This window comes from Hylobates moloch, unplaced genomic scaffold (genome assembly GCF_009828535.3).
Source record: "Hylobates moloch isolate HMO894 unplaced genomic scaffold, HMol_V3 SCAFFOLD_3, whole genome shotgun sequence".
Taxonomy (NCBI): domain Eukaryota; kingdom Metazoa; phylum Chordata; class Mammalia; order Primates; family Hylobatidae; genus Hylobates; species Hylobates moloch.
In genome coordinates this window covers 171,994,529-172,138,455 of record NW_026652278.1, presented here as the reverse complement: position 1 = coordinate 172,138,455, position 143,927 = coordinate 171,994,529, and the positions used below count along the sequence as shown (strand labels likewise).

Genomic DNA, 143,927 nt, shown 5'->3' with positions numbered 1-143,927 from the left:
AAAAAAAAAAAAATGGATCGGGTTAATCTCTGGGGAATTATGCTGAGTGAAAAGTGCTGACCCCCAAAGTTACATAATGTATTATCCTATTTATATAACTTTTTTCAAATGATAAAATGAAAGAAACGGAGAGCAGATTAGTTGTTGCCAGAGATGAGGAACTATGTGAGGGTGGCGGGGGGGTGTGGGGGGCGATGGTTAACAACACATGGAATCCTCATAGAAATGGATCTTTTCTGTATCTTTTTTTTTTTTTTTCTTAGAAAAAAAAAAATAGGTCTCACTACGTTGCAGGCTGCTCTCAAAAACTTCTGGCCTCAAGCAATCTTCCCCCCTTGGTCTCTCAAAGTGCTGGGATTATAGGTATGAGCCATTGTGCCTGGCCTATTCTGTATCTTCACTATGGTGGTGGATATATCAACCTACATAGGTGATAAAATTGCCTAGAACTAAATACACACACACACACCAAGTGAAAGTGGGAAAATCTGATTAAGACTGGTGGATTGTATCAGTGTCAATATTGGATTGTGATCTTGTACTCTAGTTTTGCAAGGTACAAAGGATCTTCCTGTAATATTTCTTACAAATGAATGTGAATCTATAATTATCTCAATATAAAAAGTTTAATTTAGTTTTTAAAAAATGCAGTGCTCTGGGCTAACCTATGTTCTTAAATCAATATTCAACATAAAGGAAATTTCACTGATGACAACGATGACAATGGTGGAGGTGGCAGTGCTGATGATGTTGTCATTTGCTGAGCTGTCACTGTCGGCTCCAAGATAGCTGAGACCTTGTCTGTATCATTCACTACTATACCCCAAACACTACAGCCTCCTGAACCATTGTTTGTTAGACAGCACTAAGCAAATAATTGTTGAATAAATAAATGAACAATTCTGCAAGATTTTTATTTTTTATTATTATTACCACCTATTATCATGTTTCAGATGAGAAAACTGGAACTCAAAAACTTTAAGTAGGCCGGGCGTGGTGGCTCACGCTTGTAATCCCTGCACTTTGGGAGGCCCAGGTAGGCGGATCACCTGAGGTCAGGCGTTTGAGACCAGTCTGGCCAACATGGTAAAACCCTGTCTCTACTAAAAATACAAAAATTAGCCGGGCGTGGTGGTGCATGCCTGTCATCCCAGCTACTCAGGAGGCTGAGGCAGGAGAATCGCTTGAACCTGGGAGGTGGAGGTTGCAGTGAGCCAAGATCGTGCCACTGCACTCCAGCCTGAGCAACAGAACGGGACTCTGTCTCAAAAAAAAAAAAAAAGTTTAAGTAATACCCCAACGTCAAACAACTTACAAGCAGAGAAGCCAAGATTGACTCATCACCATCTGTGCTATTAATAACTAATCAGTCTCCCAAAATGCTAAAATAGCTTCCAATAAACCAAAACGAATATTATTTTAGCAATAATCACTTTAACTGCCCAACATCTCTCAACTGAACCTCCAGATGGTTCTTTAGTTCTTATTTATAGAAGGGCATCACCAGCCCTCCTCCCACGCCCTATTGTTCTCTGAGCGTCATTGTGAGAGAGTATTATTAGTGCTTCATGTGTGTGCAGAAAAGCTACCAATGACTAAAGCATTTTTAAGCATGTTAGCCACTTTGGCAATGTCCGTGAATTTCTGAGAATACACTTAGGAATCTCACCTTATGGGTTTGTATTACTCCAATTTAAGTTGTCCATGTAAACTGCAAATAAGATCAGGCATGGTGGCTCGTGCCTGTAATCCAAGCACTTTGGGAGACCAAGGTGGGAGCATAGCTTGAGCCCAGGAATTTGAGACCAGCCTGGGCAAGAGTAAGACAAAAATAAAAACTAAGAAAAGTAGCCAGGTGTATTGACACTTGCCTGTAGTCCTGTGTCCGGAATTGGTGGGTTCTTGGTCTCACTGACTTCAAGAATGAAGCCACAGACCCTTGCGGTGAGTGTTACAGCTCTTAAGGTGGCGCGTCTGGAGTTCGTTCCTTCTGATGTTCGGATGTGTTCGGAGTTTCTTCCTTCTGGTGGGCTCGTGGTCTCGCTGGCTTCAGGAGTGAAGCCGCAGACCTTCGTGGTGAGTGTTACAGCTCATAAAAGCAGCGTGGACCCAAAGAGTGAGCAGTAGCAAGATTTATTGCAAAGAGCAAAAGAACAAAGCTTCCACAGTGTGGAAGGGGACCCGAGTGGGTTGCCACTGCTGGCTCCGGCAGCCTGCTTTTATTCTCTTAACTGGCCCCACCCATGTCCTGCTGATTGGTAGAGCTGAGTGGTCTGTTTTGACAGGGTACTGATTGGTGCGTTTACAATCCCTGAGCTAGACATAAAGGTTCTCCACGTCCCCATCAGATCAGTTAGATAGAGTATGGACACAAAGGTTCTCCAAGGCCCCACCAGAGTAGCTAGATACAGAGTGTCGATTGGTGCATTCACAGACCCTGAGCTAGACACAGGGTGCTGATTGGTGTATTTACAATCCCTGAGCTAGACATAAAGGTTCTCCACTTCTCCACCAGACTCAGGAGCCCAGCTGGCTTCACCCAGTGGATCCTGCACCGGGGCTGCAGGTGGAGCTGCCTGCCAGTCCCACACCATGTGCCCACCCTCCTCAGCCCTTGGGTGGTTGATGGGACTGGGCACCCTGGAGCAGGGGGTGGCGCTCGTCGGGGAGGCTCCGGCCGCACAGGAGCCCATGGAGGGGGTGGGAGGCTCAGGCATGGCGGGCTGCAGGTCCCGAGCCCTGCCCCACGGGGAGGCAGCTAAGGCCCGGAGAGAAATCGAGCGCAGCGCCGGTGGGCTGGCACTGCTGGGGGACCCTGTACACCCTCTGCAGCCGCTGGCCCGGGTGCTAAGTCCCTCATTGCCCGGGGCCGGCAGGGCCGGCTGGCTGCTCCGAGTGAGGGGCCCGCCAAGCCCACGCCCACCCAGAACTCCAGCTGGCCCGCAAGCGCCGCACACAGCCCCGGTTCCCGCTCGCGCCTCTCCCTCCACACCTCCCTGCAAGCTGAGGGAGCTGGCTCCAGCCTTGGCCAGCCCAGAAAGGGGCTCCCACAGTGCAGCGGCGGGCTGAAGGGCTCCCCAAGTGCCGCCAAAGTGGGAGCCCAGGCAGAGGAGGCACCGAGAGCGAGCGAGGGCTGTGAGGACTGCCAGCACGCTGTCACCTCTCAGTCCCAGCTACTTGGGAGGCTGAGGCAGGAGGATCACTTGAGTGCAGGAGTTCGAGGCTGCAGCGAGCTATGATTGCACCACTGCACTTTAGCCTAGGCAACAGCGTGAGACCCTGTCTATAAAAAATACAAATTAAAAATCTGCAAATGAGCCTAGTGTCAGACACGAGAGATAGTTTAAAAATAATAGGTCTGGCTGTTTTGGGGACAACTACTTAGAAAATAAACACTATTGATGCAAAGGATAAAAACTGGAAGAAAATTCTCCAAAAAGTTCAAGGTCTTCATTATTCAGTAATGGCTGGTGAATTATTTTCATTTTCTTATTTATATTTTTCTGCATTTTCCAAATTTTCTACTATAAATATATATTCCTTCTATAAATAACATAGTAAAAATAAAAAAATGAATGGCCTAGGTCAAAAATTTTGCAAACACTGTTTTAAATTGCAAAAAGAATTCAGGGCCTGGAGTGGTGGCTTATACCTGTAATCCCAGCACTTTGGGAGGCCTTGGCGAGTGAATCACTTGAGTTCAGGAGTTCAAGACCAGCCTGGCCAACATGGTGAAACCCCATCTCTTCAAAAAATACAAAAATTATCTGGGCGTGATGGTGCGTGCCTATAATCCCACCTACTTGGGAGGCTGAGGCAGGAGAATCGCTTGAACACAGGAGGCGGAGGTTGCAGTGAACCGAGATTACGCCATGTACTCCAGCCTGGGCGACAGAGTGAGCCTCCGTCAAAAGAAAAGAGAAAGAAAGGAAAAGAAAAAAAAAAGGAAAGAAAAGGAAAGGAAAAAAGAAAAGGAGAAGGAAAGAAGGAATGAAGGAGGGAGGGAGGGAAGAAGGAAGGAAGGAAAGAAGGAAAGAAGGAAGGAAGGAAGGAAGGAAGGAAGGAAGGAAGGAAGGAAGGAAGGAAGGAAGGAAATCCAAGATCAAGATATTCTGGAATAAACTTAGCCCAGGTTCTCTGGAAACCAGAACCAAGAACAAGGCATTTGTGATTATGCTTTACTAGGGAGAGCAATCCCAAACAGTATCAGTGAAGGAAGGAGGGAAGGAGGAAGGAGAAAAGAGGAAAGAAAAAAGTGGGAAGGGGGAAAAGAGGAAGAAAAGGAAGAAAGGGGAAGGAGGAAGCAAGGAAGAAAGGAGCAAGGAGGGAAGGAGGGAGAGCAAATACAGGCGCATTGCTGAGCTCCTCACAAAGCGTGGTTTTTCTGCCTTACAGGATGTCTCCGGAGAGGCTGACTAAACTATAAAGAGTATCTTGAAACAGTCCACGAAGGAAGGCAGACTTTATCCACTGACTCTTGTCTGCCATTGACTGAAGTTTGTCTCACAGAACACCAACTCCTCGTCCTCTTATTTGGGCGGTCCCTGCAGGCAGGTCCCTGCAGGCAGCCACCAGGAGACCGGATCCCAAGCAGTGGTGGCAGCCTCCTTTGCCCACCTGCAGCCTGCAACTTCCGGGGCCTGGCGAGGTGAGCAGGAGGGCAAATGTGGGCTCCGAGAGGTCACGGGAGCCGAGGAGTGTCCTGCAGGAGGGCAGAGGAGAGGCACGCAGCGGGGTGCTATCTGATAGTGAACGCCCTGGGCACCCCGGCAGCCAGAAGCCAAGTGTGCAGGTGTAGCTCCACGTGCCACTGCGGGCATCATGAGGTGCAGACGCAGCTCGATAGGCCTGCCTCCCAAGAAGGCAGAAATGCCCTCTCTGCACATGTGGGTTGTTAGGGGGTCGTGGATAGTCCAGCCCCTCCTGCAGTCCTGCTCGGGTGGGCCCTCAGTACATGTGGTCAATGAGGGTAGCTTTTCGGGGCTTCAAGGGAGAGTCTGAAGCTGAAGGCTCTGTGCCTCTGTGATGGGTACGCAATCACTTCCCGGCACCTTGTTTTCAATGAGAAAATAAAGTTCATCCTGTTGTTTGCTGCAGAGAAAATAAGAGCAAATCTTGCAGGTGGATTTCACTGAGAGGCAGAAATTACACGTGGCCTGTCGGGATGCACGGGGCTGCCCAGGCTCACCGGTGCAGCCTCTGATCACCCAGGGCCTCTGCCCAGCGAGCAGCAGTCACAGAGACTTGGGGCGGATGGAGCCCTGCTGCATGGCAGCCCCCGCTGCTTACAATTCCTTATGTCAGCTCAGAAGACCAGGACTCAAGCGCAGGGAATACAATTTTCTCACAAATAGGCGTTCTGGACACACAAACAAAACAGAAGGCGAGGGAGACTCAGTCACATCTGTCAGGGCCATCGTCCAGCATCTGCTACAACTGTCCTGGTTACAGGGCTTGGGCAGGTGACTCAATTCCCATTTCTGTGATTGATGAAATACCATAAGGGGTTTCTGAGGAAGTTTCCAAGAGGCAAAATCTTTTTCTTATCTGCATCATATTTTATCTGAAGAGCCCTCCAAAGACACCATCTTCTACTGTCTCCAGAAGAAAAGATGTCAGCTGGGGCTTTCCCCGGTGGGAGGACAAAGAAACGTGGCTTGGGAAAAAACAAAAAAACCTTTGCGAAGGGATTTAGGGCTAGAGCACCCACAGGGAATGAATGACATGGGCCATCGGCCTGCAGTGTCTGACAGAACTCTCATTCTTACACTATGACAGAAATTCTCGGTTTCCTTAGGCACGTTATGTAGGCCACGGTACATCTCCAACTTACCTGGAACTAGCCATGAGAATAAAGGGTGCACTCAGAATCACTGTGCTTCAGTTTCCACTTTCTCTTCTTTTTTTTTTTTGTTGTTGTTGTTGAGATGGAGTCTTGCTCTGTTGCCCAGGCTGAAGTGCAGTGGTGTGATCTCAGCTCACTGCAACCTCCGCCTCCCAGGTTCAAGTGATTCTCCTGCCTCAGCCTCCCAAGTAGCTGGGACTACAGGCATGCACCACCATGCCCAGCTAATTTTTGTATTTTTAGTAGAGATGGGGTTTCATCATGTTGGCCAGGATGGCCTTGATCTCTTGACCTCATGATCTGCCCACCTCAGCCTCCGAAAGTGCTGGGATTAAAGGCATGAGCCGATTTCTGCTTTCAAAAGCACCAGGACTTTGCTGTGATGGGACTTGGAAACTTCCAGGTATTAGGGTATTAGATATGATTATGGCCAGTGCTTTCACGGGCATTCATATGGGCCCATTATTTATTTATTTATTGAAACAGGGTCTCATTCTGTCGCCCAGGCTAGAGTACAGTGGCATGATCTCAGCTCACTGCAACATCCGCCCCCAGGGTTCAAGCAATTCTCCTGCCTCAGCCTCCCCAGTAGCTGGGACTACAGGCATGTGCCATGATGCCTGGCTAGTTTTTGTATTTTTAGAAGACATGGGGTTTCACCACGTTGGCCAGGCTGGTCTCAAATTCCTGACCTCAGGTGGTCCACCCACCTTGGCCTCCCAAAGTGCTGGGATTACAGGCATGGGCCACCATGCCCGGTCTGGGCCTCTGTGGTTTGATTCTGAGCAAATGACAAATGGACATGTGATGGGGTGAGGGAGGAGTTCTCAAATGTAGATGTAAATGTGGAAAATGAAGAAGAAAGGCCAGGTGCAGTGGCTCATGCCTGTAATCCCAGCACTTTGGGAGGCTGAAGCGAGAGAACTGCCTGAGGCCAGGAGTTTGAGAACAGCCTGGGGAACATAGCAAGACCCTGACATAAATAAATTGATAAATAAATAAAAAGATAATGAGAAAGAAAGGACAAAAAATAGGAAAGAAAAAAAAGAGGAACCTGAAACTGAGGAATAAATCATTTCTAAAGAGTAGGCCCAAATTTACCTATATGTGCAACAAATATTCTTCTCTTCTAATGCACCATGGATGGTTCTGGAGGAGCTGGAGACGAGGCGATAAATACAACATGTCTGTTTGGCACTTGCAGTCTAATGGTTCTGCCGGAAGGCCAATTTAGGAAGTTGTGGTAAGACTGAAGCTATCCCCTCCGGTTTAGTTAAGACTCTGAAACTCTTTAGGTCACTTGGTAGCATCCCCTAAGCTGGAGGCCTAAGTCTAGATCTGTCTCCTGCAATCTAAAGGCTGAGACACCTCAGAGTGTCTGCTATGAGAACCGCTCCTGGCTACATTAGACTGGAAATGTGGAGAGAACTGACTCGGTGAACATGCCAAGCCACAGATCAGTCACTGACATCCTCATGAACCTTCTAGGTTAGAGAAAAGCATCATGGCTATAATTCCAGCCATAGCTCATCTGCTTCTTCCTGGAGTAGCCATCAGACAAGAGCAGATCTTCATCTTAGGCAGAGTAGAAGCTTGCCAGGAATCCACCTCGGGTGCCTTCAGTGTCATACTCGTATCACTAGATGTGCCTTCGACAGAGAAAAAGGGTGTATACAAGAATTTTTGCAAAAATATCTAGAAATCATATCCAGGTATCAGCATGTGTAGCAAAGAGTGGATGTCTGATATACTACCTTCTAGCCCCAAAACATTTTCAAAAGAATGGTGCTGGAATGAGACAGCTAGACATACACTCAAATGCATTGATGCCTCCAAGACAACCAAAAATCACATGTGAAACCTGCATCTCAGCATGGCCACGAGGTGCCGAAAGATTGAAGAGGAGGGGTAGTGGATTAAGCACGACATTGTAATTTGGGAGAATTGGGTTCTTACCTGTCTCTACTGCTGACTAGCTGTGTGACTTTGGGCAAGTCACTTCAGTTCTCTCCAGCATCTGAGCGCCTCTCATCAGTTCCACTGCCACTCCTCTCTCCAGGGCCCTGGGATCACCACAATGTCTCCTCTACCTTTGTACCCTGACAGTCCAGGATCCACATAGCAGCCAGAGTGATCCTGTGAAAGCTGAGTCAGAGCTCATCACTCCTTTGCTCAAACCTCCCAGTGGTTCCCTATTCATTCAGAGAAAAAGCCAAGTCTGTGCAATGAATGGCCTGGAAGGTCCAGCAAGATCAGACACCGCTGTGATCTCATCGCTTTGCTCCCTCTGCTCCCCACACTGCTCTGGAAATTCCTGGTGGGCACGCCCCTGCTTCGGGACATTTGAACTAACTCTTCTCTGCCTAGAGCCCTCTTCTACTTCGAGTCTTTGCTTAAATGCTACTTTTTTGGTGAGTCCTGCTCTGACCTCCTATTTAACAGTGTAATCCCCACTTACCCCTGCTCTACTTCTTTTTTGTCGGGGGTTGGGTGGGGGACAAACAGGGTCTCACTCTATCACATGGGCTGGAATCCAGTGGTGCAATCATGGCTTGTTACAGCCTCAACCACCCAGGCGGCAGTGATCCTCCCCTCTGAGTCTCCCGGGTAGCTGGGACTACAGGCATGTGCCACCACACCCACCTCTAATTTTTGTATTTTTTTTGTACAGATAGTGTCTTGCTCTGTTGCCCAGGCTGGTCTTGAACGCCTAGGCTCAATCTACCCACCTCAGCTTCCAAAGTGCTAGGATTACAGGTGTGAGCTACCACGCTTGGCACCCTGCTGTATTTCTTTTTTCATAGCATGTATCACCTTCTAAAATACTTTCTAATGTTTATCTATTATATTTGTGGTTTATTATCCATTCTAAAAGACCCATGAGGAGGGGAGTCTTGGTGTATTTTGTTCACCAATGTACTTGAACTGGCTTAAGAGATCACCTGACACATTTTTAGTGTTCAATAAACATCTGTTAAGTGGCTGGGTGCAGTGGCTCACGCCTGTAATCCAAGCACTTTGGGAGGCCGCGGTGGGCGGATTGCCTGAGCTTAGGAGTTCAAGAAACCCTGTCACTACTAAAATACAAAAAAAAAAAAAAAAAAAGCCAGGTGTGGCGGCATGCACCTGCAGCCCCAGCTAATCAGGAGGCTGAGGCAGGAGAATTACTTGAACCTGGGAGGCATAGGTTACAGTGAGCAGATTGCGCCACTGCACTCCAGCCTGGCGACAGAGCGAGACTCCGTCTCAAAAACAAACATCTGTTAAGTGAAAGAATGAATGAACAGTTCAGAGTACAGTAAGAAAAGTCTCCATCCACATGCAAACAGGATTCTGGATGAGATGGTTACAAATGCCTAGCCAGTTTCCCACTCTGTCTTCCCAGGCAGTGGAAAGGCGTATGTGAGCAGATGCCAGACCTGGTCAACTTCAGGGAAAGCTGCCCCTCTGTTAGGAACGTTTGTTTCTGGTGCGAGACCCCAACTTCCTCTACCGAGGTTCCAACAGCCTCGGTGGGATTTGTGCTGGGGTCAGAGACCAATGAATGATGGATAGACCGACACTGGGTTGCTGTCAATCACAAGATGTCTGCCAGCCCCTCTCTCTCCTTACACACACAGTTTGGAGGCGTTCACTCGTGCCATCCCCTTCGACTGAACAGAATCCAGTGGAGAGTTGTACAGAAGGCAGAACAAGCTACTATTTGGCAAAATGGTATTCTTAGCGTTGGCCAAACTGGGGATGTGCCCTTAAACAGCTCCTGTTAAGGTCCAGGATCTAGGCTGGACGTGGTGGCTCATGCCCCTAATCCCGGCACTTTTGAGAGGCCGAGGCGGGTGGATCACTTGAGGTCAGGAATTCGAGACCAGCCTGGCCACCACGGTGAAAATGTCTCTACTAAAAATACAAAAAAAATTAGCCAGGCACAATGGCTCACACCTATAATCCCAGCACTTTGGGAGGCTGATGCAAGCGGATCGCTTGAGGTCAGGAGTTTGAGACCAGCCTGGCCAACACGGCGAGACCCCATTCTCTACTAAAAATACAGAAAACTAGGCGTGGCGGTGGGCACCTGTAATCTTAGCTACTGGGGAGGTCGAGGTGGGAGAATCGCTTGAACCCAGGAGGCAGAGGTTGCAGTGAGCCAAGATCGCGCCACTGCCCGCCAGCCTGGGTGATGGAGTGAGACTCCGTCCCAAAGAAAAAAAAAATCTGTTAAGGTGGGGCTCTCTCCATATCTCTCTCACAAATAGAGAAAGGGAAGTCAGCAATTCTACAAGAATTGGCTGCTTTTAATTCCATTTTTAGCATTCGGGAAGTACCTATTTTTAAAAATTCTGCTTGATCAGTGAATAAATGCTTATTTAACTGCACCAAATAATATGATCATTGACAGAACACCTAGAGCCGTATCCTGTAGCTATCCAGGACGTAGGTCCCCGAAGATAGCCCACTACACTGCTGAGTACTCTGAGAGAGCTTCTCCCTGCTGACTGACTCAATAAAGCAGCTGACCTTGGGCCTCCACACTGTTTGGATTCTCTCTAGTCACTGTATCCAGTTCAATCACTGAGTTAAACCAGCAAGTGGTTGTTGACTGTAGCATTTCACAGAACTGTTTTTAGTAACAAGACAGCCCAGATTGCACTTTTGAGCAACTAAGTCATCCCCTGGCCATTGATGGCTGTGTCCAACCCCATCTGAGCCCTGCGTTGGGCACTAGGGAAAAAAGAGATATAGCACAAAGAGCTAGTTGAGAGACAGAATGCAGCCTTTAAAAAGGTGCAAGATGAGCTGGGTGCAGTGGCTCGCACCCGTAATCCCAGCGTGTCCGGAATTGGTGGGTTCTTGGTCTCGCTGACTTTAAGAATGAAGCGACGGACCCTCGTGGTGAGTGTTACAGTTCTTAAAGATGGTGTGTTGTAGGGAAAAGAAAGATCAGACTGTTACTGTGTCTAGAAAGGAAAGACATAAGAGACTCCATTTTGAAAAAGACCTGTACATTAAACAATTACTTTGCTGAGATGTTAATTTGTAGCTTTGCCCCAGCCACTTTGCCCCAGCCTCTTTGACCCAACCTGGAGCTCACAAAAACCTGTGTTGTATGAAATCAAGGTTTAAGGGATCTAGGGCTGTGCAGGACGTGCCTTGTTAACAAAATGTTTACAAGCAGTATACTTGGTAAAAGTCATCGCCATTCTCTAGTCTCAATAAACTAGGGACATAATGCACTGTGAAAAGCCACAGGGACCTCTGCCCTTAAAAGCGGGGTATTGTCCAAGGTTGCTCCCCATGTGATAGTCTGAAATATGGCCTTGTGGGATGAGAAAGACCCGACCATCCCCCAGCCCGACACCCGTAAAGGGTCTGTGCTGAGGTGAATTAGTAAAAGAGGAAAACCTTTTGCAGTTGAGATAGAGGAAGGCCACTGTCTCCTGCTTGCCCCTGGGAACTGAATGTCTCGGTATAAAACCCGATTGTACATTTGTTCAATTCTGAGATCAGAGAAAAACCGCCCTATGGTGGGAGGTGAGACATGTTTGCAGCAACGCTGCCTTGTTATTCTTTACTCCACTGAAATGTTTGGGTGGAGAGAAACAGAAATCTGGCTTACGTACACGTCCAGTCATAGTACCTTCCCTTGAACTTAATTATGACATAGATTCTGTTGCTCACGTGTTTGTTGCTGACCTTCTCCTCATTATCACCCTGCCCTCCTACCACATTCCTTTTTACTGAAATAATGAAGATAATAATCAATAAAAACTGAGGGAACTCACAGACCAGTGCCGGTGCAGGTCCTTGGTATGCTGAGCGCCGGTGCCCTGGGCCCACTGTTGTTTCTCTGTACTTTGTCTCTGTGTCTTATTTCTTTTCTCAGTCTCTCGTCCCACCCAACCAGAAATACGCACAGGTGTGGAGGGGCAGGCCACCACTTCAGTGTGTCCGGAGTTTCTTCCTTCTGGTGGGTTCATGGTCTTGCTGACTTAAGGAGTGAAGCTGCTAACCTTCATGGTGAGTGTTACAGCTCTTAAAGGCGGTGCGTCTGGAGTTGTTCATTCCTTCCAATGGGTTCGTGCTGACCTCAGGAACAAAGCTGCAGACCTTCGTGGTGTTACAGCTCATAAACGTGGCGCGTCTGGAGTTGTTCATCCCTCCTGGCGGGTTGGTGGGCTCGTGGTCTTGCTGGTCTCAGGAGTGAAGCTACAGACCTTGGCAGTGAGTGTTACAGCTCATAAACACGGCACGGACCCAAAAAGCGAGCAGCAGCAAGATTTACTGCGAAGGGCAAAACAGGAAACGTTCTGCAGCATCTCAGGCGACCCAAGGGGGTTGTCACAGGTGGCTTGCCTGGCCTGCTTTTTATCCCCTTATTTGGCCCCACCCACATCCTGCTGATTGGTCCATTTTACAGAATGCTGATTGGTCCGTTTTACAGAGTGCTGATTGATCCATTTTGACAGAGTGCTGATTGGTGCGTTTACAAACCTTTAGCTAGACACAGAGTGCTGATTGGTGCCTTCACAATCCTTTAGCTAGACAGAAAAGTTCTCCAAGTCCCCACCCATCCCAGAAGCCCAGCTGGCTTCACCTCTCACCAGCGCTTTGGGAGGCTGAGGAGGGCAGATCGCCTGTGGTCAGGAGTTCGAGACCAGCCTGAGCAACATGATGAAACCCTGCCTCTACTAAAAATACAAAAATTAGCTGGGCAGGGTGGTGGGCGCCTGTAATCCCAGCTACTTGGGAGGCTGAGGCAGGAGAATTGTTTGAACCTGGGAGGCGGAAGTTGCAGTGAGCTGAGATAGCACCACTGCACTCCAGCCTGGTGACAGAGTAAGACTCTGTCTCAAATAAATAAAATTTAAAAATTTAAAGGTATGAGATGGGCATCCATACAGGAAATGCCAGAAGAGTCCGTAGGACAAGAAGGACCCCTGAAGACTGTGGAGGGAGGTGGAGTTTCAGGTGAGCCCTGCAAGGCTCCTGGGGCAGTGATAATGCCATGTTTACCATACAGTCCCCTTCCTGGGCACCCTGACTTCTCTGCAGTCAATTCTGGCCACTAGAATGGGGGTGGACTTTTAGATGGGAACTAATGAAGCCTCAAAAATATATCTTTGTGTCTTCTCCTGGTTGGTCTCCCTCCATACACGAGCTGCCCACTGTGCCTGCCCTTCTGGGCTGGATGCATCTCAGGCAAGTCTGCAGTAACGGCTCACAAGCAAACATGCGTGCTTCAGTGTTGAATAGAACACTCCTTGTCTGAGACACGTAACAATGCTTTCACCCAAAAAGAACTTCAGGGTTACATTTTTAGATATACAGGGCCTATGACCTTTGCTTAAACCATCTTGGTGGGGAGCCCTATACTATTCCTAAGATTAATATTTGTTCAAATGGGAACAGATTTCAGGGCTGGAAACAAACTTGTTAATGGCAACCCTCATCCTGGAACATTGATGTAGCTTGCATATACTTTACCTCCTGGGTGACTTGTGGATCACTGGGGAGGAAGTTTGTGCATAGGACCTATCTGCTGGGACTCTTCCCTCTGGTGCTGTGATCTATGTTCCTTTTATTTATTTATTTTTTTGAGATGGAGTCTCATTCTGTCGCCCAGGCTGGAGTGCAGTGGCACCATCTCAGCTCACTGCAACCTCCACCTCCCAGATTCAAGTAATTCTCCTGCCTCAGCCTCCCGAGTAACTGGGACAACAGGTGTGTGCCACCGTGCCCAGCTAATTTTTTTTATTTTTAGTAGAGACGGGGTTTCACCATATTGGCCAGGCGGGTCTCGAACTTCTGACCTCGTGATCCATCCGCCTCCACCTCCCAAAGTGTTGGGATTACAGGCGTGAGCCACCACGCCCGGCCGATCTATGTTCCTTACAAAAAATAAACATTTATTATCCCTTCTTCTTAGAAAAAAAAAAATGTTTACTGTGGAAAACCATTCAGAACAGATAAGTAAAATAAAGAAAATTATTATCACCTGTACAATCCAACAATCCAAAAACAATCTTTCTAGAGAAAGAGAGAGAGAGAGATGGGGCCCAGCTCTGTCGCCCAGCCTAGAGTGCAGTGGCACAATGATAGCTCAGTGCCGCCTTGACCTCCTGGGCTCCAGCAATCCTCATACCTCAGCCTTTCGAGTAGCTGAGACTACAGGCCCACACCAGCGCCTGGCTAATTTCTTTTTAATTTTTGAAGAGACGAAGTCACGCTTTGTTGCCAAGGCTGATCTTGAACTCCTGGGCTCAAGTGATCCTCCTGCCTTGGCCTCCCAAAGGGCTGGGATTATAGGCATGGGCCACAGCCCCCGGCCCGAAAACAATGTTTTCATGCATGATCATTTTCCTTTGGGTTTGTATTTGTATAGTGTCTGTTTTGTTTTGTATTACAAAACAAGATCATTACCATATTCACTGTTCTGTCCTTGCTTTTTTCTTAACAGTACCTAGTGATCCTTTCCCCACGTTATTATTAAGCACTGAATCTCTTTATGACAGATCTCTATAATCCAAATAAAAGTGATTTCATGAAGGAAGAGAGTCCTTCTTACAAAGAAAGCCATGACTATCAAGGTTTCAGGCCCCACTGAGAGTATTGTCATCTGCCAAACCAAACAGAACAGACAGAAGGAGGGGCACCTCGCACCTGCAGTGTGCGCGGCACTCACTTCTGGGTAGGAAGCTCTAGGGCACCCAAGTTTGCAGAGGCCAGATACAGCAGAGAGGCCAGGTGCAGCAGACAGGCCAGATGCAGCAGAAAGGCCAGGAGCGGCAGAGGCCAGATGCGGCAGAAGCCAGGTATGGCAGAGGCCAGGTGCAGCAGAGGCCAGGTGCAACCGTAAGTTTCACACTGCTGCATCTCCCAGGGCGGCTTTGCAAACCCTCACCGGACGTTCTGCACTGTGCTTCCGAAAACCTACAGGAGTTTCCTGCGAACCGCAGCGGCGCAGGTGCAGGTGGCGACAGCCCCTATTGAAGGCCCCTGCAGCGTACGCGTCGGACGGGCTTCCCAAGGAGGGTGCTGGCGGCGGCGGGGCGCACCGGAGTCCTGGTCCCGCCGCGGCCGCTCCCTGGCGGCCCCCGCGGGCCGCGTGCCCCAGCCCCAGGGCGCCCGCCTCGCTCGGCGCGCACGAGTTTCTGCAGGTCTCTCCTGCCAGCCGCAGGGGAGCCTCTTCGCGGCGCGGCCCGGCGGGGTTCCGGCTTTAAAACAGAAAGGCTCATTGTCCCGAGGTCCCCCGGCCGGTCTAACCGCTGCGGAAACTCCCCCACGCCCCGCCCCGCGCCGAATGGCCCCGCGGCCCGGCCGGAGAAGCCCGGACCAGGAGCGGGGGCCGGACGGGCGGGCGGGCCTCGCTAGAGAGGCTGGGTTGGTGTGGGTTTTTTGTTTGTTTGTTTCCTTTTTTTTTTTCGAGATGAGGTCTCCCTCTGTCGCCCAGGCTGAACTGCAGTGCGCGATCTCGGCTCACTGCAACCTCCGTCTCCCGTGTTCAAGTGATTCTCGCACCTCAGACTCTCCAGTGGCTGGGACTACAGGCGCCCGCCACCACCCCCAGCTAATTTTTTGTATTTTTAGTAGAGACGGGGTTTCACCGTGTTAGTCAAGATGGTCTTGATCTTCTGACCTCGTGATCCGCCCGCCTCGGCCTCCCAAAGTGCTGGGATTACAGGCGTGAGCCACCCCGCCCGGCCTAATTTTTGTATTTTTAGTAGAGACGCGGTTTCACCATGTTGGCCAGGCTGGTCTGGAACTCCTGACCTCAAGTGATCCACCCGCCTTGTCCTCTCAAAGTGGCTGGGATTACAGGCGCGCCACCGCGCCCGGCTAATTTTTTTAGTAGAGACAGTTTTTATTTTTAGTAGAGATGGTTTCACCGTGTTGGCCAGGCTGGTCTTGAACTCATGACCTCAAGCGAACCGCCCCCCTCAGCCACCCAAAGTGCTGGGATTACAGGCCTGCGCTGCCGCGCCAGCCTGGGTGAATTTTCTGTGCACGGAAGGGAAGCAGCACCAGAACCCCTCCTGTTCCCCTAAGCACCGTGGACACTGCCACCTGACAGCGGAGGGGGAAGCAGCCGGAAAATAAAATGTTGCAGGGCGCAGTTACGCGTATCTGTTAGTGTTTGTGGTAAAGATCTGTCATTCAATGAGTACCCGTTTTCAAAGAATGAACATAAAATGAATATTTATTAAACATAATTTAATCTCTTCTCCATGTCAGGCCCTTTCACTGATTTCCCAAGGTGACCATTCGGACCATCCGTACATTAATGTTGATTTTAAGTTGATAAAGGTTGTGTTTGAAGTTGCCTTCTTGGTTTTATCCTTGCAGCTGACGACACCTTGTGAACTTTACTTTTCAGAGCAGAGCGTCTGAGCGGTGGGCAAGGCACAAAGCGCGAGGGAAGCCGCTGGAGGGAGCTGCTGTCCTGCACGGAGGGCGCAGGCGCCAGCCGCTGCCAACACCACGGAAAAGCCCTCGCCCTAACCTGAGATTCCTGACCCCAGGCTCCTAATTTACATCATTATTCCATAAGAACAGGGGAGAAACGGAGAGAGCACGAAGCACAAACACCGAAGCTCTGGGATAACATTAGAGATAGGAGGGCCACCAACTCATTACACTGAAAATTAAAAATACAAAGGCCGGCCGCTGGGGCTCACTCCTGCAGTCTCAGCACTTTCGGAGGCTGAGGCGGGCAGATCACTACAGCCCAGGAGTTCGAGACCAGCCTGGCCAACCTGGTGAAACCCCGTCTCTACTAAAAATACAAAGATTAGCGGGGCTTGGTGGTGTGCGCCTGTAATCCCAGCTACTCTTGGGAGGCTGAGGCAGGAGAATCGCTTGAACCCGGGAGGCGGAGGTTGCAGTGAGCCAAAATCATGCTACTGCACTCCCATCTGGGTGACAGAGGCTCTGTCTCAAAAAAAAAAAAAAAAAGGAAGAAAATTACAAATAAAGAGAATGAATTAGGTTATTAAAAATTATCTTTGTTTCTTTGTCTGATGAGCTGAATTAAGAAAAAAGTTCTCTTTGCTGTAGGAACTATATTGCAGGGTAATTAAATAGACCTAGTGGATGAGGAAAAAAAAAATCTCTAAGAATTCCAGTCAATGAAAGCAGAATAGCATTCTTTAATTACATTTTGCAACTTCCAATTGAAAAACTTCTAATTTTAAAACATATTTAAGTTAAATATACAGTTCAGCTAAAGAGTGATCAATGCGTCAATGCAATGAGCGTCATTCAATTCAGACAATTGCATCGATGGCTGTTTAGCTGAACCTTATGCTAAAGGAATTAGGCTGTCATCCTCTAAACTCATCGATCAATCTTACCACAAAAAGCGAGACGAGACATGAAGTGTGGCGATGGGAAATATCACCTATGAAATAGCCTTATCCTAAAAAAAAAAAAAAAAAAAGGAAAGATGGAAGGAAGGAGTGAGGGAGAGAGAAGGAGGGTGGAAGGAAGGAAGTAGAGGAGAGAAGAACTGGAGGGAGGATGAGAGGGAGAAAGAATTTGAGCTCAGGCTAGCTCATAACTCTAACTCCCAGTCCATTGGAGAAACAGTAGATAGAGGAACAAGTTACATAAACACCCTGGGGTTGCAATTAACCAAACCCCGAATGTGGGATATTTTACAAAACAACTGACCCATTTCTTCATCAAGTCAATAGGGGATATAAAGGGGGACGGGGCTGTTCTACATCAAATGAAACTTAATATAATGATGGACCTTGTTTGGATCCATATTCAAACAAGCCAACTGTAAAAAGACTTAGGGAAAATTGAATATGTTATTATACTAGACAATGTAAAGAAATAATTGATTAGATGTAATAATGCATTGTGGTTATGTGATTTTAAAAGTCATTTTCTTTCTGGTGAAATGAGTTAAGGAGGATGGATGGTAGAGAGCAAGGCATTAATGGCTGAAGCTGAGTATAAGCATGGAAGTGTGTTACAGTCTCTACTTTTGTGTCTGTTCGGAAATGGTCACAATAAAAAAGTAAAATGAAATAAAGGATGGCAATCAGAAGTGGAGAGAATATCGTAAATGTAGTCCGACCAACTGGTGTCACTAATGCCTTTGATTTAAAAAAAATCAGCTTTTTGATTTTAAAAAGCTGTCACGGAGCTCCTCCCAGCATATGACTGAATAATTCCATATTTCATCCTTTTTTTTTTTTTTTTTGAGGCGGAGTCTCACTCTGTCGCCCAGGCTGGAGTGCAGTGGCTGAATCTCAGCTCACTCCAAGCTCTGCCTCCCGGGTTCAGGCCATTCTCCTGCTTCAGCCTCCCGAGTAGCTGAGATTACAGGCGCCCGCCACCACGCCCGGCTAATTTTTTGTATTTTTAGTAGAGACGGGGTTTCACTGTGTTAGCCAGGATGGTCTCGATCTTCTGACCTCGTGATCCGCCCACCTCGGCCTCCCAAAGTGCTGGGATTACAGGCCTGAGTCACCGCGCCTGGCCTATTTCATCTTGAATAAAGGGTTTCTGAATTGTTCCTGTTAAATTTGGCATTTGGAATTCAGTCCTTTGTTGAGATAGTGCTTTTGAATTATTCTCCAAGATCAAATATTTTTTCAGACTACAGTTCTTCAAGCTGATGAGCATTACCAAAAAGAAGACCAGCTTCCTCCAAAAGCTCCGGGAGAGAAGGCCTGCTCTGCAGAGGCTCAGGGAGACGGCAGCAAGCGCTGTTTGCATTGTTAAGTGAGTTTCATCCCCCGCCCACCATTTTCTTATCACTGAATATCTCAGGTAGAAAAAATAAAGGTTAGGTTTACTCAACAGTGGACAAGTCTGTCTATGTTCAAAGCACTGGCATGCCAGGGTGCCGCAGGGGTGCATGCCAGGGTGCCGCAGGGGTGCATGCCAGGGTGCCGCAGGGGTGCATGCCAGGGTGCCGCAGGGGTGCATGCCAACAGTCCCTTTCATCACCTGGAAAGCTCTTCCTCGATCTGTTTATTTTACAAACGCTTCTATGTTCTCCAAAATGCAGTTCACATAACATTATCTGTTCATGGATGATGGAAATGCATTCCCACACAACAAAAGCACAGAATCATTTTATCATGAACACAAAAACACAAACAACTCCAATGTCAATGTCACTCCTTGAGGAAGCCCTACCTCCCTGCAGCTTCCTCCTCATACTCTATAAAAGTTAATCCTTCCCTGGGGCGCCTTTCTACCTTGTATCCTTTGTTATTTTTTTATTATGGAAATTTCCAGACATACCCAAAAGGAGAGTGAATGGCAAAGCCCCCAGGCCCACTCATCTTTAATGTTATCAACATTTTTCAAATCCTGTTTCATCCATTTCTCTCCAATCTGGGTGTTTTGTTTCTTTTCAGGCATGTTAAAGGAAATCCCAGACTCACTCACTAGTCTTGTGCCCATTTCCACGGCACTGACCACACTATCGGACTCTGCTGCCGTGGCAGAGTCTCCTGCTGGACCACTGGTCTTCAGGAACAGGGATTCCTTTATGGCCACAACAACCAGCCCACAAACTGGCCCACAATATACTTGGAATAAATTTGTGTAATTCAGGGCAATAGATTTACTGTCATAGAATGAAAGAATTTTTTTTTTTTTAGAGACAGGCTCTCTGTCGCCCAGGCTGGAGTGCAGTGGTGCAATCACAACTCACTGCAGGCCCACGTCCTGGGTTCAAGTGATCCTCCTGCCTCAGCCTCTAGAGTACCAGGGGGGCACCACCACTCCTGGCTAATTTTTCTATTTTATGTGGAGAAGGGGGCTTGCTAGCCCAGGCTGGTCTCAAACTCCTAGCCTCAAGTGATCCTTACCTCTCAGACTCCCAAAATTTGGGGATTACAGGCTTGAGCCACAGAGACGCAGGCATGGAAAGGTCTTAATTCATAAAAATGCCTAGTACTTCAGGCATACACAATTTAGCTGAAGACAAATTTATTTAGGACTAAGCTCTGGCAGCATTAGAATGGTGGCTGTGTAGTGTTGCGGCCTCTGCAGGACAGTACCTTGATGACAGTCCCAGCTCTTCTCCCACTTGCCATGTCACTGGGGACAGCAGATTTTGTTTTCCAAAGATGGAGGCAATAACACCTCCTGTCCTGTACCTTCTGGATGAGGCCATTCCCCCTCAAGAGGTGACACTGATAGTTTGTGTTCCCTCCCCTTGAATCTGGGTGGACTGTGACCCTAGCAGTGACGTTACGTGATATCGAAGGCAAGCTCAAAAAAGGTGATGCAGCTTCCGTTGCTGGTTCCATTCTCACTGGAGGTTTGAGCAGCCAGGTAAGCAGTCCAGCCACCTTGAGCCGGCCGTGCTGTGAGGAATCCTAGTGAACACATGGAGCGACCCTGACTAAACAGAGGTGCCTGGCTAGCTCCAAGCTGCCTCGCTTCCCCTGGTTCTCACAGTTGGCCCTATTCTAACTCCAGCTACTGTTTGACTACAACTGCATGAGTGACCCCAAGCCAGAACTGTCTATCTGAGCTGTTCCCAAATTCCTTCCCCACTGAAATCATACAGATAATGACGGTTGTTTTAAGCTATTAAACATTGGGCAGATTTGTTTTGTAGCAATGGATAACCAGAACACTGGGCAAGTTACTTAACCTTTCTGGGCCTCAGTTTTCACACCTTTAAAATGGGAATAATAAGAGTACCTAAAACCACACTGAGCTTTTAAGAGTACTATATGAGATAAAAACATGTCCATGTGGCACATCACAGTACTCAATAAATATTAGCAATTATCATTTGGGATAGTTTAGAAATCCTGACCAACCAACCTAACAAGGCAATATTTGTAAGTTTCCATTTACCATGCATGATGATACTATTTTTTTTTCCTGAGACAGGATCTCACTCTGTCACCTGGGCTGGAGTGTGGTGGTGTGATCATGGCTAACTACAGCCTTGACTTCCCAGGTTCAAGCGATCCTCCCACCTCAGCTCCCTGAGTAACTGAGACTACAGGACTATAGGCACAAGCCACCACGTCTGGCTAATTTTTTGTATTTTTAGTAGAGATGGGGTTTTGCCATGTTGCCCAGGCTTGTCTTGAACTCCTGGGCTCAAATGACCCACCTGCCTCGGCCTCCCAAAGTGCTGGGATTACAGGCATGAGCCACCGCGCTCTGCCTCATGTTGATACATTTTGGATAAGGGTGTATTCTGTAAATAAAAAAACCAACTTCAAGGTTACTATGAGTTTTGTCTTCTTTCAATGGAGAGAAAATAGAAACAATAAAAAACTGTTTGGAGTGAGCATAGTAAAAAAAGAAAAAAAAAGTTGCTTGGAGTGTAACTTGGATGGTACATAGAGCTTGAAATGCAGGGGTACTTGGCAGTTTGAGTTTTTTCGTTTTTAACACAGCCCCTTGCAGAGCAGGGCTAACTCAGGCAGTGCACCGAGTGGACATGCGTGGCAGTTTTGACCTTGGTTCTACTTCCGCCTCTAGTAAAACATGCTTCAGAAAGCAGAAACAATAAGGCCTTGTGATCACCTTCTCTTTTGTTTGCAGGCGTAAGTAAATCGAGTGGAAGGGAATGTTTTTTCACCAGTTTGATCTTTAAGGAAAACTTGAATATAATTGAACTATGCGTTTTTCTTTTTCATGAAAAACATGGAATTTCATACTCATTTAGTGAATTTTATGGAGCTCTTCAGTAGGTGTGTCTGAGAATGGCATCGCTTGTTGCTAAAATAAAGGGTATGGTTATGGTCACCAAAGAATGGCATGAATATGGCCGGGCACAGTGGCTCACGCCTATAATCCTAGCACTTTGGGAGGCTGAGGCGGGTGGATCACCCGAGGTAAGGAGTTTGAGACCAGCCTGGCCAACATGGCAAAACCCCATCTCTACTAAAAATACAAAAATTAGCTGGGCATGGTGGTGCACACCTCTAATCCCAGCTACTAGGGAGGCCAAGTCAGGAGAATTGCTTGAAACTGGGAGGTGGATGTTGCACTGAGCTGAGATCACGCCACTGCGCTCCATCCTGGGCAAGAGAATGAGCAGAGTGAGACTCTGTCTCAAAGAAAAAAAAAAAAGAACACCAGGAGTGTCACTCATTAGAAATGTTTCAGAACAAATCTGTAAGTGTAAAAAAAGGTATGTAAGAATACTGGGACAATAAAATAACGTTAAGAATTTGTTTCCTTATATAACTGAATGCTTTTAGTTAGCATGCATTCATAATGCTTTAGCTAGAGAAGATTTAGTTCTGTGGGGTGAATCCATATGGCATGAAAAAATGAGATGAGATAATGTGTACATTTCTATTTGGTTATCACATATTTGTTGGACCATCTCTAATTACTAATGCTGCATGCACGTAACTGCTTTGAAAATTACCGTCACTGCTATTTATCCACTCTATCATTAAATAATGCAACCCATGTGTAACTTTTAAACTGAGGTGGGACACTCTGGGTGCCTTTTCTGAATGTTAAGGCCAAGTGAGGAGGCTTCGGAAGGGTATTTGCTGGGACTGCATGGACCCTCCCCATTAAAACTTCACTTGTCTGCTGTCCTTTCCTTAAAAGCACTCCCTTTCTCATTACAACATCAACATGGAAATTACAGCTTGTAATTCTTCACAGCTATTATTTCAGAGAATCAACTGGTGGGCTTTTTATACTCTGGGTGGAAATATTACATGGTCCATGAAAGAAATGAGTGAATTCGAACAAAAATAATGAATCTCCCAGTAATGTGAAGACATTTTGAAAAACCTGAAGAGCCATGCTCTGTAAAACCTCTTCATTCTCGTAAGAATTCAAAGATAAAGAACTAAAGACATTATGAGGAAAACTGAGTTGAAGGGATCAAATCTGCAAGTTGAAGGATCACAAAAATATAAAATTAAGCAAATTACTAATTTTGTCCTTCCCAAACACATTATCATCTGCATGCTCCTTTTGGTAATATTTGGATTATCCACCGGTGCTTATCCCATCATGTATACGAGTCAAACTTTTATACACACCTCCCCCACAATTTATAACACTTTATTTAAAAACCTGTATCCCTGGATGGTGCGAACACTGGCAGACAGCAATGCTGAGAAGCAAATGTCAAAGACAAAAGGCAGGTATTCTCATGAGGGACAGATGGCTGTGGCTGCTGGCAGAGGCAGGGAGAAAGAGGGTGAGGTCCTGCCTGACACTTGGAGCCTCAGTGAATGAAGAGCTCCTGCAACGCCGTTAACAGTTCTGAGTTTAGAACCCAGAGTAGACGATGACTTCATGTATTGTTGAATTCGAATTTTCAGTTTCAAAATAGGTAGATAGAATATACTCACAGTAGAATTTATGATATGGGAGAATTCCTGGTTGAGAAAGGCTTACTCTATTGCCAACTCTAAGAAAGATCAAGAAGAAAAAGACCTGTTTGATATCCGTACAGAAGCACGCACAGGTACACAAATCCCACTGCCATCCATGTTGATCATTTTAAAGTGCACGTCAGTGGCCCACTGTTCAAACATGTACCTTGTTTGACTATGGCAGTGTTAACACATGGGATCTTTATTATGTAGGCACTGCATCAGACCATCTTAGAATTCAACAGAATCTTCAAGATCTTGGTCCAGTATTTTTCAAACTGCACTTTACATTCTATTAGTGGGTCATGAAATCAATTCATCAGGTTTATAACCAGGGATGTTTTTTAACAAAACAGAGTAGGATACAAAATATATGAGTATATAGAATGCACTATTCTACGAAACTTGTTTATAGTTTCATGTATTTACATACATGGGTATACTCATATATGTAGTAAATTATGGAAAATGTATCAACAAATTCTGATAACGTGGACCTCTCCAGTAGAAAAGTGAATACCCTCTTCAGTCTTCCCATAAAAATACAGATGACACTGGCTGAGCACTCTCGTACATAACTTTGGGTCCGGCACTGTTCCAAGCTCTTCTCATGTATGAATCTATATCATCCTTCATAACAAGCCTATAAGATGGGTGTTATTTACATCTTATATACAAGAATGCTGAGATACACAGAGGGTAAGGAACTTGAACAACGTCACCCAGACAAAAGCAGCAGAGGACGGATTTGATCCTAGACAGCTGGACTCTAGAGTCATGCTCCATGGCCTCTACCTGAAAAGCCATGTTACAACAGGGAGCTCAGGTCCTCCCAAGATAGCACTGTCCAAGTCTCACCTAATGTTACCAGAGCCAGTTCTAGAACACAGCCCAATTTTCAATCCTGTGCTTGCCACTGTATCTCATGCAACAGTGTTCTTAGTAAAAGCTGTTTCATGAAGCTGAAATCAAACAGGCTCAAAATAAAAGACACAGACCGACAAGCATACTTGAAAGCGAACATGTTTATTTACATCACTATTTCCTTTTTACAATGCCTCCACCTTTTGAATAATAAAATTTTCCAGGAAATCAGGTAGTTTTAAATTATTAAGGTATTTTAACAAATACAATTTTCACTCTATGATTGTTATTTACACGAGTTTTCAAGAGTTTTAAATAGTTCTTTTGAAACTGCACAATATAATCAAAAGGCCTGACTCAGACCCTGCATCTTTTCCAAAAACTTTTAGTCTAGGAAATTATGTTTATAATCAAATCCTTGCAGTTTGGATCTTTTCAGATGAGGATTTTATTAACACCTCTAAAATATGAACCTGCTTCATAAATGATCCATATTTTGTCTGCAAGCTGAACCTATTTGACACTTTTTGATAGTAAGCAAAGATATTTTTGATACCTTAATTAAACTGCTTTGATTAAAACTTTCTGGAAGTTTTCCCTATCAGTCATACAACTCCCTGTGTTGTTGTGTATGTATTCTGAGTACTCACTGAATTTATGAGAATGATTGATTTCTGGTCTGACCAGCTCTGAAAGAGATACACAGGGGATTTGGAACTTTATGGCACAGGCATTGGTGCATCTGCTCTCTTTGTCCAGTCATACTTGGGATGCTTAATTTTCCTGATTTTATACATGCAAATCACTTACTTTTCATAGAATTTACCATTCATCAAATGATTTTCAACGATAACAATGGTCTGACATTCTTTCATGTCATACTGAGATTTCAAATATTTATTAGAGAAACTATAAGACAGATTTTCCTAATATTTTTGAAGTATGAGTTCCTCTGAATAGTTGGTATAACATCCATTAAAAAATAGAAAAGATTAACTTTTTACCATGATCAAAGCTAGAGTTCACAATGAAACACCTGCATAGCTCTGCCCAACGTCTCTGTGACAACAGCCAAGGGCCGGTCTTGAATATCATGCAGCAGCAATAGAGGTATCATCCATGAGTCGACCCTGTGGCTTTAAAGTGGGAAAAACAAAGTGGGTTTACAAAGTTATAATATAATAACGAAAGCTCTATTAACTGGAAGGATTTTGAAATTCTTGAAACTGGTTTACAAAAACAGAATAAATGAATGTAAGCATCAAAACAAAAATGGTGATATGGTGATTCTCCTCCTTTCACCCCACCTCTTTCTTTCTTCACTTGCACCTGGGGATGGCCATGGCACAGGCTGGGAGCCGCCCTCTCCTGTGGCCATCACCAGCTGACTCTGCACTTCCACCCGAAGAATCCTCTTCTGTCAGTACTTCTCTCTCAATCCTGCGTTCCAGCAGCTACTGCCAGGCCATTTCCCGCTGACGGCATGTGGAATGGAACCTTGTTTATCATTCCTGCTTAACTGATAAGTTTTATTCTCTCTCTCTTGCTCAGGGCCCTCCTATGTCTCAAGCTTTAAGCAGGCCCAGAGCCTGAGCTGACAGGTAAGTTCCTTTTGGGGACTCAGGGTTGCCCAATCTCCTGTTTGAGAAAAAGTGTCTGCAGTGAACTCCAATGCATGCTGCAAGAATAAAAGTGGCAGATAAAAACAAAAACTGCCCTATCTCTAAGATCACTGATTGAAAGAATTTAAAACACCATGCCAGAAAAGTCAAGACTAAGAATGAATAAAAGTATCATAACTGTTTTTAGTTGTAAAATTTCTGGCAGGTTAACAACATCCCAGAGGGATAGCTAGTAGCTAAAAGAATAAAATTCTTACAAATAATTTTATTTTATTATACAGATACACAATAGCAGACCTTTGTGGGGAAAGCAGGAGAAAGATGATCAGGAAATAAAACAGAAGAGTGTTCACAGTCAAAAGTGATTTGCTATGCTTTAAGCAGAAAGATTCTGAGGAATTCCCAAGGCAGTGAAGACAGCACTCCTGTTTTCAGTTTGTTGCTGCTGTGGTTGTTCAGATGTATATAGGGGTGTGTGTGTACATACATACATAAACATAGCTAAGTATAGCTTCCAGACATTCACGGCAGGAATGCAGTGAGTGAAATAGGTTTCCAATCCTTGATTCTTGACTATTTTTTTAGTACTGATGGAAGCTGCTCAATTTTAGAAACAAAATCATGGCTCAAGCTAGTGAAATTCCTGCCAAATGTAGCTTTTACAAGCAGGAGCAAAAAATGAGTGCATCATACAATTAGAAAACCAGTCTTTTATTCAAAGGAAGAAAAGTATGGATTTGTCCTTGCCTAGGACATCACTGTCCAGTATGGCAGCCACTAGTCACATTTAGCTATTAAGCACTTGAAGTGTGGCAGTGTAACCAAGCAAACTTAATTTAAACTGAAATCTCAATAGCCACATGTGGCTAGTGGCTATACTGGACAGCGCAGCTCTAAAGTTTAATACAGGTGCACTGGGACCTAAAATTTTAGTCAGTGATTGTCCAATAAGTGGGAAAGGGTAATCCTCAGCCACTGTCCTTAGTGTGACGAGTAAAAAAAAAAAACTGTAGACATTTGCGGTATACAACATGATGTTTTGAAATATGTACACTATATATACACTGTGGAATGGCAATTTTTTTTTTTTGAGACAGAGTCTCACTCTGTTGCCCAGGCTGGAGTGCAATGGCATGGTCTCAGCTCACTGCAACCTCTGTCTTCCAGGTTCAAGCGGTTCTCCTGCCTCGGCCTCCCAAGTAGCTGGGATTGCAGGCACCCATCACCACACCCAGCTAATTTTTGTATTTTTACTAGAGATGGGGTTTCACCATGTTAACTAGGCTGGTCTCAAACTCCTGACCTCAAGTAATCCGCCTGCCTTGGCCTCCCAAAGTGCTGGGATTACAGGCATGAGCCACCGCGCCCTGCCAAAATTTTTTAATTATAAGTTTTCGCTACTGATAAAAGAGCTGGCTCTGTGGAGTCCGGTGAACATTTTCGGCAGCAGTCAAGTTGCTAGAAGGTGGCACCTGTACTCAGAAAAGGGTCCCTGCAGTTAAAAAGGGCATGCTAGTCATGCCAAAAAAGTGAGGCCAGGCGTGGTGGCTCACGCCTGGAATCCCAGCACTTTGGGAGGCCGGGGCGGGTGGATCACGAGGTCAGGAGTTGTAGACTATCCTGGCTAACAGGGTGAAACCCCGTCTCTGCTAAAAATACAAAAAATCAGCCGGGTGTGGTGGCGGGCACCTGTAGTCCCAGCTACTCGGGAGGCTGAGGCAGGAGAATGGCGTGAACCCGGGAGGCGGAGCTTGCAGTGAGCTGAGATCGCACCACTGCACTCCAGCCTGGGCAACAGAGCAAGACTGTCTCAAAAAAAAAAAAAAGTTTATTTTCTGGAACCTTTCCTTGTGAATTTAAACACTACCCAGAAGAGGTTTACCTTGAGAGAAAATCAAAGGACTGAAAGAGCATTAGTTGGGATTAGGTTTGGGTCTCCTGAGCACCCGAGAAAGGAATGAAAGAGAATAATTGACGGAACCAAAAACCTCTCCTTTTCAGTATTAGTTACTCTAGTATTTCAAACAAGCTATTTCTGTGCAGCTAGAATATGATCAAGTCTACATACATCTAAATGATTCAAACAGTACTTCTAAGTTTAAAAATAGCAAACTTCAAAAAGTCTAACAGCTAAAGGGACATTACGGAGGCCCCCTGTTCCCCTCTGTTCCCCCACCCGGTCATGAGACTCATCCCCTGCAGAGTGACTTCACCACCAAGTGGGGCCAATGGAAGTGTCTTTAGACTGAAGGGATCTGGTGAAAATGTTTAAAAAGCCACTGTTTAAACACGAGATCCAAAATTATGAGATTTTTCTTTTACAATTTATTTATTTATTTTGAGACAGTGTCTTGCTCTGTCGCCCAGGCTGGAGTGCAGTGGTGCAATCTCCACTCACTGCAAGCTCTGTAAGCTCCGCCTCCTGGGTTCAAGCAACTCTCCTGCCTCGGCTTCCCAAGTAGCTGGGACTACAGGCGCCCGCCACCATGTCCAGCTAATTTTCTGTATTTTTAGTAGAGACAGGGTTTCACTGTGTTAGCCAGGATGGTCTCTGACCTCGTGATCTGCCCAGCTTGGCCTCCCAAAGTGCTGGGATTACAGGTGTGAGCCACCACGCTCTGCCTCTTTCACAATTTAAAAGTATGATGTGGAATAGGAGCTTGGGAGGGTTAATTATTTTTATACACATAGAAAAAAACTGTATAAAAGTCTGGAAATATAAAAGGTGGCAGAGTACAGAGAATATATTAACAGATAATTTATCAAATCCTGGATTATATAAACAAGGAACGGTTCCCCCAAACTTGAATCAGACAGACACAAAAAAGGAAGTAGTGAGTAATATGAACTGTCATTCCACATGAGGGTAGAAACTTAAAAGAGGGCGCACAGCAGTGACATATATTCATGTATATGTATATTCACGTATATGTATGTTAGACGGACACCAGAAGCATGTGGAGATGGCTCTTATATAGGTATCGGGGAGTGACAATCAGAGGTGGGCTGCTGAGCTAAATGAACCACTCATCCCTCCAATTCACTCTGTTACACACTGCCCATCCTACGTATTCTTTTATTGTAGGAATCTGGAAATTGTGTAATTATTAAAAAAAAAACATTAAATCAGAGTGTAGTTTCTGAGAGAGGATCATTTTCAGAAGAGAGCTAAATCCAGTATTACACAGTTACAGGGAATCAGAAAAGTTTAAGGATATTTAAAGTTAATTCATTTTGATGAAAGACTAGTTACAAACAAATTACAATTTGAAAGCATACTTTACTAAACCAAAGAGAAAATATGCTTAAGGATATTATGAAGATAAATCATTATTTACCTAAGGAAATACAAATCTTTGAAATTAGATTCTATAAAAAGTAACTATAGAAATGAATGGCAATATTGCCAAATACATATAATAAAAGGCAAAACTATCACTGTTGGTCTCAAAATACTGTTCAGTAAAGTTTACATGAAAAAGAAGTCTGTTTGTTTTTAAGACTTTGAATTTAAAAAGCAGAAAATTGCTAAGCTTTACCTTAACAAAAATACTGGTAGGTATAAAACGCCTGAGCAGCTGATTTGTGAAGTTAGGAAATCTAAGCAAGTTGATGTTGAGAGACGGCAGCTGCTGGTATCCAGCCATCAGAGGATAGAAATTATATAGCATTTCCTGCTCCGTGCCGGGGAGGATACGTAATCGAATCTGCATCATAAAAAGTCACAGAGAAAGATAATCAAATACACATATGTGCAATATCTATATGTTGTTACCCTCCATTATTTACAAAAGATTGGATAACCAAATCCTTCTAGTGAAATATTCACTCTCTCCTAGTCCATCTTCCAAAAAGATTCCAAAGTGTAGGGCTGAATTAGTATGAGTTTAGGACATGGCAGACAGGAAATGCATAAAAAATATATGCAAGATTTCTCAGTTTCTACCAAGACCTACAATGAGTAACTTATACCTCCTAAAGAATGAGAACTCTAGGCAGGTGAATATTTTCTCTGTCTTAGCCCAGGTAGATTTTATGTTCACAATATGTAAAGGGATAATTTGTAAAAGAGTATCTACTTGTAGACATTATGCCAATACAAGACAAATTAGTTCTAATTTATTTAGTTGTTTCTGTTTTCTTTTAAGGATTTTACCTTTGTGTTAACTAACCGCAGGAGGAAAAAAAAGATGTTTTGAAAATCTTTGACAATACTTTTAAAAAGTATACAAACTGGTAAGATTTTAGCATCCTTATATTTCTCACTATTTATATAAGTCAACACCTGGAAAAAATCAAGACACTCAAGAAAAAAGCTTACTCATTTGTAAATATCATAGTTGGTATATTTAATACTGTATATTATAAATATAAAACAGTAGCTGAACATACAGCATATTTCATATAAAATTCTATTTTGCATTTAACAACAAACACAGCACTCGGAATATGCAGAGCAGTTGATTAGTCAGGATAGACGCTTCCAGGTGTGAAGACACATTTGTTCTCTAATTACGCCCTTGTTAATTAAAAAGTATTTCCTGACTTTGGAGGGGCATCTCTGTTATCCCTCTGACAGTGAAGGACAGGACTCTCACTGAAGCATGGCTTTGCCTGGGTATTTTGTTTGCTCACTTAAAAACTTGATGAACTTTTCCAACTCTGATTTGACTGAACGAATAAAAAAATCTAGATAATTTAAAGTATAGAAACAAGGCCGGGCGCGGTGGCTCACGCTTGTAATCCCAGCACTTTGGGAGGCCGAGGCGGGCGGATCACGAGGTCAGGAGATTGAGACCACAGTGAAACCCCGTCTCTACTAAAAATACAAAAAATTAGCCAGGCGTGGTGGCAGGCACCTGTAGTCCCAGCTACTCGGAGAGGCTGAGGCAGGAGAATGGCGTGAACCCGGGAGGCGGAGCTTGCAGTGAGCCGAGATAGCTAGCGCCACTGCACTCCAGCATGGGCGACAGAGCGAGACTCCATCTCAAAAAAAAAAAAAAAAAAAGAAACAAAATTGTATCTAAACACACCAATGGTTAAGTATATTCTACGCAAAATCAAAATTTCTATAAAACTTCACTGATAGAAAAATGGGCTGTTAATATTAGGACAGTGAAGTCTCCAGGCCTGACACACACACACACACACACACACACACACTCATCAGTAATAAGGGGATATTTTTAAGTTTTTCAGGAATTATAACATATTATAATATAGTCCAAGGATTTGTGGACTTTTGTTTTATAAGAAGAACCCACATGTCTGATCTCAATGATGTGACAAGGGTAACCCACCTTTATAGGTAGCTGCACTTAAGATGATTAAAAATTCACTATTACCAAAACAACAGGGACCACAGTCAGCTTTACTCAGTTCATTCACAAAAACTAAAGGTACAGCTCTCTGTTTCCTGGTGCACTTTTGTGTCAACATAAGCATCACAAGATATGACCTGTACCTGTTTGAGACCTGAGAACATGAAGGCATCACTGGGCTCCACAGAAATTTCCACATCTTGAACTAAGTCGGTCTTATTCTGTAGGTGATACTTGACAGGCAAGGACTCTCTGACACGCCCAAATGATGGCAGATCTACAGAGAAAGACGACACATTTCTCTTGGTTTAAAAAATAGCTCCCCACTTATGGCTTCGTTTTGCAAATGGATCTCATTCAACGGACACAGTATCATTTAAATTAATGATGTTACTGTACTCTTGCCAGATAAGAAAATTCTTTGATTGGACAACAGCAACAGGACTATGATAAAACAGGCTAAGGAAATAAGTGTCCTTCTAAAAATGACTGGTCTAGACAGGGTCCTGGCTATCAGGAACTGAATTGTATTTTAGGGATCATTTCTTAAATCCATAAAAGATTTCCCAAAGTATCAACCATGGTTCCTAAACTAGAATAAGCAAAAGCTGTGTTTCAGTGACGTTATAAGTAAAACTTTCATTCATTTGTGGATACACTGTTGTTTGGGGTGTGTGTGTGTGTGTGTGTGTGTGTGTGTGTGTGTTCTGGCAGTTCTGCCATTTTATTTTTCCTAGGATACAAAAACATGGAAGGCTTCATGAATTTGGGGTGTCATCCTTGCATGGGGCCATGCTCATCTCTGCACCGTTCCCATTTTACATATATGCTGTTAAAGTGGGCACTATAAACAGTTTTTTCAAATTACAGACATTAGGATAACCAAACAGTGGATAAAGGGAAGTTTCTCTTGATAAAGTATTCCAGTAAAGAAAAAATGATGGACAGATGTTACCTGCCTCCTGGTGGGGGCACATACACTGTGAAGTATTCTTGCCAAAAACTTGACCCTGAATCTCATCAAGCCTACAGACAGGCTGCCAATTTATAGGGACAGAGAAACATTTAAAAACAGCACTATGTAATCTCCAAAATCCAGGCTGTGGGAAACTCTATAGGACAAATGACTTAGTTTCTTCAGCAAGGAAGAGATGGGGGGAGGGAGAAGATGGACAAAATGGTAGAGAAAGTGGTATTGGAAGAGGTGATGCAGGGGTTAATGGTTGGGGGAAGAGGAGAGAGGGTATGAGGGAGAGAGAGGCAGTCAACCTATCTGCCTACCTATAGGTTATAGGATAGTATAAGACTTATCCATCAATTGCAGCGTATAGTCCTCAAAATAAACTGAAAAAACATCCAGAGTTAACTAGGAAAATTTCAACATTGGAATTTGATGACATTAAGACATTACTGCTAATTTTTAAAGTCGTGATAATGGTACTGTAATTATATTTTTTAAAATAGCCATTATTTTTAAAACAGGCATATCAAAGTATTTATGGCTTTGTATTTAGGGATTTGTTTCAAAATAACAGGTGTAGGAGGAGTGTGTAGAAGTAGAGATGAAACAAGACTGGCCATAAGCTACTTTTACAAATGTTGAAAAACTTTCATAATAGAATGTTAAAGTAACTAAACTCTTAGAGGTTAAAATAACTATTATTATTGGGTCAAGTAATATCAAGTAAAATGTTAATTCCGCTACCTGCATTCACATGGAGAGGGATATTCTCCACAATCACATGCGGCAGAGTGATGACAGTTGTGATGACAGGGATGTTATCCATTGCTGAGGTCCTGTGGTGGAAGAGGTCATCTTTTTAAACTATGAAAGAAGTTCATCAAAAACAGGAAACATGTATTCACCAACTAGTTTCAAAGGAAATATGTTACTTATCCATTTCCCAAAACATTATTATTATTATTATTATTTTATTTTTTTGAGATGGAGTCTCGCTCTGTTACCCAGGCTGGAGTGCAGTGGCGCAATCTTGGCTTACTGCAAGCTCTGCCTCCCAGGTTTACACCATTCTCCTGCCTCAGCCTCCCGAGTAGCTGGAACTACAGGCGCCCACCACCACGCCTGGCTAATTTTTTGTATTTTTAGTAGAGATGGGGTTTCACCTTGTTAGTCAGGATGGTCTTGATCTCCTGACCTCCTGATCTGCCTCTCAAAGTGCTGGGATTACAGGCATGCGCCCGGCCAATTTTTTTTTTTTTTTTGAGACAGTCTCACTCACCCAGGCTGGAGTGCAATGGTGTAATCTTGGCTCACCGCAACCTCCAATCCCAGGTTCAAGTGATTCTCCTGCCTCAGCCTCCTGAGTAGCTGGGACTGCAGGCACGTGCCACCACGCCCAGCTAATTTTTGTATTTTTAACAGAAATGAGGTTTTGCCATGTTGGCCAGCCTGGTCTCAAACTCCTGACCTCAGGTGATCCACTTGCCTCAGCCTCCCAAAGTGCTGGGATTACAGGAGTGAGCCACCGCACCAGGCCTCCCAAAACATTATTAAAGGAAATAGTTTTGTGAAGTTAAGAGCTTTTAAAATCACACTTCTGAGTATTTCCAATTAACAAACTGTTATAACCCAGGGCTGCTGTGTGTCACCAGTGGGGAATAAGTCAGGAGGTATGTCAGACTGTCAATCATGACCCACACCATTTAATACAGTGTTTTGGTAGCAAGACTTTCTCAATTCAGGAACAGTGCAGTGATTTACGTTATGACACAAATTCCTTAACTCACTGAGGATGGTTTACAGGTGGGCCCCAGACCACTTTGAAGAGCACTGTTGTAACTCACTATACGTATATAGTAGAAACTGAAGAACTAAACGTATTTTACTATCAACAAACACAGTGGTGTTCCAATATTTATGGAGGTGAAGTAACATTATGAAACTGTTAAATATTTTCCCTGTGGTACAGCTAAAGTGGGAACTACAGGGGTGGTGCCAGGGAAATCCCTTGTGAGTCTAAGGGTGGAGCAGCTGACATGATGTGCAAACTATCACAGAGCAAAAGCAACAGGCAAAGCATCTAAGCCCTCATCAATAAGAAATGAATGTATCTCTGTAGTAATACTGTAGTATGATGGAATAATTCAGCAGTGCCTTTAAAATGCTGTTTTGACACCTGCAAACAAAAAAATAAAACTAAACATCAATATAGTAAATTCAGGAATGGGGAAAAGAAAGGTTTATTTACTTCTTAGTAAAATTACGTATTTCTCCGTTCTTAAAAAGTTTCTGCTTTAGTTTCCGACATGGTAAATATTTATGCATATAACTAACATAAATAAGCTGTTTAGGGTTCTCAATGATTTTTCAAAGTGTAAAGGTGTCTTGAGACCAAAAAGTTTGAGAACTGCTGGCCTACAGTTGTCTTTTTTATTTTCTGCCTTTGTCAGGTTTAGGTATGGGTGCTCTTCACGAACAAATCCAGGGAATTTTCCTTCTTGTTCTATGCTTTGCATATAATTTATAACATGAAAACAATAAATCATACCATGCAATTACATATACTAAACATATATTCTTTGAAGGCAATTTCATGAATTTCCTCCAGTTACTGGTTTTTTTTAGGTTAAAAAATTTTTCCTTTAGTCAATTTTGATAATTTATAACTTTTTCATGACAGCCATAACATTCAGATCTTCCTACTCATTACTCTGAGTTGTATAAACATTCCCTTAAAACTAATATCTTCTGATTCCTTTCTCATTTTTAAGTAATACATTTTATTCCTTGTTTTAAAATTTCTGAAAATAACTAAGCCTCACCAACAGGATAACGCATGAATATCATGTATCTACTTCCCAGTCTAAGAAAGAAATTACAATGATACAATTGAATCTTCCTGCAGAGCCCTTCCTGCTTGTATCCCCCTACCCCAAAGGTAACCACTATCCTGAATTGGGTATTTATCAATCCTATGTTATTTTATACTTTTCCAAATTATGTATGTAGTCCTAAGAAATACATAGCATGTTTTTCAATGTCATATAAATGCAATTTATTCATATTCTCATCAGTAGCTTGCTTTGTTCACTTTACCTTAAGATGTTGATGGTGTAGCTCTGGTTCATTCATTTCACTGAAATACAGTATTACACTGTATGAATGTGCCACAATTTATTCTTTTCTATTGATGGGTATTTACGGTTTCCCCCGCTCCCCATTTTTTTCCTATTACAATCAATGCTGCTAAGAACTTTTTTTTTTTTAACAGGGTCTTGCTCTGTTGCCCAGGCTAGAGTGCAGTGGCACTCAGCTCACTGAAACCTCCACTTTTTGAGTTCAAGTCATCCTCCCACCTCAGCCTCCTGAGTAGCTGGGACTACAGGTGTGCATCAACAAGCCCGGCTAATTTTTGTATTTTTTGTAGAGACAGGGTTTTGCCATGTTGCCCAGGCTGGTCTCGAACTCCTGAGCTCCAGCGATCCTCCCACCTAGGTCTACAAAAGTGCTGGGATTACAGGTGTGAGCCGCTGCACCCAGCCCATGAACATTCTTACACATACATCCTTTGTGTACAGATTTAGTTTGGCTAAAATTTCAATAGCATATAAGTCACAAATTATGACAAGCACAAATTCAGCTTTAATTTTTTTTTTCAGGTTTGTGTTCATATCCACGTGACTTCTGCTCTTCAGAATGACAGAAACTCTCAAATATTAAGTGACAAAGATGAATAATAAAGGTGTCAGAATAACAAAGACATTGAAGAAAAGACAGGATTGAAATAATTCTTACCTTTTCCAAGAGATAATATAATGCCCGGTTGCCACTCCACCGTCAACATTTCCAAGAGATGGGCATTGAAGACAAAAGCATTCACTAGCACTCTCTCCAGTCTGTAAGATAACTATAGGGAAAAGTCTTTACACTCCTTATGCAATGGTTTCATTTACGAAAGGAGAGTTTCACATCCAAGTAACAGAACAAAAAAAGAACACCTCACCCACTATATATTACTTGTAGAGACTTAGAAAGTAGGGTTCAGAGATGTTAAATGACTTTTTCAAGGTCACGAAGTTCACTATTTTTGCTAATGTATCAATATTCCATCACAATAAAATCCAATGAGGCATCTGTATATCTGCAAGAAAGTCCTATGGAAACTAATGAATACAAAAAGCTTAGAGACAGAATCAATATCTTATGGTGATTGTTTTTCTTTTTCCAAATTATTTCATGCCTCCAAAGTAAACACTTTGGGGTAGAGAAAAAGAAAATAGAAAATTTCAGTTAAAGTACTCAAAATATCATTCCAGAAAATTGTGGCTTTCTCTGAGTAAACACATACAGGTTGACCATCCCTAATCTAAAAATCTGAAACCAAAATGCTTCAAAATCTGAAATTATTGAGTGCCAACACAACACGCAAAGGTTATTCTAGAAGGAAGTGCATCCAGGTGTGGTGGCTCACACTTGTAATCTCACTTAGGGAGGCCAAGGTGGGAGGACTGCTTGAGCTCCAGGAGTTTGAGACCAGCCTGGGCAACACAGGGAGATCTCATCCCTATAAATAATTTAAAAATTAGCCAGGTGTAGTGGCGTGCACCTGTGGTCCCAGCTACTTGGGAGGCTGAGGTGGGAAAATAGCTTGAGCCCAGGAGTCCGAGGCTACAGTGAGCCACGATCCTGCCACCGCACTCCAGCCCGGGTGACAGAGTGAGACCTTGGCTCCAAAATGAAAATAAATTTTTTTTTAAAAGAGGAAATGTTCTTTAAAGCATTTCAGATTTCAGATTTCAGATTTTTAGATGAGGGATGCTCATCCACTAAGTATAATGCAAATATTCCGACATCTGAAAAATCCGAAATCTGAAACACTTCTAGTACCAAGCATTTCAGGTAAGAGATACTCAGCCTGTATTACTAATAGCACTCATACCGCCTCACTATTGCCTCACATGGCCATTCACCTCTGTGCAAGAATGCTTTCCTCCTGCCAATTTTATAGCAAACTCCCTCATGACAAGATAAGCGCCCATTCAAACCAAGTCTTCTCCACCTTTCAGCTCTCCAGAGCCTGCAATGCCTCAGCTTCAAATGCAAGCAGGCAACAGTACTTATTTAACGGCAATTTTAGCAATCTGTGAGTGAAACTCCGAAGGAATAACAACAACAAAGTTTCTAAACATTAGGCTATTTTTATGGTTTTCTAATAAAGACGGTTGTGACAGATTAATGGAGGTCTGGTTGTGGACAGATAACAGCAGTGAAAGGGAAAAAAGCTGGATCAACCTTTGCTTTAATTAAGTATTTTTATGTAATGTTAAAGACTTGGAAATGATATTGTAGCCCAGTAAATAAAACATACATCAATTTGAGCCTCTAGAGATCGCCTTTTGAAACACCTGGGCCATTCATATTAAACTCTACCAAAGTTCTCCTTAATTCTAAGAAGTTGAACAAAATGATCACAATGTTTATTAACAATTAACATTAGGTAGTCAATTTGTGACAAAGAAGAGCTACACTGCTGGTTTTGAAGACAGAGGAAGGAGCCACATGCAGAGGAGTGTAGGTGGCCTCTATAAGCTGGAGAAGGCAAAGAAACAGATTTTCCCTGAGAGCCTCCAGAAGGAATGCAACCAGGCTGACACCTTGTTTTTTGGACTTCTAACCTGTAGAACTTTAATATAGTTGAATCTGTGTCATTTTAAGCCACTAACTTTGTGGTTGTTTGTTATAGCAGCAGTTACAAACTAATATACTAGAAGTTCAAGCCAGAGATTATTCCTTAATTTAGTAAACACTTATTAGCTAAGTACTATGATGCTGGCAATATGAAGATGAGTAAGACACAGCTCAGGTTCTAAGGGAACACACAGTCTAGTAAGGGAGCCATATTTACAAATAAGAAATTGCAATATAATATGTTAAGTGTTACAATGTAGGTATGTATCAAACACCATGGGAGTAAAGAAGGAAGAGTACTTAGCCCTGCTTGGGAGGAACAAGAAGTTCAAGTTTACAAGAGCCCTGAAGAGCAAGCCAGAATTCAACAGGTTGAAAAAGATGAAGAAGGTTTTAGACAAAAGTTCCAAAGATATGTTCAAAAGTACCTGGGGGCAATGTTGGACGAATGCCCTAAGTTTGTCTTGGTTTAAACCTGGGAGAGAGCAAAGGGCAGCAGACAGCCTGGGGTAGAGGCAGCTGGGAAGGTCAGCCAGAGCCTGACCAGGTAAGGTCCAGTGTGTCACAAACTCTAGTGGCAATATGAAAGGCAGGATAGGGAAGAGAATGACTACCAAGGAAGAAAACAGTTAAGGACCAGTTCTATAGACCAAGTGAGAGAAATGGTGAGGATGGCACCGAGAATGGAGATGAAAAGCTGGATTCGAAAAATGTTTGGATGTGGGTGTGAAGGATGGATGTGCGTGTGAAGGAGTGTAGTTTTTCTCGGCAGTTTCCAGCTTAGATCAAGTGTATGTACAACAACCCTTCCAACTAGACAACCCCTCCAACTGCACGAGGGAATGCAGCAGCCTAAGGTCGTGTGGCAGCTGAAGACTTGTAGAGAAAGAACAAGAGAACCAACGTCAGGATACTGGAAATGACCAACACTGAAAGAAAAGGAATCAGCAAGAATGCACAAATAACCAGCTTTTATCGAGCTGTTAGAAAATGAGCACTGAGCTAAGATATTTCATATTTTCTCATATATATTACTTAATTCACATACATCATCCTATTTGACTCTAAGAAGTGATGAAAGGAACCATCCAAGTTCACAAAAGAGCATGTTGTAGGGCTGAGAACTGAATCTAGTTCAGTCTGACCCTAAAGCTCATTATTCACAATTAGCACAATAAGGAAAAAGGGAAGGAGACAGAAAAACAAAGTAGGACAGAGACAATGATTTCCAAACACACAAGAGAAAACCAAGTTTCAAGGAGAGATGAAAAAGAACTCATGAAGACATCCTGAAAGCAAAAGATATTATTAGTACTTTTTAAAACCAGAAAGGTGTTGTCCTGGGTTTGAATCAGTCTTAAAAATTGTTTTAGTTGGGTGACTCAGAAAATTTATCTTCTATTTTTCTATATTTTCCAAAGTTTCTTTAATAAATACCTTTTCTCATTTCAAGTTATGAAAAACAGTAAACATTAAGAGTTAATGAGAAAAAAATCTTTAAAAAGTTCAAAAATGAAAAAAGAATTCTTTTTGTGAAATACATTTTCAAAGTATAACTTCCTTAGAGTAGGAAAAAAGTCTGACCTTTTAAAATTAGGTATACTCAAGCAAATGGTGTTATAAATGACACTAATTCCACTTTAATTCCATATGCATTTGCTTTCACGAGTACAGGTCTCAAGTTCCCTCACTTAGCAAAAAGCTAATTAACTCTTCCATTGCCAGCTTATACACACACACACGCATGCGCACAATTCTCCTGCTCTTTGGGAATGAACCAAAGACTCACCATTGTCCACTTGAGACTCTAGCTGGTCCACTGTGGTCATAGATGGAGCAAGCTGGAGCTCACTGGAAACAATAGTGAGGGCCCAGGGTGAGGCACTTAAGAGGTCCGTCATCAACAGAAAGGGGATGTCAGCATAAACCCTTTCCAGGTGCTCAAACTGTCACAAATGAAGACAAAAGGTCTGTCGGGAATTACATTAATCCATTTTATCATTTCAGTCCATTTTTATAACCTAAATGATTTCTAGTATGCCTCAAAGAAACATACCTTGGTAGAAACAAATTTAACGGCAACATCAAATGGAAAGACTGTTTCAATTGTTACAGTTTCATCCTGCAAGAAAATGTAAAGGGCACATTCATGGATTTTCTAAATCTTTTTATATAAAGTTTTAAAAAATACAATCACTGATCAATAAATAATCCCAAATTATACATACTAAGAAGTAAAGGCCTTTCTTTTAGATAACATTTGTAAAAATCTGTGTCGAGAGAACTGAGTACTATTTTTTTTTTTTTTTTTGGAGACAGGGTCTCACTCTGGCAACCAGAATGGAGGACAGTGGCACCATGACAGATCACTGCAGCCTAGAACACCTGGGCTCAAGTGATCCTCCTGAGTAGCTGGGACTACAGGCGCACTACTATGCCCGGCTACCGTATTTTATTTTTTTAGAGATGGGGTCTTGCTATGTTGCTCAGGCTAGTCTTGAACTCTTGGCCTCATGTGATCCTCTTGCCTCAGAACCCCAAAGTGCTGGTACTACAGGAGTGAACCACGGCACCTGGCTAAAGTGTTTTCTTATACATTATTTATCTCTGGATCTAATGAAGTGGGCAGGGCAGGCATCATCACCATTTTACAGAGGAGGAATCAGATGTTCCACAAAGCTAGGGTCTTCCTTTTGTCTAAGTTCTTACTACACCTCAACTCAAAATGACTAATAAGAAAGATAACAATAATGTAATGTGACAGACACTGCTATCATCCATATACGTGTATTATGTAATGTTCATAATCACACAAGGAAACAAGTGCTATTATGATTGCCACTTTAAGATGAGGTCATGGAGCCTACACTCTTAACCAACATGCTACATCTCCTTTCTAAAAGAGTCTGTTAGAAAAACAATGGTGGGTGGGCACGGTGGCTCACACCTGTACTTCCAGCTTTGGGAGGCTGAGGTGGACAAACTGCTTGAGCTCAGGAGTTCGAGACCAGCCTGGGCAACATGGCACAACCCTGTCTCTACCAAAAATATAAAAAATTTGCTGAGTGTGGTGGTGCACACCTGTAGTCCCAGTTACTCGGAAGGCTGAGATGGGTGGATTGCTTGAACCCCGGAGTTGGAGGCTGCAGTGAGCCAAGATCGTGCCACTACACTCCAAGCTGGGCAACACAGTGAGACCCCACGTCAAAATGAAAAAATAAAAGAAAAAAGAAAAAAAAAACAATGGGGTTATTTCATCTTTCAAAACAAATAACACAACCTCTTGGTAAGAAACCTTTAAAAAAGATCATACTGGTTAAAAGCTCAGGCTGTAATGCCAGACAGAGCTGAATTCTAATCCTGGCTCAATACATACTTACTAGCTCTGTGACCTTGAACCTAATGATGTGACCTTGGGAAAGTTATACAGGTTTTCCGAAATGCTTGGGGCCCAGTGTCTCAGATTTTTTGGATTTGGGAATATTTGGATTATACTTACTGGCTGAGCATTCCAAGTCCAAAATGCTCCTGGGAGCATTTCCTTTGAGTGTCATAGCTGGCACTCAAAAAGTTCCAGATTTTGGAACGTTTTGGATTTTGAATTTTTGGATTTGGGATGCTCAACTCATGCAGTCTCTTTAAGTCCCAGTTTCATAATCCTCACAGGCTTGTTAGAAAAATCAAATGAGATAATACATATAATGTGCTGAGACTGGCACCCTTATCTCCTAAGCCACCATATAGGACTCTATGTATTATACCAGGCTATGAGAAGTTTTCAACAGTACATTACATGCCTTCTTCTCTCCCACTTGGGAAATACTAACAATTTTAAGAAGGTTTTCTTTCCCAATGACTAGTAAATAGCCCACAGCCCAGACTCTGTGCAGTAACAAAACTACAAATCCCCAAATTGCTATAGGCCTTCTCCTCTGCTGGGCTGAGGACCCAATTCCTAAGAGAAAAAAACATTACTGTCAGGACCAAGAAGATACCAAATATCATAATGTTCTACTAACAAAAGAGAACATAAACATTACATACAGCACAGTTAAATCTATTTAGAAACATGGCCTGTTAAAAATCTCTAGAAATAGAAAAGAGACCAATAAGAAATACAGAGAGTTAGCAGTTACCTTCGAGTTGTGAACTGTAACTGTGATCGTTCCTATTTTCACTTTTATGTGCACTTACCAAAAACAATTTTTACCAGTATTTTTTAATAACACAAAAATGCTTTTCAAAGGGAGACCTCCTTTTCTCCAGAACCTTCTATATATAAGTCAACTTACAGATTTTATCTCATGTGTGATTTGCTTGAGATCTCAAACCTATTGATCCTCTATATGAAAAGCCATATAGGCCGGGCCCAGTGGCTCACGCCTCTAATCCCAGCACTTTGGGAGGCCAAGGTGGGCAGATCACCTGAGGTTGGGAGTTCAAGACCAGCCTGACCAACATGGAGAAACCCCATCTCTACTAAAAATACAAAAAATTAGCTGGGCGTGGTGGTGCATGCCTGTAATCCCAGCTACTCGGGAGGCTGAGGCAGGAGAATCGCTTGAACCCGGGAGGTGGAAGTCACAGTGAGCCAAGATCGTGCCACTGCACTCCAGCCTAGGCAACAAGGGCAAAACTCCACCTCAAAAAAAAAAGAAAAGCCATATAAGCTAATTTTCTGTTTAATGTTTGAGCAGTGAATGCCAGCCTAAACAAATCTCAATATAAGAGATTTTTTAAAAAGTTTAATTAAAATTTATAACAGACGATAAGCACCTAAACTGCTTATTTTATGCTTATTTTATAGGTAAACTAAAATAACACAAAATGGGAATAGTCCACATATGATGCTTCATAAAGAAGCTATAAAAAAAATACCTTGTGACACTTGCAAACAATTTCTTTTTCTTCAACAGTTGTATTTATCAGGTAAGAAACATATACAAGAAACATTCTGGAACCCACCGTTCCACAGCGAACATACAACATTTTTTCCAGCTGTAACAAAATAAATGTTGTAATTTAATTAGTATTACAGATATTTCCTCTTGATATATATTCTAGGATAATGTTCCCACCTTCTAGAGTTTATTCATACCAACTGGCTAAATTCTTTATCACTTTTACAGAATGTTACAATGTAACTCATCAATGCTCCCACTGTAGAAGAGTACCCTGATTACACTGTGACCACAGCATAAGGGAGGGATCATTACTACTGCATCTTTTAGAAATTGTTATTCTTTAACTTCCAAAATATTTTTCTATCTAGTTTGGAAGCAGAAGTTGACTGAGAAGTTAACTGCACTAAGTTACAAACAACGGTTACTTTATTAGCCCACTAATTCATGTTAAGCATGTTTTCTAAATTCCCTTGTAGATAAACTGCTGAAGATATTTTACACATTTAAGTATGTAAAATGTGTATGAAATGTTCATTAGTTAAATCACTTTTTCAGTCCTAGAATATGTTGTTAAAACGCTCTGAACTGTTAAAAACTCACTATATATTTAAAACTACAAACTAATTGATTTCCTCTTCAATCCCAGTTGACCAAGTTTACCTGTTCCCCTGGATGTAAGTCTCCAACAGGAATGTCAGTGAGTAAAGCTGGGTAGGATTCATCGCACAGTTCCGTTCCATGAAGAGTCACGTGAGTCTTCTGAGTTAAATTGGCATCCTGTCCTAAAAGAGTTAATATTGGTTCTTCAAAACAAAGAATTCAAACATTATCCCAATAATCAATACTGTGTGAAGAGCACCATGCCATACCTTCTTTTAAACAAAAGTCCTAGAGTTGACATCAATGATGCTTATTTAATGTTGGATTAATACTGATCAAACTTACAAAAAGGAATGCTTACCTGGTTTTAAGCCAGCAGTGAGCTTCACATCTCTGATTTGGGTCTTTTCATGGGACTGAACAGTCACAACCAAACAATACATTTCATTAGTCAGCGCAGGGGGTTCGTGCTGCAGATGTACAGAAATGTTTGGAACTCTGGATATGATCCTTTGAAAAGAAACCTTAGCTAAGTAACTGATTTTAAAAAAAAAGCAAATAAATTATTTAAATAAAGTATTTAAAAGACATTAGAGGCTGGGTGCAGAGGCTCAGGCCTGTAATCCCAGCATTTTGGGAGACTGAGGCAGGAGGATCGCTTGAGCCCAGGAGTTTGAAGCAAGCCTGGGCAGCATAGTAAGACCCTGATCTCTAGAAAAAATACAAAAATTAGTCAGGCATGGTGGCACTTGGCTGTAGTCTCAACTACTGGGGAAGGCAAGGGTGGCGCCTGAGGTGGGAGGATCGTTTGAGCTCAGGTGGTCAAGGCTGTAGTGAGTCATGATCACACCACTGCTCTCCAGCCTGGGCAAGAGAGACTCTGTCTCCAAAATAAATAGCAAAAAAAATGAGAGGATGACCTTTAATATCAGCTTAGCAAAGCAGACTTACATTGTGCTTGCCTGAACTATAATGCTATCCCAGTGAACTTCATTGTCAGGTAGCTTAGGCCGCCTTTTGAAAGACCGAGCTGCCTGTAAGGCTTCTTGGGAGGAAGCAGCATCTCCTCCTCCTCCCTGCCAATTTAAAACCACACATCTTCCTGTCTCATTGCCCAGAGCAAGATCCACTGAAGTAATCTAAAAAAAAAAAAAGCGATGTTGGAAATGTTATCTCATATGTGCTTGTCACCATCCCCTCTCACCAAAATTACATCGTTGACTGCTAGACCATGGAGTTCACCTAGAGACCCCCAGTGTGACAGAAGTCAGAACACCTGCTATTAGGGTCTTACTCGGGCTGGGACAGAAACTAACTGCGCTCTGGGTTCCAACTTCTTCACCTTTAAAACAGAGACAATAACCTGACTTTCTGTTGAGAGGCTGATTGTACAATAGTGTTATGATTTTAACATCTGGCACAGACCCTGATGTAACGAATGTTCAATTAGTGGTTGCTGAATGAAATAAATATTGTGATGGCTATGGATACATTAGAACATAATTTCCGATTCCACAAATATTTTTCCCGAAAATATTTATAGTATTAGCAATAAAATGCTTTATTAATTGAATACATGTTCTATTCAACTAAAACCATTAACAAAATGACTCAAAATAGAATTACTAATTATACTTTATGTCTGGTAGGTTCCCTTAGGTACCATGAGAAAATAAAATATGCAATTAGGACATTTGGTCAAAATCATAAAAGATTTTTTTTTTTTTTAATGAATAAGCAAACAATTCTGGATATTGGTGAATAATAAAATCAATATGTTCACAGAAACTGTTATGGGAACACTGGTTGTACAACTTTATATACCATTTATCTTAGCAATGGTCCCAAGTTTAGATTAGCTAACCATTCCCATTCAAGTCATGAAAAACAAGCACTTAATGAGTGCTTACTGTGTGCTAATCACTATTCCAAGCAAATTACATTAACTAGCTGATTTAATCCTCATGAAATCCTAAGAGATTAGCACTCTTATGATCCCCATTTTACAGATGAATACACTGGGAAGACACAAAGAAGCTAAGTAACTGTCCAGGGCCACAAGTTAGTAAGCTAGAGAGCTGTAATTTAAACCCACACAGTTTGGCTCCAGAGTTTATGCTCAATAAAGATATTACTTAGATCCTATATTTCTAAAAGGCATTTCAATTATCTATACTATATCAATCTTTACAAATATACATGTTTGTTTTTCTTTAAAAATATGTACTCAGTAATGTTTAAACATCAACAGATATTCAGTCTGAATAACATAAAAAATACATTTGCTATATTACATAATATACATTGTTTAAAACTCCTTAACTGATTATGTAGTCATTAAAAAACAAGATTGGTTTATGTACTAACAAGAAATAATATCTAATATACACTATTAAGTGACAAAAGCCAGCTACATTTATTATGTACAGTATGTTCTCAATTTCTTAATTGCAAAACATTTTAAACTACAAATATGTTCACAGAAAAATGTCTGGAAGGAAACCTCCCAAACTATTATGAATGGTTTCCTTTAGGAAGTCCAAGTAGAAGATTTTCATTTTTTACTTAATAAACTTTTGTATTATTTAAAATACTGATATAAACATACTACTTTTATTATTAAAAATATTTTAAAACTAATTTCATAACTAACCTCAATTTTCTTTCCCACATCTTCAGTTTTCGCAACAAACTTAAATAACAGTTTTCTTGTTTTACCAGGAACTAGGCACATCTTTCCCTGAGTCAGATTTTCTAAAACTTCATTTGCTTTGGATGCTTCTTCTATTACACAGAACTGGTTGTATTCCTGAAAGAGGTGAAGAGGGTCATCAAATGTCAGATGTCTGCTAACCCTAAATGCCAAGTGCTTTGGAGCTCATTTAGTTTTAACTCCACAAACACTGAAGCATTATGAAGGGTTACTAATAAAAGGAAGTATTTTTATGCCAAATAGAGGCACTTATCCACTCACTGCTGCCATAACATAACAGTTCACTACACACGAACTGTTTTCTGAAAATATTTAGATACCCCTCTCCCAGAGAAACAGTTTGTTCTTTGTTGCACTGGACACTACTGTTTAGGACCTACTTTTCTTGAAGAGCCTTTTTTTACTTGGCTTCTGTGATGCTATAATCTTTCCTGTTTCTCATCCTGCTTGGTTACTTCCTGTTTTTCCTACCTAGAGTACAGTGGCACGATCTTGGCTCACTGTAGCCTCAACCTTTTGGACCCAAGGGATAGTCCCACCTCAGTTTCCAAAGTAGCTGGGACCATAGGCATGTACCATCACACTCGACTAATTTTTCGATTTTTTGTAGAGATGGGGTCTCACTATTTTGCCCAGGCAGGTTTCGAACTTCCTGGGCTCAAGTGATCCTCCTGCCTCAGCCTCCAAAAGTGTTGGGATTACAGGTGTGAGCCACTAAGCCCAGCCCCATTCCTTTGCTTTCTTTCAGGTCTTCATTTCTATGTTCAGTTCATTGGAAATGTATTTGTTTCCACATTCACCATACCACTGTTGCTAGTATCTCTCACATAAAGTCGTCCTATTCTGTCTTATTTCTTAACTACCAGCTTATATCCACATCTGTCTAGAGGACAAGTCCACTACCACCTGAAACTCAGCATGTCCCAGAGTGAATGTGCATCTGCCTTCCCAGAAGAGAACAATCCTCATAGATGAGTAAAGGAAGACATCTTTCATGTTTCTATCTATGGAATCACCATTCTCATCTGTTCAATAAATATCAAGACCTTTCCAAGAGCCATCTTCTATCCCAGCATATAAATTACCTTCATAGAAATTCTTACACAGTTCAAGTTTTATACTTTCCCACTAATTTTCATTTCTATTCCATGCTTATAAAACCTACTCTACTTTTTTTCTTACGGTTTATATCGTGAATTTCTTTTCTTTTAAGACGGAGTCTCACTCCATCGCCCACTAGAAATGCAATGGCACAATTTCAGCTCACTACAACCTCCGCCTCTCAGGTTCAAGCAATTCTCATGCCTCAGCCTCCCAAGTAGCTGAGACTACAGGCACCCGCCACCACGCTCAGCTAATTTTTGTATTTTTAGTAGAGATGGGGTTTCACCATGTTGGCCAGGCTGGTCTTGAACTCCTGACCTCCAATGATCCACCCACCTTGGCCTCCCAAAGTGCTGGCATTACAGGCGTGAGCCACTGCGCCCCACCTGTATCTTGAATTTCAAATAAGATATATTCAGAATATAATCTAAATTTTAAAACTAATTGCTTTATATTCCATTTTAGCGTTTTTGTTAGTTTTTAATTATAGTAGTTTATATTTTTTGTTAAAAAAAGGGAAAGAAAAGAAATGAAATAGTAGGCTATTAAGGGAAAACTAAAATAAGAGTCACCATACTTCACTTGAGCCCAGGAGTTTGAGGCTGAGATGAGCTATGATCACATCACTGCACTCCAGCTTGGGCAACAAAGTATCTCTTTAATAAAAAAAAAAAAAAAAAAAAAAGAGTCCTTGTGTTGACCCTCTAATTTCATAATGAACAAAACAAACAAACAAAAAAAACCCCTGCCCTTCTGCCCTTGTGGAGCTTAGATTCCAGTAAGGAAAAACAGGCAATTTACCAAATAATCACACAGACAACTGTGAAACCACAGTGTGATTAGTACTACCAAGGCCACGAGAGCCTGGCTAAGTGGTTCAGTCATGTAAGTCAGGGGAGGCTTCCCTGAAGAAGTGATGCTTTTAAGTGAGAAAAGGCAAGGAGGAATGAACTAGTCAGAGAGGAGGGCAAACCAATTCAAGCAGAGGAAAGGGCATGTACAAAAGCTCCCGTCCTTCATTCATCCTATCCCCACTTTTCAGCCGCTATATGCACTCGGCAATCCAGATTTATCTATTTTTAAATGCCTCTTGTATCCCTAAATCTCCATTCCCAACACCAGCAACTTAATTCCAATACTTGTACTTTTGTACATGGATTAAGAGCCTCTAATTGGCTTCCATGACATTATTTCTATTTTGCTACTAGAATAAAGTTTCTTACAACTTTAAGAATAAATTGCATGCTCTTGCTTTAAAATTCTCAAACTGAGCCAGGCATGATGGCTTACACCTGTAATCCCAGCACTTTGGGAGGCTGAGGTGGGTGGGCTCCTTGAGCCCAGGAGTTCGAGACCAGCCTGGACAAAACAGCAACACCCCATCTCTATAAAAAAATACAAAAATTCGCTGGGCATGGTGGCAGGTGCCTGTAGTCCCAGCTACTCAGAGGAGGCTGAGGTGGGAGGATCACTTGAGCCTTGGAGATTAAGGCTGCAGTAAGTCAAGATGGTGCCACTGCACCAGCCTGGGAGATGGAGTACAGCCTTGTCTCAAAACACACACACACAAACACACAAATAAAATTCTCAAACGGATTAGAGGAAATCCCTGGGTAAACGGTCTGAAGTTGAATAAAACATACTGATCTTCAGGTGACCCAGCTTCATCTAATCATTTCTATTACAGAAATATTTCTCATTTCTTATGAATCAAATCCTAATAAAACAGGTAACATTGTTTCTTTATCACCATCCAATAAATAGAACACAGATAAAAGAATGAATAAATCTTGAAAGACATCTGTTTACTAGCCTATCCCCGCTTAACTCTTCAAGGTTCCTTTAAGCCACCTGGCCTTATTTCCCACCACCCTGCATTATAAACCCTCTGTTCTAGTGAGGCTTGACTTTCCCAGAAACACAGATTGTGCACTTCTGTTTCCATGCAGTGTTTCCTCATTGCCAAACATGTTCTCCCCCTCCATCTTTTCGACCTATTGTAATTTCATCTTCATTCTTGGAACTCCCTCCCTTTTCTCTGGCATGCTTACTACAGCTGTACTTCTTTCTAGCCTACACTACGTAATTTAGTCTTCATTACCTACTTGGGCAATCTTTGATTCTGTCCTGGCCCTTGTCCCCAAAATGCCTACATTTTAATGAGGTCGACATATGCTATACTCAGATTCAGCATGTTAGGAATATCGTAACTCTCAATAAATGCTTGTTGGTGAAAGACTCACTATACTTTCTGGGTAATCAAAAGATGATTATCTACTAAGTGAGTTTATAACAGAGTTGTAATGAAGTACTTGACTATATACTATATAATGCTTCAAATATATTCAAATGCAGGAAATATATGATCCCAGCTCTGCAAGAAAAAAAGTTGCTTATATATTCGTGCACAGAAAATGTCTAGGTTATTCAAGAAGTTAACGTAGACGGTGTGTGGGAGAATAGAGAAGAAAGAAGACACACATTTACTTTTCACATTATATCTATTCCACTTCAATTTTTTAAATGTCAAACATAAATTAGTTCCATTAATCATAAACTAATAACATTAACTAATAATGTTGAAGCAGAATACAAACCAAATGATTTTTTAATTTTATTCATTCTGAATATACCTTATTTGGAATTCAAGTATACATTATAAAAAAAAATAAGGCCAGATGTGATGCCTCACACCTGTAATCCTAGCACTTTGGGAGGCTGAGGTTGGTGGATCACTGGAGCCCAGGAGTTCAAGACCAGTTTGGGCAACATGGCGAAACTCTGTCTCTACAAAAAATACAAAAGTTAGCCGGACGTGGTGGCAGGTGCCTGTAGTTCCAGCTACTTAGGGGGCTGAGGTGGGAGGATCTCTTGAGTCCAAAAGGTTGAGGCTACAGTGAGCTATGATTGCACCAATGCACTCTAGCCTGGGCAACAAAGCAAGACCCCGTCTCAAAAACGACAAAATATATACATACATATATACACACACACAGAGAATTCTTAAGACTTTATAAACATGGAGTGAAAACAAAAATTGGAGTAAGCAAAGTGTAAACTTGAATTGCTAGAAGTTTAGAAACATATATATATATATATAATTTTTTTTTTTTTTTTTGACACAGATCTTGCTCTGTTGCCAGGCTGGAGTGCAGTGGCACGATCTCAGCTCACTGCAACCTCCACCTCCCGAGTTCAAGTGATTCTCCTGCCTCAGCCTCCCAAGTAGATGGGACTACAGGCACGTGCCACCATGCCCAGCAAATTTTTTTGTATTTTTAGTAGAGACGGGGTTTCACCATGTTGGCCAGGATGGTCTCGATCTCTTGACCTTGTGATCTGCCTGCCTCGGCCTCCCAAAGTGCTGGGATTCCAGGCGTGAGCCACCGTGCCTGGCCCTAGAAATATATTTTTAAATAGAGCTTACCAAAGTTCATTTGTTACTATGAAACCATTAAGACATAAAATTCACTAAGCTCGTTTTATCTAGTTTAACATAAGCTACAATAAGATAAACGTGGTACAAACACATGAAATGGCATCATTACCTGATTATTAAAGCTGACGCAGAGCTTGGAAAACCTAATGGGATGTGGACAATCAGCCTTCAGATAAATATCAAACTGAACAGGAACATCAACATGAAAACTTGGGGCATGAAACTTGGCTTTGCATTGTACTAGAAATAAAACAAAAGGGCTGTGTTATGCACAACCAGATATCCACGACCCACACACATCCTGTTAACCAAATTTATTCTTCAGAAAGATACATCTGCACTGACCATTCTTACTGACTTCTGCACTTAAGGCACTTCAAGAGACAAATGAGCTAACTTTTTATTATAAAAATAAAATTTAGGCTGAGCGCAGTGGCTCGCAGCTGTAACCCCAACACTTGGGGAGGCCAAGGCAGGCGGATCACTTGAGGTCAGGAGTTTGAGACCAGCCTGGCCAACATAGTGAAACTTTATCTATACTAAAAATACAAAAATTAGCTGGGCATGGTGGTGTGCACCTGTAATCTCAGCTACTAGGGAGGCTGAGGCACAAGAATCACTTGAACCCAGGAGGCGGAGGTTGTGGTAAACAGAGGTCGCACCATTGCCCTCCAGCCTGGGCGACAGAGCAAGACTCTATCTCAAAAAGAATAATAAATAGGCCAGGCATGGTAGCTCGTGCCTGTAATCCCAGCACTTTGGGAGGCTCAGGCGGGCGCATCACCTAAGGTCAGAAGTTCAAGACCAGCCTGGCCAACATGGTGACACCCCACCTCTGCTAAAAATACAAGAATTAGCTGGGCATGGTAGTGCACGCCTGTAAGTAACCTCAGCTAGTCAGGTGGCTGAGGCAGGAGAATCGCTTGAACCTAGGAGGAAGAGGTTGCAGTGAGCCAAGATCATGCCACTGCACTCCAGCCTGGGCGGCAGAGTGAGACCCTGTCTCAAAAAAGAAAAATAAAATAAATGAATAAATAAATAATATAAAATAAAATTTAAATAAATTATAGCTTCAAAACCATCTTTAATTTTAAAAACACGGCTGCTCCTGAAATGTAGATAACAAGATTTTAAATGAAAAAGGACCATTTTATTATTATGTCAAAATACCTAGACAGTAAAGCATAACCTTTTAAATAACTGTCAAGTGTTTCTAATAACACCTGAACTACAAATGAGCAAAGTGTATTTTAAAACATAAATCAAGTATTTAAGATCCTAACTATCTCTATAAGTCACTGAGGGGACACACAAAAAAATCAGTTTATCTATAACATGATTATACTTTGAAAATTCTTTCTTGACTTTTATATTTATTATCCTATATCTATTCATTTTGTAGAAATAAGACAATTTCTCTGAAATAATACTGGAGATGTTAGCTACCTACCAAATGGCACAAAGTCCTGTACTCCTATTGTGAAAATATTGCTGCCAGCCAGAGAAATTCGGTCTGCCCACAGCTTCTGAGCAGTTTTCACAGCTAAGATATCACAGTCGGGTTCTGGATCAGGACTTTCATTCTGCATCAACACAGAGTTAACATTTATTCAACTAGTTGAATAAAAACCACTACTTGCATTAGCTGATATAGATATAAGTACCCATATTCCTAATAACACACTCTATATAAACAATTCCAACCTACCATTAAAACATTTATGAGGTTCTTTTCTATTCGAGACTTCTGGTCATCTTTCAGAGTTGAAGCTAGTATGAAGAAAGAAGGAAAAACATTGTAAGTACTTATAATTAAGTCTACTACCCCCATTTATTATTTAAAACTTTATATAATAATAAATACTTCTTAAGATGACTAAGCACAGTGATTTGCACATAGTAAAAGTATATTAATTATCTGGGACTAAATTATTCTTTAAATTTTAAAAAGCTTAAAGATGCTAAATAACTTTATATGTCAAGAATTTTACTCAAAAAACATCAGGTTACCTCTGCCAAGGAGTTCTAGGGAGTAAGTAACGTAATCCTTTAATTGGGCCATGAGGTAGGAGCACTTCAGAGCTGTAGTTAATATAGACGTGAGCAGAGTCCACCATCCTTCACTCCGATAATCACACATCACATAATCCAGCAACCTCAAAGAAGACAAAATGGAATACTGAACCGGCTTCACAAGAAAGGGTTTGAAGAGTTCATGGAGAAAAAAATACTTTCCTCCTTTTAGGTAAGTATAGAAAAATCTTACTGAGATGGTCGAACAGGTATTCTCATATTTAGCTAAACGTGAGATTTCTTAAAACGCTGAAAAAGATTGTGCCATCAATAGCGCTTGAAAAAAACATTACAGAAATGGAGTTTAACAATAATAGAAATTAACATGAAAATACGAACTCCTTCAACACTGACTTCTATTTCAGTTTCACTTCAGATAATCCACATACTTGTAAAAGTAAATAGTGAACAGGACTCACTTCAAAGCTTTGGTATAATCCTTTGCGTAATAATATTCCTCTCCCATCTGAACCACTATAAAGGAAAAAAAGATTGATGTATGTAACTTAAAGTCATTCAAAGCTGCATGCAATGGTGGCGTTTGCGGATACATACTCAGGTGGCTTTTCATCCGCGGGCACTTATACTTCTTGAACTGTGCGACAGCATTGCTCAGAAGACTTAGGATTACTTCCTGTTAGAAAAAGCAGAGGGTGAGACATTTCGGCACAAACATTTTTCTTAAATAGTGTAAAAAATAGTTCATATTGGACACAAAACTCACAGAGTGAACAACATTTTTCTCCTTCAGCTGAATGGCAAGAATTCCCACCTTTTCTTTTTCAGGATCAGAAAGATCAAAACCTGCGTAAGATGAGACACAACTCATTTTAGACAGCTTATTTAATATAAATCTTCACATGAACATTGTATATGTACACTCCTTGAAACCTTTATTTAATATAATCATTTCAGACTCTTCAACATTCTAGAATCTTAAAGGTGCTAAGAGGCAGCTTTATTAACATGGAAACTTCCGTGTTCTGTTCTGATGGGAACATTATTGAGCTCAATGTTCTTCTACCTACTGGAATCAACGATCTGAAAAGCAATGTCAATATCATCCTCTATAGAGGATACACTCGCTGGAGATTAAATCATTTCCTTTTTTTCTTTTGTTGAGATGGGGTCTCACTCTGTTGCCCAGGCTGGAGGGCAGCAGTACAATCACTACTCACTGCAGCATCAACCTCCTAGGCTCAAGCGATCCTCCCATCTCAGCCTCCCAAGTAGCTGGGACTACAGGCACGTGCCACTATGTGTGGCTAATTTTTGTATTTTTTTGTAGAGATGGGTTCTCACTATGTTGCCCAGACTGGTCTCAAACTCCTGGCCTCAAGCAATCCTCCCGCCTTGGCCTCCCAAAGCGCTGGGATTACAGGCATGAGCCACCTCGCCTAGCCAGTAATTTAACAATTATAGTTCAACTGCTTGAATTAAATTATGTATAAAGTATTAAAAAATATGCAGAGAAATTGTTTTTAAGGTAATACGAGTTAATGCTGTTTTAAAATGTCAAATCAATTGTTAAAGTTAACTGGAATTAAAACATTTAAATAAGACAACAGTGGCATGTGTCATTTAAAACCACAGATGTCCAAATGTTGTATTTTTTTTTTTTTTTTGAGATGAGGTCTCACTATGTTGCCCAGGCTGGAGTGCAGTGGCTGTTCACAGGTGTGATCCTTCCACCTCAGCCTCCCAAGTAGCTGGGACTACAGGCATGTGTCACCACACCCAGATACATGTTTTAATCACATCAACAACTTTAATTATAAAGTCACTCTAAGATGTAGTGATACATACAAAGCATTCTAAAAATGAAAACAATGTTTAAAAAGCACACATTTTTACTTCAACATAATTTCTTATGCATGTGCAGCCAATGGAAAATCTATTATAGCTATTGTTGCCTTTTGAGGTTGAGAGGAAAGGACAGAGGGAAAAATTATTTACTTAGTATTCCTTGTCGCCATGATCTTTGTCCATAAAAGTCAAGAACGCCTGTTTGTGTTTCTAAGGGATCAGGATTGGGATACATTACAGAAGCCTGTAAATTAAAACACAAACCTAAATAATAGTTTATGGAACTCATCGCAAATCAACTCTTGCCCAATCTTTGACTGAACAAAAAAGTTTTCATAAATACAACCACCAAACATATATTCAATTATCAAATTTGTGAATATTTTAACATAAATTTTAACAAAAATTAAAATAAAAATGTTTCATTTAATATTTAGGTAGTCTCATACAAATCAATCTGATTCTGACGAATGATTTCACAGTAATTTCTTCACTTTTTTAATCTTTGCTCTAATAAACCAGTAAAAATATATTACAAATTATGCTCTATATTTATTCCACATGCATACATGCTCTTTGTGTAAATGAAAACAATGTTACAAGGACTTTTACAGAGAAGACACTATTTTCGTTCTTTATCACTTCTGTATTAAATCCTGGTATTGTGGGGGAATATTTTTGGCACCAGAACTGATAGATTTACAGTGCTTTTTCTTTTCCCTCTGAAACCAAAATGTAATACATGAAAAATGTAGAAAACATCCAAAAGAAAAAGGATGAAAATCTAAATTACTTATAAACCTACTACCAACTCCCACTGTTAAGAATGTATGTTATCATTCTTCCAGATTTCACATGCACAAATTTGTTAATGACTAATTTTCAACCAGCTTCTTTCATTTAAATATATTCTGTATATTTAATCCAGCATTAAATATTCTTCTAAAACATTATTTTTCATGGCTGCTTGCTAGTGCATATTTTAACAAATTCCCTATAGCTATTCATCTTTCTATTTTACAATTAATAAATCTGTGAGAACAACTTTATAAATAAATTTTGGTACTTATCTCAGAATTTATTAGCTGCCTTAGTATCTCCAAAAATTAAATTCTAGGTCAAAAGATATGCATAGTTTCAAAGCTTCTCAAATTATTATTTGATGGAAGTATTATTATTATTATTATTATTATTATTTTTGAGATGGAGTCTTGCTCTGTTGCCCAGGCTGGAGTGCAGTGGCACGATCTCAGCTCACTACAGGCTCTGCCTCCCAGGTTCACGCCATTCTCCTGCCTCAGCCTCCCGAGTAGCTGGGACTAAAGGCGCCTGCCACCACGCCTGGCTAATTTGTATTTTTAGTAGAGACGGGGTTTCATCATGTTAGCCAGGATGGTCTCGATCTCCTGACCTTCTGATCCACCTGCCTCGGCCTCCCAAAGTGCTGGGATTACAGGTGTGAGCCACCACGCCCGGCCTATTATATTTTAACCAATGATATCTATTAATGCCCAGCTCCTTACATTCTTATAAAACCTAGTTTTAATCACTTTTTAAAATACTGTGTTCAAATTACAATATGCCAAACTTTAGAAATATAATACACACAATAAAATTATAAATCATACAAACAGCATGGCAAAAACAGTTAAATCATCATTTTAGAGAAAAAAATCTATGCATTTTAAGTACTAATATAAATCTAATTGTTTTTGGAACAGTTTTAAAAATAGTACTACTGATAATATTCACTCATATTCAGTGAAGAGAACTGCAGGTTTTAAGTGAAAATAAACTGATGTAACTATATAAATATATTTATATATATATAAATATATATATATATATATACCACGTTCTTATTTTAAAGGTGTTTATAGGAAAACTGATATCTAAATGTAATCATTCAAGAAAAAGGCAAAATGAAACATCAAGTTTAAGAAACTATGCAATTAACACTACTCCTCAAACAGACTCTTAAGAGTCTCCACACAGGAGGCCAGGCGCGGTGGCTCACGCCTGTAATTCCAACACTTTGGAAGGCCAAGGCGGGCGGATCACCTGAGGTCAGGAGTTTGAGACCAGCCTGGCCAACATGGCGAAACCCCGTCTCTACTAAAAGTACAAAAATTAGCCAGGCATGGTGGTGGGCGCCTGTAATCCCAGCTACTCAGGAGACTGTGGCAGGAGCATCACTTGAACCCAAGAGATGAAGAGATGGAGGTTGCAGTGAGCCGAGACTGCGCCACTGCACTCTAGCCTGGGCAACAAGAGCAAGACTCGGTCTCCAAAAAAAAAAAACACAGTCTCCATAGAGGAAAACCCCAGGAAAAGAAAGAAGTCAAAAGTTATCCTCTCCAGTGGGTCAAACAGATTTCCAAACTCTTCCAGCAGTGATCATAGAAACAAAACAATGGATTTATAGTGTGACAAGGATGAAACTGTGGCTTTTAAAGTAATTTTCTCTTGTCTAAATAGTCACTAACTTACTGCCAAAAATTAGTTCTTCAAAGAAAAACTTCTGCTCGATTCACAGGTGAAAATAGAGTACTCAGGCTAAAACCAAAGATCAATGTAATTCCTAAAGCTATAAAAAATAAAAACTAATTAAACTTAAAGACTTGGAAAAAATTATCAACACCAATCAGTTCTAGCTTCTTTCAAAAGAAGAATAACTTTTCTATGTGCTAGATAATACGGAGTCAGTAACTTACTTCGTGGTTACAGAGGGTTTTTGCAAGCTGTTTCCGCTCCTGGGCATAGTATGCTGCCTGCTGGTAATAGAAACCGGGATTCTGAGTTTGAATAGCTGTTAACCCTAACTTAATAGCTTCATCAAATAAATCTCCAAAGGCCTGGAATCTTAAAGAAAAAAAAAATCAAGAAATAAAGAGGAATGAAAGGAAAAAGAAGCTTATTTCTGGTAATTCATCCTGGGAATCTTAACCTCAGCAGACTGTATTAAAATGGTGCTACTGATGAACAGTTAATATTTGCTGTAATTTCTTTGTAAATATTAATACATACTAACTGTAGGTTACCGATAGGTTCTATATTTAAGTCATCTCTTCTAACAAGTCTTTATAAACATACCATCAAACTAGATCTCAACATAGTTCCTACCACTCAAATAAATACAACCAAGTTTCTGGGAACAATTTCATTTTAGCAATTCTTAAACTTCATTCCCAAACAGTAAGCTCCATGACAGCAAGAATTTTGTTTACTGCTATATCCCCAGGACATATGGTAGAGACTCAATAAATATATGCTGAATGAAAAAGATGGTACCATGAATTAAATAATTGCCATTAAGGAACTGTATACAATATCAATGTACAATATTACCAGAAACATACTTATGCTATATCATCAAAAACCTACTTAGTGACAAAAAACCTGGTTCAGTTTTAGAAGCAAAGTCCATGCTATTTCTCCAAATACTATGTATTATTTTTAAAATATTCTAAAAGGACAATGTAAAACATACTGTTTAGACATCCATGCAGCATGCTCAAAAGACAACTCTGCACTTCCAATCTTTTTCTTACACAAGTCGATGTGTTTTCGGAACTGAGCAATTGCATCCAATGGGGTGTTGTGTTGAAAACACAGCCTACAGATCTGCAAAATGTAAAATTGATCCCAAAATAAAGGAAAAAAAAGAAAGTCAAAAGGCATATTCATTTAAAAACTATTTTGAGAATAACATTAAAAAAAGACAATGAAATTTCCTTCTCTGAAGCTCTTTGCAATACAATTAATTTTCCTCATCAGAATGGTTATGCTAAAACCAAAGGTTATACATCCCTTTTAGAAATGAAATAAAATAACTCAGTATTTGTACATAATTTATTCTACACTTTAGAAAAGCTTTTAAAAAATATGGAATAGAATTTAAAAATTATTCCCAATGAAGAACATGGACTAAAATAAACTATGTCCAACAGGTAATTGAGATAAGATAGATCAATATTCAGTTTTAGATTTGCCATGAAGCTAAAGATTTTCTGTAGCATAATTAAAGCAAAGTTAGTTCCATATCAAACACGTATTACAGAAATTCTTGAAAATTTTGTGTCTGGCATTCTATTTCAAAATAGTACTAATATGTATGTATTTGGGGCAAAAGGAAAAAACGAAGAAACAAAGCCTAAATTTATTTCCATATGCTTGTCACAATTTTCACTTTTATTTTTTAAATACAAAGGAACACATGAAAAGTCAGTCTCTCATCCATTCCTGTCCCTCAGCCATCTAATTTCCCTTTCTAGAGGCAATCAGTTTCTGCCATATACTTCCTGATATATTCTACACACAGATAAGTATGTGTGTGCCTTTCTAGAAAACTATTGTTTTTATACAAATAACAACATCCCACTAAATATGCTAATCTGTGACTTTATTCACCTTGCAATATATTTTGGGTATCATTCCATATCACTACATAGAGCGGTCTCATTCTCAATAGCTTTTAATATTCCTTTGTTTACAGTTATAATTTATATAACCAATCACTTATAATTGGGTTGTTCCTAATCTTTTCCTATTAGAAAAAAACAGTGAATTAAAGCATCTATTTGGCCATACATGACCAACACAGTGTCAGGCATCTTTAAGATGAATGTGAAAAAACTAAAAGCAAACCAAACAGCCGTTGCTTGACTTCTGAGGGCATCTATTCCTGTGATAGACAATCTCAAAATAAAACGCTCAAACAGTAGGTATAAAAGTTTCCTCTGGCTGGGCGCGGTGGCTCACACCTGTAATCCCAGCACTTTGGGAGGCCGAGACGGGCGGATCACGAGGTCAAGAGATCAAAACCATACTGGCCAACATGGTGAAGCCCTGTTTCTACTAAAAACGCAAAAATTAGCTGGGTGTGGTGGCGCATGCCTGTAGTCCCAGCTACTCAGAAGGCTGAGGCAGAAGAATCGCTTGAACCCGGGAGGCAGAGGTTCCAGTGAGCTGAGATCCCGCCACTGCACTCCAGCCTGGCGAAAGAGCGAAACTCCATCTCAAAAAAAAAAAAAAAGTTTCCTCTAAGGTGAACAGATACTTCTTTTCTGTGCCATTAAACCAAGAAGGAGTCACATAGTTCTAATAATTTTATCTTTTAAAACTCGGTAATACAGGCAGCTTTCTTCTCAACTCCTCCTTGCTCCCACTGAAAAACAAAACAAAAACCAAAAAACCCTCCAAACTTTAAAAACCTCTAGAACTTATCAATTCAAAACACAACTACTATGAATAGGCTGCTAAGAATCAAGGCCCTTCTGAGAAAAAGGATATACAAGAGGAGATCATAATTAATCAAATACTAACTTTTCAGAGCAAGAAATCAATTTTGATGTTCAAATTTTAAAAAGATAATTTAATATTGAAACACAAATTCCCTGTATTTGGCAGCAGAATTATTACCTTGTAGTTTATAAATCCTGCCATAGTCTTAATTTCCAGAATATTAGTTTCATGGGCCCTCAATTCGTGTACAAGATTATAGGCGGTCCTATAATTCCTAAATGGGGAGGGTGGTTAATAATGATATAAATTAGTTTCATAAACGTTTTCTAAGAACCAAATCACTAGAAATAACAAAGAATATTTACTCAACATTTCTTAGTGCTCAACAGCTCAATAATATCAATCTCTGACTTCCTGATAAATGAGCCATTAGTTATTAAATATATGTGAGAGGAATCAATGATTTCATAAAGAACAGAACCATGACATGTGCGTTGTTCTGTCATTAACATCTGTCAGTAACAGATAACTTAAAAAAGGAAATTGGACAACTGTCCAGAAAAATCAGCATTCTGTTAAAAAACATAAGTATTTTAAAGTACCATTACAAGCTCTCAAACAAATAGAAATTTTATTAGCAAAGGTAGTATCAAGACAGCACAGGTCAGCCAGGCACGGTTGCTCACACCTGTAATCCCAGCACTTTGAGAGGCTGAGGTGGGCAGATCACTTGAGGTCAGGACTTTCAGATCAGCCTGGCCAACATGGTGAAACCCCGTTTCTACTAAAAATACAAAAGTTAGCCGGGTGTGGTAGCACAAGCCTGTAATCCCAGCTACTCAGGAAGTTGAGGCAGGAGAATCCCTTGAACCCAGGAGGCGGAGGTTGCAGTGAGCTGAGATCGTGTCACCACACTCCAGCCCAGGTGACAGGGCGAGATGCCATCTCAAAAAAAAAAAAAAAAAAAACAGCACAGGTCAACAGCTTTTTAACCCCAAGTACCTCTAAGGCTAAGTGAATATTACTGGCCTCAGGTAAAGTCTACAGAGCAGGGAAAAATGTCCTTAGGGCAGCTCACGCTGAAGGAGAAGCATGGTGAGAAACAAGGGCCTGGTGGGAACAAGGCCTACCTTGCACATGGAAGGTAATAAGAAAATCTCAAAACAGGCTTTTCATAGAAAAAGTTTGTTCCTAACTTCTCCAGGTAAATGTATTTCTTTCCAGAATTATTTTTGAACAGAACTGAAATTGAAGGATTTAAACTAATACCATCCATAAAAATGAACTACAGGCCAGGCGCAGTGGCTCACACCTGTAATCCCAGCATTTTGGGAGGCCAAGGTGGGCAAATCACCTGAGGTCAGGAGTTCGAGACCAGCATGGCCAACATGGTGAAACCCCGCCTCTACTAAAAATATAAAAATTAGCTGGGCCTGGTGGCAGGCGCCTGTAGTCCCAGCTACTCAGGAGGCTGAGACAGGAGAATCACTTGAATCCAGTAGGCAGAGGTTGCAGTGAGCCGAGATCGCACCATTGCACTCCAGCCTGGGCAACAAGAGCAAAACTCTGTCTCAAAAAAAAAAAAAAAAGAACTACATTAAAGCCAGTTATATGAAGTTGTTGAGATTCAGGAAACACAACTTGGTGCTTTGGCACTTAAACATTATTTTTATTTATTTCTATTTTACTTTCCCCTACTCAATTTTGGGATAAATAGCTGTTTTTAATACCTTTGTCTTCAAAAACTGAGTTAAAGCTACAAAGAGGTCAAGTTTCATTAAATTCTTCTTGGTAAAAGCAAAGGACTAAAATATTTAACCGCTGCCAACACATCTGCAACTCATCTTCAAGGCTCTAAGCAGAGACTTCAAATGGAAAATGATGCAACTGACTGATATCATTAAAATTTAATTTAAAAAATTGAATTGAGTAAATGTACTAGTGTATAAACCTATAAAAATGAATAGTCTGGTGCTCACTTAGGCAGCACATATACTAAAATGGGAGCAATGCAGAGAAGATTAGCATGGCTCCTGTGCAAGGATGACATGCAAATTTGTGAAGAGGTACATTTAAAAATTTATTTTGCAAAAAAAAAGTCTGATTTAGATAATGTTTAAATCAGTCTCTTACAAGAATTTTATTGAGTATACACATAAAAAATAGTCAAGAAGATGGGGGAAATTTTAATATTACATTTCTGTGGCTCATAAAATTTAATTAATCAAATGAGTTTATGACACAATGAAATTTACTTCCAAAATGAAAATTTTTAAAAATCCTAAAATATTATATTCCATTCATCTCTAGACTAATTCCTAAATCTAAGCAATATGAACACTTTAAAATTAATTATACTTTGGTTGAGATTCAGAAATTGCCATTACATGTTATTGTTAATATAAAAATAGGAAACATTCAGTTTGAAAGCTTAACAACTTACTTCAGCGCATTTTGTGTATCTTGTTTCAACTCACTGAAGAAACCTATTTTGAACTGATGCCGAACAAATAAAAGCTAAAAAGAGACAAAAAAATTACTTATACATATTCTATTTAAAATATGAAAATTATAATAACGTTTATTATGAGGAGACATAAAAGAATGAAGAAAAATATTCAAAACTGAAATCCAAGAATTATTCCCACAAGGGCACAGTTAAGAAGGTTATAAAAATCTACCTTTAAGAACTTTAAGAGCAGAATTTAATTTAAAAACAAATTAATTTTTAAAAGCATTGAAAAAAACTTTAGAAATGCTGAAACCATTTAAAACATTAAAGTATTAGGAACATGTAATAATCACCTCAAAAATAATAATAATCCGCTCTAGAATGCTTCTATTATTGCAAAAAATCACGTACCTGGTGTGTTGTTTTATTCAAAAATTCTTTATGAGATTTCACTCTTCTGATCTCAGTGTAGTAATAAGTCTGTGCATGTTCATAAAAGGCATTTTCCAATCTGTAAAAAACAAAACCAAACAAGCATTTAAATATTAAAATTATTTTAAACCAAACTTTTCAAGAATATTTGTGAGACCTGAAAGTAAAATGGTGACAGAAATATCTATTTTACATTACGAATAAGACAAAGTGAAGCAAAAGATAACCTGAATTTTCAGATCAAAAAGTCTAAAAACAAGACCATCCAAAAGCCATTTAAAATTATTTATAATACAGGATACAACAAATAAAAATATGGTAATCTTTTTTTTTTTTTTTTTTGAGACAGGGTCTGGCTTTGTCACCTAGGCTGGAGAGCAGTGATGCAATCTTGGTTCACTGCAACCTCCACTTCCCTGGTTCAAGTGATTCTTGTGTCTCAGCCTCCTGGGTAGCTGGGACTACAGGCATGTTCCACCACGCCTAGCTAATTTTTGTATTTTTAGTTGAGATGCAGTTTTACCATGTTGGCCAACCGGGCTGGTGTCGATCTCCTGACCTCAAGTGATCCACCCACCTTGGCCTCCCAAAAGGCTGGGATTAGGATCACAGGTGTGAGCCACCGCTCCCAGCCTAAAATTTGATTGGAATCTCTAAAAGTACATTCACCCCTATTTTATATTTTTATAAAAAGTCTGAAAAAAATTATTACTCAATTAGATTTCACTTTTTTTGTGATTTTAGTATTTAGGATTTAAAAGAATAAGAAAACTAATGGGGAAAGAACCAAAAATGAGAACTGGCAAATAAGGTGAAAACATTTGTGTGATTTAAATCCTCCATCATTCTATAACTTACATAGGAACAAGAAAATCTGACCAGAGATGGATACACAACTCAAGCTTTCTTTGGTGAAAAGAAGTTATCAGGAGTTATCTGCCTAGGGCATGAAAGAAAGAAGAACTCATAGCCAGATAAAAGACGAACTTAAATATCAGATATTATATTTTAAATTTGATTTTCTAGGTTAAGATTTTATTTTATTTCATTTTATTTTATTTTTGAGACAGGGTCCCGCTCTGTTGCCCAGGCTGGAGTGCAGTGGTGCGATCAAGTCTCGCTGCAGCCTCAGTGTCCTGGGCTCAAGTGATCCACCCACCTCAGCCTCCAGAGTGGCTGGAACTACAGGCATACACGACCGGGCCCAGCTAATTTTTATATTTTTTGTAGAGATGGGGCTTCACCATGTTGCCCAGGCTGGTCTCAAATTCCTGGACTCAAATGATCCAAATGCCTCGATCTCTCAAATTATTGAGATTACAGGCATAAGCCCCCATGTCCCACCTTTCAAGATTTTTCTGTTTTCAAAACAGTAGTTTTAAAAATGTTAAAATATGACAAAATTAGAATCTAACCTTGAAGCAAATAATGTGTGAAGGAATGTATTAATCTAAGCTGTCTTTTAAATTTTGCAAATGGGGGCCGGGCGCAGTGGCTCACGCTTGCAATCCCAGCACTTTGGGAGGCAGAGGCGGATCACGAGGTCAGGAGATCAAGACCAGCCTGGCTAACACGGTGAAACCCTGTCTCTACTAAAAATACAAAAAATTGGCCAGGCGTGGTGGCGCGTGCCTGTAGTCCCAGCTACTTGGGAGGCTGAGGCAGGAGAATGGCATGAACCCGGGAGGTGGAGCTTGCAATGAACGGAGATGATGCCACCGTACTCCAGCCTGGGCAACAGAGCGAGACTCCATCTCAAAAAAATAAAATAAAATAAAAAATTTGCAAACAGGTAGCAACAAGGCACTGACTACAATGTCTAATGTTATGGTAGCCAGAAATATGTCTACAGGCTATTCTGAATGATTAAAAAAACAAAAACAAAAAATCCTTCTCAATAGAGAATCAGTATTATTAATCTAGATTGCCTCAGTAAATATCAAAGATAAGTGTGGTTTTAGTTTTCAAGCTGAATGTGTACTTAGAGATAAAACACCTGTTAAACAGTCAATACAGAAGACTGAGAGTAAGTAGGCTTGGTAAGTGCTATTATTTCCTCTAAACTGAGGGATACAGAGTCAAATCTTTCCCTCGCTTTAACCGTAACAGGCCACAGAGACATCACGGGATAGAGCATAAGTGTTGTAAGGCTTCCACTTTTTAATTCATATACTTCTTTATTATTTGAGGCTTATTTGGAGAAAACTTTATAACCAGCTTCACAGACATAAATAAATAAATGACGAATCTAGTCAAGACGTAAGGCGGTTAGTGAAAAGACCAATTCTTTTACCAGATACTCAAACATTACACTTTTAAGGCAACACCAAACATTAAGAATGCTCTTTTAAGGAAAGAGACCTTGAATTTTTTTGTTCTACAATAAAAAAAACCAACTGATTCAGTCTTCCCGTTTAGTGATTTAAACTAGCTGAACTTCAAATGTCCATGCTTTTTTTATGACATTCCTCTGTCCAAAATAACCACTACTTCCTCCCACTAATCCACACCTTCAAGCACAGTTGCAGGCCTTCCTCTTCCTTAAACCTTCCCAGATCACATCTATTTATTTCTTCTCTGAAATCCTGTAAGACTTACAAACTATATTACAGAATTTACACTTGCAGTGCTCTGTGGAATTTAACATGGATGCTTTTGGTCTCCACAATTAAATCAGCTTCTGTATGAAGGTAGGAACCTGATCAACTTGTTTTGAGCTAGACAAAATGCACACGTACATAACATATACAAATATGCACACAATTATCTATATTTTATTGTTTGACCTGTCTCGAAATAGAATTTATCCTACCAGATAATTTAGGTTACACTTTTAATTACAAGCTGCTCCCTATTGTAACTTTTTATTAGAAAACATGTATATTTACTCTCAGCAATATTCATATAAAGATCACCTGGAGTCCATTTTCTGCTGCCACTGCACCAGCATATCAAGTAAGCACATTTTTCAGAGCATACAAACATATATTTTAGCCACTGCAACTGAACTTTGAAAAACTAGCACTGATTCCAGGGAAGAGAGGAGCTACCAGTTTTCAGGTGAAGGACATTCTAGCTTCTAAGTTATACATGCAGATTTATGTCTAAAAGGGGTGTTCCTGAATTTTGTAAAGTACGTAAGAGGCAAAAATATTCTCACAACTTTGGAGAACAAAAGGAGGAACTACTGTATACTTAAAAGGAAGTTATATTGAAGGTAGATCTTATGCTAAAGGCTACAAATAAAAGGCACAAGAGCAGAAGCAGGAGCAGCAGTGGCGGCTGGGGGGGATGAGGGGTGGGGTCTTTACATCCTTTCTTCCTTTCTCCTCCAGCCTTTTCAGTAAAAGGGGACAGAAGGGAGAGTGAAATACTGCTTCAATATTGTCCCATCCAGCCAAATGTTTACAGCAGTTCCAATTTTTAATTTATGGAAAGACGAAGATCAGAGACAAAAATCTTTAACTGCACGGATCTGTGCATCTGCATACATCGTTTTGTATTTTTAACAACGGAGTTCAGGCCCATTGAAATTCTTTCCTTCAAATAATTTTAAACTAATTAGAAAACTGCTTCCAGGGCCAGGAACAGTGGCTCATGCCTGTAATCCCAGCACTATGGGAGGCTGAGGTGGGCGGATCACCTAAGGTTAGGAGTTCGAGACCAGCCTGGCCAATGTGGTAAAACCCCGACTCTACTAAAAATACAAAAATTAGGCCGGGCATGGTGGCTCACGCCTATAATCCCAGCACTTTGGGAGGCCGAGACGGGTGGATCACAAGGTCAGGAGTTCAAGACCAGCCTGGCCAAAATCGCCTATAATCCCAGCTACTTGGGACGCTGAGGCAGGAGAATCACTTGAATCTGGGAGGCGGAGGTTGCAGTGAGCCAAGATCACGCCACTGCACTCCAGCCTGGGCGACAGAATGAGACTTTGTCTCAAAAAAACCAAAAAACAAAAAACAAACAAATTAGCCGGGTGTGCTGGTGCATGCCTGTAGTCCCAGCTATTCAGGAGGGTGAGGCAGGAGAATCGCTTGAACTTGGGAGGCGGAGGTTGCAGTGAGCCGAGATTGTGCCACTGCCCTCCAGTCTGGGTGACAGAAGGAGATTCCATCTTAAAAAAGAAAAGAAAAGAAAACTGCTTCCAACATTTTCCAGAGCCATTTTTGGCATATTCTCTCCACAGCACAACTTTCCTCTGAGAAGCATTCGCTTTCTTACTCATTATTAAACTGTCACCTTTCTTTTCAAAGGCAAAGTACGTGTGTGGTTTTTAAACAGTTGCTAGTAAGCATGACACAGACAGCCTATTGTCCTAGGAGGAAAGGTCTGAACGTTGAGAACACTTACTTTTTAGTAAAAGAAAAATGCTTACTCGGATCATTAACTTGGACAACTCCTGTATTTTGCCTTGAAATGATCAGCAAACTTCTCCAATACAAAAGATTTCCACAATCACTCCCAATGCATTACGGAAGTATTATCGAGATTCTAACATTTTGACACTTAAAAAAACACTAATGAAATCATTGTAGCATGTATAGGTAATACCTCGAAAGGCTCTGAAAGCACAGGAATAAGTGTGCCATCAATAGCTCCACCACCTCCCTCCCAGATCAATGAGATGAAGATGTTCTTATATCTAGCTTTACTCTCTCTCTCTGAAGACAAAATATAAATCTGAAGAAAGGGCCTATGAGTTTCCTCATCTCCAACGGACTGTCTTATGCACTCCCCATCTTGTATCCACATACTGGAGGCTATGGACCCAGGGCACTAGCTTTTTACATCAGTTATTTTGACAATGTACTCCTTATTGAAATGTTGCATCATCCACAACAAAACTACAAGTGGTTAAGGGCAGAGGCCTCTGTTCCTCTTGAATCCATGACCGCCTACATTTGAAAGCTGTGGTGGGCAGGATCATGGATGGTTAAGGTAGGGTTCTCAAGGTCAGCACCGCTGACATTTCGGCCAGGTAATTCCTTGTTGTGCAGGGCTGTCCTGTACGCTGTAGAGTGTGTGGCAACATCCCTGGCCTCTACCTACTGGAAGCCAATACAGCAACCCCCTCAGTTGTGGCAATCATAAAAGTCTCCAGGCATTGCCAGATAGTCTCCGGAAGGTAATGCTGCTCGGTGAAGAGTCATTATGGCAGGGTATAGCACAGAGGACAACGGCTTTCTAACGAAGGCTTCGTTGAAGCCTTAAATGTTGAGTAAGAGAGAGCCCAGAAAAGGAGAGCTGGCAGGTGGGCATGACTGTGAAAGCATCTGACAAGGAACAGCACCGTGAATAGGAAAGCACTGAAGTGCAGAGTCAAGGGGGAGCTGTCCAGACCTGGAGAGCTGAGGCCAGGTGTGATGCTGGGATGAGCCTCAGTGGAAAGAAAAGCTGCCTGCGTGTGCTACCAGCTGCCCCTCTCTTCTCTCTGTTCCCTGTTGCTCATATGTCTGCATTTAAGGAACAAAACTCATTTATTCTTTTCCTCTGAATTCCAAGAAATTATCTCAATGTTATCCTGGGCACTACTGACTTGATTTTCTGTGGTGTGAATTCTACTGTTTACTGCTTCCAGTGTGAAGATTTATTTTGCTAATTGCATTTAAGTTTCTTTGCCATTCATCTTTTCATTTGATCCTATTCCTCTGCATGTTCTCTGCTAAATGTATGCTTCTCTTTCTTAGAAGCCTGGTCATTTATATACCAGTGAGAAGGCCAGGTAACCTCCTGCAGCAGATCATTTTCAGAGGTTTGCTTCAGAGAAAGAAACAAACGCAAGGGAAGCAATACTTAAAAATAAATAAAACTTATGAGTTAACGAAGGACACTTATGCAGAATGAAAAGGAAAACCCTTTTACAGTCAAAGTCAATGAAAATATTCATATCTAAATACATCCTAGCATAAAATGTACTACTACAAAACTTCTGTGTGACAATAAATGCTACAAAACAATGAATAATGGCCACATAATTTTTGAGGTAATGTTGTGTCTCCAGGTAATCTGCCCTTTATACACAAAGGCTTTATAAAGATATTTAAGATATGATAGGGCTCACACCTTCCTAAAAAATTAGTTACATAGATACATCGACATCTGAAGAATGAAGCAAAAAGAGGCCAGAATGGAATGGAGACACTCTCATAAAAAAGGACAGACATGTCACTCCAGGACATGGGTAGTTACTGGAAAGTATAATGGAAAAACATATAAACTTTGTTTCTTTAAATAAAGTTGACCTAGATGCACATATGGAAGAGTGTTAATGAGGTAATGTTAAGTGGAAGATCACTGCGTATCATATGAGCACATTTGTTTTTGTGTTTGTGGGTGTGGTATGGATACTATAAAGAAATACATATATTTGTTCCTATACACAAAGACATTTTTCTGGAAGGAAACTTAAGAAATTGTTGATACTGGTTACCTCAGGGAATTGGAGAGGGTTAAGAATTTAACAAAAAAGACTTTTATTTTTACCCCATAGCCTCTGTATCATATGAGTGTTTTTCATGAACATGATTTTTTAAAAAAATAAATGGGTCTAAGCTACCAATTTCTCAATTCTTAATAATCTAAAAAAACAAAACTTTAAAAGACCTCTACTTACCTTATAATGTAACCCACAAGGTGGTCAGTGTGCGGCAGTACAAACAAAGACTTTCCTGAGAGCTCACATGCATTGCATAAAGCTGCAGCCCTTTCTGAAGCAATGACATCTTCTCCTGTTGATAATCCCCATCAAGATGAATGAGAAATAACATAAGTAATGTAGCTTCCCAAATAAATATTTCCCCAAGTCTGAAAAATAGAATTAGGAATAAAAACCCAAACGGCTTTTCATCACACCAACAGGACTCACGGGCTCCTTGAGAGCTCTGTGTGGTTCTTAGAGGTTACACAGTATATGCCCTTTAGGAAAACACTGTGGAATTTTCTACTGAGCCAGGATAGGTGGCCAAGTAATGCCAACAGATATACCACATAACTATTTCAAAAGACATAACTAAAACTGGAAGCAATAATTCATGAAAGAAGTCTCCAAAACCATTTTGGATGCTGTTAAGTTCCAACACAGAAACAAAAATATATTTTGGTCTACAAAAGTCTGGGAAAGTGGAAATAAGAATTTGAAACTAAGACATTTTCTAAGAAAAAACTACAAATCCTATAGCCTTTTTCTTTGCCCTACAGAAAGTTAATGAAAAAATTTCATGTAAGGAATATAGTTTCAAATAGATCTTAGATAAGTAAATTACATTCTTTTTTGGAAAGCTTTGGAAGCCAAAAAAATATATACTCTTATAAAAAAATCAAGCGAACTGTTTTGTGAATTAAACATGCCTTCCTATATCCCCTACATAAGAAGACAAGTGGAACTAGGGGAACAGGACTTAAGATTGCATTCTTTACTATCTTTAATTTTTTACAATAAGCATTTGTTCATGTATCATTGGTGCGTTTTAAAGTTAACATACTATCAGCCCCATAACTGAATGCATAAAAGATTTAAACATCCAAAAAACCCCTATCTCCCTTTAATAAGAATTGGAGGTAGAAAACAATTAATTAATTAATTAGACTTTTGATACCTGGGGGCAAAGGGGTTTTCTTCTGAATCAGAACCACTGCAACTTTTGTGTTTCTTCCTTGTAAACTTTGCCTGCAATGAAAAAGCAAGAATAAAATTAATTATTTTAACTTAAAAAAATGTATTCATGACTTCACATAAAATACAACCTTGGTAATTCAACTGAAGATAAATTTCAACTACAAAAACCAAGATCAGAAGAAATCTTTTCCTGCACACAAAGCACATATATGTCACAATGATTTAAATTCTAAAAGTATGATCTCACATCTTCTAATCTTAAAAATCTTCCTTAAAAGCAAAAGATTAATGTATACTTTCATGTAAAAGTTATAATGCAACTTACTTCTTTATGGTGATACACTGCAGAATAGTCATCCAAAAGAATTAATTATGTGAAACTTAAAAAGTGATAAAGCAAAATGTTTTAAGAGACTAAATAGTAAATTACTATATCTCCAAAAAAGATAATAAATACAAGAAAAACATTTGGAAATTCAGCCCAGTTAGTCTTCTAAATTTCTTCACATACCCAGCATTATATACAGTCAATAATTATGCTACCTGTGAGGAAGTGAACAAGATTCATTGGAGGTCAATCCCCAAAGTGACCACTGCAGTCTGAACGGTACTCCATTGCCTTCAAGAAGTGTTAGTAACACACGTGCAAACTGACACAGCCGCCCTGACACAGAAGATCATACCTGACTATTTCCACTCTGGTGGCGCACTCAGACTGCTTTTCTTTCCACTGAGGCTCATCCCAGTCCAGTTCATAGAACACAACCACCAGGGCGGGCACCAGATTCAGATGCTTATTCATCCAGCCAGTCTTTAAGATCCCTTTAGGAATGTACCACTCATATGAAGTTCTCTGCAAACATTGGCAGAAATTGAAAAGTTACCTGACAGGAGCAGAAACCACCTGTTACTGAGTGCCAAGCACTTTATGTGCATTGATCTCATTCAATATACACACCTCCCATTTTTGATTAGGAAACTCAGGCTTACAGATTCAGCAAGAACTAGTAAGTGTTGAAGGTGGAATCTCAACCCTGGAGAAGCTATACTTCCCATTTAAAGAATGACTAAAGCCAAAGAGTTTCTATCAGCCCCACAACTGAATGCATAAAATGATGATGCATGTCTAATGATGTCAAGGGTCTCAAATACTTTGTAAAAAAAAAAAAAAAAAAAAAAAAAAGTAGCCCATTTCCAGGTAAATTCTACTTATATTCTTCACCATTCCAGCTTCTGTTCTTATAAAACTGCTCAAATAAAATATTATCTAAAATCCAATATGGTTTTGTTTATTTCAAAGACATATTGCTGTGATGGTATTTCACCTCACCTGAGGATGAAGTAAAAAGCAGGGAACAATTCTTAAACAGAAGCCTCACAGCAGCCACTTGAGTCTGAGCACTGAGTGCCACAGAGTGGGAAAAGGATGCTGTAGATTTGAGTGTTAGCCCTGAAGGATGCAGTTGAAACCTCACATTCCTTCCAAATCACCTGCGCTGGCTCAGACTACTCCACTTCATGTTGATCCAATGTCTACCTCCAGTAAGGAAAGATGAGGTCAATAAGGAAGCCTGACACAAAATAACATGGGGACTCAGCCAAAAGCTGGGAATAGAGAAATGAAAAGCAGCTTGAATTCAAGCATTAAAAGAGGAGAAAAGAGGGCTTGTGCTGGGCTCCCTGCCTTGACACAAACATGACACTTAAGAAAAATAATCGTGTAGGCCTGGCACGGTGGCTCACACCTGTAAACCCAGCACTTTGGGAGGCCGAGGCGGGCAGATCACGAGGTCAGGAGATCGAGACCATCCTGGCTAACACGGTGAAACCCCGTCTCTACTAAAAATACAGAAAATTAGCCGGATGTGGTGGCGGGTGCCTGTAGTCCCAGCTACTCAGGAGGCTGAAGCAGGAGAATGGCACGAACCCAGGAGGCGGAGCTTGCAGTGAGCCCATATCGTGCCACTGCACTCCAGCCTGGGGGACAGAGCGAGACTCTGTCTCAAAAAAAAAAAAAAAAAAGAAAAGAAAAATAATCATGTGAGGGCCAGGGCTGGGATGCTACTACTTGCACAATTTCAGACAGCTCAGTTTCCAGGGCTGGGTATATGAAATGGTGTCTCCTTTGTGTGGTTCTCAAACACACACAAAAATAATCAGCTGGTGACCAAGTCCTATATTCCCAGAAACCAACTGAGGAGGCCTGCAATCTACATTTTTAATAAATACCCCAGGTTATGATGACATACTTTGTCCAGAGACTACTGTGTCAGAGACACTGCTCTAGGGCAAAAGAAAAAAAAAGGATATGGGTCAGAACTAAAAGGGTTTTATCACCTAACTTTCAAACCAACCTCATAAGATTATGATAAATAACAAATCAATACACATAAATTGCTTAAAACAGTAAACTGTTTTACTGTTTTTTTACAACTATGTTAGCTATTAGTGATACTATCATCATGATAATTATTATCTAAGGTAAAGTAGTCTTTACCATGTTGTTCACCTTAAAAGTCAGTTTTGAACTTAATACCTTTCTTCATTCCGCAATGAATAAACTGCCTTAGTTTAACTCCTCAAGAATAGGGAACCTGTCTTACTTAAATTCGGATCACTAGCTTGTTGCACGGTTCCAGGTACCTGTCACAAAGCAAGTGCTCAAAAAACCTGTGAAATTGAGCCAAATTGCACAGACCATGGGATTCAAAAACGACATTAGTAATGATGGCGGGGAATGCAAGACCTTCCTTTTAGAGGCGACTATGTTGGGTTCTTTTCCTAAAAACAAAAAAGGGAAAACCTAAGCTCACAGGATAGAAAGCTTTATAAAGTAATTATTCCTCTGGAGTTTAAAAAAAAAGAACTATTATTAAATACACATGCAGTGTATTACATGAAAATGCCTAAGGCTTTCTTTATGCACCACTGTGAGCACTGTCTTGATAAACTCGGCACACACAACAGAACAAAAAAGACATACACACACACACACACACACACACAAACACACACAGAGGGTAAGAACACATGCCACCACAATGCCATTACCTTGGGTCTACATTTGGGATACTCATGGTCACCTGGGAGCACCTTGAAAGAAATTGGTACTCGATCAGCTCTCCGATTGGCACAGAAGGCGTCCCAGACAGCTCGATGGACTGCATTATAAACTACATCCAGGCCCGTAAGAGTAACAAAGGCCATAGGCCGGCAACATAATTCCACAGGGAAGTCCCACTGTGTGGGGCTCATGTTTACGATGTCACAAAAAACCTGAAATACAAATGTTAATACATTCATAATTAATTTTTAAAAACTCGTATTCATTTCTCCAGCCTGGGCAACAAGAGCAAAACTCTGTCTCAAAAAAAAAAAAAAAAAAAAAAACACCAACTCATATTCATTTCCAATATATGAATCTCTATTTAAAAATCATTACAAAAAAATAATCATTACAAGGCCAGGCATGGTGGCTCACGCATGTAATCCCAACACTTTGGGAGGCTGAAGGAGGTGGATCACTGGAGGCCAGGAGTTCAAGACCAGCCTAGCCAATACAATGAAACCTTGTCTCTACTAAAAATACAAATAATTGGTCGGGCGTGGTGGCTCACGCCTGTAATCCCAGCACTTTGGGAGGCTGAGGCGGGCGGATCACAAGGTCCGGAGATCGAGACCATCCTGGCTAACACGGTGAAACACCGTCCCTACTAAAAATACAAAAAATTAGCCAGGCGTGGTGGTGGGCGCCTGTAGTCCCAGCTACTCGGGAGGCTGAGGCAGGAGAATGGCGTGAACCTGGGAGACGGAGGTTGCAGTGAGCCAAGGTGGCACCACTGCACTCTAGCCTGGATGACAGAGCAAGACTCCGTCTCAAAAACAAAAAACAAAAAATTAGCTGGACATGGTGGCACACGCCTGTAACCCCAGCTACTTGGAGGCTGAGGCATGAGAATCGCTTGAACCCAGGAGGCGGAGGCTCCAGTGAGCCGAGATCACACCACTGCACTCCAGTCTGGGTGACAGAGTGAGACTCTGTCTCAAAAAATAAAAATAAATAAAATAAAATAAATAAAATAATCATTACAAAAAGGCAAAAGGCTTTGAGTATCTGCAAACAGAAGAGAGAAAAAGGGAAACTTTAATTCCTGAATTAGATCTATTAAAATGTAATAACTATATGACATTTAAGAAAAAGTCTTTCATGTTAAAAATGTTGAAGTCAACTTTAAGACAAATCGGTATTTTCAGTAAAAAATGCACACAGAACTTTGAAATTAGTAGACCAAGAAAGCAAGAAGGTGGTAAAATTAAAACAGATCTACATGATCTATTTCAACTATAAAAGAAAAATATATTGAAAGAAAAATATAAAAGAAAAACAGGTGACTTACATATAATAAACTTCCTCTAATTTCTCTGTAATTGCTAATATTGAATTTCTGAATACCTAGGATATTATTAAAATAATAGCCTTTAATTTATGTAATTATCTACATAGTAGCTGTGTTGTCTCATTTCCCACAATATAAAATTTACTCTTTAAAGAAAAATCTGTAAGGGAAAAACTAACAATGAATGGAAACCTCTCAGAGGATTTTCCACTGCGTTCTTTAGCTAAGAATCAGTCCATAATAAATCTAACGTATGCCCTGACTTTGTAAGTATATAAAACTATGTTTATCCTGAAGATTGTCATTATATTTTTAACATAATCTTATTTGCAAAAGGATGTAACAACATGAGGTTCTTTTTTTTTTTTTTTTGAGATGGAGTCTCGCTGTCACCAGGCTGGAGTGCAGTGGCACGATCTCAGCTCACTATAACCTCCACCTCCCAGGTTCAAGCGATTCCCCTGCCTCAGCCTCCCTAGCAGCTGGGACTACAGGCATGCGCCACCACGCCAGCTAATTTTTTGTATTTTAGTAGAGACAGGGTTTCACCATGTTGGCCAGGATGGTCTTGATCTCGTGACCTCAGGCGATTGCCCACCTTGGCCTCCCAAATGAGGTTCTTTTAAAAGATAATCTATACCAGTATATTACAGATAATTCAGGTAAGGCACAAGTGGCTCATGCCTATAATCCCAGCACTTTGGGAGGACAAGGGGGGAGGACTGTTGAGCCAGGAGTTCGAGACTGGCCTGGGAAACATAGTGAGATCCTGCCTATAAAAGAAATAAAAAAGAAAATAGCCAGGCATGGTGGTGCGCACTTGTAGTCCCAGCCACTTGGGAGGTTGAGATGGGAGGATCACTTGAGTCTAGGTGTTTAAAGTTACAGTGAACTATGACTGTGCCACTGCACTCCAGCCTGGGTGACAGAGCAAGACTGTGCCACAAAAAAAAAAAAAAAAAAAGTTATTCCAAACAAAATTATCACTATATTTTAAATATAATCTTATTTGAAAAAGAATGGTCATGAGGCTCTTTTAAAAGGTAATCTACACCAGTATATTACAGAGAAATCTAATACAATCTTTGTGAAAAGTGAGGCACACTTAGGCTAATACCTGATCCCCAAAACATGTAATATTTTCAACTGAAAGGTTAATTTAGGAAAGACTATTAGTTTTCTCATGTTTACGTACTGAAAGAACAATAGGTATTGAATAAATGATTTGCAAAGCTTGCCAGAAATGTCTACAACAGATAGTTTTAGAATTGTTTAAATATTTTTAGGACAGGATTAAGTTATGAGGGCAAAGGATTGCATGTTCAGAGAAAGAAACAGTCTAGTTCTGGGTAATTTGGGAATGAAAATTAAAAAGGATTGACCAGGCTGGGCAGTGGCTCACGCCTGTAATCCCAGCACTTTGGGAGGCCAAGGCAGGCGATTCACGAGGTCAGGAGTTCAAAACCAGCCTGACCAATATGGTAAAACCCCGTCTCTACTAAAAATACAAAAATTAGCGACCATCCTGGCTAACATGGTGAAACCCCGTCTCTACTAAAAATACAAAAAATCAGCCGGGCGTGGTGGCGGGCGCCTGTAGTCCCAGCTACTCAGGAGGCTGAGGCAGGAGAATGGCGTGAACCCGGCAGGCGGAACTTGCAGTGAGCCGAGATCGCGCCACTGCACTCAGCCTGGGCGACAGAGCGAGACTCCGTCTCAAAAAAAAAAAAAAAAAAAAAAAAAAAAAATTAGCTGGGCATGGTGATAGGTGCCTATAGTCCCAGCTACTCGGGAGGCTGAGGCAGGAGAATTGCTTGAACCCAGGAGGTGGAGATTGCAGTGAGCCGGGATCGCACCACTGCACTCCAGCCTGGGCAACAGAGCAAGACTCCGTCTCAACAACAACAACAAAAAAAAGGTGACCAAAATACAATACGGGCCCCTTTGCTTAATAGGAACAAGTCTAGACTAGAGGCCATTTCCTGTAATAACTCCAGAGGCCCAAAAGACATAGCTGTGGTCTTTGAATATGGAGTTGAAATAAGAGGAACTAAAAATGACTGTCATCCAATAGAAATGCGAGTCACATAAATAAATTAAAATTTTCTAGTAGTCATATTAAAAAGTAAAACGTGGATGGAATCCATTTTAATAATATTCAATTTAACGCAGTACAGTATGTCCAAAATATTCTCATACTGACACTAATATAAAAGTTATTAATGACATATTTTACCTTTTTTTGTACTGAATCTTCAAAATCTGGTGTGTATTTTACACTCGCAGCACATCTCAATTCAGACTAGTCTATTTCAAATGCCTGATGTAGCTGCTGGCTACACAACTGGACAGCAGAGATCTAAATTATGGGAAATCTGTCCCAAAATTACTGCATGAAAACTGTATCAGAAATTCTTGCCACGTTCTCCTATGTCACTTGAAATGGTCGTGCTTATTCTGCAGCAAAGGAATTTGAATGAGAACACCGATAACGCACGGGCGCAGATTGAATGGATCTCAATGACAGGCTGGAAGGAGAAATTTTCAGACCAATGGTGCAACCAACGAAACTACACATGAAAGGAGGCGCAGCTATAGAAGGTGAATAATGGATGGGAGATCAAGTAATGCAACGGAAGTAAACTGGAAACTAGCGTGAAAGATAAGAAAGGTGACCCAATCAAATTGGCAACTAAAAAAACCCCAAAACCTAATGTGGTTACTTTTTTTTTCTTTTAACTAACTGGAAGTTCAGGGTGTGGGACACAAGGCTGCTAAGAATGAGATTCAGAGATGTTCAACTACAAAACGAACAAAAGAGGAACGACAGTGTGGGGACGAAATGATGTTTCGATGTTAAAGATGAGAAGCAACAATCCAACCTAGGAGAAACACCGTCCCCGTGGTCCCGGTATCTGCTCTGGTAGCTCCAGTGAGGAAAGGCAGAGAAATAACCTTGCAGTCCCTAAAGGCAGGTATCTTCCTCCTCTTATTCCCCCGCCTTAAACCTGGGAGGCCCTAGAAACGGGTGCGTCTTTCCTCGGCTCTAAAAGAGAAGTGCCAGGATTGCACCCGTCGATGGGATTGCAAAACGCAGGCCCCCAAACCAGCATTGTTAAGAGCTAGCTTTCTTCCTCGGCGGTCCCGCCTGGCCCCGCGGGTCTCCGGGCCCGGACTCACCCAGGCCCCACGCTCCGGGCCCGCTGCAGCTGAGGCCGGTCGCCGCCAGCCGGGACAAGACCAGGGGAGGCGTGGGGGATGTCACAGAACGCCTGGGCCCGTCCCCACCGCCGCAGCCCCACAGCCAGTTCCAACAGGCGAGACTTCCCTGTACCCACCTCCCCCGGCACAGGAAGCACTTTCTGGGCCTGAGTGACAGCGCTCTACACCAATCGCTGTCCCGGAACTTTACGCCGCTCCTCCAAGCGTCAGGAATACGCTGCATTTCCCAGGCCCCACCAGCCGCGGCTCCGGCTCCGAGCCCACAGCCCACCGCCGGCGACTGGGCGCTGCCGAGGCCTGGGGCGCGCGCGCAATTGGCGTCTGCCAGCGCCAAGACTGTGCCGCCCCCACAGCCGAGGCGCGAAAGGGGGACGCCTGGCCTCTGGGCCGCTGCCCTTGCTTTCTCTTCCTTGTTGCAAACGCCGTCCGCTCAGGAGGCGCCCCGCGACCGGCGCGATGAGTGCCAACGAGGACCAGGAGGTGAGCCCCCCGGCTCAGGGCCCTCTCCCAGCGCGGGCGCGGCGCGCAGCCCCGGGCCCCGGTGAGACCTGGTGCCCGGACGGGCTGCCCGGCACGTGCCCTGTGCCCTCGGCGCCGGCCGGGGTGTCCCAAGTTCACCGGCGTCCCACTCAGGGGCGCGTGAATGGGCAGGAGTCCGCCTCTGCCTCTCTTCCCCCCTCATTTTTCATTTTTGCAAACCCGGGAGTCTCCCCTGGTTGCTTAATAACAGGGATGAGCGTCCTTGGTGCAGGATCCAGTGCTCTTGGCTCTCCTTGAATCCCATGTGTTCAGTGCCTGTTTACTGAGGCTGATCACCTTTAAATTTTAGTCTGGTCATCTTTAAATCTCTTGGCTAGTAGAGGGCTAATTGAGTTAGTTACATTTCTCATGGAAGAAAATGACACTAGTGGTGCCTCTGAGTTTCTGTCCATGTTGTTTGGGGAAATCTTTTACCCATTTGTCTGTTTCCACCTGAATTTATGGTTTATGCTCAGATATTTCCTTGTGAGATGCCATTTCGACATTGAATCATATAATATTAGAGTTGGGGGGTGGGTGCCACAGGCCATCTGTAGGGGAACCTTCTAACTTTGATAGGTGGGTCGATGATAGCCGCAGGGCTGCATAGTAAGTACGTGGTAGAATCGGGACTAGAAACCAGGTCTTATTGGGTGGTAGATAAGTTCACTGTTAATTTAAAGTATAATGCTTGAAACGTACTACTTTTACATGATAAATGCAATAGAATCTCTGGATTGGAAGTTAACCTTTAAAGGACCCAAAGTCCAACAAGCTAGCTAGTTGATATCTGAATCTCTTCTAAAATATTCTTGCCAGGTGAATTTCTAAGTGAATGCGTTAATAAGTTCGTCTCCCTGCAAAGCAAAGAACATACAGTTTAATGTTTCTCAGAGTTTGACCATAGTCCCCTACCTTAGAAGCATTTAGATGGTTGCTAGAAAACAGATGCCTGCACTCCACCCCAGACCTACTGAATCAGAATTTCTATGGTGGGCCCAGGAATCTCCAGTTTAACAAGAAAATTTCATTCTTTCAGATGACCAATGTTCTGATTTTTGAAGATAGTTTCCTGCCCAGTTTCTCAGACCTTCTCTGAGGAAGTGGTTCCTTTTAGCTTATCTGCATATATCCATTCTTTGTTAATTTCTTCACTATCCTGGAATCACGTGTCTGTGGACAGATTTTAATTTTTTAAATGTCCCGTTTCAAAATTGTGGCATCATGCTGTTTTGTCTAGTTAAATTTACTGTCAACTAAAACCTTTTAAGTGCTTTATACAAAGCAATTTGTCTTTCATCTTAAACTTCTATATTTAGGTATCTAAGTATTAATACAAGTTCTACTTACCCTGCTAAATTTCATGATTAGCTTGCTTTTCAAAGACTTTTTGGATTCTTATTCTGCATTATTCACTGTCCCAAGAAATTGTCATCCACAAATTTAATGAACTTGCCTCCTATTTTTGTACCTGTCCAAGTCATTAATTAAAATATGGGAAAGGATTAGGGACAGAAGTAGTAGTACTATATCTTGAATAAGGTTTTCGTTCCAATCTAATCTTAGTTATTCTTGAATCCAGCTTGAATTTCTGTATTTTGTTTTGTTTTGTTTTTTCTGTAAAGGTAGCAAGAGAAACCTGTGGAGCCTGGCTGAAATCTATATAGTTGGTGTTTTATTCCTTTCTTCGTTGTGCCAATCAAATCTCCTTTTCTAAGAAGGGTATATCTTGTTTTTCATATGCTTATTAGGTCTTAGGGACTACTCCTTAATCTCCCAGTTCCTCGCACACTATTTCTTCAACAATTTCTTTTTCCTGTTGTTGTTGCTGTTTTTGAGACCAAGCCTCGCTTCGTAGCCCAGGCTGGATTGCAGTGGCCTGATCTCGGCTCACTGCAACCTCCGCCTCCCGGGTTCAAGCGATTCTCCTGCCTCAGCCTCCTGAGTAGCTGGGACTACAGGTGCCCATCACCACACCCAGCTAATTTTTGTATTTTTAGTAGAGATGGGGATTCACCCTGTTGGCCAGGCTGACCTCAAACTCCTGACGTCAGGTGATCCGCCCGCCTCGGCCTCCCAAAGTGCTGGGATTACAGGCGTGAGCCACCGCGCCTATCCAATAATTTCTATTCTAAAATTTTGACCGTAGATCAAGCCCACTTTCACCGTCTTTAGTTTGTAGAATTCATGACATGCATCTTTTTGAAAAACTCAAACGTGTACCCAAGTGCAGTCTTTCTTTACTTCTTTTCTCAGGTATTCATGGGTGATCACAGTGATGAACTTCTCAGTTGTAATACCAAAATGTTCTAAGAACTATGTCCAAGCAAGGATTACTAGTTACATTTTCTCTAACAGTCCTGTCTCATCTTGGGTAGATACTTGTCAGCCTTTTTTTAAAAGTTATTTTTCTTGCCCTTAGGTGTTTTTTAAAGCTTTGTATCACTGTGGGAAGGATTACATATAAAAGAAATGTATGTAAATAATGGGAAAGTATTGTTTTTCATAGTTCTTATCTTCAGGTTTAATGCTCTTGGCACCCAGGTTCCTCTTTAGCAGAGTGCTAAGAGCGCTTTCTCTGGAGTGGCTTTAAAAGGAGACTTCCTTGCCTCCGTAGGAAGGAGAAAATAATAGGAGCCTCTTGACAGGGTTGATTTGAGGAGTCAGTGCGATAATACATTGTACAATGCTTAGCAGTCCCTGACACAGAGTTTGAAAGTAAGTATCATTGGTAGTAACATTGTCACGTGTTGCTGCATGCACCTATGTGGTAAGTAGCTAAGGTTATGTAAGTTAGTCGAGCTTTTACATAGTTGAGTGGGCTTGAATGAGAAAGTAAAGACCCTCTATTTCTAATTCATTTATACCACTAAACAAAACTCATTCAGTTCTTTATTTCAGATGGAACTAGAAGCATTACGCTCTATTTATGAAGGAGATGAAAGTTTCCGGGAATTAAGTCCAGTTTCTTTTCAATATAGGGTAAGACATGGCATGAATAAGAGCACTTAGAACTTTGCTGGAAAAGACTAAAAGTGGCTAAAAATGCTCATTTTGTTTTTAAAACTTGTTTAAGTTTATTATGTCTGTATTTTCTATAGCGTTTAAATGGAAACATCACCCTAACATCAGTCATTTTTAACGTTTGAAAACTTAATTCAGAAACGTTTAAAAAACCAGGATAAACTTATTTTTATTGTACCAGAATCATAAGCTATTAGAAATGGAAAAAACCTTAAAAATTATGTGATCTTGTCTTTAACATAAAATAGTAACAGTAGGGCTGGGCGTGGTGGCTCACACCTGTAATCCCAGCACTTTGGGAGGCCAAGGTGGGCGGATCACGAGGTCAGGAGATCAAGACCATCCTGGCCAACATGGTGAAACCCTGTCTCTACTAAAAATACAAAAAATTAGCCGGGCGTGGCAGCAGGCGCCTGTAGTCCCAGCTACTCGAGAGGCTGAGGCAGGAGAATGGCATGAACCCTGGAGGTGGAGCTTGCAATGAGCTGAGATCACGACTCTGCCTCAAAAAAAAAAAAAATAGTAACAGTATTTAAATTTGTAAATAAGTCATATAAACCTTTTATTCAAATGGTTATAAGTAGGCAGGGCACAGTGACCCACACCTTTAATCCCAGAACTTTGAGAGGCCGAGGCAGGCGGATCACCTGAGGTCTGGAGTTCAAGACCAGCCTGGCCAACATGGTGAAACCCTGTCTCTACTAAAAATACAAAAGTTAGCCAGGTGTTATGGTGCATGCCTGTAATCCCAGCTACTTGGGAGGCCGAGGCAGGAGAATCACTTGAACCCGGGAGGCGGAGGTTCCAGTGAGCAGAGATTGTGCCACTGCACTCCAATCTGTGCGACAGGGCGGGACTCAAAAAAACACACACACACACACACACACAAATGATTATAAGTAGCGGAATGGGAAAGTTTTTTTGTAAAAGATTTACAGTTATTATTAACATTGTCACAGTTTAAACTATTAGAAATGATGCTTATGCATGATCGATGGATGACCATCACAGAAAATAAGTTTCTGTTCTCAATTCCCTTTGAAGCTTAACAGTCCTTACACCATCTCCAAGTATATAATAACCAGGGACCTCAAATGTCCAAAGTTAGCAGTGGAGCTAAATCCTAGGCCCTTCTATTTGAATCCAGTTGCTACTCTTTCCTTAGCAAATGGGAGGTTGAGAATTTCCCTATACTTTCCTAAATGTCTCATTCACAATGGCAGTGATTTAGAGCACGTTGTGGAGAATGCTCTAGAACATTTGTGTGTACTATAAGACGGACACTGATGTGACACATAGGATGGATTTCAGAGGAATGATACATGAGATTAGGAGACAGTGTGTTGATAGTCAAAAGGCCAGGGGTAAAGTTCTTCCTGTGTCCTAAGTCACACCCCTCAGTTCTTGCACAGAATAGTCTGGTAGCCTCCTAGTTGACTTCCCTGGTTTAATACTTTCTTTAGCTTCCCCCTTATACTCCACCATTTGTCCACCACCAGTACTAGTTGGCGCTCTGAAACATTTAAGTAGTCATCCCATTCCCTTCTTTAAAATGTTTCTCCATGGGTTCCTCTTGCCTATAAAATGAGGACGAAATTTTTTCACTTGACACTCCAAATCCTTCTATTTGTTTCTGTCTCTCCAAACTTTCCCCTCCACTCACATGCCTTAGACATAATGGGTTGTGACATTTTCCCCTGTGTATTTTTTTCTAGTACTATGCTTTTGCACACATTGTTTGATCTTTCCCTCACCTCAGGTCCATTATCCCCCTGCCTCTCCTTTAAGGCCTGACTCAGGCCTCCTCTGTGACACATTAATATTTGGGCCATGTCTCCTGTCTCTGCTCTGACTTTGAATCAGAGTTAGCATTAGCCATTCCCTATTTCTTCATACTTTGTTTTGTTACTTTTGAACTATCATTCATATTGCAGTTTTGCAAGTTATATAAATATCTGTCTTGAAGATAGGAATAGCCTTGTGTCTATCTTTGTATCTTCAGTACCCAGCACAGTGTGAGGCATGTGATAATTTATTCCTAAATGCACCATGAGTAAGGACGTAGTGATTGCATCAAGCAGGTAACTTTTATCACTTTTTATCATCTATATTTAAAACATAAACATAAACCAGTGACATCTATCATGCAGATAATCCTTATCTGGATCTACCAGTAGATCCCTACATTTATTTTAATAACAATACAGAGGAGATTCACATAGCCCTGTGCAAGGATGAGATGTTGATTCACGTATCATTCCATAGTTTTACTAGAAAATCACCATTTTGCAACCACGAGTATGATAATTGATTCAGTTACAGTTAAGGACTGTTAATAAAGGCTAAAACCTTTGAGCGAAAGGTTGTTGAGAAACAAGGTATTCATACAGTTTTGTAGTGTTGCCCCACAGACGATGATTTTTTTTTTTTTAATAGAGACAGGGTCTTGCTATGTTGCCCAGGCTGGTCTCTAACTCCTAGCCTCAAGTAATTCTCCCACCTCAGCTTCCCAAAGAGCTGGGATTACAGACATGAGCCACCTCACCCAGCGAGATTATTCCTTAATTACAAAATAAAAAGGTTTACGTTGAAGAGATCTGGAGAAGATCACCTTAACCATGTGATCAATCTTAGTGTCACCAATGATGATTCTGGAAGATCTTGTGTGCCTCCTTATATGATGCTATGGGAAGGTGCCACATCACCTCTGTAGTTTTCTTACCAAAAATGTTTAATTTGAATCAGTTCAGATCTGGGGACATTATACGAGAAAACTAGCCTGTATTCTTTTTGGCTTAAAAGGCAGGGGAAGCCAGGCACAGTGGCTCATGCCTATCCATAATCCCAGCACTTTGGAAGGCTGAGGCAGGAAGATCACTTGAGCTCAGGAGTTCGAGACCAGCCTGGGCAACATAGGGAGACCTTGTCTCTACAGAAAGTTTTTTAAAATTAGTCTGGCATGGGGCACACGCCTGTAGCTCCAGCTACTTGAGTGGCTGAGGTGGGAGGATTTCTTTTTTTTTTTTTTTTTTTTTTTTTGAGATGGAGTCTTGCTCTGTCACCAGGCTGTAGTGCAGTGACGCGATCTTGGCTCACTGCAACCTCTGCCTCCCAGACTCAAGCAATTCTCCTGCCTCAGCCTCCTGAGTAGCTGGGACTATAGGCGCATGCCACCACGCCCAGCTAATTTTTGTATTTTTAGTAGAGATGGGGTTTCACCATGTTGGCCAGGATGGTCTCGATCTCTTGACCTCGTGATCCACCCTCCTTGGCCTCCCAAAGTGCTGAGACTACAGGCATGAGCCACTGCACCCAGCTGATTTCTTTTTTATTTTTATTTTTTTACTTTTGCCACAGACTCTTGCTCTGTCACCCAGGCTGGAGTGCAATGGCACGATCTCAGCTCACTGTGACCACCCCGTGATCTGCTGGACCCCAGCCTGGGCAATAGAGTGAGACCCTGTCTTAAAAAAAAAAAAAAAAAAAAAAAAAAAGGCCAGGGGAGAGGGCTGAGGACTGTTCTAAATTAAAGCAGAATAAAGAGGCATAACAACTCAGTGCAATCCATGACCCCTCAATGGATTATGGATTTGTGAGTTGAGGTGATGTCTATTAAAGGACACTTTAGATATGATTGGGTAGTTTTTAATATGGTTTATGTATTAGGTAGTATTTTTGTACCAATGTTGAATTTCTTGGGTGTAATAATGATCTTGTGGTTATGAAGAAGGTTGTCCTTTTCTTAAGATACTTTACTCAAATATTGAGGAAATTTCATTACTGTTAAATGTTTCAGCAAAAACCAAAGGGGAAAAAAAATCACATTGGGAGAGTAGGGGTTGATTCTATGGTGGAAAGGGGGAAAGATAAAGTAAATGGGGCAGGAAGTATTTGGTGAATAAGATGAATGTCAGAGTGTTCATTATACTATTTCAGTTTTTCTTTAAGATTAAAAAAGTTTGAATAAAAAGTTAGCAGAGCGAAAGAAACAAGGGCGTCTTTATTCAGAAATTGTTATCAGCTGAAGGCATTCCTTTCCCTTATCCTTTGCCTTTTCCTTCTTTCTCTCAGTTTTAAATTTCATTTTCTTGACACTTGGGGTTGTGCCTCCTGGGATTTAGCAGTTGGATAACTTAAAACAAAGATGAGATGTGTCGAGTTTGTGAATTATTTTTGTCCATTCTCTTTCTGTATCCCACGGATAAGTTGATATCTTATTTTTATCCTCAGAAAACTAGTGAAAACACTAAAACGTACCTAAGAGGTAGGCATGGTACTAGGAAAGCTGGTAGGCTGGTTAGGGACAGGACATGGGCATAAACTGAACCTATGAAGGCATACTAGGACTAAATTAAAGGCAGACTGTCCTGAGACTCCCTTCACCCCTGCTCAGTCCTAGCCTGTGTCCCTGGACTTTTCAAAATATTACATTTCTGATCTGGGCATGAGTATGGGAAAGAATTCACCCTTTTGAAGATTATGATTTAGTTTTCTGTCTTTTCATCACCTTTTACAAGCCTAAGATTTCCCCTTCTCTTCAGATAGGTGAAAATGGTGATCCCAAAGCCTTCTTAATAGAGATTTCCTGGACCGAAACATATCCCCAAACACCTCCAATTCTATCTATGAACGCTTTTTTTAACAACACCATGTGAGTAGTGTCTTGTTTTTACTGCTTTTCATTTCACTCTCTGTTATACCATTTTCTCTCAGCAAGGTATTACTGTTGTGCATTGTAGATCATCAGCTGTAAAGCAGAGTATATTAGCCAAGCTACAGGAAGCAGTAGAAGCTAATCTTGGAACCGCTATGACCTATACATTGTTTGAATATGCCAAAGACAATAAAGAGCAGTTCATGGAGAATCACAATCCCGTTAATTCCGCAGTGAGTATGTGATTTCTTTTTTGCCAGATTCTTTTGTTGTTTTGGTTTTGCTGTTAGCAATAAATTTGTACTAATTAATATATATTCAAAATTGGAAGAAGACTTTTGTTAAAGTGAGAATTACATGTGAGTTAAATGAGAACAATGAATTTCAGATTTCTTCTATTTAACCTAGAAAATGATATTATATTCTCTAGATTTTTATCCTTTATCAAAGACTAGAATACATCTCATGCCCACCAAAACTGAGATATCGTAGAACCTAGTATTTTTAATATTTGTTTCATCTCTTCATAAAGCTTAGACAGCTAAAGGATCTCTTATGCAGTGCTAAAATAAGTATGAAATTGCCTTCTCCATGAGGCTTGTTTCATTGTAAATAGTCTTGCCACAGTTCAATTTGTAGATGTTGCAGTATGTGGAAACTTTATTGAATAGAAAAAATTGTTTTATTATTATTTCTAGAATAGTTTTAGGAAATATTTCTTTCATGACATTAAGCATCTGTGTATGAGAACCCTTTGCACCACGTCATGCACTAAAAGACTATGAGTGGTTGAGTATAATTTAGTGTTGTCTTGTGAACCAAGTGGTAAGCTTTTGGCAGCAAGGCCTGTCTTCTGTGTGAGTGGTTTTGGCTTTCACATTCCCAACAGGACACAGAACCCCAAGAGGCAACTGGAGGAGCAGTGGAGCGTGGTAGCTAAGATCACGGACTCTGGGCCAGACCGCCTGGGTTCACATCACTGCACCACTTACCAACTCTGTGACTTTGGGCAGGTTTCTTCATCTTTCTGTGCCCAGTTCCTCATCTGTAAAATGGGGGTTATATAGTATCTACCTTCTAAGATTGTGGTGAGGATCAAATGTGTGGTATATGGAAAACATTTGCAGCAATGCTTAGACCTAGTAAGCATTTTACATTTTAGCTATCATATACCCTGACTGCATTAACCCAAATGTCTTAAAATTTCTCTTCTGGGAACCACGATGTTCTAGGTAGGCACACGTGATTTTTCTAAAGACATGTTTAAATTGTCAAATATTCACACCGAGAAACAGCTCTGTAAAGAAAAAAAAAGGTTTTAATTAAATTTCCAAATAATAGCGAGTAAAACTACCTTGGAACTTCAGATCTTCAACATAATGCTGATAATCAGATCTTCCTTCCCAGGATTTTGGTTATAACAATTGAACTAATATTACATCTTTCCATCTGAACTTTTAAAAGATTGAAACCAATAATGTGTTAAGGGCACTTGATTTTAAAAATGAATCATAATAATATAGGATTCTTTTATTTCATAAGTGTAAAAATTATCAACCCACTTCAGGATGAAGCTGTATTTAGTGTAACACAAGTTGTAACGTATGAGGCTGAGAATTATTTCTTTTTTTCAGACATCGATAAGCAATATCATCTCAATTGAAACTCCTAATACTGCCCCATCAAGTAAGAAAAAAGACAAAAAAGAACAACTTTCAAAAGCCCAGAAGCGTAAGCTGGCAGACAAAACAGGTTTGTGTGTGTTTCTTAGAGTCTCACTCTTGTTGCCCAGGCTGGAGTGCAGTGGCGTGATCTCAGCTCACTGCAGCCTCCACCTCCCAGGTTCAAGCGATTATCCTGCCTCAGCCTCCCGAGTAGCTGGGATTACAGGCGCACGCCACCACACCTGGCTAAGTTTTGTATTTTTAGTAGAGATGGGATTTCACCATTTTGGCCAGGCTGGTCTCGAACTCCTGACCTCAGGTGATCCGCCTGCCTCTGCCTCCCAAAGTGCTGGGATTACAGGTGTGAGTCACCACACCCAGCCGGTTTTTTCTTTTATAACCCAGATAAATAGATTGCTTCTTAGTTTGATATGGTCGATCTATTTAGATTAATTCTCTACTCTTTCTTCTTGGAACATTTGGGCTAGTGAACTTTTGGGTCACTGACCTTTTGGGTCACATATGTATATTGAAAATATTTCGGGAGGCTGAGGCAGTAGAATTGCTTGAACCCAGGAGGCAGCCGTTGCAGCAAGCCGAGACTGTGCCACTGCACTTCAGCCTGGGCAACAACAGCAAAACTCTGTCTCAAAAAAAAACAAAGAAAAGAAAATATTTACCACTACTTCATCACAAGAGGTCACCATTTGAAAAAAAAAGGTAACTGAGTGGCAGAGTAACTATAAATGAGTCTAGAGATTGAGGAACATTTAAATAGTCTACAAAAACATGTTCTACCTGGAACTCTAACATGTTTGGGATTTGTTTACCTCTTTTGTAGGTGTGTGTTATTAAAAATTTTTTGAAATACAGTTTTCATTTGAAATGGATACTGGTATACCATTAGGTCTTAGTGTGATAAGTAATCTAACATTTTTGCCTGTAGTTAACTTATTTATATAACAATAATATTTAAGAATAGAATTCTCATATGTTCTAAACAAGAGTTCTTTAGAAGAAGATAATAAACTCCAGCTCATATCAACAATAATATTTGATTGCTTTTCTTTATTTAACCTGAAAACTTGCAAATTGATAACAGTCTGTAAACTTTTTCACGGTTAGGGAAAATGAGGTTGTCATTTGTGCACTTGCGCATTTACACTTATGTATGTATCTATGTGTGTGCTACTATGTAAGGTTAAAAAGTTTCTCTTTATTGAGAAGAACCAACCCTTTTATTTTGGTGAGGGCCTTTTTTTTTTTTTCTTTTTCTTTTGAGACAGAGTCTCGCTCTGTTGCCCAGGCTGGAGTGCAGTGGCGCAATCTCGGCTCACTGCAACCTCTGTCTCCTGGGTTCAGGCAATTCTCCTGCCTCAGCCTCCCGAGTAGCTGAGACTACCGGCACGTGTCACCATGCCTGGCTAATTTTTGTATTTTTTGTAGAGACGAGGTTTCACCATATTGGGCAGGCTGGTCTCGATCTCCTGACCTCGTGATCTGCCAGCCTCGACCTCCCAAAGTGCTGGGATTACAGGCTTGAGCCACCGCATCCAGCCTGGTGAGGGCCTTTTAAATGTCCTTTCTTTTGTAATGGAATGGCAGTTTTTTTATGGTTTATGTTTTGTTTAGTATCTGTCTGTGGCAAATAGCAACTCTGTGTTTGTTTCCAAAATACGTTTTTGAAATGGGAACGGTTCGTGAAATAAAAAAATCTAGGAATTCATTCTACCTAATGTCAGAGCAGCATTAAACTATAAAAACAACTGAAGCAGTAAGTTGTTAGCCATTACAGTTCGTTGTCTAGAATTTGGTTTATCTCTCTTTGAATGTTGTAGCGTCTATGTCAGTTAGGTACTATTGCTTTCACACGTGATGGCCTGTGATCACTCTATTTCATTAATATCTCCCTACCTTCATCTCTTTCATGATGCCCACCTAAGCCATTACCTTCCTATAATGACAGTATAGGAGTTTGTGACTTGGAGCTTTCATTCTAAATAAAATTTTAATGGGACAGCCATGGCACTGTGGCTAAGTTTTAGTTAACCAAAATTGGTGATGTGCCCCCTATAACCAGTAACCGGGGGATACGATTCTTCTTGGCATGAAAGAGAAAAGAACCAATAGCATCTGAAATTGAGCTTCAGTAATACTGCTTCTCTCCTGTAAGTATCATCAGTTAATTTCTTTTTCCCTAGCTGGAATATTCATATAATGTACTTGTTCTGAGTTTAAATTTTGAAGGTTTCATAAAGTTGAGACATGTATGGCATACATCAAGCATAAAGGAAATCAAGCCATTTTAAATTGAAGAATTTTTAGATAATATTTGTTAAACTATTCTTTAAATTTGAATATTCTGTTAAAAGAATAAAAGCACTTTGCAAACTACAAATTATAAGCTAGTTTCCAAGCAATGCCAACAGATTAAAGCCCTTTTTAAAGAATGTTAGATTAAATAATGAATATTTTATCAGAGCATAGCAACTAATACATAAGTTAGCCAGCCCTTCTCTTAGTCTTGAAGCCAGGCCAGACATATATTTGTGAGTCCTCCTATCTTGAGCCTAGCTTCTGGGTGTGAAACGCTAATTTATTAAACAGAACAATACAACTTATTACTTAAATAAGCAATGACCTCTTATATAAAGCAGTAGCTTCATGCAAATGCATGAAACTAATAAATGGATTAACTGCTTTTCCTGGCATTACCAACCCATCTCCATATTTTTTCCTTGTTATCAGGTTTTGTCTTGGATAGCAATATCATAAATGTAAAAAAGGAGTATACCGAAAATATTTTGCAAGTATTCCCAGGAGAACATATTGATTCATAATGATAAACTCTTTTTCCAACTTAGTAATATGTCATTTAAATTTTTAACCTATATGTTGTGTACAATAGTATATAAAATATTATTATAAAACTAGCTGGTTGGTCTTAGAAATAAACTTACTATTTTTTATCTTCTAGATCACAAAGGAGAACTTCCTCGGGGCTGGAACTGGGTTGATGTTGTGAAGGTATATAACATTTATATTCTAGTCTTTAAACTTGTTATAATTATTACCGGCAAATAATGAAATTCTTCTTTTTTGTTTTCCTCTTCACAACCTTTGGAATTCACTGGGATGTCTGTTTCCTTTTTTACATTCAGCATGTAAGTATTTTTGAAATACCTTTTACATTCCTCTCTTCCCTACACTCTCAATTTTAGATCTTTTTTTTCTTTTTTAAGTAATGGAAAATTTGCAGAAGTTACAACTACAATATAGTATGACTATGTAAGTACATCTTAAGAATGCAGATGCTTAGTGGCTCACACCTGTAATCCCAGCACTTTGGGAGGTCAAGGTGGTTGGATCACCTGAAGTCAGGAGTTCGAGACTAGCCTGGCCAACATGATGAAACCCTGTCTCTACTAAAAATACAAAAATTAGCTGGGCATGGTGGCACACGCCTGTAGTCCCAACTACTCAGGAGGCTGAGGCACGAGAATTTGCTTGAACCCAGGAGGCGGAGGTTGCAGTAAGCTGAGATCACGCCACTGCACTCCAGCCTGGGCGACAGAGTGAGACTCCATCTCAAAAAAACAAAAAAAGAAAAGAAAAGAAAAAATAACGCAGATTCTTAAATATGATTCCAAGTTATCAACAATATATGGAAACTGAAGAAAACCAAATATGGAAAAGAATGTTTTACTTTCTTAGTAGAAATTACTTTTAAGTTTTTGTTTTTTGTTTTTGAGACAGGATCTTGCCCTGTCACCCAGGCTAGCTGGTGGCATAATCACAGCTCACTGCAGCCTTGGACCTCCCAGGCTTAAGTGATCCTCAGCCTTCTGACTAGCTGGGATCAAAGGCATGTGCCACCATGCCTGGCTAATTTTTTTTTTATTATTTGCAGAGACAGATATGTTGCCCAGGCTGTTCTCAACCTCCTGGGCTTAGGTGATCCTCCTACCTCGGCCTCACAAAGTGCTGGGATTACAGGCGTCAGCCACCACACCTGGCCCCAGTTTTTATGGGTTTTTTTAAGGACAGATCTTAAACGTGGTTGTTCATCATACCAAGAACAATTTTCTGGTTTTGTTTAAAATTGTTTGCTTTCATTTTGAATTTTTCTGCCTACACGTCTCAAATTTTTCTTGTATTAGCTGTAGCTTCAAATACGTTCAACTAATATTTAACATAGTAAATTAATTCTCTTTGTAGGACTTCATGAAATAAATTTTGCATTCCATTTAGTGCCACAACTCCCGTGAGAAGTGTTTAATATGATGCAAGGGTAGTTAAAGATTAGGATTTTAGTGAGGATCCACAAATACAGGTAATTTACAAGCAATGTATTCTTAAACCTTTTTGGTTTTTGTTTTGGGTTTTTTGTTGTTGTTTTGTTCTTGAAGACAAGGTCTGGTTCTGTTGCCCAAGCTGGAGTGCAGTGGCGTGAACACGGCTCACTGCAGCCTTGACCTCCCCGGATTAAGCAATCCTCTCACCTCAGCGTCCCATGTAGCAGGGGCCACAGGCATGCAGCACCACACCCAACTAATTTTTTTATTTTTACTAGAGACAGGGTCTCACTTTGTTGCCTAGGCTGCTGGTCCTGAACTCCGGGGCTCAAGTGATCCTCCCACCTTGGCCTCCCAAAGTGCTGGGATTACAGGCATGAGCCACTGCTTGGGGCTATTTTCTTTTCTTTTTTTTTTGAAGCCGAGTCTCGCTCCGTCACCCAGGCTGGAGTGCAGTGGCATGATCTCAGCTCACTGCACCCTCTGCTTCTGGGTTCAAGCAATTCTCATGCCACAGCCTCCCAGGTAGCTAGGACTACAGGCATGCACCACCACACCTGGCTAATTTTTGTATTTTTAATAGAGATGGGCTTTTGCCATTTAGACCAGGGTGGTCTCAAACTCCTGACCTCAAGCGATCCCCCTCGCCTCTACCTCCCAAAGTGTTGGTATTACAGGTGTGAGCCACGGTGCCCGGCCCTGGCCATTTTCTTAAACTTTATTTTAAAGCCAGCCGTTTGTTCCATTGAACACATTTTCTATTGAAACTTTAAAATAATCTTAGTGCTCCTAGTAGCTAGTATAAAAATATTTCCTGGAAGTTGGGCCCTAACTTACAATTGGAAGAAACACAGTATTTCTTCCTCCCCTGTGTCAGATATCTGTATGAGTGAAGCCTCTCCGGCATTCTCTCATTTCCCAGGACTTTCTCCACTGATGCTTGATGGATACTTCATGTTGTCCTACGTATACCAACATACAGCCTAACCAGCTAAATTCATTCTTTCCTCCAAATGTGCTGGGCTCCAGAATGAGCAATTTTCTTAGTCAAAATGTTGCCTCTCGTAGTGCAGCTCTAAGCCAAAAGTAAGAAGAAAAAGAATCTGATCTAAAGGTGTTAATAGTGCTCCTCTTTTCCTAGCTCCAGAAGTTTTTAAGAGTCCCTGATAATAGAAATAGAATTCCAATTTGTAACAAAGAGTAAAATTCAAATTATCCAGTAATCTTGGGAAATGAAAGAAGTTTTTTTTGTTTGTTTTTGAGACCGAGTTTCGCACTTGTTGCCCAGGCTGGAGTGCAGTAGTGCGATCTTGGCTCACTGCAACCTCCACCTTCCGGGTTCAAGTGATTCTCCTGCCTCAGCTTCCCAAGTAGCTGGAATTACAGGCACTCACCACCACGCCTGGCTAATTTTGGTATTTTTTAGTAGAGATGGGGTTTCACCATGTTGGCCAGGCTGGTCTTGGAACTCCTGACCTCAGGTGATCCACCTGCCTCGGCCTCCCAAAGTGCTGGGATTACAGACGTGAGCCACCATGCCCAGCCCGAAAAAAGATATTTTTAAGGAGGTTACGACCTAGACATAATTTGGTCTCTGAGTCTATTATGCTAAGCCAGTAGTTTCTAGCTGTGGTCTTTGGACCCCTGGGATGTCCCTGAGACACTCTCAGGGGGTACACAAGGTCAAAACTATTTGCATCATAATACTAAGATGATGTGTGCCCTTAAATGCCTTTTTTTTTTTTTTTTTTTTTTTTTTTTCAAGATAGAGTCTTGCTCTGTCACCCAGGCTGGAGTTCAGTGGTGCAATTTCAGCTCACTGCAACCTCTGCCTCTGCCTCCCAGGTTCAAGCGATTCTTCTACCTCAGCTTGGGACTATGGGCATGCGCCACCACGCCCGGCTAATATTCGTATTTTTAGTAGAGGTGGGGTTTCACCATATTGGCCAGGCTGGTCTCAAACTCCTGACCTCAAGTGATCCGCCCACCTCAGCCTCCCAAAGTGCTGGGATTACAGGTGTGAGCCACCATGCCCGGCCTTAACCCATTTATTTTATTTTATTTTATTTATTTATTTTTGAGACTGGGTCTCACTCTGTCGCCCAGGCTGGAGTGCAGTCACGCGATCTCGGCCCACTGCAAGCTCCGCCTCCCGGGTTCATGCCATTCTTCTGCCTCAGCCTCCCAAGTAGCTGGGACTACAGGCACCCACCACCACGCCTGGGTAATTTTTTATTATTTTTTAGTAGAGACGGGGTTTCACCGTGTTAGCCAGGATGGTCTCAATCTCCTGACCTCGTGATCCACCCACCTCAGCCTCCCAAAGTGCTGGGATTACAGGCGTGAGCCACCGTGCCCGGCCAACCCATTTTCTTATGAAACTTCTCTGGCGTTTTCCAGAGGCTGCATGACATTTGCTGATGCCATCACTAATACTCTTAAAGCACTAAGAGAATGTGTGCTTGTATTTTCTTGTGTTTACCAGAATTTTCTTAATCAGTAGGTTGAGGATGTGCATACTAACCCAGGTTTTTCTTAGTACTTCTACAATGCTGTTGTTAGCTGTCTTCCATTATACCTGATTTACTGTTGAAGCATATTTGTGAGAAGCCAGCTGTCTTCCACTGAGCTAGATAATAAAGAGATTTGGGGTGGGGCATGGTGGCTCACACCTGTAATCCCAGCACTTTGGGAGTCCTAAGCAGGAGGATTGCTTGAGCCCAGGAGTTCAGGACCATCTGGGAAACTGGTGAGACTCCCTCTCTACAAAAAGTTTAAAAATTTTAAGAATGGGAAGAGGTCCTCAGGCCGAAATATTCGAGAACCAGCACCTTTAGTAGTTTCTGCTTCTCACGGCTTCCCACACTCTCGTGTTCTTGGAGTTGTCAGGTGCCGTGGCCTTTCTCAGTACTTAGAGCACTAGTCTGATCAGAATCGTCTTTGTATTTTATCTGCCTCCCCTTACCCCAAATCTGCCAACCCCTGCCAAAGATTTTTCTTAGAAAAAAATTGCAATGCAAAAATAAGACTTTTATCATATTTTCAAAACTGTAAGAATTTATTGTCTGGTTAAGATGTTAAATCTAATGTTACGTATTTTTTTGACCACAATTTAAAATTATTTTTAAAAAATTTTAAAAAGAACGTGTGATGGAAAACAAGAACATGAAGAGTGTCATTCATTTTATAGATGGTACCTTCTATTTGTATATTCCTGGTTCCACTTTACTTCCTAGAAAGCTTCAAGTGTCCCGCTCACCCACCCATCACCTTGTTCTGTTTAGATTTTTGTCGAGGTTACATTTTGAAACCCATTTGAAGTAGCTGAGCTTGAAGTTGAAAAGTAGTTACATGTGGTAAAAGCTGTAGGTGATTTAAGTTACTTGAACCTTGTTGCCTATAGTTTAATTTTGATACTCCATGGAAATAATGAACTCAGAAAATATCACTTAAGCTTGTTGACTATTTTCTCTCTTTTTTTTATAGTTAAGCAAAACTGGCTCTAAGGATGATGAGTAGCACTTGAAATTTGAGACAAGGAAAGAACATTCTTTAAAAAGTAAAACTGGGTTCAAAACCTTTCATTACTATTTTCTGGTATTGAGGCGGCTTTTTATAAAACACAATTTTTTGTATGTTTCTTACATTAAAAAGGTTGTAAGTTGAAAGTTCATGAAGAGATCTGGTTGTATTAAATTATTTTCACAAATTTGCCTTAATAAAAGGTGAAAATGTTACTGTTTAGTATACTTTATGAAGCCTCTTGAGCTTTGTAAATGGACAGGCATGGGGAATAAGAATCAGTGTTAATTTAAATGATCTTATCCTGGTGGATGTGCTATTTTCTTAAAGGAGTATGAAGCCCTTTTCAAACTATCATCCCAGTAGAGCCAAGTACTCAGTGAACAGTTACTCCATAGTGCAATCCATATTAATAGGCTTCTTATCTTAAATAAAGTCTTCATCCCTTCTTTTGCTTAATTACTGAACCGTAAATTGCTTCAGAGACATTTAAATGCTGGTATTTGAACTTTATACATGATACTTTTTGTAGTTTCTTTTAATTTTTGAAAGGTGAACTGCTTCCCTTTAATAAATTAATATCTATTTATACTTTTGATCTGGGTCAAGATGTTTGATCATGAGTGCTTTGAGTGATATGTGAAATAGGAGAATACAAAAACAAATCTGCCAAATACACTAGAAAGCATTTTAGTAAGAAATGCTGGCCCTTCCTTAAAACATTTCTGTTGCATATACCAGGATGGGAGTAAAAGATGCCTTAATATTTAGTTTTTGTATTGTTGGAGACATTGATTTTAATAAAATCCTATTTATCTGCTCTTGTGTGCTTTTAGTTGTTGGATAACTGAGGTCTCCTAAATGGTTCAACATAAAACCACATTTCAAGTCTTGTTTCTTTTGGAGTGTCTTTTCAAGTATTCAAATGTATTTCTCAACCTGAGCATCTTTTTAATCATATACTTGGGAGTCTTTTAAATGCTGAACTGTTACACGTGCTTGATTTAAAAATAATAATAGAGGAAACTATTGGTCTAGTTGTGCCAAGAAGAGTTTCTGATGTTTATGTGTGATGTACAGTGATTTTGTATATGCGCCCAGCTTTAAGAACACATAAAACTGTTATGTCTGGTAGGGAGATTGTTAGTGCCTCAAGTTAGTTACACCTGTGCAGCTTGGGTCTGAGTTTTGATAGAACAGTAAACATTTAAAGAAGTTAAGAGCAGTTTGAGCTGTATCCGCGGTTTTTACTCGTTAACTGACTTAGCTAAATAGTTTGAATTATAGAGTAAGTGTAATTACAGCAAAGGAGTTAATCTCATTTGCAAAAGCTGTTTCACATTTTATTTCTTGAATTAATGTAGAGCAAAACATGTTAAAATTCAGGACCACTGGAATATGGCAACTTATGTTTCAGGGTTGCGCGTGGGTAGTATTTGTCGTATTGGTTTGTTTTTTGTTTTTGAAGAAACATCTGCTAGTGGAATAAAATACTTTGTTTTGCTCTGAAGAGACTGAAATTGTTCAGGCTTATTATGGCTCATAGATTACAGAGAATGATGCTAGTTACATGCCAATGAACTATTTTTACTCTTTTTATATGAAATGTACAAATTTCTAGGGGTGATGGTGATGGTGGTGCCTCTTATTACCTTATGTAAAACACTTGAACAGCCTCATCAATATTGCCGTCATCTGTTTAACACTCCTAGTATATTTTCTCAAGGTCTGTTTACTTAAAATTTTGTGGAGTGACATAATAAGCAATAAAGTCTGAATTATACACAGTGACTTTTCTACACATTTTATTTCAAATCACTTCTGAGAGAATTGTTGATTTTATAAATCTGCATGGCCTTATGGTGCAAGATGTGCCCTCCTACTAGAAACTCTTCAAAATGTTGGATTAAAAAATGTTTTTCAAATGAGCTCACAGGAGATAAGGAATGTCTAGAGGCCAAAAAATTCAGTGAAAGTTGGAACCTAGAGGTTAAGGACAGCTCTAGTTTTCAGCTTCAAGGGCCCAGAAGACAAAAGACGAAGGCCAGGATCAGCCTAGGTTAGGGAGTCATACCCCCAAAACATCTGTAAGACTGAGGCCCATCCTCCAGTGCGAACCCTGAGGAAATTTCTGTCTTGAACTGTGATTCTGGATGGAAGAGTAAAATATAAGTATATACATATATATAAGTGTATATACACACACACTCCTGACAGTTTGTGCCCCCAAGTTACCTCACACTTGGATTTCAGCCCAAATTCCTCCCCCTATGTATGATTTTAAAACACAAAACCTCAAGCCAATATTTTAGTTGAAAGTAGAACCAAATCGGTAGGGGCTCTAGGTAACTGTTAGAAATGAACACACTTCTCTGTTCTTTCAGAACTCAACTTGAACCTAGACCACTAGTGAGGTGCCCCACAAAGAGTTTATGGAATGTGTCCTCACAGTCAAAAATCACAATACATAAAAGCAAGGCATGAGCCTGCCAAAAAAATCTTAAGGGAATAGGAGCCGCAAGGTATAGTGATACTGTACAGACTTGGAGTGTGTTTTAAATAAATAAGAAACTGAATAGGGAACAGGACAATTATCAGAAGATTTGAAAACCAAAGAGAACTTCTTGAAATGAAAAAATTGAAATTGAATTTAAAGATGGCAAATACACTTGCAGTGAGCCTTGACAAATCTGCTATGTATAAATATCCTATGGAATGAAACTGGTACTGGCCAGCATTTTGGATTTTCTTTTTGATTGCAGCATTAGAATCATCGTTTCTTCACAGGCCACAGCTTTTATTTGTTGCTTGATTCAAGCTTTCCACCAAGCCCTGCTTGGTACTGTAGATATGCTTAACCCTGGATCTTGGAATTTTTTTGGAGGGTTTTTCTTTTTTTGTAGAGAGATAGGGTCTTGCTCTGTCATCCAGACTGGAGTGCAGTGGCACAGTCATAACTCACTGCAGCCTCCCCAGGACCTAGGCTCCTGAGTAACCAGGACTCCAGATTTGCAGAAGAGAGCAGTTTTGAGGATTCGGCCAGTGTTTCCAGAAGGCTGTCTGTGATTGCTTTAATCATAAATTTGGCAGGGTGTGGTGGCTCACTCCTGTAATCAGAGCATTTTGGGAGGCGGAGGCAGGCAGATCACTTGAGGCCAGGAGTTCAAGACCAGCCTGGCCAACATAGCAAAACCCCGTCTCTACTAAAAATACAAAAAAACTAGCTGTGTGTGGTGACAGGCGCCTGTAATCCCAGCTACTCAGGAGGCTGAGGCATGAGAATTGCTTGAACCCGGGAGGTGGAAGTTGTGAGCAGAGATCATGCCATTGCACTCTAGCCTGGGCAACAGAGCAAGACCCGGTCTCAAAAATAAATAATAAATATAAAAGTCATGCTATGTAGTAACAATAGAGATTTGTGTTTGCATGTTTTTACCTTTGAATATTCCAGAGTGAAAACAGAACAAGAGGGATTGTCTGGCCATCTAAGATTCAAAGTTTCAGTATTTTCAGTTAATGTGACAAAAAAATAAGTAATGTGTAACCTAGAGTGATTGTTTCAAATTTGTGTTCCTTTAGTGAGGAAATTAATTAGGAGTCTTTGCTAGCATTTTTTAATGGAATGGGAGACAATAGAATTGAACAGAAAATACCAGCATGCACTACCTGTTGTAAGAGGTTTTTTTTTTTTTCTCTGTGAAAATTTTAGTTTGGGGTGTGCATGTATGGGTACTGAGTCACTATGTAAAATTTATTAAAATGAGTCATGAAAAAAGTGTGAAAGCCACTGACCAGAGCACGCGAAAGATGAAATGACTTTTATATAAAGACTTGATTTTCAGAGGCACAAAATGTGCCTTTCAAAGGGCTAAGGACTTTTGGCATTGATTTTTGCATTATTCCTGAAGATCGATTAAGTAAAGCTACATTGCACAGTATGAGGAGAGGAGCAAGTGTTTGATTGAGAATGAGGTCTTTAATGACTGTATAAATTTGTAATAATGAAAATTCTTGCATGATAATTTTTGCTTATATGAAGAGCTGAGAACATTTTAAGAGGCAATGCCTGAATAAATAAGTAATTTTAATAGCCTTAATTTCTCACTAATGAGAACCCAAAATAAGAAAATTAGTTTAACGTTCCCATTTCTAGAGGAATACCATTTTTGCTTGCTGAGCTTCCTGTATAAATCCAGTTTCCAGAATAAACTGTCAAAATAGGTTGATGGTGGTGATGCAGTAAGACAGGAAGCATCCCCACCCCTGCCCGTTTTCTGTTTGTTATTGCTGGCACCTGGGAAGTTTTAAGTGCTCTTGCCTGTTTGGCTGCAGCCTTCTGGAGCTATAATAGGTCCTTTTCTGTGCCTGCCACGAAGTCTGGCCTGTTGGGAAACTATTCTTGATATTTTAAATAACAAACCACGTCTATGCTCTGTTGTTAGTGAAAGAGAATCCAACTTAGAAAAGGAGGAAACTGTTGGGGAGTGGAGGGGGGGATGCAGATTTAAAATATTTTGCTTCATAATGGGGTGATTAGAAATCAACTTTAAAAGTTTAACACTGGGGCAGTTTTTAGAGTACACAAAGCAATCGGGGAAAATCTTTGTGTTTAACGTAGCTGTGGAATTGACTTAGGAGGAAGCTTTTCCTCGTAACTGCTCCGGCTCTTCATTCTCCTGCTCCTAGCTGCATGCCATATGTTTGTTTTTACAGAGGGCAGTAGGTGTTCTGCGTTGCTTACAGTCAATCTCATCTGTGAAAGAACATACGAAGATTTGGACCCTGGAGCCTACGGGAGATTTTCATCTCTGAGGCTTCTTCACAGAAAGCCAACTCCAGCTCTCACATTCTCTTCACTATCCTTTGTATTCCTAAAATCACACTTTTTTCAAGTATCTACCCAACAGTATGATTATTTTTAAAACACAAAACTATTGGCCAGGCGTGGTGGCTCATGCCTGTAATCCCAGCACTTTGGAAGGCCAAGGCAGGAGGATCACCTGAGGTCAGGAGTTCGAAACCAGCCTGGCCAACATGGTGAAACCCCATTGCTACTAAAAATAAAAAATTAGCTGGGTGGCCTGTAGTCCCAGCTACTCGGGAGGCTGAGGCAGGAGAATCGCTTGAACCCGGGAGGCAGAGGTTGCAGTGAGCCGAGTTTGTGCCTCTGCACTCCAGCCTGGGTGACAGAGACAGACGCCGTCTCAAAAAACAAAAATATCAAACCTTTTCCTCCCCCTTCTGTTTTTCTGAAGATCGATAAACCTATCATTGTCACTTTGCCATTTCACTTGATAAATTACACTAACACAATATTCTTTACCTCCCAGGGGCATCTCACAAATTTTAAATTGATGGATGTTAGTTTCTTTGTTTGAAATCCTCATGATAACTGAGGAATCATGCAGTTTGGTTATAAGAATGTCTGTCCATCTGCTAAAGGAAAGCTGAACTCCCACTGCATGCTGACAAATACCATCTGTTACATTTTTCCGTTGGGTTCTATATTTTTCTTTTCGTATGTCAGTGTTTTAAAATTTCTTATTTTTTATTTTTATCAAAGTCATACATGTAGATAGTTTTAGAAGGCAAGTAGTTCTGCAAGGCTTTTAATTTTGTAAAAAAAAAGATGTTTTTCGCTTCTCTCACAATCTCCACCCCGCGGGGGTAACTGGTTTCGGCTACTTTTAGCGTGAACTGGTCTCTGAGGCCGTAGACTCCTGCTAGCTGTGGCCCTCCGCTCCTGCTCTTCCCCAACATGACCCTGCTTGTGGCCTTTGTTCTGGCTGCTTCCTCTGCTCCAGGTCTGCTTTTTACTGAGTGAGGTGGAAAGCCTCCAGAGCGTATGTATTGAGCGGAGGAGTGAGGGGATCTGACTTGTGTGTTGAGAATAGTCAAGCAAGAGGGAAGGCAGGAAGGCCAGTTAGGAAGCTGTTGAGGAAGTGGGTGAAGAATGACGATTCCTTGACAAGGGTGGGAGGTGGGAGTGGGTGAGAAGCGGCCAGTTTCTGGATATATAGTGAAGGAACTGACGGGCTTGCTGGTGAATCAGATGAAGGATGTGGGAGAGCTAGAGGCATTGAAGCTAACTCCAAATTGGTTTTTAGCCTAAGCAATTGAAAAAAAATCAATTGATAATGATACTAGTTCTGTTTAACTGATCCTATAAATAAGGCAATCCTATAAATAAGATAATCCCAGTGAAACTGCAACTGGATTTTTAAAAGAAAGAAAAGCTGATTCCAAAGCTCTTAAGGAAAACTAAGCATATCAGAATAGACAAAAAAAAAAAAAAAAATTTTTTTTCAAAAACAGTGATGATGTGAGTTTAGTTCTTTCAGTTAGTCAAACATGGCCCAGCGCAGTGGCTCAGCCTGTAATCCCAGCACTTTGGGAGGCCGAGGCGGGCGGATCACTAGGTCTGGAAATTGAGACCAGCCTGACCAACAATAATGAAACCCATCTCTACTAAAATACAAAAATTAGCTGGGTGTGGTGGTACACACCTGTAGTCCCAGCTACTTGGGAGACTGAGGTAGGGGAATTGCTTAAACCCGGGAGGTGGAGATTGCAGTGAGCCGAGGTCACACCACTGCACTCCAGCCTGGCGACAGAGCAAGAAAAAAAAAAAAATTTAGTCAAACATTTCCAGCAGCAAGAATTAAAGTGATACTGTGCTGATACCTGCTCAGATAAATGAAAGAAAATAGATCCCAGAAATAGACCTAAATAGATATATATGAGAAAATTTAATATGCAGTTTCTTCAATGTATGGTATTGGAGAACCAAAGAGCCACTGGGGGGAAAAGGAAAGGTACTCCTATCTCACTCTTAACATCGCAGTAAATTCAAAGAGATGAAAAAAACTTTTAAAATAAAATGGATTTGTAATCGCAGCATTTCGAGAGGCCAGGATGGGCGGAACGCTTCAGCCTAGTAGTTCAAGACCAGCCTGGGAAACATAGACCCCCATCTCTATGAAAAATTTTAAAAATTAGCCTGGTGTGGTTGCATGCGCCTGTAGTCCCAGCTACTCAGGTGGCTGAGGTGGGAGGATCGCCAGAGCTGGGAAGGTCAAGGCTGTAGTGAATCTGTGATCACGCCCGTGCATTCCAGCCTGGACAACAGAGCAACACCGTCTCAAAAAAAAAAAAAAAAGAAATGGAGATTTTAAAAATAGTTTCAGGATGAGACAACCTTCCCCAAAGTATGACACAAGACTCTGAAGCCATAAAGAAAATGTTCCATTTGATGACATAAATGTAAAAAATTGTGCGTGGAAAAAAATTGCATAAATAAAACTTAAGAAAAAGTACTTTTAGTATACTTATACATAAAACACTCTTAGATGTGACAGTTTCAGAAAAGGAAATGTAAATTTCTGTTAAACAAAAGGACACACCCTCATCACAAGAGAAATTAAAACTGCAGGGAGATTGTTTTTCTCCTGTGACATTGGCGAAGACTGAATAGCTTGGTGACATATCCAAGGTGTGAGGAAACCAGTTCTCTCTCACAGGTTGTTTTGAGTGTAAGCTGGTGCAACCTTGACAAAGGACAATTCAGCAATATCCATCAAAATCACAAAGGCCTTTGGTCCAGAAATTCCACTTCTAGAAATTGTTTCCACATCTATGCTTGTCGGTGTGAAATGATCCATGTACAGGGATAAAGTCTTGTGTCATTACTTGCCCATACTCATCAGTATCTTCAGGTGTGTCCTGGGTCAAAGGCGCCAGATTAGACAGAGGATCAAAGAAAAGCATTTGCATCAGAGTAAGGGGGATGTACGAGAATGGATACCCTGCCACGTTATTTGTGTAGATGTAAGAAAATGATGTCTTTCAGCTGGGCAAGGTGGGTCACACCTGTATAATCTCAGCACTTTGGGAAGCCGAGGTGGGCAGATCACCTGAGATCAGGAGTTCAAGACCAGCTTAGCCAACATGGTGAAACCCCATATCTACTAAAAATACAAAAACTAGCAAGGCATGATGGCAGATGCCTGTAATCCCAGCTACTTGGGAGGCCGAGGCAGGAGAATCGCTTGAACCCAGGAGACGGAGGTTGCAGTGAGTCGAGATCGCGCCACTGCACTCCAGGCTGGGCAACAGAGCAAGCCTCGGTCTCAAAAAAAAAAAAGAAAAAGAAAATAATGTCTTTCCACTATAAAGTGGAGAATTACTGAGAGAGTCAGTCCACCACAAGCCCCGGGACCCTGCGTGTCTTTGCAGACTATGCCAACCTGCAAGGTCCACCACCCTCTGACCAGGGTGTAGCCATTTGTGTAGCTAGTCATAGAGGCAACCACAGCACGACTGCCAGGCTACTGTTTGCCCCATAGGGAGGAGACTGGCTTGTTACCACTTGCTATCAAAGGTGCAGAGCCTGGCCTGTGCCATGGGACTCGGGGTCAGGAGACCAAGCTCTGTCATGCTGAGCTGCTGTCATGTGCTGTGCTGAGAGTAATGAATTGTCTCGCTCGGATCCACCGAGTCTCATCTGCTGCCAGTAACCATGCGCTGTGGCAAGTCCATTGGCTTGCTTGCTCAGTCGTCTCCTTTGGGGTCTTGTTACTTCTGGCCATCCTCTGTGAGGTTGGGGTTCATCCCGTGATGGGAATGAGAGGACCGTAAATTACAAGGTTGTTTCAGATTCGAGAAAATATTTGTAAAGAGCCTAATGCTATAAGAGTAGGCAATAAGTGGTGGTGATTATTTTCAAAATAAATACTTTTGTCACCTTTGTTCTAATCACATGTCCTTGAATATTAATATCAAATGTTTTCTGGTTTATAAAATCTTGGCTGTTATTCGAATACATAAATGATTAAAATAGAGAAAAATACATTTTCTAAACCTGTGTTTTTCAGGCAGGCTGGTCTGTAACCCAGTAGTGGATAAAAATTCAGTTTAGGGCCGGGCACCGTGGCTCACACCTGTAATCCTAGTACTTTGGGAGGCCGAGGCAGGTGGATCACCTGAGGTCAGAGGTTCAAGACCAGCCTGGCCAACATGGTGAAACCCCTTCTCTACTAAAAATACAAAACTTAGCCTGGCGTGGTGGCAGGTGCCTGTAATCCCAGCTACTCAGCAGGCTGAGGCAGGAGAATCGCTTGAACCCAGGAGACAGAGGTTGCAGTGAGCTGAGATCACGCTATTACACTCCAGCCTGGGCATCAGAGTAAGACTCTGTCTCAAAAAAAGAAAAAAAAAAAAATCAATGTAGTAGATTTTTAGCAACATCTTTTTTAATGAACAAAACAGAGTTGAATAGAATATATTGATAGGAATGCAATACGTGTTCTAAGAGTAGATACTGTTTGTGAAACATTTTTGGCTTGCTTTAGAATGAGCGTGTGTATGTTTAAGTATTGGGTTGTGACATAAAATCTACTATGAGTTCTATTTTAAAAAATTGAAAACCACTTTTCTAAATCTTGAGTTGCTGCTAGACTTTAATGGTTGTGAGGGTTTCAATGGAATCAAATCAGACGACCTTGAATTGAACCAGAACAGTGCTTAGGTTCGGCCAAAGGTGGCAGGGAGACAGCCTGGTGAATTCTAGCAGTCCACTAGTTGGAGTGTCCAGAGCGTTTTCTCTCTGGCACCAACCCACCTAACAGGGCAAGTGTCCTAGAGAGTCCAGTCTGAGACTGAAAAAACAAAACAACACACAAAAACACCTGACCACTTTCCACTGTCTGCAAATAACCTCTTTAAAATTTTATTTTTTTCTACCTATAAAATGGAGCAAACTATAATATAGAGCAAAATCCTGCATTTTACTTAAGCCTCCTGTTTCTTTCTTTCTTTTTTTTTTTAGACTGAGTCTTGCTCTATCACCCAGGCTGGAGTGTAGTAGCACAGTCGTGGCTCACTGCAACTTCTGCCTCTGGGGTTCAAGCGATTCTAGTGCCTCAGCCTCCTGAGTAGCTGGGACTACAGGCGCCCACTACCACGGCAGTTAATTTATGTATTTTTAGTAGAGATGGGATTTCACCATGTTGACCAGGCTGGTCTTGAACTCCTGACTTCAAGTGATCCACCCACCTCGGCCTCCCCAAGTGCTGGGATTACTGTCATGAGCCACCACACCTGACAAGCCTTTTGTTTCTCTCTTTTTTTTTTTTGAGACAGAGTCTCACTCTGTCACCCAGGCTGGAGTGCAGTGCCGTGATCTCAGCTCACTGCAAGCTCCACCTCCCGGGTTCATGGCATTCTCCTGCCTCAGCCTCCCGAGTAGCTGGGACTACAGGCGCCCGCCACCATGCCCAGCTAATTTTTTGAATTCTTTAGTAGAGATGAGGTTTCACTGTGTTAACCAGGATGGTCTCGATCTCCTGGCCTTGTGATCCGCCCACCTCAGCCTCCCAAAGTACTGGGATTACAGGTGTGAGCCACCACGCTCAGTCACCTCCTGTTTCTTAATAAGCTGCAGAATTTGCTGTACACTGTTTTCCACTTGAGCTGTACCTGTCATTCCAACTGTGTCATGCTTGAAATCAGGACATCTGCTTGACTTCTGCATTGAGTCAGTGATTAAAAACAAAAATATATTTAATTTCTGCACTTATGTTGTAATTCTTTTTTTTTCCTTTTTCTTTTTCTTTTTTTTTTTTTTTTGAGACAGAGTCTTGCTCTGTGGTGATGTTCGAATTCCATTATTCCCTCTGCATTCATTTGTTGGCATTCCATGGTTAGAAACAACTTCCCATTCTCCTCCACATATTAATTTACATCAATACAGACTATTTTTTTGTTTTGTTTTGTTGTTGTTTTTTTTTTTGAGACGGAGTTTCGCTCTTGTTGCCCAAGCTGGAGTGCAATGGCACGATCTCTGCTCACTGCAACCTCTGCCTCCTGGGTTCAAGTGATTCTCCTGCCTCAGCCTCCCAAGAAGCTGGGATTATAGGCACGTGTCACCACGCCCGGCTAATTTTTTGTACTTTTAGTAGAAACAGTGTTTCACCATGTTAGTCAGGCTGGTCTCGAACTCCTGACCTCAAGTGATCCACCCACCTCGGCCTCCCAAAGTGCTGGGATTACAGGCGTGAGCCACCGCACTTGGCCGTCCCTGTGTTTTTTCTTGCACGCAGATCATCTAAAAGTTGTTTCAAATCAGTAACATCTTTGGGCAATGATGAGAGAGGGGGACGGAAAAAACAAGCCCTATTTTATGTTCCCTCAACAATCTAAATGTTACTTAAGCTATGTTTTGTTTATGGTTGTCTGTATACTTTGTGGAAAGACAAACAGGACAGTCTGACCCTGAAGATTGGGTTGCCTGGCAACAATCTAAATGGGACCAGAACCTCCCCCCTCCCCTTGCAGGAGGGGCTGTGCCCAAATGGAACGTCTCACAAGGTCAACAGGTGCTGGCAACAAGCACTCCAGACAGCGAACTGCCTGAACAGCTGTCACCTAAGCCCAGCCTGCCCGATGCCCAAGCAGACATTTTGTTCCCCCTGGCAAGGCCACTCGGGTTTGCTCTTTAAAAAGGGAACGCAAATGAGTAGGGGCGGGGCCCTTGAGGCCTTCTCTTGCAGTCCGGGGCTGTATTAGTCCAACTAGCTGGACCCAAGTGTCCCTCCGCAGAGGTCTGAGGGGTGGAGACTGATCCGCGGCATCTCTGCGTGTGAGTGCCAGCCTGCACCAAAAGACGCACTGTTGTCTGCCCAAACCCGTTCAGTGACGCATTTTGTAAAAATCATCTCTATTTTCCCCCAAATAGCTGACATCAGTGAAAAGCATCAAAGAAAATCCAATATATGACCACAGAAGAGATAATGCAAAAACTAAAACTGTTCCAAAATAATGCAACAAATATGTTTTCTAACACATGCAAATCAATTTCTAGTAAGATTTGTATGTAAGTGTTAGCAAAACTTTTTTAGGAACTAAGAGTTAATTCAATGTTAGTTAAACAGCGCGTAGGAAATACTAAGTCAAACTTCTGGAAGTGATTGGGAAAGAAAATCAATGTTTCTTTGAAAACAGAGATAGTTACAGAGATAGTGATGGTTCATTATGTGTCGACTTGGCTTGGCTGTGGGGCCCAGCTGCTTGGTTAAACACTAACTTGGATGTTGCTGTGAAGGTATTGAGTAGATGTGATTGATACGTACAATCAGCTGACTTTGAGTAAAGTAGATTATCCTCTTGAATGTGGGTGAGCTTCATCCAATCAGCTGAAGGCTTTCAGAGCAAAGACTGAGCCTTCCCTGAGAAAAAAAGGAATTCTGTCTCGAGCCTGCAGCACAGAAACTCTGAGTGAGCTTCCGGCCGGCTTGGCCTGCTTTGCAGATTTCGGACTCAAGACGGCAGCATCAACTCCTGCCTGAATTTCCAACCTGTGGGCCTGTCCTAGAGATTTCAGACTTGCCGGCCTCCACAATTACTTGAGCAATTCTTTAAGATCTCTCTCCCTGTCTCTCTGTTTGTATGTGTATGTATACATACACACATACATACATATATCTCCTATTGGTTCTGTTTCTTCAGAGAACCCTGACTGATATTATTATATTCTGTTAAGCATTTTACAGAAGTTATTTGAGCAAGAAATGTTTAACAGCTGAGTTTTTCTTTTTCTTTCTTTCTTTTTTTTTTTTTTTTTGAGACGGAGCCTCGCTGTGTCACCAGGCTGGAGTGCAGTGGCGCGATCTCGGCTCACCGTAACCTCTGCCTCCCAGGTTCAAGTGATTCTCCTGCCTCAGCCTCCCGAGTAGCTGGGACTACAGGCGCCCGCCACCACGCCCGGCTAATTTTTTGTATTTTTTAGCAGAGACAGGGTTTCAGCGTGTTAGGATGGTCTCGATCTCCTGATCTCGTGATCTACCCACCTCTGCCTCCCAAAGTGCTGGGATTACAGGCATGAGCCACCGTGCCCGGCCTCTATATTTACTCTTTCTGTAAATGTCATGAGTCAAGGAAATTCCTTAACTGCACTTGGTCACTTGTTTCAATGTCAAAATATATTTAATGTAATTTTGTCTGAAAGTCTAATTTGACTTTATTTTATTGTCGTCTGAACATATTCTCTCTTATTTTCCACTCAATGTGAAGATTAAAGTCTCAATCTCTGTGGACCATACAGTAAAGGAATTAAGCCATATGTAATACTACCTTTTCCAGCCAACAGTAATTATCTTAATCGAATTTAGGATAATATAATATTTGGATGATTTCACATTTAGTTCTAAGATAAGTAGTAGTATTTAAGAAAAAAACAGGCTGGACGCAGTGGCTCATGCCTGTAATACCAGCACTTTGGGAGGCCAAGGCGAGTGGATCATTTGAGCTCAGGAGTTCGAGACCAACCTGGGCAACATGGTGAAACCCTGTCTCTACAAAAGACACAAAAATTATCCCGGTGTAGTAGTGCAGCCCTGTGGTCTCAGCTGCTTGGGAGGCTGAGGCAGGAGGATAGCATGAGCCTAGGGTGGTCAAGGCTGCTTTGAGCCAAGCTCGGGCCACTCTGTACTCCAGCCTGGGTGACACAGCCAGACTGACCTTGAAAAAAAAGAGGAAGGAAAGAAAGAAGAAAGGAAGGAAGGAAGGAAAGGGGAGGGAAGAGGAGGGAAGGAAGGGAAGGAAGGAAGGAGACAGAGAGAAAGAGAGAAAGGAAGGAAGAAAGGAGGAGGGGGAGGGAGGAAGGGAGGGAAAAGAAAGAGGAAGAAGGGAGGGGAAAAAAAGAAGAATAAAAGACAAAAAGTAGGGCTTAGTGGCAGTCCCTGTATTGTTTTCACCTGGCAGGCCGCGTAGGGTGAGGAGAGTGGAGGGGTCTGGCCAGGAGGGGAGACTGAACACACACAAGAGGGATTAGTCCAATAGTGAAACATATTGAAAGTGGTGGGAGGTCAGGCTTTTCATTGTTGGAAATGAGCTGCAGGGTGAATGATAAGACAACTAATCTGAACCTTATGGTGTTGGATTGGAATTAAAGGCATTGGTGCAAACTCATGGTTTTGAATATATAGATAAGGGTCAGGTGCAGTGGCTCACACCTGCCTTTAATCCCAACATTTTGGGAGGCCAAGGTGGGAGGATCACTTGAGGCCAGGAGTTTGAGACCAGCCCGGGCAACATAGTGAGATCCCTTCTCTACAAAAAAATTAAGAATTAGCCAGGTGCGGTGGTGCACACCTGTAGTCCCAGCTACTTGGGAGGCTAAGGTGGGGGGATCGCTTGAGCCCAGGAGGTTGAGGCTGCAGTAAGCCAAGATCATGCCACTGCATTCCAGCCTGGGTGACAGAATGACACCCTGTCTCAAAAAAAATTATATAAATAAAGATATATTATACAAATATGTGTCTATATTATGTATAATATGTAGATTTAAATGCAGATGAGCGTGTATAATCCTGGATTATGGGGGGGATGTCCCCAGTGTGGTCACAAGGGTCCTTACACAAAGCAGCCATGAGGAGCAGAATCAGAGAGAGGATAAATGGATGAAAGCAGAGATCAGAGAGGAGGGAAGGTGCTATGCTGATGGCTTGAAGATAGAGGAGGGGGCCATAGCCCAGGAATGCAGGTGTCCTCTAGAAGCTAGGAGGCAAGGGAACGGGTTCTTCCCTGGTGCCTTCAAGAGGAACACAGGCCTGCCAATGCCTTGATTTTAACCTAGTGAAACCGATGGAAAACGTCTGGCCTCCAGAGTTATAAAATAATACATTTAAGTTGTTTTAACCCACTAAGGTTATGGTAGTTTGTTATAGCAGCACTAATACAATATGACACACAATAGAACACTAATGCAAGTGGCAACAAGTAAATGTAGAAAAAAATGATGCAATTAGAAAAATCACTGGTCATTAATAGGGCAATAATTAATTCATCCAAAAATATCAATGGAAGCTAAAATTAGTGAGTCAATGTTTGATAAGAAATGGGGTATTGAGGCCGGGCACAGTGGTTCACGCCTGTCATCCTAGCACTTTGGGAGGCCGAGGTGGGCAGTTCACCTGAGGTCAGGAGTTCCAGACCAGCCTGGCCAACATGACAAAACCCCGTCTCTACTAAAGATACAAAAATTAGTCGGGCATGGTGGTGGGCACCTGCAATCCCAGCTACTCGGGAGGCTGAGGAAGGAGGATCGCGAACCTGGAAGGCGGAGGTTGCAGTGAGCTGAGATCACGCCACTGTACTCCAGCCTGGGCAAGTGAGTAAGACTATCAGAAAGAAAGAGAGAAAGAGAGAGAAAGAAAGAGGGAGGGAGGGAAAGGAAAGAAAGGAAAGAAGAAAGAAAGAAAGAAAGAAAGAAAGAAAGAAAGAAAGAAAGAAAGAAAGAAAGAAAGAAGTGGGATATTTAAATAGTCTCATGTTTCCTTACTGATTCCAAAAGATTAGTCATGCACAGTGGAGAAATCTGACAAATACCACCTTAATCAAGTTGATCTCAGCAAAAACGGACAAATCAGAATCATGTGCCACCTGATAGAAGGCAATGAGAAGACAGCCTCTAGATTGAAAGTGAGTAGACATGACCAGTGAATGCAGTGAGAGACCCTGTCCTGGATCCTTTGGCTATAAAGGATACGATTGGTGCAATTGGAGAAACTGGGGTGGAATCTGTAGAGTAGGTGGTAGGAATATTTCATTGTTAATTTCCTGATTTTGCTGGTGGTATGTTTGCTTGTGTAGGAGAATCTCCTTGTTTGTAAGAATTACAAACTAAAGAATTCAGAATGTTGGGGCTTTGTGTCAGCATTACTCTCACAGGGTTCAGGGAAAAAAGTCCTACTATCCTTGAAAATTTCAGTATGTTCATAATTGTTTGAAAATCAACAACAACAAAAGAGGTATAGGCTCCAGGGAATATTTTGTCTCCTTGCCTTTTCTGGCTTTTGCATTTCTTTGCTCAAGACCCCTTCCTCAATCTTCAAAGCATCTTCTCCTCTCTCTGACCTCTGTGCCCATCCTTACATCTTCTCTCGACCCTAACTCCACTGCCTCCTTCTTGTAGGGACACTTGTGATTACCTTGGGTTCATTAGGATTATCCCAGGTGCACATTGCTTATTTTTTTAAACAATATATCTTAAGGGTCTTTCCATGCCAGATCTTTTAGTTTTCCTTACTATGAATAAACTGTAATTTATCCATTTCTCTATAAATTATTTCTAATTATTAGCCATTGTAAACAATGTTACGTGGTATATTCCTGCACTTGTATTCTTCTGCATGTGTCAATATTTCTGTAAAGTCAAAGAAGAATTGCTGTATGAAGACATGGGACATTTTGTTAGATGGTGACAATTGTTATCCCAAAAGACTGTACTTTTAGACTCACTCTGGGTGCACTGCCTAGGAGTTAGCTCTGGAGCAACTAAGAAAAAAAAAAACAGAAACAACTATATGTTTAGATTCCTACCAACAGGCAGAGACCATTCACCCATACATTTATTGAAACAGGATAGTATCAGCTTTCAAATGAGTAAAATATGGTATCTTGTCATTATTCTTTTTGCACTTATCTACTAGGCTACTAGAGAATGTGAGCATCTTTTTATGTGCATAAGGGCCATGTGTATTTCTCCGACTATTAGTATCCTTTACACACATCTCTACTTGATGTTTATGTTTTCCTATTTTTACAGGCAAAGTGGCAGCGAGACATGACAATCGGCAGTCAGGCTTTTAACTAAGGTCTGTGTTCGTTTCTGTTGACCCTAAGCTTGGAGTTTCTCTGGGGCTCTGTTTGGGAGAATGGCACACCTCTGACAATGCCTGTGTTTAGTGGTGGAACTCTCTGCCTTAGTTTCTTCATAAATTGAGGCCATTTGTTTTCAATATTCCAGAAATCTGTACCACCACCCCCACCAAATTCTGCTTTAATGGTGACAGCCTTTGTTCTTTCCCAGCTCTGTGCTGGAGAATGGATTGATTCTCTTAAGAACATATATTGTGTATCCTTTTCATTATATCTTGGGAGCTAGGGAGGGAGGTAAAGACAAGCACTGACTGTGTCACCCTCAAACAGGAGGCTCACTGCATTTTCCCTGGTCTCTTGGGTCATTTTCAAGTACAAGTTTTCAAGTACTGTAGTAAAGGAACGGATTGTCACCCTCAAAAGAAAAGTAGCTCCAATACCAAGAAGAGTTCCTGGCAACTTGTGCATTTTACAGAACAGAGGGGAGGTGAAAGTCATTTATTCCTGAAGATTAGAGCTGCTGTATACTTACTTGATAAGTGATAATAGACTAAACAATTATTAAAGAAGTATCTTCCCAGTTGCACTTAATTAAATGTGAGCATCCCTAGGCTGCCGACAGAGCATCCGATGTTTCAGTTTCCAAATGATGGTGAACTTAACACGAGGATTAGCGTATCCAAAATCAAAACTAAGGCATGTAACTGAGCATACAGGAGCTCAGGAAATAACGTGATGATTAGAATTCACATTATAGTCTATATCTAGAGACTCAGAAAGAGAATCCATTTGAATATACACGAAGTCCTCATTTAATGTCATAGATAGGTTGTTAGAAACTGTAACTTTAAGCAAAACAATGTATAATGAAACTGATTTTTTTCCCTCATGGACATTATAACCAACGTTATTCAAGGACCTGCTGTACATTTCGCTTCAAGTCACAGTTTCCAAGACCCTACCTATGACGTTAAGTGAGGACTTACTGTATAAACGTACTAATTTTTTCAGAAAGGAGGTTTTCGTGATAACCTCTGAAGGTAATTAGAAATGATGGCTTCCCCTAGAAATGTCTTTCAAAGAGGAGTTAGGAAACCAGGAGGAGCTGTGATGCTGACATCCGTGAGAGCTGAGTGCAAGTCGGTCATGCTTGGTAGTCATCAGCTCAAGGACAGCTCAAGGGGCAGAGTGTGTCTGAGCAGGGGACGGAGAGATATGAGACAATGACAGCATGTGTGAAAACGACCCCTGTACTTGGTAGGACCGGCCTGCATGGGAAGAGAGAAGATACAGCAGAGCCCATGCGCCCGGGGTGGGTGACAAAGGAACAAAGCAGCCATGTGACCAGTGAAGGGGGAAAGCAGGTGTCACGGGGCAGCCAGAAGCTTGTGTGCAAGGATATGCTGGCAGGAACAGAGCCAATAGGACGTGTAGAGATTTATATTCAGAGATCTGTGCCAGGGAATTGACTCACACAGTCCTGTTGGAGGCCCACGCAGTGCTGTTGGTGAGCCCACAGTCCGCAGGGTAGGCTGGCAGGCTGGAGACCCAGGAAAGCATTGATGCTGCAGGTCAAATCCCAAGACGGTCTGCTGGCAGAATTCCTTCTTCAGGGGAACCTCAGCCAATTTTCTCATAAAGCCTTCAACTGCTTGTGTGAGGCCCACCCACATTACAGAGGACCATCTACTTACTCAGTCTAGTGATTTAAATATTCATTTCATCTTTAAAATACCTTTGCACAGCGTGGGAAACATGAAGAAAGCCCATCTACAAAAAATACAAAAACTAGCTGGGCATGGTGATGCTCACCTGTAGTCCCAGCTACTTGGGAGGCCGTGGTGGGAGGATCACTTGAGCCCAGGAGGCGGAGGTTGCAGTGCGCCACGTCTGCACCACTGCACCCCAGCTTGGGTGACAGAGTGAGACCCTGTCTCAAAAAACAAAAAAGGAAATAAAACAAAAAAACAAACCTTTGCAGCAACAAAGGTGTTTGAGGCTGAGTGTGGGGCTCATGCCTGTAATTGTAGCACTTTGTGAGGCCGAGGAGGGCAGATCACTTGAGGCCAGGAGTTTGAGACCAGCGTGGCCAACATGGTGAAACCCCATCTCTACTGAAAATACGAAAATTAGCTGGGTGTGGTGGCAGGCGCCTGTAATCCCAGCTACTAGGGAGGCTGAGGCAGGAGAATCGCTTGAACCTAGGTGGAGGAGGTTGCAGTGAGCCAAGATCATGCCATTGCACTTTAGCCTCGGTGACAGAGTGAGACTCTGACTCAAAAACAAACACAAACAACAGAGGTGTTTAATCAAACACCTTTGTTGCTGCAAAGGTTTGTGTGTGTTTGTTTGTTTGTTTTTAGGCTAGTGTTTGATCAAATATGTGGCTACCATGACCTACCCAAGTTGACACCTAAAATTAATCTTCTCCACTCTTTTTCCTGGGTTCCTTTTCAATTGTTCAAGAGGCCTGGAATGAGGCAGATGGCAGAAATTCCCGCAATTCTGCAGATAGTGAAGAAATGCTATTTGGTTTCTGTTGTTATTGCCTGGGAACTAATCACCCTGCAGGAAAATTAACATTGTTATTTCATGCCACACCACATGCATATGCCCACTAAGTACATGGACACACATACACACAAATATCTTCCCAAGTCCTGACGAGTCCCTCCTTCAGTCACGACTGAAGCCCATCACCCTAAGCCTCAGTCCTCAAAGTTCCAGAGGTGAAAGGAGCCATACGTGTGTGTGTGTGTGTGTGTGTGCACGCGCACGTGTGTGATGGAGTCTTGCTCTGTCCCCCAGGCTGCAGTGCAGTGGTGTGATCTCAGCTCACTGCAACCTCTGTCTTTCAGGTTGAAGCGGTTCTCGTTCCTCAGCCTCTCAAGTAGCTGGGCTTACAGGCGCTCTACCACGCCCAGCTAATTTTTGTATTTTTTTTTAGTAGAGATGGGGTTTCGCTATGTTGGCCAGACTGGTCTCGAACTCCTGACCTCAAGTGATCCCACCGCCTCGGCCTCCCAAAGTGGTAGGATTACAGGCATGAGCCACCGCATCCAGCCTGTTGTTTTACTATGAGGAGAAGACGATATCAAAGCTGCCTGTTCTTTCATTTTCTAGAAGAGAGCAAAGATTGATTCTTCCACAAACGTCTGAGCTTTGCATTTCTTCGGAATGAGAATGTGTGTTTCTGAGGAAGAAAAATATGTTTGTGAGATCAAAAGTTTGTCTTAGCGTCTCCCAGCAAAAGAACAACCCTGTGTCATGGAGAGGCTGTTTGAGGGAGGACAAAGTGTTCTCCAGAGTGCTCTCCTGGCTTTCAAGGGATCCCAGAATTGGGCCATTATAATAAGTGCAGAGGCTGTTCGGGAATCAGGCGGGTCTGGATTCTGAGGCTGGTTCTGCACAAGCCGATCATGTGACCTCAGGCAAATGTCTTTCGTGTTCTGCCCCTCCGTTTTCCAGATCCTCGAAATGGAGATAATAGCACATGCCTGTCTCCCAGAGTCACTGTGCTGATCAGTTTTGATAATAGATATGAACGTGCAAAGTGCTATGTCAGTGTGAACAACTATCACTTCTTTGAACACAGTTGATTTTATGGGTAACAATTTTGAGATGGAGAGACTAAGGTTTAAGTCCTTTATCTGATAATTTTTATCTTTTATTAATAGGTAGTAGGAACCCTGTAATTAAGGCTTGCTAAGTCTGTGAAAAGAGGGAGTGTTTGGGGGCCAATTTGCTATAAATTTTATGAACTATGGAAATGTCAATTGCAATTTTTATTTTTCCTTAAAATCTGAAACCAGATGAGTCGTGGGGATATTGAGGGGTTGCAATTATATCTACCCAGCATTCCTTCCCTTTGGGAAAACTCCCTTCTCCATCCCATGTGACTCTGGTGAAGCTGTCAGTCATGTGACTCCTCATTCCCCAGTGCACATGAGCATGTGACTCAGGCTGGCCAATCAGAATGCCCACCTCCCTTGACACGGTCCAGGCGTGGTCACATGACCCAAGCTGACTCCTGAGTTCCTTATGGGACTGATATAAATGTTGGGGAAGCGAGATCCCCTCTGTCTGGGATTTTGAGCGTGTTGTCTTTGGCAGCTCACTCAAGCAAATGAGCATGTAGGGGATGGAATATTGTCCCTCTGAAATCTAGTCCACCCAGAACCTCAGGGTCTGACCTTATTTGGAAATAGAGTCTTTGCAGATGTAATTGGTTGAGGATCTGGAGATGAACTCTTCCTGGATTTAGGGTGAGCTCTATATACAGTGACTGGTGTCCTTAAAAAAAAAAAGGAGAGGCTGCAGAGATTGGAGTGATGTGTCTACAACCAGGGAGTGCCAAGGATTGCTGGCAACACCCGAAGGAAGCTAGGGGAGACACTTGGGCCAGTTTCTCCTTAAAAGCCCCCAGAAGGAACCAATCTTGCCCACACCTTGATTTTTTTTTTTTTTTTTTTTTTGTGTGTGTGTGTGAGACAGAGTTCCACTCTTTCGCCCAGGCTGGAGTGAAGTGGCATGATCTCGGCTCACTGCAACCTTCACCCTCCAGGTTCAAGTGATTCTCCTGCCTCAGTCTCCTGAGTAGCTGGGATCATAGGTGCCCGCCACCACACCCAGCTAATTTTTGTATTTTTAGTAGAGATGGGGTTTCGCCATGTTGGCCAGGCTGATCTCAAACTCCTGACCTCAGGTGATTCACCCACCTCAGCCTCCCAAAGTGCTAGGAAGACAGGCGTGAGCCAACACCTTGATTTTGGATTTCTGGCCTCCTAAACTGTGAAAGAATCCATTTCTATTGTTTGAAGGCACTCAGGGGGCGGTAGTTTTTACGGCAGTCCTAGGGCGCTAATAGACAGTGTTTCACAGGAACTCCAGGAAGAGTTGATGACAATGGGCCTCAAAACAGGTGGGAAGCAGAAAAACCCCAGAAGCCCAGCAGGGCACTGTGGACCTTGAGTCTCATGCTCTTCTAAGTGACGCAGTTCCCGACTCTTTCAGGCTCAATCTCTCAATTCAAAGAAAACAAGAAAAAAATCTGACTCAGCTTATGCCAGATACCTTCTCTTGGTCAAATCACTGTGCCCCAAAAGAAAGTCATGTAGCAAAATTAAACTTGTCAGGACCCACTACTTGTGGATAGAGAAATAGTTCTCAGAAAAGCAGGTCTGCAGGGGCTCGGTCTTTCTAAACTCATGTACTGCACACCTATTAAGTACTAGAAGATTGAGATAGACAAGTGGCTTCTAAATCTGCCTGATCATCATAATCCCCAAAGGAACTTTTATAATTGTTACTGGGCCTATTCCAGATTTACCTAGGGGAATCTTTAGAAATCTGGCCTGGGATTTTTTTTTTTTCCGAAAACTCATAGGTGATTATGATGATGAACCAGTGGAAATACTGGGCCAGGGAATGCCTTAGTCAGTTCAAGCTGCTATACCAAAGTACCACAGACTGGGTGGCTTGTAAGCAACAAATAAGTGTGTCTCACCATTCTGGAGGCTGGAAGTCTGAGATCAAGGTGCCAACATGACTGGGTTCCTATGAGGGGTCTATTTGGCTGCAGGCTGCCAACTTCTCATTGTATCTTCACTTGGCAGAAAGAGGGCGAGGGAGCTTTCTGGGGTCTTTTTCACAAGGGCACTCATCCCATTCATAAGGGCTCCACCCTCATAACCTGATCACCTCCCAGAGACCCTACCTCCAAACACCATCACATTGGGGGCTAGGATTTTAATATATGAATTTTGGGGAACACAGCACACAGTCCATAAGAAGAGTTACATAAGATTTCTGGTTAAGTAAGACTAATGGGAGGTGTGACTTGAGCTGAGTCTTAAAGGAAGCATAGGTCTTTGCTTGCACAGAGCAACAAATTCCTAGCAGATCCTTCAAAAGATTCTAGGAGTCCTCACAGATTAAACTGAACTCCTCATAAATTAAACTGAAGTACATAAAAATGGCTGCAAATGAAACAAGCGGATGTGTAAGAAAGATTGTTAGTTTTTGCGACCTGATTTTCCTGTATGGGTTTGTCTTTGAATTTATTACTTAGCATAATGTCACGATGAGTTTACTGAATCAGCCCATTTTATTCCTGTTTCAAGGAAAACTGTGTAATAACCTGAAAGGAATCAGGGCACACACACCCTTGAATTCAAAGGCTTTAATGGAACACAGTGAACTTCATCCGGTAGCATCTGAATTTGAATCGACAATTTATAATGGAAATACTGACATTCCCCCAGCAACCAGCAACATCGTTTATTTCAATCTCTCTGCCAAAAATCACTTATTAATTTCTGATTTGGAAAGATTTTCATTCTTCAAGCAAGGGTTTGGTACTTATCTGTATATATTACTGTACTGCTAGTGATACAGGACGGGGGGCAGGAAAGTGCTGGGTAGAAAAGGGCAGGGTCCCTGGCGAGAGCTCCACCCTTGGGCCTGTGCCCACAGACCTAAGTGAGAACAGGCTGTCCTGTTTTGATTTTGTGCCCAAATGTTGTATTTTCCAAGACCTCTCTGGCCTGACACATCCCCCTAGCCTGTGTCCGTATAAACCCAAGACCTTAGCAGGCACAGACACAAGTGGCTGGGCATCGAGAGGAGCAGAGGAACACACCAGCAGACACCGGCAGACCGGGGATGGTGGAACTATGTGGACACCAAGGGGAGTTTGGCTGGGGGGCGCTGGGCGTCCTGACTCCGGGGGAAGCCCACCTTCCCACTCCATCTCCCTTTCGGCTCCCCACCCATCTCGCTGAGAGCCACTTCCACCACTCAATAAAACCTTGCACACATCCTTCGAGCTCACGTGTGATACAATTTTTCCAGTACACTGGGTAAGAACTCAGGATACAGGAAGCCCTCTACTCTTGGGGAAAGGCAGAGGGTCTATCGAACTGATTAACACAAGCTGTCAGCAGACAGCAAAGCTGAAGGAGCACACTGTAACACACACCCACTTGGGCTTCAGGAGTCGTAAACACTCACCCCTAGATGCTGCCTTGGGGTCAGAGCCCAAAAACGCTCCCCACGACATCTGCACCTGCCCGTCTGCATGCTCCCCTAGGGGTTTGAGCAGCGGGGCATGGAAGAAGCCAGCCACATGCCCTGCGAGGGAGTTAAGGGAACTCTCCCATTTCAATAGATGTACTGAAAGCCTAGATATGTTCTTCCTAAATATTCCTATTCCAGAAGGTGGAGTTCTAGAATACAAATGCACTCATGCACTCTCATAAACACACACTCACACGCACACACACACACCCACTTCCCAAGGTCTTCATTTAGAATGAAGATCACTTCTAGCCAATCTCACCTCTGTTTAACACTTATTAAATTACTTGCTGTGAATAATATGGAATTTAAGATTTTGCAAAATAGAGAGCCTTGAAAGCCCTTAGGAACTTAACCTGTAGGGAAGAGAGGAGTTAGAGTGTTATCTTACAATGGAGTGAGCCGCGGAGTGAATAGTGAGCAAACACTTTCAAATCGCTTACTATGTGCCAGGTGCTATTTTAAGTTCTTTTGTTAACTTGCTTAATCCTCACAACAAGCTTATTAGGTAGGTTTTATTATTATCACCATTTAACGGATGAGGAAACTGATTCATGGAGATTACTTAAGGCACCCAAGTCGCACAGCTCCTAAGTCATGGTGCTTGAGTTCATACCCAAGCCCTTTGGCTCTGAAATATATTTGGCCTGGTGCAGTGGCTCACGCCTGTAATCCCAGCACTTTGAGAGGCCGAGGTGGGTGGATCACGAGGTCAGGAGTTCGAGACCAGCTTGACCACCATAGTGAAACCTCATCTCTACTAAAAATACAAAAATTAGACGGGCGTGGTGGTGGGTGCTTGTAATTCCAGCTACTCAGGAGGCTGAGGCAGGAGAATCGCTTGAACCTGGGAGGCGGAGGTTGCAGTGAGCTGAGATCAAGCGTCTGCACTCCAGCCTGGGCAACAGAGCAAGACTCCGTCTCAAAAAAATAAAATAAATAAAATAATTATAATACATATATATTTATATATTTTGTATATATATATATGTCCTTTGTCTCAGGTTTCTGCAACAAAGCTCTTAAAACCCTTGGAATTTCCTGAATGATAGGAGTAGCTTTTGTCTGTGTTAAAAAGTCCCTTTCTAGCAACCTTTAAGTTATGCTAATGAGGTGACTTAGGGTGGGGCCCCTAAATAGCCTTGGGTTGGGATTGGTAACCAGAAACACCAAGTGATTAGGAGGTTGTAACTTTCAGCCCCACTCACTGGAAAACTCCAGTGGAAGCTCTCTGACGACTCTTGAACAAGAGTTGATGAAACTCCCAGGTTGCTGAGTTCATGGAGGTGCTGGGATGGTGGCCTGCCCCCAGAGGGCATGGAAGCTCCATGCACCTCCACCCCATACCTTGACCTATGCATCTCTTCTGTCTGGCTGTTTCTGAGTTGTACCGTTTATAATAAAGCAGTAAATGTAAGTAAAGCGTTTCCCTGAATTCTGTGAGCTGTTCTACCAAATTGTCAAAACTGAAGACAGGGTCCTGGGAATCCCCGCGTCACAGCTGGTTGGTCAGAAGTACATGTGGCTGGGACTTGAGGCTGGTGTTCGAAATAGAGGCAGTCTGGTGGGGCTGAGTCCTTAAATCTGTGGAATCTGACACCAACTACTGAAGTTAGTGTCAGAATGGAATTGAATTGTAGGACACCCAGTTGTTATCCTGAGAATTAGAGAAGTAGTTGGTGTTGGAAAACATACCAGAGCAGCCTATGCTCCATTCTCCAATCCCAGTGGTGATGGCTGACCCTGTGAACATGGATGTTATTCCACAAGGACAGAAAAGTAGGAAGAGAAGGTGTTGAATACAGCACTTTGCAGAACCCTTGTTCTTGGTGTTACCAGTGGAGGGTGTCCAGGCTCTTGGCATCTTGAACAAAGAATTGGACAAAATGCACAAACAAAGCAAGCAAAGAATGAAGCAACAAAAGCAGAGATTTGGCCGGGCATGGTGGCTCACACCTGCAATCTCAGCACTTTGGGAGGCCGAGGCAGGCAGATCACTTGAGGTCAGGAGTTCAAGACCAACCTGGGCAACATGGTGAAACTCCATGTCTACTAAAAATACCAAAACTTACCTGGACATCGTGGCACACGGCTGTAGTCCCAGCTACTAGGGAGGTTGAGGCACGAGAATCACTTGAACCCAGGAGGCGGAGGCTGCAGTGAGCCTAGATCACACCACTGCACTCCAGCCTGGGCAACAGAGTGAGACCCTGTCTCAAAAAAAAAAAAAAAAAAGCAGAAATTTATTGAAAGCAAAAGTACACTCCACAGTGTGGGAGCGGGCCGGAGCATAGAGGCTCAAGAGCCCTGTTACAGAATTTTCTGGGGTTTAAACACCCTCAAGAGGTTTCCATTGGTTACTTGCTGTATGCCCTTTGTAAATGAAGAGGATGAAGTAAAGTTATAAAGTCATTTACTTGGTGTACACCCTATGTAAATGAAGAGGACATTTCCTGTCATAGCTGAAGTGTTTCCATTTGATTTAGTTGTAGAAAATCCTTAGGTTCCCTGCCTCATTGGGACAAAAGAAAGATCAAAGGAAACAGAAAAAGAGTCAGAGATAAAAGAACTCTAGGAGCAGTGGCTCACACCCGTCATCCCAGCACTTTGGGAGGCCGAGGCAGGTGGATCATCTGAGGTCAGGAGTTTGACACCAGCCTGACCAACATGGAGAAACCCCATCTCTACTAAAGACACAAAATTAGCCGACATGGTGGCACATGCCTGTAGTCCCAGCTACTCGGCAGGCTGAGGCAGGAGAATCGCTTGAACCTCAGAGGCGGAGGTTGTGGTGAGCCAAGATCAAGCCATTGCACTCCAGCCTGGGCAACAAGAGCGAAACCCTGTTTCAAAAAAAAAAAAAAAAAAAGAACTCTGCCACCACTGTGTCAGAGAAACCACAGGAACAATACATGTCAGACATCAGATGCTTTCCAGACTTCAAGACGAAGAAGGTCCATGTGAATGTCTTACTGGACTTTGGGGATCTTTTTTTTTTTTTTTTTCTTTTTTTTGAGATGGAGTCTCACTCTGTTGCCAGGCTGGAGGGCAGTGGCGCGATCTTGGCTCACTGCAATCTCCACCTCCTGGGTTCAAGGGATTCCTCTGCCTCAGCCTCTCAAGTAGCTAGGACTACAGGCAAGCACCACCATGCCCAGCTAATTTTTTGTATTTTAGTAGAGACAGAGTTTCACCATGTTGGCCAGGATGGTCTTGATCTGACCTCGTGATCTGCCCACCTAGGCCTCCCAAAGTGCTGGGATTACAGGCGTGAGCCACCAAACCCCGCCGGGACTTTGGGGATCTTTAACGGCCCTTCAGGAATACAGGTACTGAAGGGGACCAAAGTCAGGATCCAGAGTATAGAGGATTTATGTGAGAACCAGCAGTAGGGAGGCAGAGATGGCAATTATGGCAGACTTGCCTTTTAGAAATTTTGCTGGAAATGATGGAAACAATTAGCAAAGCCTAAAGTCTTTCTGTGTTTGCTCGTATGAACAGGAAAGACATAGTAGGTGCTCAGTGAATTCACGGATGAAGATAATAACTAACATTTATTTTGTGCTTTCTGGGTGTCAGGTATTAGCCTAAGCACTTAAAGTGATTTAACTCATTTATTATTTCCAACAATCCTATATGAAGTAGTGTTATTATCGCCAACATCCCATTTATACTAAGGAAACTGAGGTACAGAAAGTTTAGGTCACGTGCCCAAGTTTGTTTTCAAGGTTCATACTACTGCCTTTAATGATAGGTTTGAAGATCAGAGACAAAACTTTTAAAGGGTTTTATTTTTTAAAATAAATCTATAGTAAATTGCATTAATCTTCACTAATGATTTCATCTATTTTCCAATGAATGGTTATGACAATGAAAACAGTTAGGAATAAACCCATGCAGATTTATGAGATTAAAGAGCTTTTTTTTTTGAGACAGAGTCTCGCTCTGTCACCCAGGCTGGAGTGGAGTGGAGTAATCTCAGCTCACTGCAGTCTCCACCTCTGGGTTCAAGTGATTCTCCTGCCTCAGCTTCCCATGTAGCTGGGATTGCAGGCACGTGCCACCATGCCTGGCTACTTTTCGTATTTTTTTTTTTTTTTTGAGACAGGGTCTCACTCTGTTGCCCAGGGTGGAGTGCAGTGGCATAATCTCGGCTCACTGCAACCTCTGCTTCCCGGTTTCAAGTGATTCTCGTGCCTTAGCCTACTGAGTAACTGGGATTACAGGCGCGTGCCACCACACCCAGGTAATTTTTGTATTTTTAGTAAAGATGGGGTTTTGCCATGTTGGCGAAGCTGGTCCTGACTTCAAGTGATCTGCCTGCCTCGGCCTCCCAAAGTGCTGGGATTACAGGCATGAACCACTGTGCCCAGCTAAAGAGCATTATTAAAACAACTCTCTTCCTCCCCTGTGTATCCACAGCACCCAGCCCCATGCACTGTGCGCATAATGGGATCATAAATATTTGTTGAAGAATAAATCAATAACTCCAAGCCATAAATTATTATGATCAGATTGGTAATATTTATTAATGTGAACATAATTTTTAATGATGATAAAAAGACGCAGTGAAAGAAAAAGTAGCTATTTTAGAAAAGTGTATTCCATATCCTCTTTAGTTTTTCATATAAAGATTGCTTCTTTCATAAAACTTTCCAGCCCCAAATCAGTTTCTTTCCTTTTCCTCTCCTTAAGAGTTCTTAGAAAAAAAAAAAAAAGAGCTCTTAGGGGTTTTGTTGTTGTTGTTGGTTTGGTTTTCTGTTGTAGTTTTTTGTTTTAATGATCTATGTTGCTGAAACAGCAGAGGGAGCTAAAATGAATGAGCCGAGGTTGCTGCCGTCATCATCAATGCTTCCAAGGCATAAGGATTTGAAAACTAGACACATCACCTTTCCATTCCACCTGAAACATGATTTGAACAGAGAGTAGGAGGGCACCCCTCACCTAGAAGGTAAGAGAGTCATAGTACTTAAGATTAGGGGATAGACCTGAAACACTGCATTCACATGTTGAGAAAGCCTAACTCATTGCAGAACACATTCCAGAGAAGGCCGGAGGGATCAGCGACTCTGACTACTAGGCCTGCAAATCCACATACTAAGTCTCAGCCCTCCGGGAGAGAAGTCAGGCCCAGAGGCCTCTGCAGAGTGACATGTCACCTCCAGCAGATGCAGGCCTTTTTGGAAATGGTCAAGTTGGGAAGAGAGTTCTTTCACTACAGCAGATCTCTTTTAACTGCAACACATAGTCCATTTACATGTCATGGAAATTTGGGAGTAAATTTACCTATTTGTCCCATCTGTTTTATTGTTATTATTGTTATTTTTTGAGACAGAGTCTTGCTTTGTCGCCCAGGCTGGAGTGCAGTGGCATGATCTCGGCTCACTGCAACCTCCGCCTCCCGGGTTCAAGCGATTCTCCTACCTCAGCCTGCCAAGTCGCCACCATGCCCCCCTAATTTTTTGTATTTTCAGTAGAAATGGGGTTTTGCTGTGTTGGCCAGGCTGGTTTTGAACTCCTGACCTCGGGTGATCCACCCACCTCAGCCTCCCAAAGTGCTAGGATTACAGACATGAGCCACCGCACCCCGCCTATTATATATTTTTGTGTTGGTTAAAGAGGAGGTTGGAATTATGTTTTATGTCATTCACTTTAAGAAACAATATGACTGTATGATATGTTTTAGAGGGATTTCCTTCAAAATTGATAAAAATTAACATGTCAGAGCTTAAAATCAGCTTCAGCTATTTGGAGAAATATGGTGTGTACACTATCTCATCTCTGATGATGATGCCGAATCAATGAGATGTTGCTCTCTGCTTACTAGTCTTACTTCTCTACTTACTAGTTCACATCCCTGTCTCCTAAAAGGAAGGAACATGACCAAAGTCACACAGTGAGTCTCTGGTGGAGTAGGTGCTAGATCTTCAGTGTTCGGTTTTCCATTGACTGCTCCAGACACTGAACAATCCAGGAGCGTACCTGAGCCTTTTCATCTGCTCCATCTGAGAGCTGTCAGCATTCTGTGTCAGTGCATGGCTGCAATGCAGAAGGTGGCAGTGCATTCACTCTTATTAATATGCTGAAAATATTTGCTTCCTGACATCTGTCATTTTGCATAACTATGAACACAAACCATAGACACCATCTGGGATGTCAGGGCAAAGGGAAGTGTGGCTGTTTGAAATTCCTTTCCAACTTAATTTCACAGTTTTAAAGAGCCCTGTTTTTCTTCCATGATAATTATAGGGAAAATAATTAACTATTATCCTCTGAGTGATAAAATTACTACAAATTAAGAAACAGTTATGAATACAATTTACAAATAATTATGCGATAGGAGTATGAAAACGCAAAACTAATGGAACAAAATTAATTAAAGCTATTGAGAGATAATCTTTTCTATTTATTTGTTTTGGTTCCTTGAGGGCAGACTGTCCCAAAATGACTTACAACAGCTACAATTATAATTCAGAAGGATATCTGAAGAATGTGCTCACAAGTATGTATGGTAAATGTGTTGGGATTCATTGCCGGTGGCACACAGCTAGAAGTCTCAGCAGGACCTCCAGAGAAACAGAGCTGTCTTAATACAAAGTGTTAAAACAGTTGAAATGAACATGAAGCATAGGGGTGAATATGATGATATTCATTCACTAGACCAGTAGTTCCTTACTGGGAGTTTTTGATTTTTGAGACAGAGTCTCACTCTGTTGCCCAGGCTGGGGTGCAGTGGTGCAATCTCGGCTCACTGCAATCTCTGCCTCTCAGGTTCAAGCGATTCTCCTGCCTCAGCCTCCGAAGTAGCTATCACTATAGGCACGAGCCACCATGCCCGGCTAATCTTTTGTATTTTAGTGGAGACTGAGTTTCACCATGTTGGCCAGGCTGATCTGGAACTCCTGACCTCAAGTGATCCACCCGCCTCAGCCTCCCAAGGGGCTGGGATTACAGGCATGAGCTACCATACCCGGCCACCTTACTGGGAGTTGATGTCAGCAAAAATAGCGAAGTGAGGACCTCTGAAAATTCTTTCTTCCATAGAAAGCAATGAGAAAATGGCAAAAATGGTCAGGATCAACTTTTCTCAGAACTCTGAAAATTAAAGTCTTGTCTCAATCCAGGGAGCATTTACTCAAGAAAAATGGCTGAATCTTGGTAAGAACAACTAGCTTTATGGCATTTTCACTCGCCGCATCCCCATTCCCTTTTCTCTGACTTTGTATTAGCCTTGAAAACAGCCTCCCAGTCACAGTGAAAACCAGCAGCTTGGCAGCCACCAGGGGGGACAAAATGGGCTAGGGTTCTTCAAGGCCTTATTCCTTGAGAATTGTCATTGTTTCACCTGTTGGGTGGTTCCCTGGGAGACCCTGCTAACAAGACTGTCTTTGTTTGACCTGACTCTGAACTCACCTGGTACCAAAGCCTTTCCCTGGGGACATTTGTCAAAAACACTTAAAAGGCATTGTTTAACCTTGCAGTCTCCCAAAGCAGTGGATAACAGTTGGGGCAAATAATAGGGTAGCCAAAAAATTTAAAAGGAAAAGCTGGAGAGTGAGATGTCCATGGGGCTTTGAAAAGCTCCTGCATATTCCTGGGAATCTACAAGGCCACATTGGGCTGTGTGCATGCCCAGCATTGTCTGCATGCTCAAGAAAGATCTGAGAAGGCCGTGAGCTCTGACCTCTGCTGACCTTGAACCTCTACACAGTGAGGAAGTGAAAGCTAAGATAGAGTTGTCAGCTGCCTGGCTGAGTCCTAAAGGTGTGCCCAACATACACAGATGGCCTACTGGCAAAGACCAAGAGGCTTATTGGTTCCAGGTGTTTAAGGAAATCTCTCTGTAATCATTAGCTGACTACTAAGCAGGAATTTCAGTGGCTACACACAACAAAGAACACAAAGAATTCATTCAGAGAAGTCACTGAACAAACAACAAAAATACACACAAAAGCAGTAATAACAAACTGGGGAGTGGAGAGAATCTGATTTCCAGAATTGCCATATTGTATTATTTGAAATGTAGTTTTCAACAAACATTGTGAGACATGCTATCTTAGTCCATGTTGTCATTGTTTGCTGCTATAACAGAATATTTGAGACTAGGTGACTAATGATGAACAGAAATGTATTTGGCTAATGGTTTTAGAGGCTGGAAGTCCAAGAGCATGGTGCTAGCATCTGGTAAGGGACTTTATACTGTGTCATCCTGTGGCGGAAGGCAGAAGGGCAAGAGAGAGTGAGAATAAGAGAGCAAGAGGGGGCCAAACTCACTTTTATAACAAACCTACTTTCGTAATAACTGACCCACTCCTGTTACAATGATGTTAATCCATTCATGAGGGCAAAGTCGTATGACCTAATCACTTCTTAAAGTTCCCACCTCTCAACACTGTTGCATTGGAAATTAAGTTTCCAACACATAAATTTTGGGGGACACATTCAAACCATAGCACATGCCAAGAAACAAAGTATGACCCATGTACAGGAAGGAAGCAATCAATGAAACTGTCCCACAGTAAGCCCAGATGTTTAAATTACTAAAAACACTTTAAGTCAGCTATTTAAAATATGCCCTCAAAAACTAAAGGAAACCATGTCTAAAGAACTAAAGGAGGCTGGGCGCGGTGGCTCACGCTTGTAATCCCAGCACTTTGGGAGGCCGAGGCGGGCAGATCACGAGGTCAGGAGATCGAGACCACGGTGAAACCCCATCTCTACTAAAAATACAAAAAATTAGCCAGGCGTGGTGGCGGGCGCCTGTAGTCCCAGCTACTCAGAGAGGCTGAGGCAGGAGAATGGCGTGAACCCGGGAGGCGGAGCTTGCAGTGAGCCGAGATTGCGCCACTGCACTCCAGCCTGGGCGACAGAGCAAGACTCCGTCTCAAAAAAAAAAAAGAACTAAAGGAAAGTATAAGAGTGATGTCTCACTAAATAGAGAATATCAATAGATATAAATTACTTTTTTAAAAGAAGCAAATAGAAATTCTGGAGTTAAAATTTATAATAACTAAAATGAAAAAGTCATTAGATTGTCTGAACAGCAAATTTGAGACAGAAGGAAGAATCATCAAACTGAAGATTGGTTAGTTGAGATTATCCAGTCTAAGAAACAGAAAGAAAAATGAAGAAAAATGAAAAGAGCTTCAGTGATATGTAGAATACCATCAAGCATACCGACATATACATAATAGGAATCCCAGAAGGTAAGGAGAGAGAAAAAGGGGAAGAATAATTATTTGAAGACATATGGCTGAAAACTTCCCAAATCTCGTGAAAAACATTTATTTATGTATGTATTTAGGAAGCTTAATGAACCCTAAGTAGAATAAACTCAAAGGGATGCACACTTAGACACATGATAAACATCAAAACTGAAGATAGAGAATCTTAAAAATAAGAAAGAAGAAACTTATGACATCCAAGAATTTCTCAATAAAATAAAGAGCTGATTTATCATCAAAATCTATGGACAGTAGAGACAGCAGGATGTTATATTCAAAGTACTGAAAGAAAAAGACTCATCTAAGAATTTTATGTCTAACAAAACTCCTTCAGAAGCCAGGAATTCAGCAAAACTGTCCTTCAAAAATGAAGGAGAAATAAAATATTCCCAGATTTTAAAAACAGAGAGAATGCATTGCTAGTAATCTACCCTACAGGAAATACTAAAGGGAGTTCTTCAGGCTTAAATTAAAGCACCCTAGACAGTAATTCAAATCTATATGAAGAAGAAAGGTGTACCAGTAGAGGTAACTACACAGGTAAATGTAAATAACAGTATATTATGTTTTCGCATGTAACTCTTTTTTCTTCTATGTGATTTTTTGTTTCACCTTTCTTTTTTTCTTTTATTTATTTATGTATTAATTTTTTTGAGACACAGTCTTGCTCTGTTGCCCAGGAGGCTGGAGTGCAAGTGGTGTGAACTCGGCTCACTGCAATCTCGGCTCACTGCAACCTTTGCCTCCGGGTTCAATGGATTCTCCTGCTTCAGCCTCCTGAGTGGCTAGGATTACAGGAGCACACCATCACACCCAGCTATTTTTTTTTGTATTTTTAGAAGTGACAGGGTTTTGCCATGTTGACCAGGCTAGCCTCCAACTCCTGACCTCAAGTGACCCACTGGCCTCAGCCTCCCAAAGTGCTGCGATTACAGGTATGAGCCACCACGCCCAACCAGTCCTATATGATTTAAAAGACAACTGCACATGACAATAATTGTAAATTTATGTTGATGGATATAACCTATATAAGACGTCACCTGTATGACAATAATAGCACAAAAAGGAGTGAATGGAATTATACAGGAGCAAAGGTTTTGTATATAATTTCAATTAAGCTGATATAATTCAAACTAGATTTTTATAAACTAAGATGTTCATTGCAATCTTCAGGGTAACAAGTAAGAAAATAACTAAAAAAGAACAGGAAAGAAATCAGTAAAATGATACACTAGAAAATCTCTAACACAGAAGAAAGCAGTAATGTAGGCATAGAAAAACAAAAAGACAGAAAACAAATAGCAAATTGTAGATATAAATATAATACTTTATCAATAATTACGCTAAATGTAAATGCACTAAGCCCTTTAAAACTCAGAGTTTGGCAGATTGGCTAAAGCAGTATTTCCCAGTACTCATCAAGTAAGCTGTAATGCCCTCTAATACAGCGGTTTTCAACCTTGATGGCACATTAGAATCACTTGGAAGCCCTAAACTAAACTTAAATTTCCAGAACCAATTAAATCAGAACCTCTGGGGGTGAGACCCAGATGTTAGTATTTTTAAAGCCTCCCAGGTATTTCCAACATGCAGTCAAATTTGAAAACCACATATATAATATGTGTTTCCCTGGGTCACACGAACTTGGAGGGCACAGCAGAGTCACAGTGTCAGAACAGTAGCCCCTGATTTGCTGTATGTATCATTGTATTGTTGGACATTTCTGGGTTCAGGAAGGCGGTGGAGTGTATTTTCACATGGATGTTTTATGAAGGCATTCTTTATCCTCTGTCACTAGCACTCCTGGAATAAATCTTCAGACTACACCATCTCCTCTCTCTCTACTTCTAGTGTTTTACTCTGGTGAGGTTCTAAAGCTGTCTTGCCTTTATTGGCAGTTTTGTGTAAAAATTTTTGTATAAAAATTCAAATCCGGCCAGGCGCGGTGGCTCATGCCTGTAATCCTAGCACTTTGGGAGGCCAAGGCGGGTGGATCACGAGGTCAGGAGATCGAGACCATCCCGGCTAACACGGTGAAACCCCGTCTCTACTAAAAATACAAAAAATTAGCCGGGCGTGCTGGCGGGCGCCTGTAGTCCCAGCTACTCGGGAGGCTGAGGCAGGAGAATGGCATGAACCTGGGAGGCGGAGCTTGCAGTGAGCCGAGATCGCGCCACTGCACCCCAGCCTGGGGGACAGAGCAAGACTCCGTCTCAAAAAAAAAAAAAAAAAAAATTCAAATCCTTACGTAACTAACTCCTTTTTGTACTTGTTACGAGTAAATATTTTGGAGTCAGAATGCCTATGTATGAATTCCTTTTCTACAATTTAATGACTGGGCATCCCTCCTCTGGCAGCCTATTTAATCTCTCTGTGTCTCCACTTTATTTGTACAGGGGAGATAAGGAAAATTACTGCATTTTATGATATGAGAATGAAATGAGATAATACATGTAGAAGCTTAGCGCAATGCCAAGCCCATATTAAGCACACACTATAAATGAAGGCAGTGGTGGTAGTGATTACAGCCTGATTTTCCTAAGACTCCAAGACATCCGAAGGAAGCTGAACAGAAACTAATCTGTTCTCAGACGCATTCATCTTCAACCTGGCGTCTTGGATCTTGCCTAAGCTTATGTACAAATCTCTTCCTCCTCTGTTTCGGCTCCTTTTCCTTCCATACCAATCCCTGTTAGAAGGAATGACCCTCATCAGTAGGGAGCTTAGGGATCTTAGTACTAGAACCCCTAGTCTCAAAGAGTCTCAAAGGCTTTGGTCACTGGGCCATGAGTCACCTGAGTCTCTTATAAAAATAGGTGGGAAGTGTGGCCCGCTCTGCCATTTCTCAGTCATGCTCATTCTGATGTAAACTCACTTCGACACTGCAGTTTAGGCACTCAGGGTCTCGTCACAACCCTCTACTTCATCCATTTGATTTTAGAGGCCATAGAAACATGCAGGAATTGACATCCTTCCTAAAATATCATATGTTTTTGGATTACAGTCATTAAAATTTATTTATTTTAAAACATTTGGGAGTTTTAGGATGCTCTTTGTGGGGATACAACAGTACAACTTCAAATCCTTAAAAAGAATTCAAAATGAGTTTAATGCATCAGGTCTTAAAAAAAAAAAAAATTTCTTTATAGTTTTTTCCATGATGGTCTATACTCATTATACGTTTCTGAAATAAAATAGGAAATGTTTGCAGTTATGATTTATTATTTTCTTCTTTAAAACTTTTTACTTGTTATGTTTTTGGAAATATAGACTTTTTAAAAATTAGATTTATTGATCTAAAATCTACATACAGAAAATTTCACCTTTGTGAAAATCTGATATTCCATGGTATGGATGTGCTACAGTTTATTTATCCACTCACCTACTGAAGGACATTTTGGTTGCTTTCCAGTTTGGGCAGTTATGAATAAAATTGTTATAAACATCTATGTGTAGATTCTTATTCTTTTTTTTTTTTGTGATGGAATCTTGCTCTGTCGCCCTGGCTGGAGTGCAGTGCTGTGATCTCCACTCACTGCAACCTCCACCTCCCTGGTTCAAGCAATTCTCATGCCTCAGCCTCCTGAGTAACTGGGATTACAGGCTCCTGTCACCATGCCGGGCTAATTTTTGTATTTTTAGTAGAGACAGGGTTTCACTATGTTGGCCAGGCTGGTCTCGAACTCCTGACCTCAGGTGATCCACTAACCTTGGCCTCCCAAAGTGCTGGGATTACAGGCATGAGCCACTATCCCTGACCTCTATGTGTAGATTTTTGTGTGAACATAAGCTTCAACTCATTTTCGTAAATACCAAGGAGCATGATTGCTGAATCATATGGTAGAAGTATGTTTCATTTTGCAAGAAACTGCCAAACTATCTTCCAACATGGCTGTATCATTTTGCATTCCCACCAGCAGTGAATGAGAGTCCCTGTTGCTCCACATCCTTATCAGCATTTGGTATTGTCAGTGTTTTAGATTTTTGCCTCACACTCCAGGTGTGTAGTGGCATCTCGTTGTTTTAATTTGCAATTCTCCAGTGACCTTTCATATGCTTATTTTGCCATCTGTGTATCTTTTTTTTTTTGTCATGTGTCTGTTTAGGTCTTTTGCTTATTTTTGCCCCCTTTTAATTAGGCTATATTTTTTAGAGCAGTTTTAGGTTTACAGTACGTATGTGTCTTTTCAGATTGCCTTTTTTTCACTTGGTAATATGGATTTAAGCTTCCTCCACATCATTTCATGCCTTGATAGCTCATTTCTTTTTAATCCTGAATAATATTCCATTGTCTGTCATAACTTTATGTATTAATAATATGATAATAATACTTTAACTTTTTTTTCTTTTTTTGAGACAAGGTCTCACTCTGTCACCCAGGCTAGAGTGCAGTGGTGTGATCTCAGCTCACTGCAACCTCCACCTCCTGTGTTCAAGCTGTTCTCCTGCCTCAGCCTCCCAAGTAGCTGGGATTATAGGCATGTACCACCATGCTTGGCTAATTTTTGAGTAATACTTTAACTTTTATTTTGAGAATGACAAAACTTTCTGGGGTTAAGAATATTTATGAGCTGTGACAGCTTTGGGAAAAATTTCTGGTAAATTATTTTGAAATCCACATTTTAGCACATCTAGAGATGATTTTCACAGAAGGATTTTTCTAAAAAAGATTAACCTCTTCATACAAATCAGTTTTGTTTAAATCTGAATGTGATTTTAAATGTAAATTTAGGGGCTGGGCTTGGTGGCTCACGCCTGTAATCCTAGCATTTTGGGAGGCCAAGGCAGGTGGATCACAAGGTCAAGAGATCAAGACCATCCTGGCCAACATGGTGAAACCCTGTCTCCACTAAAAATACAAAAATTAGCAGGGCGTGGTGGCGGGCGCCTGTAGTCCCAGCTACTCAGGAGGCTGAGGCAGGAGAATCACTTGAACCTGGGAGGCAGAGGTTGCAGTGAGCCAAGATCACGCCCCTGCCCTCTAGCCTGGTGACAGAGCGAGACTCCGTCTCATTAAAAAAAAAAAAAGTAAATTTAGACTAGGCACGGTGGCTCATGTCTGTAATCCCAGTGCTTTGGGAGGCTGAGGCAGGAAGATTACTTTAGGCCAGGAGTTCAAGACCAGCCTGGGCAACACAGGGAGACTCCATCTCTATAATAGATTTTAAAAATTAGCTGAGCGTGGTGATGCACTCAGGTGGTCCCAGATACTTGGGAGGCTGAGGCAGATGGATCACTTGAGCCTAGGAGGTAGAGGCTGCAATGATCCATGACCATGCCACTATACTCCAGTCTGGGCGTCACAGCAAGATCCCATCTCAAAAACACAAAGCAAACACATAAATGTAAATTTCTGCACTGGCATTTTAAGGTTTTTCTCTGACATTTCCTCTAACTTGTAGAGGTCATTTGAAATTGTATTCATAATTTTCATATAATTTAAATACTTGTTTATGCATTTTGTAATTGTATTTTTACATGGAAAATTTAATTTTAAAATTGTCTTTCTCATTAATCATTGGTTCATTTGAAGCTTCTTATGAAAATAATTGAATCCAATGACTTTTAAATTTAATTTCTAAGCCTGTGGATATTTGCTTTGTAGTGTTCCAGTGTTTTAAAAAACTGTAGAGTCCACACTCTGAAAATTCTAATAGCTTCCTTGTATGCTGTATTGCAATGCCCATATGTATTATTTTCTTTTGTAATAATTTACTGACAAAGTTGACTGCCTGATCACCTGCAGTTCCTGTGCCAGGGCTCAAGCCAGAGAGTTGGCATTTGTGCAGATGCTGCAGGGATGGGCTCTGGAGACAGAAAGGCAAGCTGCTCCCCACCTCCTGGTGGTGGTGCTGCCCCCAGGCGAAGCCTCTCCTTTTTCTCCTGGCTGCCACCACTGCCACCACCACCACTGCTGCTACAGCCCCTGTTGTCACCACTGATTAAGGCCCAGGTCCTGACCTGGCTACCTAGGGGACGCCACAGTGTCCCTGGCTGCCCGGCCATTGCTCAGTGTCTGGACACTTGGCATATCTCCACTGTGAACACGCAAGTTCCATTGCCCCGGTAGACTTCCCTTCCAAAACACATGTGCAAAGATAAAATTAAACATTTTGGCTGGGCGCAGTGGCTCACACCTGTAATCCCAGCACTTTGGGAGGCTGAGGCAGGCGGATCACTTGAAGTCAAGCATTCAAGGCCAGCTTGGCCAACATGGTGAAACCCCGTCTCTACTAAAAAAATACAAAAATTAGCCAGGCGTGGTGCGTGCGCCTGTAGTCCCAGCTACTTGGGAGGCTGAGGCATGAGAATTGCTTGAACCTGGAAGGGTGAGGTTGCAGTAAGCTAAGATGGCACCACTGCACTCCAGCCTGGGTGACAGAGTGAAACTCCGTCTCAAAAAAAAAAAAAAAAAAAATTAATTGAATTAAAAATTTTAAGATGATGACAATAGAGCATTAAACCAAACATTATTCCAAGTAAAAGAAGCCGGTCACAAAAGACCACATGTAATATGACTCCATTTACATGAAACCAAAGTCACACACTTATGAAGCCAGCCCAGGCTTTTGCTCACATTTCCCAACTGTGGGGCCACCTCCCATCAATAATAGGGGCCACTGGGGGTGGTGGCAGGGGTCTTTTACCCTGTGCACACTCAACTGCTGTCACCAGGGCAGTCACTCCACCTCCTCCACAGACTCCTGCATATGTCAGGAAGTCCTCGAGAGGCGCCCTGACTGTCTCCTCCATGGAGAAGCTTTTGAGACTATTGCTCCACAACGCCAATGCCAATGGGCCCTTCCAATCCAACAGACCCTTCCAATTAATAATGTCCCTTGCTTCCCATCACTGAGCTTCCTGTTTTGCCAGATAAAAGACTGATATTCTCTCAGGAATGGGACCACTCTTCTCTCCGCACAGGACCCCTCACCTATCCTCCCTGCTGGTGGTGGTGTCTGGAAAGTCGAGTTACAGATAGTATCAAAGAGATCACATTCTAGCAATGCTGGGGTTATAGTCTAAGGAGTACATATTTGGATGATGTGTTGTTCCAGGTTTAAGTGGTAATATTCCAAACAGAAAAGTGAAACTGATGAGAAAGCAAATCATTGTTCAAATTCTTCTACATATTGTGGGTAAGACTTGCATTTGTGGTCATCATTAATGAAGCCCAGTACCAACCTTGGAGGGAGTCACTGGAAGCCCAGTGGGTGATGAGTAATGATGTAATCAGGTGAGTGGTATTAGAGAACCGCAGAGATAAGACGATCCATAACCTTTCAGTCCACTCAGCTTCTGAAGAGCCATAGCATTTGAGTAACAGCCCTGCTGTTGTGGAAGCAGTTAGAATGAGGGCATCTGATGATAAAGAACATAAAGAGATGATTCCTGAACCTCAACAAAAAGCAATAGCGCTTGGACACTAAAAAGAATTTTTACATGCACTGTTGGACAACAGAAAAATCCTTTAATCTCTATTTTCTTGCCACTGTTCAAAATCTTCATCAATAAATCACCATATCTCATATGGGTGCATGAACTTCGAAATACATCGTAAAAATTCAGTTATATAGACAAGGGACATGCAAAAAATATTTATCCAGAACTCACAGGTGGTTGGGGTAACTGTAAGCTTCTCCATGAGATTATAAACTTGTTGAGAACAGGAATTGTGTCTGTACTGAATACTGTATATCCCTAGTACCGGATTAAGTTGAATGTACTGTTCTACACATTAACAATAGTGAAATCCGTGGGTCTCTCTAAATGATTGTGTTGTATAAAAATTGTTTGAAAGTTATTGCAATAATTGGGATTGGGAAATTATTTTACAAAATAGAGATTTCTGTATTGGTATTTGACATAAGCAATATTGGAATCATTTAGCTCTTGTCGGGTTCAGTGAATAATTTACAGAACACCTACCACGTTTGAGGCACTTTTTCATACATTATTTCAGTTCACCATTCTGACAATCAATACAACATCTGCATTCACAGTGGAGTAAATAGACACGGTATCTTGGTGTTGGATTAGCAGAACAAGCATGAACACACGGCACTTGAGTTTCTAGGCCATTCATTGCCTGTGTCTGACAGCCACTGGTTCCCTCCACCCATGCCCCACTTGCCTCTATGTTTTATGCTACAGTGTTTTTGTTTTGTGTTTTGAGATGGAGTTTCGATCTTGTTGCCCAGGCTGGAGTGCAATGGTGTGATCTTGGTTCAGTGCAAACCTCCGCCTCCTGAGTACAAGCAATTCTCCTGCCTCAGCCTCCTTAGTAGCTGGGATTACAGGTGCCCACTACCACGCCCAGCTAATTTTTTTGTATATTTAGTAGAGAAGGGATTTCACTATGTTGGCCAGGCTGGTCTTGAACTCCTGACCTCAGACAGTCCACCCGCCCCAGCCTCCCAAACTGCTGGGGTTACAGGCGTGAACCACCACACCTGGCTCGCTACAACATTTTATTCTAAATCCTTCCCTTATTCCAATCAGCCTGTAATTGCTTTGAGGCTGCCATTTCTTTCGTACAACAGTTGGTGCTGTTCACCTGCGGATTATAACGGTGGCGATTCAACGGCTTCTATTGCTGCTACAGCCAGTGTTATAAATTTTAATCTTCAGGCAATGAAATAGCATCTTTCATGAAAATGATTATTGACAGATAAGCTATACATCTCTGCAAAAATTGATTGAGGTTATGTTTGCAACTGAGTCCCAGATGTCTTTAAAGGCAGTGAGTCATCACTTCCGGAAGGACCCCTTTTAGACCCTTCATCTCTCTGCAGCCTGAGACTCCTTGCAAACACCTCCTCACCGTGGTTGGAGCTGGGCAGTCATTGGAAAGCCTGGAGTCTAGAGAGTGGATTGCGTTTTTGGTGATCTGGAAGTTCCTGGCTATTTTAGACATCCCTTGTTGAAACATCACAGGATAAATATTGCACCGACATAGCTGAAGCATCACTGACAGGCTTTTAAGAACATGCTATGTTAGTAGAACCAGGAGTCTGTTGGAAGTGTGATGTATGCAAATGTCAGAAGAAAGTCTCTACTAATCCAGAAAAGCCTGAATAAAACACTGCACAATCTATAATTCATGTTCTGTATCATAATTCATACCCAGACTTTCAGGCAAATTATACTTTAGCAAGGGTTTAAAAATTATTGCAGAGCATATGTCACAGACAGCCAAGATATTTCATGATTATATATGAGCCACTATTTTTTCTTGTAGAACATTTTTGTGTTGTCTGTCAGCTGATGAATGGATAAGCAAATTGTGATATTTGCATTCAGTGGAATATTATTTGTCAATAAAAAGAAATGAAGTACTGATACGGGCTACAATATAGAGGAAACTTGAAAACATCATGATAGGTGAAATAAACCAATCACAAAAAACTACATGGATTGCGTGATCCACTTCTATGAAATGTTCAGAACAGGTAAATCTATACAGATAGAAAATGATTGCTGGTTCACAATCTGGTGAATATATGAAAAAAATCAAACTGTACACTTTATTTTTACTTATTTATTTTCATTTAATTTTTTTAGAGACAACGTATTGCTCTGTAACCCAGGCTGGAGTGCAGTGACGTGATCATAGCTCACTGCAGCCTCAACCTCCTGGGCTCAAGCCATTCTCCCACCTCAGCCTCCTGAGTAGCTGGGACTACAGGCATGTGCCACCCACCTGATTAATTTTTGATTTTATTTTATGTTATGTATTTATTTATTTTATATAGACAGAGTCTTGCTATGTTCCCCAGGCTGGTCTCAAACTCTTGGCCTGAAGCAGTCTTCCCAACTTGGCCTCCCAAGGGGTGGGGCTTATAGGCATGAGGCACCTCGCTCAGTCGAATTGTACACTTTCAATAAGAGAGGCTGACACAGGAGAATGGCGTGAACCCGGGAGGCGGAGCTTGCAGTGAGCCGAGATCGCGCCACTGCACTCCAGCCTGGGTGACAGAGCGAGACTCCGTCTCAAAAAAAAAACAAAAAAAAAACAAAAAAACAAAGGTGATTGTATGATGTGTGAATTACATCTCAATACAACTATTAAAAATTTGAGGATTTTAAAGTATTAATGGGTTACTACAAATTATAATTTAACTCTAAAAATGGAAAAGTCTCAGTTCAGAACTAGGTCATTTAGATCGATAACTTTAGGTTAAGGCCACATAGTACTGAACGTGACTATTAAAAGGGCAGAGTTATAAATAGTCTGGTTCGCATGTTTCTCTCGCTCTGTAACATGATTACCATTCATCTTGGACACCTTGTCAAATTCTGAAGTGAAATCTCAAGAAAGCTGTTACAACACTAAGGAGGTGAGACCGTGCAGTGGAACGTGCTCCCAGAAACGAAAGCTTATAAATTAAGCTGAGAGTCGGTGAATCTGCAAGATTTATGGCTCATGTAAAAATATGCTAACACAACCGTAAATTGATACACCACCAAATTGCACTCTGTCTTCTTACACAATACTGTTTAAGCTGTCAGGCACAGTCTTTTGCGAGAATTAATTGCCACGTGTTAAATTGAAGTGGAGTCTCCCGTGACTTGACGGAGCCCTTTCGGAGCCAGTACAAAATGTTCTTTGACCAGCTTGCAGGAGACACAGAGCAGGCTCTCCAAACAAACAGGGATTTGAAAAAATTAATTCATGGCGTCCATAATAAAGCCTTAGGGATTTGGGGGCATTAAATTTAACTTCATTTAATCCTTTAGAAGAAGTACAAAAGAACTATGTGCCTTTACTTATCAAAGCACAACCTGGCTTTAAAATCTTTTGAGCAGGATCTTAAAAGGTCACAGATTGGGAATATTGCCTCAGGAAGGTCTTTCTCTATCATTCTGTTTGTTTGTTTTTTGTGTGTCTGTGTTGGAAGTTGCAGAGGTTGAAATTGTTTCTTGAGATACCTGGAGGTCCAACCATCTTTCAGGAACCTCCATTTTCTGGGCAAATTTTGCCTCGTAGTTACAGGTCAATAGAGCGTGAGCTCTCTATGTGATAAACCATCAAGACTGGTTAAAGGGCCGGGCACAGTGGCTCATGCCTGTAATCCCAGCACTTTGGGAGGCTGAGGCAGGTGGATCACTTGAGCCCAGGAGTTCAAGACCAGCCTGGCCAACATGGTAAAATTGTCTCTACTAAAAATACGAAAATTAGCCGGGCGTGTTGGTGCACACCAGTAGTCTCAGCTACTCAGGGGGCTAAGGCAGGATAATTGCTTGAACCCAGGAGGTAGAGGTTGCAGTGAGCCGAGATGGCACCATTGCACTCCAGCCTGGGCAACAGAGTGAAACTCTGTCAAAACAAACAAACAAACTTGGTTGAAAGCCAGCCTCCTCTGTTGTTGTTGTTGTTGTTGTTGCTCTTGGCTGATTTGGGGGTCTTCTATCCTCTCTCTAGAGCAGTGGTTGCCAACTTTTTTGGCACCAGGCACTGGTTTCATGGAAGACAATTTCTCCATGAACGGGGTTGGGGGTTGGGGGGATGGTTTCGGGGTGATTCAAGTGCATTACATTTATTGTGTACTTTATTTCTATTATAATACATAATGAAATAATTATACACTCACCATAATGTAGAATCAGTGGGAACCCTGAGCTTGTTTTCCTGCAACTAGATGGTCCCATTTGGGGGTGATGGGAGACAGTGACAGATCATCAGGCATTAGATTCTCATGAAAGAGCACACAACCCAGATCCCTCACATGCGCAGTTCACAAAAGGTTCTCGCTTCTATGAGAATCTAATGCTGCTGGCTGATCTGAGGAGGCGGAGCTCAGGCGGTAATGCGAGTGATGGGAGCAGCTGTAAATACAGAAGAAGCTTCGGTGTGGCCCGGCGGTTGGGGACCCCTGCTCTAGAGTGGCTTTGAATCTCGTCATGGTCCTGGCCTCCCTGGATGACAGGCAAGAGTCACATGTCTACCAGCTCTGCCTGAATCAGAAAGGGCCTCCGTAGAAATTTCTGCCTATTTATTTTTCCCTCTGAACCTTCTGGAATTTTCAATAATGACCTCAGGACTACTTTTACTAATGCAATCCTTCTGCATTCTGAATTCACGACACAGTATTTGATATTCTGCGTTTCAAACTCTCACTGTCCGTAGTTTAAAACACTTGTGGTCATATGCTACCAGTCACTAGTTCTTTAGTAGACAGCCTGCTTTCTTCATATATTCTCTCTGACTAGGAATTTCAGAGAGATGCTTTTCACAGGTTCATGTTCCTTCCACCCTGAAGGATTCTATCTTAAGGAGTATTTTCTGGTCCAATTTATACTGGAGCCACCGATTCTAACAACACTAGTTTTCCCTCTGCCTGTCTCTTTATGTCCACAGCTCTCATTCTCATCCACCTCTTTTTTAAAACTGTCATAAAATTAAAACAATAACTCACTATTCTCTGTAGGCTTTAGGATATTTTAGGTTTCCTATTCATAATTCAGGAAATGGGTTGATCTAACACCATCTATTCCAAATCTTTATTCATTAAACAAATGAATTAACAAATTAGATTCATTCTAATCTAACTTTATCTTTCTAGTGGATTTATTCATACCAGTTACATTGATAGAGTTGTCTTTCATTGTTACTTAATACATGGGTAGTCTTGTTAATTTAAATTAAAATTTTAAAAATGGAGAAAGAGGATGAAAAAGCCAATAAGGAGATAAAGACCAGATGACTGTGAAATCAGTTCTAACTTTGTAAATCTCTCATCTTGAGCTGCTACATGGCAAATGAGTGAAACATTTCAGGTCTTTAAGGCGATATTTATTCAAAAGACTGCTTTTTATTTTATAACAGCTTTATTAAGATGTATTTTACATACCATACAATGCATACATTTAAAGTGTATAATTTAGTGGATTTAATATATGCACAGAGTTGGCCGGGCGCAGTGGCTCACGCCTGTAATCCCAGCACTTTGGGAGGCCGAGGCGGGCAGATCACGAGGTCAGGAGATCGAGATCACGGTGAAACCCCGTCTCTACTAAAAATGGTGGCAGGACCTGTAGTCCAGTGAGGCAGAGAATGGTGTGAACCAGAGAGTTGCAGTGCGAGTCGTGCCATGATCGGGGACAGAGCAAGATCTGTCTCAAAAAAAAAAAAAAAAAAAATATATAAATATATATATATATGTATATATGCACAGAGTTGTACAACCATCCTGAAATCATTTTAGAACATTTTCTCATCCCCAAAGAAACTCCATACCCACTGGCAGTCATTCCCATCTCCCTCCTTCCTTGCCTCTCAGTTAGAATGCAATCTATTTGTGTCTCTGTTTGTTTTTTTTTTTTTTTTTAAGTGAGCTGGTGCAGTGGCGCAATCTCGGCTCACTGCAACCTCTGCCTGCCAGGTTCAAGCAATTCTCCTGCGCTAGCCTCCCGAGTAGCTTGGAATACAGGCATGTGCCACCACGCCCGGCTAATTTTTTGTATTTTTAGTAGAGACGGGGTTTCACCATGTTGGCCAGGCTGGTCTTGAACTCCTGACCTCGTGATCCGCCCACCTCAGCCTCCCAAAGTGCTGGGATTACAAGCGTGAGCCACCGTGCCCGGCCCTGGATTTGATTACTCTGGACATTTCCTATAAATGAAATTATACAATATGTAGTTCTTTGTGACTGGCTTCTTTCACTGAGCATCATGTTTTCAAGGTTTATCCATGTTGTAGCATGTATCGACACTGCATTTCTTTTTATTGCTGAATAACGTTCCATTGTATGGATAGTCCACATTTTATTTATCCATTCTTCAGTTCCTGGACATTTGGGCTGTTAAAGCTTTTTAGCTATTGTGGTTAACGCTGCTAAGAACATTTGTGTGCAAGTTCTGTGTGAACATAGGCTTGAAGTTCTCTTAAGTATAGAACTAAGAATGGAATTGCTTGGTCACATGGCAACTCTGTATCTCCCTTTGAGGAACTGCCAGACCGTTTTCCATGGTGCTTGCATCATTTTGTGTCCCCCACCCACAGCGTGTGAAGGTTGCAATTTCTCCACCCTCACCAACACTTGTTACTATTATCTCTTTTTCATCATAGCCATCCTCGTGGGTGTTAAGTGGTACTTCATTGTGGCTGTTTATTTTTAATGTGGTATTGAGTGATAGTGGACTTTTTTTTTTTTTTTAGATGGAATCTCGCTCTGTCGCCAGACTGGAGTGCAGTGACATGATGTCAGCTCACCACAACCTCTGCCTCCCGTTCAAGCTATTCTCCTGCCTCAGCCTCCCGAGTAACTGGGACTACAGGCGCCTACCACCACACCTAGCTAATTTTTGTATTTTTAGTAGAGACAGGCGTTTCACCATGTTGGCCAGGATGGTCTCGATCTCTTGACCTCGTGATCCGCCCTCCTCAGCCTCCCAAAGTGCTGGGGTTACAGGCGTGAGCCACCGCATCTGGTCGGTAGTGGACCTTTATGGATTTAAAAAAAAAAAAAAGGCCGGGCGCAGTGGCTCACACCTGTAATCCCAGCACTTTGGGAGGCCAAGCGGGGTGAATCACGAGGTCAGGAGATCGAGACCATCCTGGCTAACATGGTGAAACCCCCGTCTCTATTAAAAATACCAAAAATTAGCCAGGCGTGGTAGCGGGCGCCTGTAGTCCCGGCTACTCGGGAGGCTGAGGCAGGAGAATGGTGTGAACCTGGGAGGCGGAGCTTGCAGCAAGCCGAGATCGCGCGACTGCATTCCAGCCTGGGAGACAGAGCAAGACTCTGTCTCAGAAAAAAAAAAAAAAAAAAAGACGTTGCCAGTCATAGTTACCTTTATCATCTGATAGACTGATGTTCATCATGCTAATTCCATTGTCTTTTAGAGCAGCGTTTCCCAATCTTTTTTCTTTCCTAAGCCACGTCCTCTTGGAAAAATATGAAAAGTGCATGCTGGAGATTCTCATATACTTCCTAGATTGAGGATTATCTTAACCTGTTATCTGAAACTTTTTTATTTCACAGATCAGTAAAATAAAATTGCCAACTTTGTATTTGGCCATTTACCAACTACATTAACATGATTTCATCAAAGAAAGGACATTTAACCCTCAAAAAAATAGAATAACTATTTCACGCCAAAGAGTCTTTTTCAAGGCTGTTTTATCAGCCCCTCCCCCGACCTGTCCTTAGTTTCTAGTATGAAAATTCTAGTTTCTCATGTGGCTTCCCACAAAACCTCTGGTGAGGACTTACATTGGAATAATGTTACGGATACTGTAGCAGAGGCCTCTGGCCGTCTCTGACAAGTGTACAGCCCAACAGGCAGGCAAATGGGTGAATGAACAGAGAAGCCATGAGACAGGGCTGCTGCCTAAGCCTGAGCCAAGAGTGTTCTCGTAGCCACCTCTGTTCTATTTCAAGCAGATCTGTGCCTAAAAATACTGGCCCTGCCTACCTTCATAATCTGAGTATAAAATTTTTCTTTGGCTGGGCGCGGTGGCTCACGCCAGTAATACTAGCACTTTGGGAAGCCAAGATGGGCAGATCACCTGAGGTCAGGAGTTCGAGACCAGCCTGACCAACATGGAGAAACCCTGTCTCTACTAAAAATACAAAAATTAGCCAGTCGTGGTGGCAGGCGCCTGTAATCCCAGCTACTTGGGAGGCTGAGGCAGGA

The 143,927-nt window shown here is 41.6% G+C and overlaps 3 protein-coding genes, 1 long non-coding RNA gene, 2 other non-coding genes and 1 pseudogene across 13 annotated transcripts in view; 4 read left to right on the top strand and 3 right to left on the bottom strand.

Moving 5' to 3' along the window:
- The window catches only part of STOX2 (storkhead box 2), a 290,826-nt gene extending 278,996 nt beyond the window's left edge, over window positions 1–11,830 (bottom strand). Inside the window, exon 1 of the mRNA XM_058436928.1 lies at window positions 11,626–11,830. The gene's annotated coding sequence lies outside the window, so the exon portion shown is untranslated. The remainder of the gene's footprint in view (window positions 1–11,625) is intronic.
- Window positions 11,831–24,200: 12,370 nt separating this feature from the next.
- TRAPPC11 (trafficking protein particle complex subunit 11) lies at window positions 24,201–77,742 on the bottom strand. 7 transcript variants are annotated; one of them, XM_032148983.2, is made up of 31 exons: window positions 77,609–77,742; window positions 76,665–76,956; window positions 73,083–73,307; window positions 70,715–70,884; window positions 70,012–70,082; window positions 69,030–69,144; window positions 62,393–62,492; window positions 61,973–62,046; window positions 59,707–59,803; window positions 57,776–57,909; window positions 57,000–57,147; window positions 54,436–54,529; window positions 53,204–53,283; window positions 53,035–53,113; window positions 52,899–52,953; window positions 52,417–52,562; window positions 52,115–52,176; window positions 51,857–51,989; window positions 50,516–50,646; window positions 45,804–45,959; window positions 44,102–44,289; window positions 43,512–43,660; window positions 43,211–43,332; window positions 42,525–42,644; window positions 39,703–39,768; window positions 39,436–39,592; window positions 35,754–35,865; window positions 32,703–32,794; window positions 31,141–31,274; window positions 29,216–29,383; window positions 24,201–25,190 (listed from the first exon to the last, which is right to left on the bottom strand). In XM_032148983.2, the coding sequence occupies exons 3-31, from the start codon at window positions 73,284–73,286 to the stop codon at window positions 25,146–25,148; spliced, it is 3,402 nt and encodes a 1,133-aa protein (XP_032004874.1). In that variant the 5' UTR covers window positions 73,287–73,307; window positions 76,665–76,956; window positions 77,609–77,742; the 3' UTR covers window positions 24,201–25,145. The 7 variants fall into 7 exon arrangements, 6 of the variants coding, with proteins under 6 accessions (XP_032004874.1, XP_032004875.1, XP_032004876.1 ...); XM_032148984.2 differs by having other exon boundaries at window positions 76,665–76,885; XM_032148985.2 differs by lacking the exon at window positions 77,609–77,742 and adding an exon at window positions 77,311–77,594 and having other exon boundaries at window positions 76,665–76,885.
- Window positions 31,740–31,842, bottom strand: LOC116466157 (U6 spliceosomal RNA). The gene has a single exon (XR_004247407.1). It is a non-coding gene; the product is annotated as a U6 spliceosomal RNA (small nuclear RNA).
- LOC116466123 (U6 spliceosomal RNA) lies at window positions 61,501–61,613 on the top strand (annotated as a pseudogene).
- Window positions 77,743–77,886: 144 nt separating the features above from the next.
- On the top strand, window positions 77,887–90,482 carry RWDD4 (RWD domain containing 4). Its single transcript, XM_058436921.1, has 6 exons — window positions 77,887–78,130; window positions 81,071–81,151; window positions 85,735–85,844; window positions 85,933–86,080; window positions 87,482–87,599; window positions 89,592–90,482. The coding sequence occupies exons 1-6, from the start codon at window positions 78,107–78,109 to the stop codon at window positions 89,639–89,641; spliced, it is 531 nt and encodes a 176-aa protein (XP_058292904.1). The 5' UTR covers window positions 77,887–78,106; the 3' UTR covers window positions 89,642–90,482.
- On the top strand, window positions 83,357–83,462 carry LOC116466159 (U6 spliceosomal RNA). The gene has a single exon (XR_004247408.1). It is a non-coding gene; the product is annotated as a U6 spliceosomal RNA (small nuclear RNA).
- Window positions 90,483–90,615: 133 nt separating the features above from the next.
- LOC131383147 (uncharacterized) lies at window positions 90,616–96,148 on the top strand. Of its 2 annotated transcripts, none has more exons than XR_009212960.1 (2): window positions 90,616–90,675; window positions 95,293–96,148. It is a non-coding gene; the product is annotated as an uncharacterized LOC131383147 (long non-coding RNA). The 2 variants fall into 2 exon arrangements; XR_009212959.1 differs by lacking the exon at window positions 90,616–90,675 and adding an exon at window positions 91,110–91,844.
- Window positions 96,149–143,927: the final 47,779 nt, after the last annotated feature.

Excerpts from the sequence above, each read along its gene's own strand:
- TRAPPC11 (XM_032148980.2), bottom strand. The coding sequence starts at position 73,334 with ATGAATGTATTAACATTTGTATTTCAGGTTTTTTGTGACATCGTAAAC. Across the intron at positions 53,114-53,203 it reads AGAAAAATGTTGTTCACTCT|GAAGTAATCCTAAGTCTTCT; the intron begins GTGAGTTTTGTG and ends TTTTTCTAACAG. Across the intron at positions 42,645-43,210 it reads ACTTACATCCAGGGGAACAG|CTGGAAAAAATGTTGTATGT; the intron begins GTAAACTTGGTC and ends ATTTTGTTACAG.
- RWDD4 (XM_058436921.1), top strand. The coding sequence starts at position 78,107 with ATGAGTGCCAACGAGGACCAGGAG. Across the intron at positions 85,845-85,932 it reads GCTTTTTTTAACAACACCAT|ATCATCAGCTGTAAAGCAGA; the intron begins GTGAGTAGTGTC and ends TGTGCATTGTAG. Across the intron at positions 86,081-87,481 it reads ACAATCCCGTTAATTCCGCA|ACATCGATAAGCAATATCAT; the intron begins GTGAGTATGTGA and ends TCTTTTTTTCAG.